Source organism: Drosophila navojoa, chromosome 3 (assembly GCF_054131105.1).
Source record: "Drosophila navojoa isolate 15081-1374.11 chromosome 3, UAZ_NAV_1.0, whole genome shotgun sequence".
NCBI lineage: Eukaryota > Metazoa > Arthropoda > Insecta > Diptera > Drosophilidae > Drosophila > Drosophila navojoa.
In genome coordinates this window covers 3,192,943-3,337,121 of record NC_142891.1, presented here as the reverse complement: position 1 = coordinate 3,337,121, position 144,179 = coordinate 3,192,943, and the positions used below count along the sequence as shown (strand labels likewise).

Sequence of the window (144,179 nt, the reverse complement as noted above, 5' to 3'; positions counted from 1 at the left end):
TATGTCTCCCTGTGTGTGTGCGTGTGTGTGTGCTCTTGCAGCTAACCAATTGTGGACACGCACACCTGCCGCTGCGCCGCTGAGCTGCTGAGCCACTAAAGTCACCTGGTTTATGGCGCCGTGAAACTGCGGGCGCTCCATTTGCACTTCTCGATGCGGGCTAAGCTCTCGCTCTTCGACTTTACCGCCTCCCGGCTCGGCCTCGCCTCACCAACTCCTTCGCTGGGCATTAGCATTAAAGCGGATCAGTCATTCGACTGACGGCTAGTTTATAGCCGACGCTGCCTCTGCCTCTGCCTCTCTCTCTCACAAATTTCTAGAGATAAGGCCAAAAACCAAACGCGAACCGTCTTCAAACGGGTTCAACAAACTAAACAATGGGCCGGCCGCTGGTTAAGCTTAATTGAATTACCATTGACCAGAACTGCAGCAGCAGCAGCATCATCATCATCTCCCCTGTCTTTCTCTCCTTCTCTCTCTCTCTCTCTCTTTCATTGAATGCCAATGAGATATATATAAATCGGCAGATGGATCATGTGAATTAGTCGAAAAGTCATCCAATTGCAGACACTTTAGCGCATAATTTGCTCTCACTGCAGGTCCTCCTTCACAGCCTCCTCTGCTCCCCCTTCTCTCCAGCTTCGCCCACTCCAACTTCGACTCTGACTCCGTCTGCACTCTTAATTAACCGCTTCGGTTAGAAGTGAAATTAACTCGATTGCGCGTTAATTAGACGCGCTGCGTTTAATGAACTCACTGCGTGCCTGCGTCTGTGTGTGCATGTGTGTGTGTGTGTATGCATGTGTGTGTGTGGGCGCAGATTTTTTTGTACATTCTTCGACCGTTTTTAGGCTCAACCACAATTGGTCAGGCTGTGGTCATCGACAACGGGTTCATGGGACTGATTACATGGGGTCAGCTACTAATCCGATAGAATTGTTTGCGGTCTAATTATATAATTTGTCTGCTGTGCCAGTGAAGGACTAGGGATACAGACAGAAATAGTTGAACATTAAATAAAATTGCAATGAACTAGCAATTGAGAACTAGTTACAGTTCAAGCAAACAGAATTGAAGAATAGAATAGAGGCGATAATAAATATATATTTTGAGAATTATTATATATAAAAATAATTATTATTTAAATTTCAAATTTGCCTAGTGAATATACATATATGAACCAGTTCCAAGTTCAACATTAGTTTGAATTTAGAATATAGAGGCGATTTTAATATATAATAAATACATATCTATATTTATTATACATATATTATAATAAATCTTATTTAAATTTCAAGTTTATTTAGCGAATATATATGAACCAGTTCTAGTTTAATATATAATAAATACATATCTATAATTATTATACATATATTATAATAAATCTTATTTAAATTTCTAGTTCATTTAGTGCATTTATATATGAACCAGTTCCAGTTATAGCTATTATTTTAAAAATCATTTTGGGTGTGGAACACAATTGACTATGATAAAAATATTAAATTATCATCATTCCAAAAAGAAAAAAGAAATTTATTTATTATAAATATATAAAAATGAAGCAAATAGCATTTAAGAACTCGTAAAAATGTATTTTGAATAAAATATATTCAATGCAAAAAAATTGGGAAAAGGTATAATGATTAAAAATTATAGGAAAATGAATAAGAATAAGTAAGTTTGTAAAATAATATAAATAATATTTTGCATTTATATAAATTAAATAAAATGCACTAAAATTCGCTTATAACGACGCTCAAGGGACTGTCGTTCTACCCGAAAGACGCTATAACCATATATACATATGAGTTAGCTCATATAAGTTTGTCTGGGGACCGAACGTTATAAACGGAGTCGTTATAGGCAGATTCCACTGTAGTTTCTACACTAACTCTATGGCAATACATACCTAATAATATTGTCTAATATTATTTCTAAAAATCATAGTCTCTAAGGAATACTTTTGTTGTAAGCCCTTCACACCTCTAGTGAGACCTGCCCAGCCCAACAGTTCTAATTATAGGTAACCTTCGCTAGCGACTTCAGCCACCTCCTGCACCTGTTGTGACATTATTTATATTGCTCTCATATCCATATGCTTAACCTCTGGCCTCGCTGTGCGGTCCCTCGGCATTAATTGGTTTGGCGAGACACTCGAGCATCGGCACGCGTTCGATTTCCGTTCGGCCCATTGAATGTGCAAATAAATGCGCTTAATTAATTGCATTTTTGCACTTTCAAGTGCTGTGCCCAGGCAACAGGCAACAGGCAGCAGGCAGCAGTCAGCCGGCACTAGAGCACGCCCTCGCCACCGCCATCGCCCCCTCTCCATTGCCCCATCGCCCCGCTCGGAAAGTTGATTTCAAATATGCATCAATAAACTCAATTGAACGTAAACGAGAAGCGCTTCAAATCAAATGCGCAGCAGCTGCAATGCGAGCAGCAGCTGCCCTCGCAACTCCTTTCGGCCGCCTCCTCCCCTGTCCACCTACAATCGGCTTCCTGTGTGGGAAGTAGTAAATAATAATGATGATGGTGCTGCCGATGATGATGATGATGTACTCTTAATACCCCAGACTTGATTATAGAAATGTGTAAATGAATCATAATTGTATTAGGTATTCGAATCTGATAGCATGAACTCTATCTTCTTGGAAGTCGGACAAATATACATCCATAATACTATTTACCTGCATATTTTATAGAATTACATAGTTCGAACTGCTATTCACATAGGCATATGGTAGTATTATATGATTGTATTGAACAAAATCCTTGCAAAAGGCAGCTGTCATATATTTAAAGAAAAAATACTGGGTATATGCTAGTCGATCACTCCCCAAAATGTATATTGAGACTATATAAATCTATAGATGTGGTTGCATCTGTACGACTTTCTAAATAAAATTTCAGAAAACTTTGTTCCCTTAAGTACAGGGTATATCTTCGTCAGTTATATTCTATTTGAAGAAAATGTATGACATATAAGCGAGTCCAATTACAGCCTTAATAAGCTTATTAATTAATAGACGAGGTTTTTATTTATTTGTATTTATGTTGCTTTCATACAGGGTATGGTTTAGTCTATCATTGAGGAATTATTATTCTATGAAATATTGAAAAAAAAAAATCTGGATATCTTTATGTCACTAGTTTTTTATTATCGTTACATTTATTTATAATGACTGAATACAGGGTATGGTTTAGTCTGTCAAAGGTCCGTCTATCTTATCCGAAGTCAATAGAAACTAATATAAATTCTTTTGATATCTTTCCTTTATAGAAATACAGGGTATAACCTAGTCAGACACTCTTCTTCATTTAGTTTACACAAATACAGGGTATAACCTAGTCAGACACTCCCCATCTCTCCCACCATACACTCGCCATTTGTAATATTTTCTTAACGCTCAACTCTTGATAGCTCTGATAGCTGGACATTAGTTAGCTTGTCTTGGACGATGGGATGGATGGCCGGCCATGATGTGAACTCTGTTCGCATGGGGCCAATGCGTGGGCGTGGGCGTGGCTGTGGGCGTGAAGCGAAGCGGAGGAGCGCATTAACTTGTTTGGCCACAAACAGCAATTTGAACTGAATGTGGCACAAACGCATCTTTCAACAGCCGCGCCACAGCATTTGTTTAAGCACAACATTTGGACATGGACTCGGATTCGAACCGAAAATCCTGTCTAAACGCGGAGTGACGATTGAGTGAGGCCACTCAGGGGACGCGGGGGAGCTGGAGTTGGCGCCATAAAATTAGCCGAAATGCAAACAAATAAAAACATCAAATAAATAAATCAATTTCAAGCAGAGGCAACCACTACTCGTCGATCCACCTTCAGCTCGGCTAGAGTTTCACTTTGAAATGCAAACGCATCCGCTAATTATCGTAGCTAAGCGAACTACCCCCCGCAACTCTGTCAGTGTATGTGTGTATATGTAAACAATTCTTCAAATTGTACCAAAAATATGTTCCAAAAGTAACTTTAAACCCTTTGCTAGAGAGGGAGAGAGAGAGGTAGATGAGCGCACGCGATTTCCTTTGACTGATGCATTGGGCTGCTGGGGGGAGTTCTCTCCCTCCCTCCCTCTCTTTCTCTCTCACTCCTTTTTTTACCATTCAGTGGGGGATTTATAGATCAAAGTGTTCGCTTTTCTTTTTTGACAGAAACAAACATTGCCGAGCATTTTATTTACATTGGCTTCCGGTTGAGTTTGGTTTTCAGTTGGTATTTTTCCTCTCTGTCTTTCCTACGGCTCTAGCGAAAACAAAAAAATGTTGTTCGGCCTTTGACTGCAAGCGTAAACAATATCGCGAAAAGTCAACCAACAATGCAACTAAACGAATTTATTTAGTAGTAGTTGTAGTAGTAGCTTCAAAGGCATCAAAATCATCAACAAAGCTCAATATGGAAAATACTCAGTTAACAAAATAAAAAACAAAAGACGGCACTTAATCCCATTTCTTATTGCATTCACGTTCTCTCGCTCTCGCTCTTTCTTTATATATTGTATGAATAGAAGAAGAAAAATGCTATCAGCAGCGTTTATCGAAAAGCCATAAAGTTTTCATTATTACGCATTTACCGTTGCCCCCACGTTTAATTACGCTTCATATTAAACCCGAAAAAGAGCCACGACCAACAAAAAAGGGCCAAAGAAGTCGCCGAGCTTCATGCCTGAATCACGTGCCAGGCGCAACGTTCTAAATTTCAATTGAATTCAATTTAATTAGCCGTAAGCGCAAGAAAAAACACCAAGCTATCTGTCTCGCTCTAGCCCAGATACATACCTATGTGTAGATGTGTGCTTGTCTTTTTGGCTTTGGCTAATTGTAATTTGTATGCATCGAAGGGAGCGACTAGAAGTTCTCTTCCAGGCGTGGACAATAATGAAACTGACATAATTTGCATTTAATAGCTTTTCCATATCCACTTTGTTTTTTTTTTTTTTCGTTTTTTGGGTCGTGAGCTTCTGTGGAAAAGATTGGAGTTGAGGTACTCGGCCTAAAGACAAGTCTGTGTTGGATTTGTAGCGTAATAAAAGTATTCAGGCGTGATTCATTCATAAGAAATTTACACTTTAACTGAGAAGAAGTTTTAAGCAACTTTGAATGAATTTAAATAGATTGAATGCACCTAAAAAAAAAAAAAAAAAAAAAAAAAAAACAAGAATAATAATAATTTGTATAAAATTTATGGTCCGTTTTAATTTTAATGTTTTCAAAGGTTTTTTCATGAGCTTTCAAATATTATTCTGTAAAATAACATTAAGAGAGAACTCGGCGAAATATAATCAATTACAACATAGAGTGGAGTTAGAGAAGCATTTTGAATTAAGCTTTTGAGTTTTTGATAATTGTGTACTCAGTTTTATATTTCCTTTGTACAGATATGGAGCTTCAAGAAACTTTTAAGTTACCTAACTACAAAAAGCTTTCGCAAAGTTAAGCAAAAGCCTTTTCAACATTAAACGCGAGCTTTGCGTAAGCTGATGATAATAAACCTAACACTCTGTGCGAGCTTTAATGAGCTTTCACAGTTCATATACTGTTACTCAAATATTGCTATTCAAATTTTGCTGCAGTTTAACTTAGTTATTCATGGAGCTCAACAATATGATTTATACAATTTAATAAAAGCTCCGCTTAACAGTTTAGGCATTATATAGAGACATGGAAAACTATTAAACTATTTTTAAAGAACAATTTATAACTTCTTATTGTTAAACGACTTTTAACATTAATTAGAAACATTCATTAGAAACTTTTGTTGAGTTGCAATGGTTTTATGAATCGTAAAACTTATTACAAAAATCTCGACTCATGTAGAATGAATAAATGCGATTGCCACATATTGCAGACTTAATTAGCTTTTGCAACTTTTAACAAGGGCTCACATTTAACATTGATTGCGATTGCTAGCAGCTTTACAAGCTGGCAGGCAGTCAGTGAGGCTGGGCGCAGGGGCAAGGGGCTGGCAACAAATCAAACCCGAAATTCCACACGAAAGGCAACGCTCCAGTTGGCAAAAGCTTTTGTAAACGTATTTAATTACATTTGCCAATTGTCTATGAATATGTTAGCAGCGTGTAAATACGCACACGCATACAAATGCAACACACAGATACAGATACAGCTACAGCTATAGATACACAAATTAATAAATATGCAAACGGACAGGAAACGAGGTTTGTTGCCCATCCACACAGTTTGCCAAATGTCCTGTTGCATAGCTGGATTGTCCTTGAAAATGGCGAAAGATAAACTTTGTGTGTCTATCAGTGTGTGTGTGTGTGTATGTGTGTGGTTTGTGTGTGAGTGTGTGAGTGTGTGTGTGCAAGTGTTTGCTTTGAAATGCGTATACCGTTGATAAAGCCCACCGCACATCCGGCTCTGGAACCAGCGCCGCTCTGATTGAATTTCCCAACCAACCGCCAAAACTGTAGATATACGAGTGAGACAGTGACAGAGAAAGAGAGAGAGAGAGAGAGAGAGTGGGGGAGAGAGAGGGTGTTACTCAGAGTGAACATGGCATTCATTGTTGCTGTAATGAAATTATGGCCGCAAATTAAATATCCTAGACTCCGTTAGTGGCCTATCAGCCAGGCTGCGGCTGTTGGACAAATAAGTTCAGAGAAAGAGAGAGAGAGAGAGAGAGAGAGAGAGAGAGAGCTGTAGGAGTGAAGCTGATGCAGATTATGATAAAATGGGAGCAAAGCTGTACAACATTTGCATAATGAACCAGTTCGGAACTGGTTGCTAAAAGAGTTTTCTGATATAATTACAAAGCAAAAGTTTGAATATGTTTCTCAAAAGTCATAGCAGGTTCTTGTTCTGCTTTGAACTAGTTCATGAACCAATTGGAGTGGCACCAGTTCAAAATGCGCTCAGTTTATACATATTTAGGCCTAAGCCACACTTTACACAAATATCTGAGTTCTATGAAAACTTTTGCAATTGAAAATCTCTAAAATGGTTCACTAACGAACCGGTTCACAGACCAGTTTGTGATGTTGCTTAGCTCATAAGCCGTTACTTAAACCAAATCTTGCCTCAACTGACACTTTCAACTATATTGTATAACCCACTCAGCCCCGCCGTGTCCTGGAGACAATCCCATCTGGTGCTTCTCACATAACAACTGTATCGTTCAATTGTTTTCAGCTATAACAAAAACCAGAAGAAGAAGAAGATGAAGCAGATGGAGCAAACAAACAAAAAAAAAAAGTTGTATTAGAAAGCAAAAACTTTCTTTTGCCGATTTCCTGCGCGCAGCTGAGCCTGAGCAAAATCAAATGGCACAAAAGTTTTGCCCCGCTGCCTAGGCACAACACACAATGGGGTTGACAGTGGTACCAGGTCTTATGAGATTAGCAAACGTTAAGCGGATTGTAAATTTATAAATAGCATCAAATGTTATTGTGCCTGCTTTGAAATGTCATTAGAGTTGAGTTCGCTGCTCCACACATTGGCACATTAGGAGCAGGGCTTAAGCTCAAAGCCTTTTCTCTCTCCGCCTCTCTCTCTCTCTCTATCTTTTTTTTTGAGGATGGGTCGATGGGTCGCAGGGTTTGCTTGGGTAGTTCCGTGTAGTGTGGGCGGCTTTGGCCTTACATTTGTCAACTTGTCATCTGTCGCCTTGACAATGGGACGCTGCGCGTCGCGTCTTGGCAATTAGTTAATGTCAAACAAGCTGCGAACAATGACGTTAGCTGAAACTAGCAATTAATTCGCAGCGCAACTAGTTTCGCTCAAGCCCTGACTGACTAGTGTCAAATCGCGAGCACTTAATCAAGCTTTCAACTGGCAACTGCCCTTCATTTCGTAGGCAATCGACCTGCAGGGAGGAGCATTTGCATTTTGTAGAAATTTCATTTAATTCCTAATCGAGTTAGATGAGCTGGCATAAATCAAATAAAATATTTGCAATATTTAGTGTGGGGAATTTTTTCAATTTAATTAAATTAAAAATATTTACAATTTATTTTTAGTAATTTTCAAATAAAATTTTTTAAATATTTTTAATAATAGCACATGCCACTTTTTAAATTTAATTAAATTAAAAATATTCTAAATTAGTATTTTTAGTATATTTTGTTAATAGTAATATAAAAGAAATCAATAAAATGAAAGCTTAAAATATTAAGAAAATAGCATTTATATATTTATTATTAATTATAATATATTATTATTAATTGCATTTATATATGTAGCTTTGTTTTGAGATTCTTTTATTGAATCACCCATCAACTGTTTAACTTAATTTAAGTTAAGGCCGACTTAATCATAATAATAGTCTTCTCAGTTTTTTTAACTTTTTTTTTAATAATTTTTTTGTCATTATCTCAAAGGCTTAAACATCAGAAAATGATTTATTTCAGCCCCTGTGCTACATTAAAATTTTGTGCTACATTTTAAATTTTTATATGCAAATTTGTATAAATTTATAGAAAATTGATAACATTATGAATATATCTTCTTATGATTAAATTATGATTATCAATTATTTTCCTTTATCCTTACAATGTTTTGTCATATTCACTTTATTAGCCATAATATCATTAGTAAGTCATTCCATTTATATGAGCATAAAATAAAAAATATAGAAAATGAAATTAAACTAAAATGAAACATAATTATTATAAAATTTAGCCTAATGCTCAGCTTAATACTAGCTTCCTGGATTAATCCATTGCAAATTTTCAGCCAGTATCAATTGAGAGTAAGTTCAGAGAAAAGAAAAAAAAATTGTGGATATTTCTGCAATGCTTAATGAATGGAGCCCAGACTTGGAGCCCTGTGCACAACTTAATCAGCGCCCAAGAAAAGGTCAAGTACGAGTGTTTCGCTAATTTGTTGTCTTCCAGCGCACGTGTGTGTGTGTGTGGCTCTCCCTTTCTCGCTCCCCCTCTCTCTGTCTCTCACTCACACTCGCTCTCTGCATGCGAGACATTGTCAAGTGTTGTGGCTTTGTCACGTAGCTAAAACTTGACTCCAACTTGCAGCACTCGTACGGTTTGTCGGCTAATGAGACCAACAGCTGGCGGCCAAAAGCACAGACCGAGCCCCAACTTTGGCTACAGCTGCAGCTATAGAAACGGCAAGCAGCAGAGGCTGGAGGCAGTCGCAGACGCAGTGGGCAGAGGCAGTGGCAGTGGCAGTGGGCTGAGGCAGTGGTAAATTTTGAAGCTTAAAATCGATATGGCATCAAAGGCGAAGGCACATTTATGCCATTAAATGCAACCACGTAGCGTTAGCCATGGCTCTTACCTTTTGTCTTGCTGCGGGCAGCGGTGTCTGATATATTTTTATTATGCTAAAATAATCGGCATAGACAGCGCGTACGGCGCAGGCCCCAAAAAAATATCAGCAGCAACAGCGCAACAGTGGAAGGCAGGCAGAAAATTATCTGAAAGATGCATCTGAATATTCGCGCAAACAAAAGATAAAAGCCAAATGCAGCAGTTGTTGTTGTTAGTGCGGCAACGGTTTGCCTTTCGCTTGCAGCCACGCAAAAGGTGATTTATTTGAACATGGTTATCAACTTAGTAGAATAACAGGAGCAGAAAAGCGCCGCACTAACAGCAGATTCTGTGGGGCAGCTCACTGTGGCTGTGGCTCTGCCCTTGCCCACTGCCTCAACAGAGCTCTGTCTGTGCCCCTCTCCCCTCTCTGCCTCTCTCCCTCCCTCTCTCTCTTGGTCTGTCGAAAAACAATGCAGAACAAACAATGCAAACGCGCGTTCGGAACTTGAACTTGTGGCTAGAAAGTGCAGAGCCGTAAGATACGATTGCATTTACATGCATCCGTATCGCTATCAAAGCGCCTGCATCGGGGCGTGTGTGCATCTATCTCCTTCTCTCTCTCTCACACACACACACAGTCTCCCTCGCTGTCTCTGTCTCGTTTAAGTGCCACACACCCACAGCTCAGCTGCATGTGGCACGAATCGAATCGGAGTCTGCACTGCGACTGGGAAGCTCAACCGTGCAACCGGCATACAATTTGGCCGGCAGCGAAATTTATTTGAAATCAATGCTTCTTGTTGCATTCTTCAGTTTGCTCTGTGCCACAACGAAAAACAACAGGGCAAAAAATTGAAGCTGGGTTTTTTCTTTCTTCTTCAACTGTTGCTGCACCAGCAGCAGCAGCAGCAGCAGCAAATGGTGGCAACTGCTGCGGCGCTACTTCGGATAATATGTGGCATATTGATTGAGCAGGTAAAAACTGAGCAATATTGTAGATTTAGCGGAGTTGAGAGAACATTGAAAGCTCATGGAAGGTATGGAGATGTATATACATAAATACATATAAATATATTTATGAATATAAAGTGCAAGATAACAATCAAAATCTTATTGATTTTCCAAATATTACATAGTCATAATTTATTTATATGTCTAGTATAGTGGATCCTTATATGAAATATTCTATTTTAAAAGCCTAAATATAAATGGTTCAGTAACATTTGATAAATTAATTTTACATAATCTCTTGATAGTATCTATTGCGATTCTCGACAAAATATTTATTGATATTACCAAAAATATTATATATATAACAATAAATAATATAATTTACAGATGTATGAGTATTAAATCCTAAAATGAAAAATCTAAAAGAACTTATATACATATTAGAATTTAGTTTAACAAAAATATTATATAGAAATGTAACAATACATTTCTAAAGCTTATCAAAAAAAATTAATTTAAGTATGCAAGAAGAAACAGTTACGTATAAAATAAAATAATTAAAATTTATAAATATAGTTACAAAGCAAATATTTTTTTTTTTTTATTTTTATCATAGTAATTTATTTTTTTTTTTATTATTATAGTATTTATTTTTATCATAGTAATTTTTTTTTTATTTTTATTTTTACCATAGGTTTTTTTTTTTAATATATCTGATCAACTTTTGTAACGATATTTAAAATTATTTTTAAAAATGTTAATGTAAAAAAAATTTTTTTTTTTATATTATAAATCTATTTTTTATTTAAACTTAGTTATAAAAAAAATGTATATTAATTAATAACTGCTGGATATTTAGATTTACAAAATTTTAAATATTTAAATCTCTTTTATATAACATTTTTAGTTCATAAATTTGCGATTTTCAGTTTTACTAAACAAGCTTTGATATCCTCATGGCTGACTAGGCTTCATAACCGTTTTAACAATTTTCTACCCATGTGTTGTTTATAGCCTTAATCTGAAAAATCTAAACTAGCTGAAATTTGTATAATTTGTTGCTCGGATTTCCAACTTTCCAATGGAATCACTAAAGCCGAATGGAAAACAATTGTGTTACACTTGACTGTGGGAGTAGCTAGCGGAATAGTAGGACAGCGAGCGAGAGAGAGAGAGAGAGAGAGGAAGATTGAGAAAGACAATAATTGAATAGTAAGTGCATACAAATATACTATATAGTGAGCTATGCTAACATACATATATACATAGATGTATGTATATATGTTCGATAGTCGCCTCTGTTATTTATTATGCATTTCTCTCTCTGATGATTCCAACGGCAGCTGATTTAATGAGCAAAGCCTTCTTGTATTTTGTTTTTCTAATATATATATATTTTTTTTGCTATGGTCACGAGTTTTATATAAAGATATGTATATATGTATACAATATATAGTATGGCTGGTAATATTTGACCATTAAAATGCAGCAGGGGCAATGATAATGAAGCCGAAACGGTAAATGGAAATGCAACTGCAACTGCAACAAGTTGAGGGAAATCGATACACATTAGAACTGCAGGCGAAGTTGACTTTGAAGCTGGGCTAAGCAAATAGAACGGCAAACGGCAAACGGTAAACGGTAAACGGCAAACAGCAAGAGTCAAATGCATTTTCGTTTGAAATGCCAAAACCAAACCAAAAATGAGAAGAAACCGAGAGGAACAAACTTGGCTTTGGCTACGCTTTTGATTTTTGATTTTGATTTTTTGGTCTTTCTATTTGCCCGCCCAGCGACCGAGCTGGGACCACCTGGACTCTGTAGCTGTTGCTGCAGCTGAAGTCGGAGTTGAAGTTTGATGTCTCGACTGCCGGCTGCCGTAGCTGTCGGGCAAATACGGAAAACCCGAATCGTAATTTGGAAAACAAAGTTTACGCTTTCCCAGCTGAGCCGTCGACTGTAAAAGTGTGAAATGCCATTGCCATGATATTTACCTTAGTATTTAGAGGCCTCTTTACTCCCGACTCCGTCTCTCTTTTTTCTTGGTTTTTTGTTAGTGGCCCATTACTAAGCAGCGGCGACTGCTCTTTGATTAATGCCAAAGATCTGCACAGGTTTTCGATTCACACATTATTCATGTGCATTGTTCGCTGGCATCGCGAAAATAAACAAAAATCTAGACGCAAGAATCTGCAACCATTCTTTGGTTAACAGCGCTACCAATCCGCATACTCTGATATCCATTCTCTCGGTCTCTCCGCCTCTCCGCCTCTGCCTTCGTCCCTCCTCTCTACCACTGAATTCGCGGCTCTGTGCAAATTCAATGGCTCTTTGCATACATTTGCGTTTACCCAGCCATGCGTAGCCAGAAAGCCCACAATACAAGTAAGTACATTTAACCGAAACGAGATCGAACGAGATCGCCGAGTGCTCGAGGTGGACTTGCAGATGCTCTATTCGGGTGCTTGAGTTTATTTTATATATATTTCCTTTTCTCTTAGATTTAATAAAAATTGGAGTAGATTAAATAAATATAAAATAATGAATAATCATGAAACAATTTTATTAAAAAATATTTGGAATGTCATGTTTGTGCTGAGAGACATAACAGATTTTTTTGTTATATTTTCTCAATTCTTATAATTAATTAAATATAATTAAATATAATTAAATATAATTAAATATAATTAAATATAATTATATATAATTAAATATAATTAAATAAATAATAGATCAATTTGAGTCACTAAAATATCTTATTTTAATGTATATTTAAACCAGTTTGCTTTACGCTTTACCAAATAGAGTGGAAGCCAAAGTGAAATGATTCCGATATTTGAATTATTTTCCTAGATTTTTTACATTGAAAAAAATAATAATTAGCTTCCATACTCAATTTATAGAAATTTCGCAAGCATTTGTATTTACAAAATGTTTAATTTATTTAACAATAAATATATTCTGAGAAGAAAAGCTTAAGTTAAGAATCTTAAAGCCCGTTTCTTTCTAGTTATACTAGGTTTTTGAGCCCTATGTTTGGGATCAATCCCTGCATATGGCGATTGTTCATAGATCATAAAATCTTTTCAAATCCACATTTTCAACACACGAGATCAGATCTCTTATGATGTCGATCATAAAAAATTTGTAATAGCATTGCCAATATTTTTATTCGTATATATGTATGTTTCTTATTGAAATGAAACCCAAAACTATACAGTAAGAGTGTTATCAAAAAGCAAATAAAGTTTTAGATCCTCTCTTTCCATATAAGGCTTCATCAAGCTTAGATGAAATTGTTTTATATAATGTTATTTTTGCTGCCGCTCAGCTTTTCATTGTTTTCTTGTAAAATGCCTTACAGAATCATCATGCCAATCAGAACTTTTATCATCTTTTCAATAATACACGACATCTGCCCCAGCTATCAGCTGTCCCACCCTCAACGTCACATAGCGCACATCTCGTGCGGCATACCCTTTCATACGCTGCTCAACTCTATCGAGAGGCAGCTCTAGCAAGAGGCAAAAGAATTGCAGAGTCTCGTGCAGAGTCGCCAGCGGCAACAATGGCCATTCAGTTGCTGCTGCTGCCTGCTGCTGCTGCTGCTGCTGCTGCTGTTGCAGCCTGCCCAAAAACAAAGGCCAAAAAAAATACAAAGCAAAAAAAAAAAAAAAAGTAGAGACGAGGAGAAATATGTATATCAGATTTAAAATAAATGTAACTGCGCGGCTCATTATGCTGCGCTTACACACGGACTGGCAGCAGCGGCAGCAGCAGGAGCAGAGCAACTTGCCAGAGTCTCATGCCCCCGCCTCCTTGTTGCTTGCCACAAATGCAGCTACGGCTGCGCATGCTCAAACAGTTGGCTTGCACTTAATGGCCTGGGCAATCAGTGGCTGCCGCCAGCCCTCGGCGCCCCCTCTGCCCTGGCTCTGGCTAAAAGCCTGACCTGGCAGGAGAAGAGAACATGGCTCTGGCTAGTTAGGCTAGGCTGGGCTAGGCTACGGCTGCGGCTGCGGCTGGCGACGTGCAACATCGTGTGGCATGGCCAACGCATTGAGCATTCTCGCATTCTCGCATTTCGCATTCGCATTCGCATTTAAATAAACATTTCTCGTTTTAGCCAAAAGCAACGAGCATTGTTTAACTCCAGCTCCAACTCCGACTCCAGCTAGATCTTGTGCTCAAGTGGCATGCCACAGCCAACTTTCACTGCCTGAGAGCCGTGTGGCACGTGTGGCTGCAACATTTGCATGCACATTTCATATTTTCTCTGCCGCCGCTGCAAACAACTTCATCGATTAACGTTCATTTGCAATTTGTTATCGCGTCGCGCGTATCTATGCAACACATGCCACAAATTTGTTGCAACAACAACAGCTGAACAGCAACCCAAAAAGAATCGCAATGCCATTCGCTTATTAATTACCCACGATAGCAGCCAGCGCCGAGTGGGGCATTTGTTAGTGTGCTTGCCACATGCATCATCCCCTGCTCCTGCCCCTTCTCCCTCCTCTGCCACTGCCACTTCCACTGCTTCTGCTTCTACTGCTTGCAACTTTCGGTGGCTGCCTTCCAAGGGCAGCCCGGCTGGCTGGCAGGCGGCATTCTTCACTGTCTGTTGCCAATTATGATTGAATTGTTGGCATTATTTTATCCCTACGCTGGAGAAGAGTTTTTCATGCTTCTTCTCCTGCTCCTCCTCCTCCTCCTCCTCCTTCATCTTCTTCTTCTTCTTTGGCCTTTGCCTGGCTGGCGGCATATTTTGTCACTTCTTTGAATTAAATACTTTTCAAAAATGTCGCTAAAAAATATTTCCATCATAAAATTCCAAAAGGCAATCGGTTAACGATCAAAGTCAGGGCAGTGTTGTTAAGGGACAAAAAAGCTTAAAGTGCAGAACTAATAGTGTTTTAGGCAGACCGTAGGCTGCACGAAGGCATCATTATTTGGCGAGAAGCAAGAAGAGATCTTCAGAATGCTGTGAAAAGGCCAAAAATATTGCTGTGAATAGATAGAAAATATTAATATATAAAACTTAGAACTTTTTTGCTTAGAGTCACTTTTGTAGTGTTGTCAATTGCCCCAAAAATAAAATATAATAATTAAGAAACCAAAAAGCAGAGGTAAATTTATTTAGTGTGCTTTAGTACTGATTTTTAGATTATATGAGCATGTGATTAATCCTTATTCATGTTATTTGACTAGTCTCAATATGAATAAAAAATTGACAAAAATCATGAACAGTGTTAAGAAACATAACTTTAAGTTGAACTTGCAGATAAAAAACTTTAAGCACGTGTAAAGAGAATAAAAATAAATATTTGTTTAATACATAAAATATATCGACTAATTTTTATAAGAACTATTATCCATTTTATATAACCCAAATGAATCTGATTGAACGAATAAATTATTCAAGAGATGTTTAAAATGTTAATTTTAAATTTTTTTATATATATTTACACATTTATTTTATTAATTTATTTTTTATTTTATTTCTTATTAATTTATTATTATTTTTTTTTTAATAAATGTATAAAATAATTAAATTTATTTTCAATTTCTTATCATTAAATTTTTAATTAAAAAATGTCTATCTTCTATTGCTAAAATTCATTTAATTTAAAATAAATAATTAACTATTTTCTTCAAAACAGTAGTCGAATGAGATTAAATATTATTGTATTGTAAATTTTATTATCCTACAATTTATATAAAATATTCCTTATTTAATGCAAATATTATTTCATTCTCGACGCGCTCCTCAAATTCTGTTGATGTCACATTGCCAGTAGAATATTTTTGTATAATATTTGCAACATTGAATTCATGCATAGAATGCAAATTCAATAAATTCCATTGCCTCGCCTACTTCAACTTGCGACTTGCAACAAAATGCTGCCATAGAATTATAGCTGCAACGTGGGCTTAACGCTTGAGGCATAGCCAAAGACATTTGTGCCGTTGCACATTTTCAATGCAGCAGACTTTTGTCATTCTCTCTCTCGCTCTCTATGGCTCTCTTTCGATTTTTAAGAAATCTTTTCTGCTCTGAATAAAGCAATCAAACAGCTTGAAGTAAATCTCTCGTGCCTCTCGCTTTGCTCTGCCAATAAATTGCAGCCAAATGAGCATTTAGCATTTTTTAACGCCTCGCAGTTGATGGCGCGACACGCAAACCTGAGACTCGCGACCCGATACGCAGTTGCCACAATGTGTTGCATGCGAGGCAGCCGGGCCAAAGCTGACTGACACGCCACATGTGGCCCGCCCGACCCGCTCTGCTAGCTGAAGGATATGCTGGCTGGCTGGCTGATGTCAACAGCTAGGCAGGAGCATAGCTCCTATTATCATTATCACGCACGCACCTGGCCATTGCCACGTTTACCTTTGCAACTACCTTTGCCTCTGGCACAGTTGCCGTCTGGTTTTCTGTGTGTCATTAGGATCTGCTCTCATCTCTCGCTGACTGCCGCCTGGCCGTGTTTGTCACCTCGTTCAAGTGTCCAGCCTTTGCCTCTAATGAAGTCAACCCACCTGAGCAGTCATTACACTGCACCACTACACTGTGCTACACTGCACGCCACTTCAGTTTCGGCCCACGGTCATGTCCGCTGGCTCGCTCAGCTGCAAATGAAGTTCGTCGTTCGCACGAGCTGCACACGACACCCGAAGTCGGCTTCGTGCCTTCGGCTGGCTGTGGAACGTATTTCCCTATCTACATGTTTCTATCGCCTGGCGTGTTTCAGTTTCATTTGTTGCGAGCCGAGCACGTGTGTTGCCAGCAACATTGCTTGGCAACATTCTAGATTCGCAACAGGTTTTGGGCATTCGACAGCAACATGAGGCGATGCAACAGCTGAGTGGTGTAGGCAAAGGCCTGAGAATTTACAGAATAATTTGGGAGTTTTATTAGTTTTATATTAATTTGAAAATAGTATGAAAATAAATTAACAAATTTGTGAAATATAAGTTATATATTTTTAATGTTGTTCCTTTGTAAAATATAATAAATAAAATATTTTTCAAATAGAATTCAAAAATTTATATTGAAACTTTCCTAAATTTTTGGATGTAATAAGTTTATATATTTATATACATTTCCAGATGTCTTTTTAAAGAAAAAACAATCTTTGAAATTAATAAATATATTAACAGAAAATTATAAGATTCAAATATTTTACAATATTATTATCAATGCAAGATCAAATTAAATATATGTATATGAATATATTTTTAATTCGAGCTTGGTTTTATGTGCAAGTCGTGATTCATAGGGCAAATAAGTAAAAAATCTTGACTCTTTTCTCATTACACCAATTATTATTCATATGCCTTCATTTCTCTAAAGTATTAACTCCAATTTCCACTTCAAAATTAAAATATTCTATATTCTGTTTCTGTCTCTCCTCTCTCATTCTATCTCTCTCGCCCACTCGTTCGCCTACAAATTGACTCCCGCATGTTTTTCCTCCGCTGAGAGTTCAACAAATCTTAACTCTGGCTAACAAGTTGTAAGCAGTTTAAATACCCAATCGGCCCAACAACTTTAACAGGGCTCTAACCTCAAGTCCACTTTTCTGAAGTTCTATACGATTCGTTCTCTTCTGGCTCTTCTTCTTCTTCTTCTTCTTTTTTTGATTACTTCATTAAGAGGACAACGCGGCAACTGCTGATAAATATAATTATGACTCTTCATAACTCGCGTATTTCTGTCGACTCATCGTCAATGCCACCCACGGCAGATCTGAATATGTATATATATGTGCATTTGTGTATATGTTTGTGTGTATATATGCATATATACTACTGCCTATATGTGCTTTGCATTGTTTGTTATATTGCCAAAGCCAAACAACTCACGATATTCTAATTAAAACACATACGTAGACCATATCAACAACAACAACATCATCATCATTGTCTACATCATCATCATCATCATCGCCTTTGTGTGAACTTCAATTCGATGAATTTACATCGAAGCGTGATGCAGCACTTTTGTCTTTCTTTCTCTTTGGTCAAAGTGTGCCAAGTCATGTGAACAAAGCTAATGTCTATATAGATTTAGATGTGGATCTGAAATGTGAATATGTGGAGGTGTATATATGTATGTAATGATATATATGTATGTATATACGTATGTGTACAGTCAGTCAATGGATCCGATTGCGGCTGCGAACTCGTGTGGCATGTCTCGATGACATATTCCATTAGAAATTGAAGTCAGAATGTAAGAGAGAAGATAGAGAGAGAGAGAGAGAGAGAGAGAGAGAGTGCTACAAAATTGGTTGACTGACAGATACTCTAGCAAAAGTTTTGAAAAAAAATATACGGTACAGAAAAGAAAGAGAGAGAGAAAGTGAAACTAAAATGATTAGCTGATAGATGCTCTATAAAAATATTGAAACTATTAATATTCGGCGTTTAAATGTCTTATAAGCCCTAATAATTCTACTTTAGTTGAGTCTTGGATTAATCCTAACCTAGCTTAGATTAGCCTTCTATCACAATCCTGTTATTATACAATAATATAATCATGTGAAAGAGTAAAATAGATAGCCATATAATAACCATATGTCAACTCTTCTCTATAGGAAACATTAAATTTTATATGGTAGAGCTGCTAAAGAAATCCATATACATACAAAAATATAGATATGTCTATACACACAGGATTTTCCTTTCCTTTAAAGTGCTATGACTAAGAGTTGTTGTATAAAGCTCTCATATCATATCATGTATAAGAAGAAGAAACAAGCAGCATACATTAATCTTCATCAAACTAGATCAGAACCCTATGTTACCCTAGTCTAGTATTTCTTTAAGATAGAGTATGGCCCACATCTGTGCATATGCAGTGCATGCACACCTCATTTCTAGGCTACCTGACAAGGCAGCTCAAACACACACACACACATGTACATATGTATGTATGTGTATATATTTTGGGTTTGGCGGGTCGCTCGGTTGCGCTTGCGCAGAGAAAGACTTTGACAGACTGACAGACCCATAACATACCACACACACATGTGCGAGTGTGTGTGTGTGTGTCTGCATATAGAAACAAACCCAAAAAGTCGTCTAATAAATTGACATTTATAAATAGTTCAGAGTGCGTGCTCGATGCACATGTGTTCGCATATTGCCTGGGCATGTCGGGCATGTTACCTAGATAGATGGATAGACGGGCTATACATATATTGTAGAAAGCGAGTGAGCGAGAGAACTATGTGCATATGCTCCAATAAACACACGCAGGCATGCATATATCTATAACTCAAGGGCAATGAGCTGCATAATTGCGCTGAGTAATTCTCACTTAGGCGATTTCTAATTTAATTGCTAAGGGTAAAATATGTTCGAAAATTTTGTTGAAAATGGAATTTCTGGCATTTAGAGTGGAAATCATAAAACTATATAATGGAAGCTGCAGAGAGTGTGATCAGGGGCTGCTGCTATAGCTTAAGGGACTTAACATGTTTGAACTAGTTCAACAAATTTTATACCTTTAAATTGTTTGCAGGGGAAAAATAAGAATAAATATTATTAAATTGGTTAAACAGAATAAAATAAAAATTTTATTATTAGAGTTAGTTTATATGAACATGGAAAACTTTTGCTTCTATTAAAAAGAGTAATTAAAATAATTTAAAAAAAAATACATAAGAAAATATAATTAATTTTAGACAAATTTTTAATTATTCCTTTAGCGGTTTTATTGCATGAATTAATTTGATAAAGAAAACAAATAATATAAATATTTAATAGAAAATTTGTTGTTTTTGAATCCACAATAGGCTTAATATCTTCTTTTTTTTTTTAATCTAAAATAAATTTAACTTGCACTAAATAAATTCAACTTACATTTTATTAAAATGTTTTTGAAAAGTTAAACATAATTCTAAATATTTTTCTGTTTGTGTTTGAAATATAAATTTTTATATTTTTAAAAGTAGTACCAAATTCGTCAAAAGATAAAAAAAACCTCCATCTTTTTTTTTTTTTTTTTTTTTTTTTTTGCATCATATTAAATAATTTATTAAATATTATTTTATATAAAATTCCCCCTTATATTTAGTTGAAGCCAATTAATTACCATTTAAGTTAATCCGACAGCCAAATATTTCCTAATTATATAGAGCAGCCCAATTAAGGATCTCGTTTTGATGAAACAAGTCCACATTATAACTTGTCCTGTCAATTAGTGGACTCATTTTGTAAGGCCTTCAGCTCTGACAATTTGACATTACGACATCTGATAGCACGATAAGGTGCAGAACTTTCACGGCTATTCTGTGATATGGAAATGAAAATGAGAATGAGAATGGAAATGAGAATGAGAAATGATAATGGGAATGAGGCCTGCCTCATCGTAAGTATATGGTGTATAATATTTTATTTCAATTTATTTGAATGTCAGCATAAATAAATGGCATGATATCGAGACAAAACAATCTATGTGGAGCACAAAAGACTCGATGGCAAAAGCGGAAAAAGGAAGTTAACAAAATAAGCCAGATACAACGATTGGACGATTGAGCGATTGAGATACCGACACAGAGACACAGGCACTGAGACACTGAGACAAACCGACAACAGACAAAAACCTAAGCCCAATAAAAGAGAAGATAAATGTCGAAGCTACAAACAACCAAAAAAAAAATACACACACATACAGAGATACACAAAACACAGGTAAAAATCAACGGCTAACAAAACGGCGACGAAATTTAATACTGAGAAAAATTAAGAAATTTATATGTATTTACTTATGCGAGGGCAGACTGAAAGATTGCTGAAAATGAGTTTGAAAAAAAAATATATAAAAGAAAATAAAATTTTTATGAAATAAATGATAAAAATTTAAATACATTTTTTAATATTAAACTATAGGTTTTTTTACATATTAGCTAAAAAAAAAAAAAAATAAAAATAAATTATTTTAATAAAATTTTAAATATTAACTATATTTAGTAAATTATTTCAATTTGCTTATACGCTCTAAAAAGTAGTATGGATTTAATAAAATTAATAAAAGTAAATACATAGTAAAATATGTAAAAAATATTATTATTTTAACTAATTTGACTTCATATAAAAATAATTTTAATAAAGACACATTTTAAAATATTTATTATTATTCCATTGTTTGTATTTGCGCTCAAGCTGTTAAGGCAACCCTCTCGCATCTGTATACGCATATATATAAATATATACGTGTATGCTACCGGAGGTATAGTAATAATTTTTTTTAGCAAAGTGCGCCGACGTTGAGTGCCATGGATCGCATCGTATCGGATCGCATTTCACCTTCTCTGCGTCTTTCAGGTGTCACCGATAGGCATCTCTTAATGCACAGGCCAAGAAGCCGGGCCTGAGGGCCAGGTCAATGAGTGAGAATACGGAGGCAACACATTTTACAGCTCCACACACGCACACACACACACACAAACTCACACACACATAGAGGCGCGCACACACTGGCACACACATGCCCTGGCGTCCTGCGTCCGGTCAGTTTTTCAGTTGTTTTTCGGCATCTTTCACAACAGAAAAAGAAAACAAACGAGCAGGCGTAATGTGGATAAGGGCAGACTAGCATATACCCTGTTTAGAATAGTTGAGGTTGCTTTTGTGGGTGTGTGCGAGTGATGATATATTCAGTATAAGTTGTATAGTGTGAGTACGTAAAATGAATAGTTCGCACTTGTAGAGATCCTGTTTAGATTGCCCTTCAATTCAAGTGCTAAATATCCTAGAACTTCTGAGAGAACTTCTGGTTGTTATCGATATTTGTCGATTTTACCTTAAAAAAGCTAGAGTAGCTATTAATTGGCATTGAATATGAATGAAAGTCTTTATATATCTATATTAATATTAATCGAAAATATATCTTAGGTAACTCTTAACAGCAAACTTCTCCCATTAGCGGACAAGCAAACAATATACCCTGCTTAAGGAGCCTTTCTGTACGGGGTATCGAAAAGTAAAACAGGAAAAAATGCAGCAGTGTGGTCCGAAAATTCTCATTAAGCGAAATATTCACATAATCCCGCATTTATTTGATATGCGCTGCATGATAAAGACCAAAAAGGACCAAAGCAAACTCTCGGTGTGTGTGTGTGCGAGTGTGAGTGTATGTGTGCTGTCTCATTACAGGTAGCAAGATGTTAGTCTCTAGATTTGGCAAACAGCACAACAGAGACACTAAGAGAGGGAGAGAGAGAGGTGTGCGAGTGCAGCAGGAATGCTGTTTGAAAAGTCGACTTGAATAATAAAAGCTGCAAATAATTACCAAAACTGAACTGAATATTGACATATTGAAGAGGGTTTATTAAAAACAGTTCAAACATCTCGAAGCACATGCTGTACACTCCTTTGATATTCACCTGCTGACGATAGTCTTTGTTTTTACCTCCCTTCGCTTCACTCCTTAAGTAAACCCGCCCTTACAATATTTGTTGCTCTCCTACATATCTGTTAAATTAGCAAAATCATAGCAAAAATCGAGTCGAGGTGCAATCAAAGCAACACATTCACAATAGACGACGACAGCTCAACGCCTGCATGCAGCATGCCAAACAAAACCCGCAGTCAAACGTGCTGCGGTTTCTATTTTCCACACTTTTTTTTGGGAAGTAAAGTTGCAACTGTGAGCATTGACAAAAAAGAGTTTGGAGGGAGTTGTGTTGCCTAGAAGGTGAGAGCTCTCAAAAAATAGAGATGTGAGTGATATCTACCTTAAAGCTGAAAAGTGGAATGAAGAAGTTGTATATGTAGACACATGAATGTGAATGGCATTCTTAAAACATATAAGAGTAGAGGTATACAACTTGTATTATTTATCTATACTTTATTGTGCTATATTAGCTTCAATTTGATTACATATTCGTTATATTTTAAGTAGGTTTTTTTTATGTTTTTAGCTCAGTCTTCAAACTAACTTTTAGTTTTCATAAATTTACAATTACTTTTAAAAATAGCAAGAAATTCTTTTCTCTTTTATTTTGCCTATACATAGTCTTCAGCTGCTATATCATATAAACAGATAGATGAAATATTTTCTGAAATGATGGAGAGCCCAGTTATGATTTATTTTAATATGATTACAATAGAGCCAATATAGATATATAATATATATGGTATTGCTCGAATTGCATAGAAGGAATATATTGAATATCTAAATTAAGTACTATATATGCAGATTCTATTTTTCTTATTTCGTTTTGCGGTTATCAAATTGTTCTTCAAGATTAGTTCTACAGTTCCAGGCCTATCAATACATATTTATCAATTAAATACTGTTTCATTCATTCAACTTCATTTAATGCTCAAGCTCCATTTCAACCTCCCTGATGTATGAAAACTTTAATTGCACACCCACGAATATAAATACATATGAAGACAGAATATCTATTCCTTACTTACAGTCCGTCTACTACCCACGATTCCCTCGTTTCTCTGGTCAAACGTAGAGCTCCAGCACAGCCCCCACAACAGGATTGCGCAAATTGGCAGAATGTAACACAATGCCGCTCAGCTCATAATCTTGCGGCTTAAGATTGTTTCTACATCAATCTATATTAGGCATATATTACAAGCGCGCACTAAACACTTCCGCCTTTGACTAAACACAATATGATGTTTGGGGTCTCTGTGCTTAGCTCGTGTATTTGCTGGATATGTATTACGCAGAGCTACACGATGATTGATGACACACAAAGTAGTTTGCATTCGAGTTCCCACTAAGACCCACAGCCAGCCAAATACAAACATGTGCCGCGGATTGGGTTTCGGGCATGGGAACTCGACGCACAGCGTCTGGTCACTTGTAATCCGCACAACTGTCTGGCCCTGACAATGACAATGACATTGCGTCTATGCAAGTGTAGGGTATGTGGGACTTTGGATGAGACGGATTTGAAGACTTGAGAAGTGCATGACTAGAAGATACTATATACATGGGACTATCTTACGGTTAATATTAAATCAAAGACTTTTGGTGATATGGCTTGACAAAAAGACATTCTGCTTTTAGCTAACATTTGCAGACTTATGTGAGAGAATCGACTAGAAAATATTATCTTTACGTCCATTCAAACTTTCTACCTTTTAATAGTCTATAATTTGAATTGAAATACCTAATGTGTGTAGAAATAACTTGTTCTCAAGCTCTAAGTTCATATAAGTAGACAACTAGTAGTATCTTACTTTGCTTCCCGTTTAAAATAATTTAAAAATCGATATTTATCGAAATTGACAAAAGAGTATATCTGATTTAAATTTAACTTGACTCGACCATTTCATCTAATCACGCCCAAGATCTGAAAGTTTTTAGCCTTACATAAATGAAAGGAGGAACCGAATAAAATATACTTCTAACCCGTATAATATAAGGCCAGATTGTGGAATCTCTTTTAGTTCTTTTCCAAAACCTTTTACTATTCTCGTTCTTTTTCTTCTCCTTCTTGTCAATATTTAAAGTTGTCATTTAAGTTTCCTCTCTAAATTGAATTCTTTCTAAGCATAATTCCTTGGTTCCTTAGTTTCCCACAGTTAATTGGCATCAAATAACCAACAAATAGTAAAAATCACAAAATCAACATCAAAGTTGCAGCATCGGGGCTTCATAGTCCTTCGAATCCGGCCAACCCTGGGGAATCCCACGTTGATTCTGACTCTTAATTAAGCTTTTGGCTAACTCCGTAGCAACCCCTGTGACAAATCGGGTGCTCTTCGATTGATTGTTTGTTAATCTGTTCGTTAAATACGAAACACGCAAGATTTTTGGTAAGCGGCTTAGCGCAAAGTGAAGGAAGGACCAGGGAAAGAGAAGCCTCCAAAGCAGATCATGAAAGGCAATGCAAAATTTATATAAATAATATTATATATATAATATATATTAATAATAACAAGAACAAGTTTTGAGAACATCTCAAAAGCTATTAAAATTCTTGCTAGTTGGATGGTTACATTTAAGCATATAAAGATCCTTTAACAAATTCGTAATCCGTAAATAAATCAGAAATCATTATTTTTGATTTTCTTACTCTCTTTTCATTTCTTTCCCTTCCGTTCCGATATGGAGCCCGTAACCCGTTGAATGTATAACAAAACTAGTTATAATATTAACTGTATTATACCCAAACAATAATTTAATGAGCGATTTAATTGAACCCTCAAAATGTTGAGCTTTCAGCCAATAATCGAACCTCCATTGAATACCTTTACGTTCCGCTCGTGCTCGTTATCTAATTAACTAATGAAAATGGAGCTGCGATTTCAGTTAACGGGCGTTGGATTTTGGGTTTTTTGTTAACATTTGCCAGCTGCATTTGTTGCAAGTTCCGAATCGAAGTCGCAGTCGAAACCAGACAAAAGGCGCTTACAGCAGCTCATCAATCAGAGTGCTAAATAAGAAGTGAGTGAGAGGGAGAGAGAGGGAGGGAGGGAGAGGGCGAGGGCAAGCGAGAGCTGGTAACCTTTGAAAGTGATTTACATGAACGCGCGCGTGTCTTTTGTTTAATTGTTGCTACCCACACACATGCACACACACACGCACACACACGCACAGACACACACGCACATATTGGTTTTCTTTGCTGCAGTGTCTAGATAATTGATTAATGCTCACACACTCACACGCACACACACGCACACACACTCTCAGTCTCGCTTACAGCCTTTGCTTTTAATTATGCGTTACCAGCCATCAACGTTCCAATAAATCATAATCCATCAAAGATTTGCGGTACATGTGGCAACTGCCACCGTTCCATACGTCTGACCTGCTGGCCCCTCCACACTCCACCTCTCTCTCTCTCGCTCGCTCGCTCACTCGCTCGCTCGCCTGTCAATCGCTTAATGCGCAATGTTTAATTGGAGTAGCTTAGCGAACTATGAGCATTGGCAGCTACTCGACGGCTGAGCGGAAATGAATACTTGGCCAAACTACTTGAATGTCAAAAGCAATAAGAAAGCCGACGATGCTGAAAAGGTTTTCACAATTAACCGCTTGGAAGGATGCAGGAACGGGCTGGCAATGCCCTGCACACAAGTTTTTACCCCACTGACACAGAGAGCGGGAGGCAGGGGCAGAGAGAGAGAGAGAGAGCGGTGTAAGGGCCGGAACGGAGGCCAAGTCAAAAACGCACCGGAAGGGGCTGTCGGTGGGGGCGTGGCTGTCGACCTCCCGCTGCCCTACAGCCGCGCCCCCTGTCAATGCGACGGTTGATTACAATCACTTGAAGCTTGTGCCGACTGTTGGTTCTGCAATTGCAATTTAACCCTTAGGCGGTCCACAAAGCAGAGAATTGGAATTGTACCAAATATTTGTTGCTCATATACAATAATAAAATACATTTTTTTTTTTTTTTCAATTTATTCTAGACTCAAGAAATATATATTTTTATATAAAAATATTCTTCCATTAATTAATCTTCATTTGCCTCGCCATACATAGAAATCGAATTGTACAGTATTATTAATATTTTGCAAATTCATAAAATGAATTCTAATTAAATATAAATAAATTTCGCATTTAAAATACATTATTTTTTAAAAATTTTACAACACACAGTGTCGTTTTACGCCACAACACAGAATGTCCGTTTCCAATGCCGACAGCACAGCTAAGGGTTAAAGTGTGTACAATTTGTTGGTTAACATTTGCGTACACAGCGATTCCCTAACTGTGTTTACAATATTTCTATTGCCTGCTGTTGCTTTACGACTACAGCGAAAAGGCTGCACCGTTAATTTGATTCGATTTCGAAAACGGCAACAGGGCGAGTGAGCGTGAGTGAGAGAGAGAGCGGGAGACGAAACAATGGAAGACATGTAACATGAAAATGCAAACTGCGATTGAATTTTTGGATGTGTGGAAGGAGGAACATAAAAATGGATGCGTAATGCAATGTGTGAGAAGGAGATGGAGTCAGACAGAAGCAGAGCGTGAGCAGTGCTCATTTGAGCTACAAAAAGAGTTTGCTATAAATGAGAGAGTGAGTGGAAGTGTGAGTGTGAGAGGGAGTGGGAAAGGGCGAAGGGAGTGGGAGTGGGAGAGGGAGGCAGACATTGCGCGCTCATTTGTAAGTCTCTAAGTGAAGGCATTTGTCTTATTTAGACAGCGGCGAATTCGAAAAAAGTTGACGCCACATCAGCAACAGCATCCACTTACACACACACACATCCACATACACATACACATCCACATCCACATCAACATCAACATCAACGTCAGCTCTGTAAATCGCATTAAGGACTCTTAATGAAAGTTGCTGCTGCAGCCAACGGGGCATGTGCCACACGTGTGTGTGTGTGTGTGTGTCTCCGTGTGCACTTTGTATTTGTATTTGTGCGATGATTGATTTCACGCCAAAACGATTTCAATCAGAATTTCCGTTCCAACTTGTATTATTTTATTTATTTTGTTGTTGTTGTTTTTTTCCTTCTGTCGCTTTCTTATTGCATTACGCACATTTTAGATGCGGGCTCGAGCTGTAGCATAGAGCGGGTGGGAAATGTCTCAGTGCTGCTTGCAAGTCGTTTCAATTCCAATCTGTTCCATTTCCGCCTGAAATGGGTCAGCGTTGGGTTAATTGTTGATTTCATTTCATATTTGTCACTTGATTTGCACGCTCGTGACTGGCGCAGCGCATTCCAGTCGGCCACGCCCACCGCCCACCACACTTCTCTCGCACAATTCTGTCTAGACGGACTTTTGTCGCATATCCTTTCGCCTGACAACGGCAAAATTTATTACCTATTTAGCCTTAATAGCCTGGCTTGTTTTTATGACATGTCACACACTCACACACACACGCACCCACGCATACTCATGTGTATTTGAATGTGTGTGTGTGTGTGTGTGTGTGTGTGGGGGTGGGTGGGGGCGACAGTTTAATTTGTGATTAATTGACGTTAAAAGGGTTTAACAGCTCACCCAGCTCTCAAGTTCAACAAAAATTGACATCCACTTGACGCAGAGCCCAATTCACTTTCACTACCCTTTCACTCGCCTTTAAATATGACAGGGGGCGTAGCTTGAACTCAATTTGCGTTAATCTAACGGAAATTGCTTCATCAATGCGGAAGTCGAATATATATGAAATATATTTTTGAAGCACTTCATAAAAAACTGAAAAAATAAGCAAATAACTAAATTAAAAACATGTCAAATCATAATTGAGAGCACTTAACAGTACTAAAAAAAAAAAAAAATTTGTATGTGAAAAATAGTTGTATAATTTAAAAATGTAGAAAATTATTATGATATTTTCAGTCAACAATTTAATATAATTTTAATACTTTTTATATATAACAATTTTTAAATATTTTTTTATTTTGTTTATTGAATTATACTTTTTAAAATATATTTAATATTTTAAAATTTGATTCAATTTTTTTTTTATATTTATTTAAATATCGTAATTCAATATATTTTAACATAAATTACAACGAAAAAGATTTTTTATAATAATATATTTATATTTAACAATTTTTAAATATATATGTTTTTTTAATTTCGTATATTGAATTATACTGTTCAAAATATATTTAATATTTTAATAATTCATTTAATATATTTTTATAAATGTTTATTTATTTAAATAGCGTAATTCAATATATTTTAACATAAATTACAACGAATTAATTCTCCAGAGTTTTCCACTTAATTTAATCGATTTAGAATTCGTGTTAAATTCACGCTAAGTATACCCAAGTATGTTTTGTTTGTCTGCTTAATAAACATTTATTTGTTTTCCCCTTTAAATCGAGTTCTCGGGTCGCAATTAAATTTTGTTCATTTTGTTAATGAAGACAATTAGCATTCGAAAACAATTCGGTCCTCGACACTCAAGACTTTGCCGCAAGGCAATTCATTTCCGTCATTTGCAACGCAACGTCTCTGAGCTGCTTAGCTGCTTAGCTGGCTACCTGACTGCCAAACTTCCGTTTTGGCCAAGTTAGCAAACAAGAAGCGGCAGAAGAAGCAGACAGAGAAGAAGAAGGCTTATTGGGGTACAAGAAACAGGCCAAAGGAACAACTGCAAATGACATTAATAGTCGGAGTACGTGAGACGTGCTTGAAGAAACACAACACGAGGTAAGTCAGAGAGTTGCAATCGGGTGAAACTGACTGCATAATACTCGTTTAGGGTATTAGAATAGATTTAAATATAAAATTTAGGTAATAGAAAGGTATTTAATATATATGGCATATTTATTTAGGAATTGAAGATATTGTCTCTAAAACGTGGGATATTTAGTAAATCTAAAAATAAGGTCAAAGGAAACTGATTTTGATAAGGCTATAGCTCTTACTGTAGGAAAGATAAACCCTGAACACAATGCAATTATTTTCTATCTTTGGAGATAGTTAAGCTCGAGTTCTTTTACCAAATCTACAGCAGATTCACGTGGATCTATTCCAGGTGAGAATCCTATGCATAGAATAATCCATTATAAGCGATATATTACAAATTATGCTGTTTCGGTAATCTATGTAGGAAATCAATGTAAATATAAATATTAATATAAGACCTTGTTAGTATTATCTAGTTGTGATATTAGCAACAATAGCTATTCACTACCTTCAACCCTGGTTAATATCCCACAACCAATATACTCATTTATCCCTTCTCAGCCGACTGTATAAAAATCTCCCACGCTTGCTCGACCGGTCGGCATGTCGTCGAGTGTTGTTGACTGGTGTTCCGTATTCCTCGCTGACCGCTTGATTAACATTTCCTCAACAACAATTTCCACCACATTTCTTACATATTAATATGCCCGAGCGTTTTTGTGGCCAATATGTCAACGAATTTCTAAGCGAAACACGTACTCGAAACTCGAAATTCGAGGAAATTCGTGGAATGTGCCGAAAGGACACGACTCGAATGGGACCCCAGCTCGCCTGGACAGTGTATTTGTGTTTTCTCTAAAAAGTTAATGCAATTGATACTCCCCAAAGCCCAAACTGTGCTAAAGCTAAAGATGAAATCACTTTTACAAAGTGCCAGACAAACGAATGCCACGCCCTCCCACCTCCCTCCATGCCCTTGGGCTGGCATAGAGCGCATAGGACAGAAGTTTATCTAGCTGATGACAGGACTAACCAATTTGCAGCAAATTTAATGCACAAAGGACACATGCACCGAGATTTTGCAGACATTCGCCCTGTGCTTTTGTCTTTAATGTGTTTTATAATTGAATTCAATGCAAAAATTCATGTCCCTTGATTACACTATGCAACAAAGTTGACAGTTGTATAAGTGTAACAAAATAAATAGCTAAAGCTTTTTAGTCAAGCCATCAAGTTAAACAAGCTCAACTTGTTAGATATAGATATAGGAATATAATTTGAATATATTTGAAGTAGTAAAAATGCATTCAAAATTTAAGTTGCTTTTTCAGCTCTTAGGTCTAAGCTTCCAACTATTTTCCACTTGCGCGAATTTAGATTTGGCGTGCATTTTTTATGATATTACAAAGAACCATTTGGTAAAATATTCATTTGAATTCCTATTAAAAAAGATAAGATTGTAACATATAATAATAATATAATAAAACATAATTGAACTTGTTATAGTAAAATCAGCTTATGTACAAAAGTCCAATATATACATAAATTGAAATTATTGCCCTAAAATTTGGTTTGCATTTGATTACTATATCTTATAAAATAGACTCTATGTTTATATTTTTTAATAATTTTAAATATTTTTATCTGTGTGAGTTGCTTGACTAAACTCGATTGATAAAAAAAAATCCTAATCTATGATTGAGCGTATGTCAACATTTTCTATCCCATCCAATCCTATTTATATACGATTTCTATAAAATCTCCCTTCCTTATTTTGTTGCATAGTGTTAACAGCAACAGCAGACAACACATCAGCGATTCATATGCCAGTTCAGTTCGTCATCTCTCGCACTCATCACTTTCCATCAGTTTGCTATAGAGTTCGAGCTTTTGCTGTTGTTGCTGTTGCTGTGGCGCTTGTCTGGCTGCTGTCTCTGTCTCTATTTTTCTATCTATGCCTCTCTCTCTCTCTCTCTGTCTCTCTCTGTAGCGCCTCTCTATACAGCCACATCCTTTGTGGCCCCGAATCAGCATCTGAATGGATTTGGCTTTGGCTTTGGCATTCGCATTCGCATGTACTCATGTGCACATATCAGTTGTCTGGCAGCTGTCTGCGGCCTTGAAAACAAAGTCCCAAAGTCAAAGCCGCAACTTAATCGCTCGTTTGGGACAAATAGCGACTATAGCAACAGGCACAGCCACAGCCACAGTCACAGCCGCAACAACAATTGCAATCATAAAGAGTTGAGCATACATGAAATTGTTTCAGTTCCCATTACATCGAGTTCATTTTGATGTTGTTTGATTTCAAGTTGAAATTATAAAGCAAAAATTAATACGCCCAGAACAGTTTAGGAAGCTTCATTGCTATATAGGCAAATTTTAAATTTAAACTAATAAAAATAATTAATAATTTTTAAAAAATGTAAATATACTTTATTATTGATATAATTTGTTAACAATTTGTTTTTAACATAATTTATAATTATAATTATAATTTTATTTGTATATAATATTATTATTTTTAATTTATTCAAGATTTAATGCAATTTTATTAATAATTTGTATGTTATTTAATATTTTCTAATTTTTTTTGCAATAATTTCTAAACATAATTTTTATAAAAAATATGAAAGCAGAAAAATTGATACGCAAAAAAAAATTTCTTTTATATATATACCAGTTTTTTTTTTTAATAAATAGATAATTTAATTTCATTTGAAAAAATTTTAGTTGATTGCCAAATTGAAAAAAAAATTTTTGAAATAGACAAAAAAATTTTCAAAAATAATCTAATTAAATGTAAGCAAAAAAAAAATTCACATTTCTCATTAAAACTTTTCGAGTTAAACAATGCCAAACTGAAACAAAATATGAAAGTTTGCAGAGCTCCATAAAACTCTGTCAATATGGTTTGAGCCAACTTTTTAAATGCGTTTTCATAGAATGTGAGACAAAAATTAAAATGCCAGCAGCTCATTGAACTCGAGCCAATAGCCAAGCCAGTTAATGTAGTTGGTTTCCTCTTCGGCTGCCTCTTCTTCGCTCTTTAATTGTGGCTGCAAGCCCTGGACGAAATTCTGTGGTCACACAGACCCGAGAGTCGAAAAGTCGTCGCAAGAGCAGCTGAAGAGCAATGCCAAGCCAAGTGGCATGGCTAATGCCTGGTCATGGAGCATTGTGTTGAGGGGCGCAAGAGCGTAACGTTTGAGCTCGCGTTGCGTTGCGTTGCGTTGCGTTGAGTTTTGGCTAAATAGAGCGATATTTGAGCTGGTCGGCCGGGAGGCGCACGCTCTGGCACTTGCTTGCGCCTGCCTGGTCACAGAAGTGGAACAAATGGGCGCGCAGGACGTGCCAGGGCAGGACGTGGCATCACTCAGAGAGAACCATCGAAACTCCCTCGAGTCCGCCCTCGCCGCAGCCATTGGCTCCGACTTGAAAAAGAATCAGCGGCAGCGTCTTTTCAATTTCATGGTTAATTGTTTTGCACGCAGCGTTGGCAGTGGAAAGAGGAAGAGAGAGGGAGAGGGAGTGAGAGGCAGGACAGGGCTCAAGTTAATGCCACATTAAGTTTCGTAATTAGCACAGCAAATGCTTGGAATCCATATGCAAATTGTCTCAATGCAAAAAAAAAAAAAAAACAAGAAAAAAAAATCAAAAACATATGGCACAACAGCTGGAAATTCTTGACTTTTATATTTTTACTGCACTTTTATCTCTGACATTTACAAATGACAAATTTATACAGGCTGTCACATGGTCATGCCACGTCACGTATGTAGTTGTAGCTGTCCCCATCTATAGATTTTCCTCTCTTTGTTTTCACACATCAGCTCAAGCTGCAAGATGTCCTGCTCAGGCGTCAGCCAGGAGTCAAGACACTCAAAGATTTCTTTTCTAATTAGAACTTTACTCCAGTTGCCGACTTCGATTCCGATTCCGATTCCGATTGCGTTTCCATTGAAGTGCTGCTCTTTGATCTATTCATGGCATAGATGATTGATTGATTTTGCCAGAGAGTCCGCGCGAGAGTCTCCTCAAGTAATTAATCAACTGAGAGTACATAAGTAAATGACATTTATGGCATCAGCTGTGCAGTGCAAAGTCCAACTAGCTAATGAGCTGCCTTCGAAGATACCCTGTAAATAAGATTCTACTTACTTGAGTGTGGAGAGTTGAGATGCATCGACTGTATAGGGCACAAAATAGTTGTTAATAAAAGAAACAATGCGGTGAATCCTCTTAAATTTGAAATGGTTGCTGAACCGGGTTTGAATCGGGTTTGAACAGGATTTTGAATCGGTTTTAATTGGGTTTGTAGTTTGACGAATTAGTTATTGATGTGAAGTACGTTTGGTTTGACTCTAAATTTATTTAGCTTGAGCTTAAATTGAACTTCATACAATTGCCATAACTAAATGTTTGGACGAAGCCCAATGCTTGGGCTTTGAGGCCTAAAACGATTCCCCGACAAGTATACAGAATATACAGCTTCATTTTATATATAATATTTTATATTAATATAATTTTAATAAATGTTATTCATTTTAATTATGATCAAGAATCTAGCTTGATATTCTTGGAAAAAATTTTTACATATTTTTTTTATTTTTATATATTTTTCAATTTTTTTTTTTAATTTTTATTTATTATTTTATTTATTTTTTTATTATTTTTTTATGTATTTTCATTTATTTATTTATTTATAATTTCTTATTACTAATTTACAAATTTCTTTAAATACATAATAAAACATTTCCAAGTATATTTTATACACAGTTCAATTCAAGCCAATACTACCCACAGCTTCTCACATACTTATGGTATTTGCTTCACATATTTATGCTTATTACAACTGACAATTTTGGTGGTCGTGTTTATCTGTTCTTAAAAAATCATCAGCTCGACGATCATTAAACTTAACACACACACACACACATACACAACCATACTCATATATACATATATATATATTTTTATATAAGTTTTTCTCAGTGGATCGGCTAACGAAAGCGAAACGAGATCTTGATGGGCAGCCAATGGGAGTCGCCGGCATCGCCGTCGCAATTCGGACAACATTTTGTGGAGCTCTTTAATGTCTCTCAGGCACGCAACGGCAAGCGTTCGCCAGAGTTTTTCAAATTGTGAATAATGAATGCATAACGCAATAAATTCGTACAATTTCAACAATGCAAAAAGCGAACAAATTATTGCCGCTTGAATGGATCGGATCGTATCGGATCGACTGAGAGAGTATTACTTGTATTTGGCTGGGCACGCCCCGGGTTAATCACAAAAAGAAACCAAACAAAATGAAAACAGCGCAAAAGCGAATTAAAAATATTTGCTCAAAAGGGTTGCACAATGAAGCCAATAAACTGCCTGCAAGTGCTTCCGCGCAATTTCATTCAGCGAGCCGTATTTCAATAAACAATGCCACAACATCAAGTACGGCAAGAAGCTGGCGCCGGCTTTTAGACATTTTTCGCCCTTCTCTCTCTTTTACGCGGTCTTCGCCTTCTGGGCCTTTGTCAGCCATTGACGATGCTTTGATTCGCCTAGCTGCCTACATAATTGGGCGACGTGCTTTGAGTGCGGCCATGCGGCGTCTATCCCTAGGGACCGAATGGGTGCTCCTCAATCTGGAGCACAGCGTACTCTGTATTGTCTCTCCATCCCACGCAATATGCAAACGAATCGATTCAACTTGAAATATTTACTTCAACTGGTGTGTTTATATAGAGGCTTGCTAAAGTTTAATTATGAAGATGTGCAAGAGGGGCGATATGAGTAGGAGATTTATAATGTATATATATAAGGGATAAATTATTATGTGATAAATTATTCGCAAAACTTACATACTTGTAGGCGTTTCTGTTTTGAAACTGTATCGAAATATAGAAACGAACTTGAATATTAAAGATCATCTATTCTTTTCATATATCGCTGTACTGATCTTTTTTTAAAGACCAGAATGCAAAGATTATCAATATGATATATTTCTTGGAGATTACTAAAATACTCTTTATCTCTACCTTTCTCTTTCTGTCTCTCTCTCTCTCTCTCTCTCTTTCTGTCTCTCTATTACTCTCTCTCCAATCTAAAAATCGGATCAATCAATATTTTCTTGTAGATTAGCTCTCGTTTTCATCGTCATGATATATGTAGAGAAGTCAACTCATTGAGTTAAAGTTCTAAGCAAAGCACAACAAATTCGAATAGGAAGTGACAATCGTATATCTAAGTTGATGCTAAAGCACCCTAAAGAAAGAATTACGCCATAAAAATATCAAATTACAGATCATCAGATAGAGTGCTGAAAAGAGGCAGATATACAATAGAGATAAGAATAATTTAAAAATAATATGAAATTTAAAAATATTTCTTAAAAAAAAAATTAAATTAAATTAATAATGTTAACCTATTCAGCAACTCATTTTTTGCTCAAATTTTCTCAAAAATTTTTAATATTTTCCTCACCATTTTCTTCATTTATATTTTTAACTAGAAACTCATTTGAAAGGCTTAACTCCCTAAAGTTTTCATCTCAATGGGAGCAGCCTTTGATATATTGAATAGACAGCTTTTGCCATTAAATTGCTATTAATTATGCATGGATTCAATTTCAAAGACTCATATGGCCCGCCCTGCCCTTGCCCTTGGCCTAGGCCCATGAAAGCTGAGGCACCGCAAACATCTTGTGCTTGGAATAAATAAACATTTTCCTTTTCATTTTGCTTTTCTTTATTATTATTAAACAAAAGCACCTTCGTTTTCATCAAGATCAAGATGAGAGAGCAGATTGTAAAGCTAACTCCTCTCATTAGTCGGCGTAAATATTTGCATAATGTCTAAGATTTTTAGCCATTAAAGGCGGCTATTAAGGAAGCAGGTGTCTTCCATGTCAAGACTGTGCAAGATTATGGAAAATTTCGAGATGGGAACAAATGCGCTGGCCATGCTAATCGTGGTAATTCGAGTCCAACGAAGAGCAACAAAAAATGTGTGACAGTTGTTGGTCTAATCCCCCGCACAAATGTCACGAATTATTCGAGACGAGGTGTCGGGCCAAAGCCAAATGTAATAATTTTAATGATTTTTCACAAATGCAAAGTCCAGCCAGGGCTTAGCCCGTCAGTGTGGGGATGGGGGAAAGGGAACGCTTGACACGCGCGCTATGCACTCAAGGGTAGACTCTGCTCAGGGGGTTGATCTCTGTCCCGCTGTTTGGACAGCGCCCTCATCCGGCGTTGCTGCACCCTTTTTCGGGCTCAGCCTATTAAACATGGAGACTAACACACCACTGAATGCATTGTTGTAGCTCATGTTGCTGCTGCTGCTGTTGTTGTTGTTGTTGGCATAATTGCGCATATTTTAAAATACAAATTAGCAACGCTGTAGCTGAAATTTCAATAGCGTTTTAAATGGCCGCAGGCCCTGAGATATTCATGTATTCATATTCATATTCACTCGCAAGTTCTTTTGACTTTTGAGCAGCAGCAGCAGTGGGTAATCTGAGAGGGGCTGCCATGAACTTATGTGTGACACACGCACACACGCACACGCACACACACACTTACACTTATATTTATGTGTATATCGAGCCATGCCACATCCATCCATCCATCCATTCATGCATCAGGCGTCAGCATTCAGTCTGTGGCCATTGGCTCTGGCATCTCGAACAGCCATGGCCAGGGTGTCGAACAGTTTGTCAAGCGAGTGGCGCACTCCAATTTATACTAATACCCTGTAGTTTATGGTGGACTAAAAGGATCTGATGCGCTTGGCGGGCTTAATTGCTGTTAATGCTTGTTTATAAGACAATACTATATTATGAGAGTTCTCTGACTACTTTGTACTTTTTCTATTCAAATTGGCTTCGTAATTGAATACAGAGACATCTATTATTACTCGATAATTTATTTATTATATTCTCTATAGCAGCTCGGATCTTCAAACTTTACTCAAGCCTAAGGACTCTAATGAACTAGACTGGAATAATACCAAGCGAAGATCGGTTCCTAGGTAAGAAAAATCCTAGGTAATCATTTCTTAGGTCTCTGAGTCCCATTATAAATTTAATTATGCCTCTTCTTTTCATACTAGTATATCTCTCCTCGCTTAGTCTTGTTATTTGTGTCTTCCATTTCTCTGTGCCTCTCTCATATTTCATTTTATCTCTATATATATGTATGATCATTTTAATTCACATACGAAATGCCCCTCACTACATCAATTTATAATCTCAGTTTCTCTCTCACACACACACAAACTCGCATCGCAGGGTATAACCAAGTCAGTCAGCATCCCGATTGTTATTACTTTTGTTTTCTTGTTTTACCTGCGCATAAATAGCAAACACTATTCGGATTTGCGGAAGCTGCAACTGAAGTTGGAGCTCAAGCTGAAGCTGAAGCAGCCTTGGCGCTACATTTATCACTGCCAATTCGAGCGGGTCCATGGGAAAAGGATCCCAGGAGCGGGACGCAGGCCAGGATGAGGGGCAAAACCTGGTCAGGTTGGAGCCAAGCGTTCGAGTGTAAATGGAATTCTGGAAAATGAAATTGCGCAGGGCAAAAAAGTGAAAGAAATAAGAAATGTTGTTAGCTGAAATGCAGCCACATGATTGTTGTTGGATTGTCGGGCTGTTGGATTCTTGTTTTTGAGTTATTGGTTTTGAATTGATGTGCTGCTTGGTGTGGTCGTTTCACTCGTCACAGCCAAAGCAACAACAAAAACACCGACGAGTCGAGTCGAGCAGAGCTCAAAGCGCTTGGAGAATTCACTTAAAGCTTTAGACAAATGTTTTTGCATAGCTCTGCTGACACATGTGGCCATGTCACATAGCCCGAGCGCAAACGATGTACTCATTTGCATTGAAATTCACTACGATTTGCAGAGGCAAAACGAATCGGTGTTGAAGAATGTATGAGAATGATTAACTTATGAACTGAAAGTTGGATTATTTGTTATATACGTTATATAAATAATTACTGTAGCTACTGTACTGAGTAACTAATGACAGATTCTGCATATAGCAAGTCAATTACATACATATATTGAGTTATGTATTTGAGTAATGAGTAATGAGTAGCTGATGTAACGAGTAACTGAGAGTAACGACTGATGAATAGTGCGGAATTAGTTATAACTATAGAGTTTAGCATTTGTGGAGTCAAAAGCCTAGCTCAGCTAGCTCACAACAACGAGTAATGTGTAGCGAGTATACAACAACGTGTGATGAATAGAGAGCATTGAATAATGAGTAACGAGTAAGGTATAATCATACAGATATAACGAGAAAAAGTAAAGAGTATCGAGTACGACATAAAAAGCTGAGAGTAATTAATAAGGAGTAAGAAGTAAGAAGTAACGAGTAAGAAGTCACGAGTAAGGAGTAACGAGTAAGGAGTCACGAATAAAGAGTCACGAGTTAGGGGTAACATGTAAAGAGCAACGAGTAGCTAATAAGCACTAAACAGTGATGAATATAGATGTAAAAGTAATGAGCAACATTTTAAAGCTAGGAAGTAGAGAGTCTCAACTCTCTATTAGAGAACAATCAGCCACTGGTATACAATAATGCAGGCTCGTAAAATTAAATTAAACTTGTAAATATCAACAATGAAGTAACGAGTAGACAGCTGCTATTTAGAAGTAACGAGCAGCAGAAGAGAGACCAAGCAAAAGAATGAGCAGTTTATAAGTATGTAAGGGCTCAAAAATAACATATGAAACGCACCTAATGCAAAACTTTCAGCCAATGAGAAAAAAGCTGCTATAGCCGTAGCATTTCCATATAAAGTCAACTATTATACATGACTCAGATACACATATCACATTGATCATTTGATGAATCATAGCGCATTTCAGTTTCGACTTTGAGAACAGTTCTAGCTGCTGGCTCGTTAGTTACTATTTTCTTTTTTTGATATACCAAAAAATTTGTCACAGCCACAATCTGCAGACGTTGAACATGTGTAACTACCTACAACAATGCAACAACTTGCCGCACTTGCTACAAGCTGCAAAGTTGTGAAATTGAAATTTAACAATCGCTGCAAAGTACAAATGATAAATTTGTAAATGAAAACGCTGGGTAGCTAGAAAATACCCAGTGAAGAGAAAATTGCAAAGAAATTGACTGAAAAAATCACATATTAATGCTAAGTAAATTTCTAGTAAATATATAAGAAATAATTTTTCAATATTCACTGATAAAGAGATACATATATTTAAATATATGTATATCAGCTACAGGCCTTTTATTTTATCGTACTTTAAAATCTTTTAATGTAGAGTAGTATATATGCCGAGCTCAAGCTTTACATTTCATATATTGTTTATATATTCTATCTTATATACATAGCATATAAAACGCATACATCTAGATCCACTTTAGCCTTAACATTTCATATCTGCTCGATCTACAGCAATTTAAAACATGCCGCATGTAAACCAAACAAAAGTCGATTCGTCTCTCCCCCTGTCTCTCTTTCTCTCTCTCTCTATCTGTTTCTCTCTCCCCACCGTCGTGTCGTCGAGCTTTTGCGTAAAGTTTTGCCAACCACATTCAACACTCAACTTTGAGCATTCGCAATGTGGAATCTGCATGCCGCATCGAATCCAAAGCGTGCCCCGTGTGTGCACTTCACGAGCTGATAAGTTATCTTTGCTGGGGCTGGGGTCGGGACTCTGTCTGGGGCTGGGGCTCTCTGGCCATGTCTGTTACAAATGTTGCAATATTTATGCCCTGCACAGGAAGTTCGTATTATGATTTGCACATTATGCAAATTGCGCTATCGTAAATACTTTTTTCCTTCTCTTCCCCAACCCGGGCACGCATTCTCCCTCTCTTTCTCTCTCTCTCACTCTATCTCTCTTTGTTGATGAAAAAAGAACAATAGGCGCCGCCGTGTGCACATGATAAATGTGATAAACGATATTTGGGCAACAATGCGAGCCACAATAATTTATAAGCAAAGAAAGCTCTCGGTGAATTTATTTGCCAATAATAAATGCGTCTTATTTGACTATATGTCAAGACAAAAAATTATTACTTATATGGAGAACGATTTATACAGGTTAAAGTAAATAATACTGTTAAAAATAAATATAATTTTTAGTTAATAATTTGTTTACAAAATAAAAATTTATTGAGGCATTCCTTAAATAAAAATAAATTTGTAAATATAAAAAAAAAATAATATTATGAGCTAATTAAAACAAATAAAAATGCAAAAATAATAATGAAATAAAGAAACAAAAATAAAATAATAATTAAACTTAATATAAAATTAAAATATGAAATAATAAAAATAGAATTTAAAATATTTAAGAGTTTTGAAATGGAATATAAATAATATATATAAATAATTTTTGACTTATTCTATAAATTTCTATGATATCATTAACTTTGTTATTAATATCAGATAATCAGAAATATATTTATATACATTTTTAATATTTTTTTGACCTGTTCTATGAATATCATTTACTTTTTTATGAATACTAAAAATCGAAATTTTATTAATACTGAAGAAAAAATCCAAAATTATATTTAAATGAATTTTTTCTTATTTCACACTACAAAGAGAAGTAAGTTATATATGTATATATACTTATATGGATGAATGAGAATGAGTAGACACCTTCAAATGAGCCACTCCTCAGTTCACTTGTGGCACAAAGAGCACTTACCATATCAGTTAAACGAGCAACTTAAGATATTAACGTACTTGTCATGCTGATTGACGTGAAGTGTATTGAAATTGATTTATGTATCAAAATGTGACAGCTAAATTAGCAACAGCTCCGCTTAAGCAGCTCCGATATATGTATATATAAGATATGCAAATTGATGATGTAGTCTGTCTGCAAATTGGCAACATTTGATTTGCCATTTTAAGCATACAAGACAAGCAGAATGACTGAGAAAGGATAATGTGAGGGGGAGAGGAAGAGCAAGAGGGAGAGTTAGCGACAGAAAGAACGGCACGGGAATGGGATTCACGATTGTCACTTGAGTTGCTTGCACGGAATGCAAATGAATATTGAATATGAATATGATCAGAAATATGACCGAGGAAGAAGAGAAGCAGGGCGAAATGAAAGCGAGAGGATACCCTGTAAGGTGAGAGGTAAGGCAAGAATAGGATCTATCATTGAGTTAAATAGAAATAAGTTTCAGATTATTTACTTGGATTACTCTCACCTTCACATATTATCTTATACATCATTGTGTGTTGGAATATACATGTGTAATATGTAGCTTCAAAGGTCATAGAACAAGTCAAAGACATTTGCTTCTCTGAAATTGCCTATATATCCTCATCTGTTTGATGATTTGTTTATACAATTCATTATTTATACGAGCACCGCAAACATAAATTTTCAATGAGCTAAAAATATTTGCAAAATATGGTAAGCGGTTTTATGATACTCAGTCACAGTCTATTACTCAGTACATTCATTATATGTGATTTGGTTAGACGAACTCAAATAATACTCTATCGAATTGTATTCATAGAACATGATTTATCTGTTTCTCTTGAGCTCTGAGTCTTCATTTCTTTATTCCCTTCACCTCTCTCTCTCTCTCTCTCTCTCTCTCTCTCTCTCTCTCTCTATCTCTCTTTCTATCTCTTCCTATCTTTCTCTCTCTCTTTCTTTTTGTTGTCCAATAAAGATATAGAACTGTTTTCATTTGCCAAGCCCAACTCTTTCTCTCTCTCTCTCCCACTCTCTTTGCACTTCTCTCACACTGCCCCCACTCGACTATATCTTTGTTTTAGAAATGGATTCCTGGCTCATGAGATCGATTCGTCAACTCTCTCTCTCTCTCTCTCTCTCTGTATCACTTTCTCTTTCTTTCTTCTGCAAAAAGTCCTCTATTTTTTATATAAATCAATAGTAAAACGTGTAAATAGCTTTAACATCTCATAAACCGACTTTACCAACATCTTCGTGATGCTACCCCTTAAATAGCAACATTTTCTAGCTACAGGGTATTTTCTAGACATTCTGCACTTTGGCACATGAATTGTTTATACGAGCAGCACAAATATGCCTTTGTCTCTCGGCGGGGGCTGCGCTTAAGAAGCGCCTCATAAAAATATGATTCATTGTAAACACTTGGACTTGGAGTGACTTCCGCTACGCTGCGCAGTCCATGAAATATTTATAAATTCATTCGTGAAGTGCAGCAGCCACTTGCTGGCTGCCAGGATGAGAGCATGGTTGACTGGTTGCCTGGCCGGCTGTAATGAGTTGTGGGAGTGGAGCGCGCTGCATGTGATCGCTCATCATCGAACAACTTCAAACGGGTATGGAACGTGTTGCCACTTTAACTGCCATTTAAATACACAATTTGCAGTGCCAAAGAAAGACATGAAAGTGAGCGAGCGCAGCGCAGCAGTGGGAGTAGTATTAAGCAGTCTTTGGAGCAGGAGACGGGGCCAGACTGTGACATTTATTGGCCGCATTATTTCAGCGCCAGCAGTCAACAGCCCAGGGGAGCTGCGAATGCATTTGGAACTGCATCTGCATTTCAGCTGCGCTTAGCTTTTGATACCCTTGAAATATTGAAGGCGTGTGAATGGGGCCGGGATGCAAAAAACAAGTGGATGTAAAGTAAAAAAAAATTTTTTTAATTAATTACGAAAAATAATTTAGGAAAATTCTAAATTTATTGGAATTATATATTTTTTTTTTAAGAGCAAGGTTTACTTTTTGATTTTAATTAATTTCAAAATTACATTATTTTTCTTTCTGAATAATTTGAAAATACTTGAACAAGGCAAATTCATCTTGTCTTTTATCTACCTATCAATCAATCTCGATAACTTTAAAGACTAAACTTTTGAAATTAGATACAGAGATTCGTCGATAATACCCCCTCATCAAATATATATTAAATACAAAAAATAACTTTTCCCTATTTCTAGAAAATTCACAATCAACTCTTCTGCTATACTAAAATACAACGATTACAGGATATCTGCCCGTCACACTCTCGCTTAGTTGTCTCGCCGTCACTTGCTTTTTTGTCGCTTAACGCTGAATTTTTGCATAAAATCTGAGCTGCGGACCCCGTCAGGGTTTAGGGCCAACAACGCGACGGCAATTTATCAGCTCTGCCCGTGGCGGCAGCCTACGAAACTCTCCAAGTTGTTCGGCTGCAGCCGCCGCCTCCACGCGGCTCTAAAAGTTTTTCCGACTGACGCCGCGGGCGGGCAACAACAGCAGGAGCTGCAGCAGCAGGAGCAGCTGCAGTTGGAAACAAAACCAAAAACCAAAACCAAGACCAAAGCCAAGACTCAATCCCACCTTTTTGGCCATGGAACACGATGCGGCGCTAACGAGGACAAGCGTTTATGTCAAAACCCAATACGTGATGCATTTAGCAAGCGGACTCCGACGCCCAACATTTTCCGTTACCTCTCCTCCTCTCTCTTTCCCTCTCTTGCTCTCTCTCTCTCTCTCTCTCTCTCTCTCTCTCTCTCTGTTTCTCTTTCTGCAAATATTTTAAATGCATTTTGCTGCAAGTCAGGGACAGGATTTACACGTTACGCCATTCTTCGTCTAATTGGATGGGCTGACGCTCAGCTGCCTTGGAATAGCATTTTGTGCTCGTCGAACACTTAAAGCTAAACGCTAGAAAATAATACAAATTTGCATTTGAATGGGCCAAATAAATGCAAGATATTAAAGCTTTCGAGTTCTTTATAAAAGTTGAATATTTAAATTTGAATATTCTAAATCTTGAAAAGAATTGAGTAGAATACTTAAAGCAGTACCATTAAGTTACAGGTCAGTTTTAGATAGCTCTCTAAGTTTAATCAACATTTCGCTGATATTTATATTATATTCGGTTGATTCATAGAACAAATCATTTCTCTATATGTGCCATAGTTACAAATGTCAAAACTTTTGAGCTTTAATGACTGCATTTTAGTGAATTACATTTTTAAAAATTCTTCTTAGAAAATTTTGTTCAATCTCGGAGACGATCTCCGAAATCTTCAACAGCAATCTTGTAGAAAGTTCTTGTAAGGAAGTAATTAAGAAAGATTTACTTTGTCTCTATCTCTTTCCAGCTCCCTCATCTCTGTTTTCCTCCTTTTCTCTTACTCTCTCCCTTTCTTCCTATCTTTTATTTCTCTTAGTTCCTATATTTTGTGTCTAAATTTGTCCATGTCTTTATATATATTTTTTTTATTTAGAATATATTTGGAATATGTTTTGTATATCTTAATGAGGACTCTAGACTCCTGAATCTTTTATACATCTTCATCTAAGCTTTTTTTTAATAATATATGAGCATTATCTATATAATAGCTAGACCTATTTTTATTTTTTATTAATAATATTTATAATTTCAATAAAAGTTAATTTCTTTTGCAATTTATCTTAATTCAATTGCCTTGTGCACAGTCTTCCTGAATCGTTATCAATTAATGGGACTCTGTCCATTCACAATATTCGATTGCTTACGTTTGGCGTCGACATCTACATTTGGCATTAACGAAATCCCCCATCACTGCGCATGGCTGTGGATTGGCACAATCTATTAATTTATTTTCTCACTTGTCAACAATTCCATTTGTTGACAAAATTAATGATTGCTGCAAAATAAAAAGAAACTTTTACAAACTGAGCCTAAGAAATTCGCCAACTTTTTTGGATTATTTACAGTTTTGCTGTTGTTGTTGCTGTAGCTGTTGCTGTTGGTGTTTCTCTGCTGTATACATCTATCATACAGGTCGTAAGTATTTTTCACAATTTATTTACGTCACCTGGCACTTGGCACTTGGCACTTGCCTCACTTTGCATATCTCTCCATTAGTTGGTCTCTTTTGGGCACTTTTGTTGTTCTCATTACCTGTTTTTTCATTTGTTGCCAACTTTTATTTTCATTTTGCTCATTTTACTTCCTCTTTTTCGTTGTGGTTTTTGTTTGCTTAGGACGAGGTGTCCTGAGGGCGAGGTTAGCGGTATTTCAATCCAGGGCTGCCAATTTGACAGTCTGAAGGATTTGGTGAGTCTGACATGCGTAACGCCATTAAATTTATCAATTGCTCAACGCACCCTTCGCTGTCAGCGACACACTCGCTGCAATACCCTGTAAGTTGAGCAAAGAAAGGGGACGATGGAGTCGCTAGTGCTAAAGAGCTCTATGCTTCAAGCTCTCATTGCGTATATTTTAGCTTATTAATTTCTTGTACTCTTTACATAGTATTTTCCTATCGAGCACATCCCATCCAGACTTTGTTGTTATTGCTACTGTGATATTTTTTATTTGTCGTGAAAAATTTACAAGTTTTTTCAATCAACGCTCGATTCGTCGCCGCGACGCGACGCGTGGCTCCTGCGGTTGCTTTTGATTATTTACCCCAAAAGAACTTTTTGGTTTATCCTCGACAATACATCGCAGCAATTTATCATTAAACGGTCAAATGTTTTTCAAAGTGCAAAGTCGACGATTTCAGATCAGGCGAAATAGGGGTGTACAAAGTGTTGACAGACGATTAAACTTGCGGCAAATTATTAATTAAATTTGATGTAAAGCGTGAAAGTAATGGGAAAATATTGTTGCTTGTGGAGTCTATGTATATTTTTATACCCTGAACCCATAGTTTATTGTTATATTTCTATTAACATGTCAGTATACAATATATATGCCAACACCGTTGAGTAGTTTCCATTCGAAATATGAATGCATTGAGTCGATAGGATGAAGATTTGTAGAGTGAATATAATGAAGGTGTTCTTAAGATTTAACTGTAACTTCACCATTATCGATATGATATGGTTACGAGCATACGTGGAATTTTGCCATATAAGTAAATATAAAATAGCCAAAAAATGTAGGAAAGAACTTTATGTATAGTGTATTACGCTTATATCCAAGACTCTCTGAAAAGTTTTTGAAAAATTTGTTTGGGTTTTATACATATGTATTTAGCGAATAATATAATAATAATAATAATAATATAAAATAAATAAATAAATAAATAATAATAATAATATGTATATATTTTATTTAATTTCATTAAAATATATTTTAGAAGTTTAACAAATATTTAATATGAACTACTTTTGTTGATTTTATAAAAGACTTAAAAGAATATTTAATCTTAAATATTATCACAACTTTATGATGCAATCGTGTCTAGATAATTTGTATCCCGATAAATCGAAAAATTGCGATAAATCGAAACAAATTCTGTACGAAATTCGTGTTCGATAATTCTCGATAGTTTGAACTTTTGCTTAAATCGAATTGGCATTGCGAATTATCGGGATTCTACTGTATTATCAACTTGTTCTTGTACTGCTGCAATAAATGATGCAATACTTGTCGCGTCTCTTCAGAGCACTTGACAAGCATTCCTCTCACTCCGCTCACTTTGACATCTATGCGGATTTGCGTGCTGTGCCCCTCCCCCCCCAGCCACACATACGCACGACAACTTATATCTAATAATATGTTCAATATTCCTGCTGTAAGGCCACATTCAAGATTTATGACAGCCCGCACAACTTGTATTTGCATTTGCGTTTGCCGTATATGGATTTTATGGCCCGGATTTATGGATACAATAAATCGAAGCACTCGTTTAAATTTATGAGTGTGTGTCGCAGGTGTGCCCAAGATGGGGGAGGGATGGGGGAGCTGAGAACTTCTCGAGACTTAAATTGGGCTTTATGGCAGATTCTATATGACCGCTGTTCGCTGCTGAGTGGAAAACTAACGGTCTAGCGATATGACAAGCGTTTTCACTTTTATTGCCAACATTTAACAGGCCATGACACCGAAGCGCAACTTTTTCAACAACAATTTGCTTTATGGCTCGGAAACGGAGCCGCAGAGCGCTGCAGCCACTTGTCAAAACATGAAAAAAGATACAAGATACAAAACTGCAATAGTCAGGCAGGAGCAGCAGTTGAGTTAGAACTCGGCTCGCGTAGCTAACCGGGCCAACGTTTTCACACCCAGCCAGCGACAATTTGTCTGTGACAGAGCGAGCATTGCCTGCTCCTCTAAACTGGCTTACATATCTACTCCTTCTGTCTGTCTCTTTCGATCCCTAGTGTTATTTCTCTGTTGACCATCGCTTCAGCGATTTTGTCAACATTATTCAAGCATAAACATGACCCAGCAACAGCACTGAGCATAGCTCAGCTGACGAGCCGGCAAAACGTGAGGCCAGCGAGCGAATCCAAATGGGATACCAAAACGTAACGCCAATGCCTCGGAACAAGCATTTAAACGTCGTTAGGTTTGTACAAATCAAGATAAATGGCCACGGAGCATGTGATGCACTCACCGAGTGGGTGGAGGGCAAGTGGGGTTCAGTTGGCTGTTTGCATAGCACAATGCAAGAAGAACCTGCAAAAGAGATGGAAAAATTGAAAATTGATTTAAAGTTGAGCTTTAAAGTAGCCTTGAGCACATTGAAGACATGCTAAAAATGTTCTTTAATTGACTAGTTCTGCGAGACTGAAAATGGTATATGGGTTAATTTATGTTACATTCATATGCGTTAGTTGAGTTATTAGTCCAAGAATAATATTTTTAGATTGTCTACCAAGCTGCAAAGTCATATATAAAGCGAGTGCCGAGTTCAGTTAGTTAGAGCACTTGGAATAGAAAGAACCTTTGATATCATAGCATTTATATACCAACTCTATTATTATTATAATTGAATTATAGACTATATATTATATATACCTACTCAACTTAGAGACGCACATATCTAATTTTCATTTTTATAGCTCCTAAGAGTTCCTTTGATTTATAATATGTGGATTGATGTATAATATTGATATATATTATAAGTTATAGACTATAGATTATATATACCAACTTTACTTTTATTTATAAAATATAGATTGATATATAATATAAGTACATATTATTGAGCTAAAGGTTATATATACCAACTGTACTTTTCATCTCTATACCTCCTTATTCTTCCTTTATATATAATATGATGTATAAATGAATATGATATAAGTATATATTATTGAGATTAGGAATAACATTAAATTTATTTAGTAAATCAACTTTATAGAGAAAAAAGTTATATAATTTTTATTGTTTTCTTCCATATACAAGTTTTATTTCTCTCAAAATGTAAGCCCAAAGCATACATCTATGGAAATTCCCTTCAAGATAAGCATAAGTCACATACGATTGCAAGTTTCAGCTGCGCTAGCTGACAGACTGATTAGAAGTCGAGAGCTACTTGGGACTGAGTCATGTAACCTACATATGTATATGTATGTATATTATTTAAGCGAGCAACAAATGTGCACGTCACACTCACTTCATAAACGTCACACATATTTATATGAGAGAGTGAGCTCCAGCCGTACGCCTTTTGGCAAGCCGCAAACAAAGTTTATATAGCTAAACAATTTCCGGCCGTGCGTTTAACATTATTAGCATATTGACGAGAGCCAGGCCCCCAAAAAACTGTCTAGTCATAAAACTTTTAGCAGGGCTTTGAATCATCCTGTTGATGGCAAACTTTCGACTTTAACTTTGCCTTGGCACAAGTCAGAGCACATTATCTTCGCCCGAGCTGCTATGCAGACATCCAGCCCAGAGACGCCAGGGGATTAATCTAAACGAGCCACTGCTGGCAGTTATGTGTATGTAAAGTGAAATTAAGTTACAGCTGAGTAAACATACGCTTCTATTGGCTTTAAAAAGCCAAACAAATTTCGACTGCATTTGGTCAGAGTTAGCAAAATAATCAAGCTTCCTTCCTATGCTGAGGGAGATTAGACTGTCAAGAATTATTTTTAGCATTCGCTCGCAAATTATTTCGCTATATTCTAGTACATAAGTAGACGTATGGCACTTTTACTTCTGATAGCAGGAACAAATGACTCATTTATACAAAACTTAAGCAAACTTTTAAAGACGACGTCGATTAGCTTTGCATATTCCAATTCATATTGCAGAAACTATACTCTTCCCACAATTATATCAATCTCCACGCTTCCTTGGAGTTCGCTCAGTTCTAAGCGTTGCACATCATTTCACATCAAACGCTGACGATGCCTCATTTGCAGCATAAAACGCACAATTTGCCAAGCATTTAGTCAGAACAAACAGATCCAGCCTCTTCGCTGTGGCGGAAGCGAAGGCAAACATAATCAGCAGCGGACAGAGACAAGAGACACTCGAAAGTTCAAATGCATTTGGCCAGGGAAATGGCCAAGAGCAAAGCGCAATAAAAAAAAAAAAATAGAAAGATAATTTCAATTAGCGCAATTTTTAATAGGTACATATACCAATTCATAAGGGCATCTGCTGCACTCGAGCCAAATGTAAACTAATTGAGGAAATTAGACTAATTAATTGGTCTGCCTGAAAATGCATGAAAATGAAAACAAAAGAAAATTCAGTTCATTTTTGAATATAATTGGCTTGAAACACTCAATCATTGCATTTCATTTGATGAAATGGTGACGGAATACATATAATAAATAAAATAAAGTAAATAAAAAAAAAATATATATATATTCATAAAAGTTTTATATATATAATATAAAATATATATATATTCTATACATTCCGTGCATTTTTGATAATGAATGGCAGAGGGCACATTTTCGGAATTGAGAAACAGAATGAATGCCCAACTAGGAGATGCCCTCAACTGTTTATTATATGTATATTAGACGATAGTAAAGTCGTTAATACGGTGCCTGAGAAATCAATATATATTGTTATCACGCAAAATATTTTGGATCGATAACTCGCACAGACTCATCGATAACTCAAATTAATGTTGAATTACTGCATATACATCGATATTATAATTTAAAAAAAAAAAAAAAAACAATACATATTCACTTTCGGGAATGAGTGAATGAAATACCCCTTCAGTACATTCAACAGCAATTTATGGACTGATATGGACTGAATTCGCTTGAAATTCTTAAGAATCTCTATTCCAAAGAATGCGAATTTCATTCATATTCAGTTGCTCCGAGTCTCGAGAGAGAAACGCTTCGCCGCGCTGATAAAATGGGAAACTATTTTGTTGCATTAGTTGTACTGCTTTCAATTTGGAGGCCTATGAGTTTACAGAATATTGACGAGTTGAGAAATGAACTGGATATGTTTGAAAGGACCATCAACAAGAACGAAGAAGAACTCAATATAATTGAAAAGCAATTAAGTGAGGAAATAGAGGGCTTGAATTGCATTGAAATAGAAAATGCCATACAATTCAGACATCAACTCTCTGACTGTCGTATAGCTGATATCGAAAATGAACACAAGCAGCAAATGGAGAAACTAAATTTAACATGCAAACAGGAAGTAGAGAAAAAAAGTATTCAGATCCAAAACTTGATAAATGAAACGTGTAAGACAACAGAACTTGTTAAATATATGTTTAATCGTATTATTTCTCTCTCTCGCTCTCTCTTTTTCTCTCTCTCTTTTGTATTTCTCCCTTGTTAGCTGGATTCCAAGCCAAACAGTTAGAATATGAAAGACAAATTATTAAACTTCAAAAGGAGTCTAAAGAAAGTCAGTTTAAAGATGCGGAAATTGATCAATTGAAGCAACAAATCTTTAACTTAAAAGAAGAAGAACGCCAATCGATCGCTAAACTGAAGTCAGACTATCAGGAAGAAATTAATGAGAAGACCATACAAATACAAAATTTACGAAGTATTTTAATTGATAATCAAGGTATGATTACATTATTATTATTATTATTATTATTATTATTATTATTATTATTATTATTATTATTATTATTATTATTATTATTATTATTATTATTGTTATTATTATTAATATTATTATTATTATTATTATTATTATTATTATTATTATTATTATTATTATTATTATTATTATTATTATTATTATTATTATTATTATTATTATTATTATTATTATTATTATTATTATTATTATTATTAATTTTTATGTATTTATTATTATTATCATTCCATTCTCTACTTCTGGCTGTTACCTTTGAAGCTGAAATTGATCTACTGAAAAATCAATCCACAATCAATCAACAAAAGCTAAACGATTGCCAGACATCAATTGCGGACATCAACATACAGAGAACTACTCCAAGAGCTAAGAAGGAAAATCCGTACATCTGCCCGATCCGAGATGGAACACAATTAATTCAGATTGGAGCTTCGAACAACTTTTATGTTGATTGTATTCGAGGTTGGATCCAAATTCAGAAGCGTTTTACTCGTAAATTTTCATTTAACCACAAATTGGATAAATACATAAGTGGATTTAAGTTCGCCAATGGGGATTCGTTTCTTGGATTGGATAAAATACATCTTATCACAAACAGCGATCGATACGAACTATTTATAGAACTGACCGATTTTTTTGGTCACACCTTGTTTGCTCGCTATGATTACTTTCGAATCAGTGGTAAACGCGATGGATATCGTTTGTACCTCGGAAATTACACTGGTAGTGCAGGCGATGGCATGTCTTATAGCATAGGTCAACAATTTGCAACGTACGATAACAAAAGAGGAAAATCTTGTAAGCTTTCTGGTGGCTGGTGGCTTCCCCCTAAGACCTGCCAAACAAGGTAAATATATTTCCTCTTGCTTCTTGAAATGTGCTATTCACGATGTTTCTCTTGCAGCAACTTAAACCAAGACTTTCCGATGTGGATAGTGAACGGCTCTGTCCTGAGAGTTCAAACTGTCTTCATGATGATTTCTCCTCAGTATTAAATATCAGAAAATATTTCATTGATTTCTGTGTACATTTTATGAATAAAGTAAAAATGATATGTTCTTAATGCTTATACGAAGCGAAAACTATATACCTATATCGAACAAACCCAAAATAATTTTATACTATCGCAGAAATTTGTAATATATTTCCGGTACATGAAGACAAGTTTCAGGTGAATTGTATGTTTTGACTGTGAGCCGGTTGTCATAGCAACAAGAAAACATGAAGAGTGTATCGATAAACGTATAAGCACTTACAGCTCGAGAACACAACTTGAAGCTCTCTTCTCTTAAAATTACATACATATATGCCAACATGCCATTTTAAATTCACAGGTTATACATATAAATAGTTTCCGTTTGACAGAGTTGTCCCCACAACGAGCTCTTGTAGCGGTCGTCCGGCCAACGTTTTATCCTCTTAGGCACACTCGAATAGCGACAAAGACAATGCCTGGCTAATATTGCAATCGATGGGAAATTAATTAATATAATCTCTTTGCTCGCCATTATATATAGACACTGATATAGTTATCGACTAACGGTATGGCTGCATTGAATGCCAATTTCATGCCCGCTGGACCGTAAGGCAGGCCACGCTGCACATTACAAACCGCCAATATTTAGCTTAAGCCAGTTGCAATTAAAAGCCAATAAATTAGTGGAAAACGGCGCAACTGGGAAAAAAATTGAGAATGAGAACGAGAACTTAAGCTGCCTTGGAGTAATTTTTTTTTTTCCTTTTTGTTTTCTTTTTTAATGGCGATAAAGAGCTTGCATACATAAATTAGCAGAAGTTGGTTAAGTTCTGGACTTCATTTAATGGTGTATTAAGAAGTCAAAGAAGATATATAGTCAAAGAATATATGCATGTAGCTATAAGTAAGCTAATAAATTGTTATAATGATTGGTTAATATGAGGCGAGGCGGCAGGAGAAAATATTTGTCATCGATTTCAAATATTAATATTTATTTTAAATTCGCTCACAGCTCCATAAGGATATCTTACAAAATTCTTTACGAACGTCTAGCACATCATATTTTGCCTGTTACAAACAGTTCTGCGGTTGTACTGGATAGCACAACCCCTCAACGAATTCCCCATAAGTTGAGGGTATGCAATATGTATTTAAGCTAAAGCCATGCGCCCATTTTTGGGCTGTTAAAATGTGAAATATGCTTAGCCTAAGCCCCAAACAAGATTCATAGACCGCTGCCCGAGCGAAAGCCCTCACAAAAAATCTGAGAGCCAGCCACTAAACAGCAATTGCGAGCCGTTGCTCAGGTGACGAAATGCGTCTTGGCGGCACGTGATGTGCCTGGTAAGGGTCCACAAAATGAAGGAGAACACAGAAAAAAAGCAAAAAAAAAAAAAAAAAAGAAATGGAAATCCCCCTCAGTGGGCGGCGGTCGTAGCATTAAGTGCGAGTGCCCAAATCCCAAGTGGAGGCCAGACAACAAAAGGCAAAAGGCGAAAGGCAGACTCACAGCAAATGCAATCAATACGCATAGACGGCACATAACAGGTATTACGCGCATCTATTACGTACTGGCTCCGTATGTATTATGCATGAAACGGGGGCCGCAACGCAGCGAGCCTTTCGCCTATGATGGCAACACGAGAGAAATCAACGTCGAGCGTAATCTATTAAATTATCCTAATTTCATCACGCACCAAATCCCTTTAGTCCCGCATGGAAAACAATAAAAATTTGCATAATATCGGTATAATATTTTAGCATTATGTGCATGACAAAAGGTGCCGAAAGTAAAGGTATTATGGGCTAGACATTTGCCAGCGAAAAAGCTGAAGATTTTTTTTGTTTTTGTGGCTCTAGCATTGCGATTTGAGAACGGTAGACGGTGTCAGCGGCATGTGCATAGATATATGATAATGGGCCATTAATGTGGCAACACATGTTTCCAAATACATTTCCAATGGAATACCCTTGATATATAGGTATAGAGACGGTGCAAGATTTTCAACTGGAACTGCATTCGCTGGGCAGGTAATTTATTTTCCCTGGTTTGCCTTTGCTCGCTGGCGAATCTCGACTAATTACTTGTCTAATTACGGGATTTCTTTTTCCGTACTACACAGCAAATTAACTGCAATTTGTTTGAAAAATCACATTTTAAGCAGAGCCAAGCCTGGAGAGCAGCGAATGGTTAATAATGGATGCATTTCAAGTGCTGCTGCTGCTATGAATTTTACCTCGAATAAGTGCAAAGTCGTGTAGAGATGAGTTCTTAAAGCTGTTTATTTACATCAAGAATTTAGTTTAAGGAAAATGGATTTAATATATAATGTAAAATGGAGCAAACCGTAAATCTGCATTACATCAAGTCAAGAACAAGTAAATAATCATAAAATTTATTTATAAATATATTATATTATATACGTACATTTTCAATTTTCTGTAACTCAAATTTCTTTATTTATATTCTTTTATTTTAAAGAAAATCAACTATATTTTCAGATGACTTTAATGTGCCTTGAAGCTCGATTAAAGGAGAAAAGACTTTATAACCAAACGACTTTATACAGATAAATTATTTCAAATTAAATAAATGCACAACTCAATATTCATTTTGAAACTCAGCATATACCAAATCTTTTTTGGAACATAAAATTAAGTTCAGCTCCATCGCTTTTAAAGCTCAACTATATCTCGACTCTATCAGCATTTATCACAAGCATCGACTAGCCGAATTGGCAGCGCTTTGCTATGCATATTATTTTATTTGTTTTTGGCTGGCTATAAAAATCAGATGCATAAATCTAAAAGCTTATTTGTCTCCAATGACTTGGCACTCGCTTGGCAATCAGGCATAATTTATCATATCTAACCATAAGTAGCTTCGGGCTCATTTGCTCATTTGCCAAGCAGCGTGCAATGAACTTACCATCCGAAAAAAAAAAAAAAACAACTGATGAGAACACAAAAATGGAATACATAAAACATAATAAGCCAAAAATAAATTGCGAGATAGTACGGCGTATAATTTGGCCGACATACTTGTAGTCAAATGCGTTGCATATGTGAGCCACTGCGGTTGAGCTTTGATGATTCCATTGGGTGGCAGGACGCGCCGCAGGACATCGGTGCGTAAGAGAGCGTAAAATGAAAGGAAATTGAAATGCGGACAAATTGAATTGGACAAGGACGAACAGCAGAAGCTCAATTCGAGTTCCCCGTGCCCGCAACAGCCAAATTCGAGCCTCCCCTGCCCGCAGCTGACGCTGATTTTCTATGCTTCGTTTAACAACGAACCGGAAAACGAAATGGAAACGAAACGAAACGCTCCAAAGTATACCATAGCATTCACTTGTCGAACTTTTACTTGAACAGCGTGCAGGATATTTGGATAACAAAGTTTACCCATAATCCATATACGTCTCTTGACACTCTAAACACCGGCACTTACATACAGACTACATACAGACTACACACAGTCTACACATAGTCTACACAAGGTCTACATAAAGTCATAAAGTCATGTATAGACAAAGTTTACATATAGTCTACACAAAGTCTACACATAGTCTACACATAGTCTACAAAGTCTACACATTGCCTACACATAGCTTACGCATAGTCTACACATAGTCTACAAAGTCTACACATAGTCTACACATAGTCTACACATAGTCTACACATAGTCTACACATAGTCTACACATAGTCTACACATAGTCTACACATAGTCTACACAAAGTCTACACAAAGTCTACACATAATCTATACACAGTCTACACAAATTCTACACAAAGTCTACACACATAGCCTTTCCAAAGTCTACACACAGTCTACACACAGTCTACACAGTCGACACATAGTCTACTCTTACATGTATTTTGTGGTTTTCTTTTTACTTTCCAACTTCGAGACTTTGGCAATGCATAATTAAAATCCATTAAGTGTAATTTTGCAACTCGTTCGATTACTTTTCTTAGAGCTATCATCAGTGAACTTTTCGCCAGACATTGAATTGAGAAGTCGGTGAGGAATTATTAAATAAGCAAGGAATTCATGAACTTTTTAATCCATGTAAATATATAAATAGTCTGAGAACAGCTTAAGTTGACATAAATATATTTATAAATATATCCTAAGCTCTACTCTCTGTCCAATAAGGGTTGATTTCTTAACATCAAGTTCGTGAATTTTTAAAGCCATTAATTTTTCTCGATTTCATTTCATTTGATTTCGTATTTGTTTTTTGCATTTCATGCGAAGCCATCGGACGTTTTGGGCTGTCATGCTTCATAAATTTTGCAGCAGTCAAATTTGTTGGCCTCATGAATAGCAAAGTGCAAAATTCAATCAATTTGAGCCATTTACCCGTTCGAGTGCTTGAAACCTGGCCACAATGGTCATTCACTCACAGTTCCCACCACGCTCTCTCCTTCTGTCCCTGTGCTTGTGTGCGGCTTGTGTTTTTGACATTCCCAGCAAAGGACAGTCCATTGATATATTTGAAAAGTTCATCAACTGTAAGAGTTTTTCAATTAATACACACACACACACACACATACACACACACACAGCTAAACACTATTGGCTTTTGATTTAGTAATGCATTTTGAGCATTTGCATGATCCATGCTACATTGTGCTCGGCTTTCATGGATGATGGCTTGTTAATATTGTAAGCTCATGCGCGCAGCTCAAGGCTAGAAATACGCATTTAATTGAATTTTTTTGCAGAATTTCAAAATTGAAATTTAGTTGTCGGGGTATATAAAAATTAAGCAAAGGTTTGCAACGCAATAAGTTTTTGATTATAGAAAAGACTGTTGATAAAAAAAAAATATATTTTAAATAGCTAACAACTAAAGTCAACTGATTTAACTGAGTCTAATAAAAAAATATTAAATTAATTTATGTACAAATAATAGTAAAATTAAATAAAATAATATGCAAATGAAAATGAAAATAAAAATAAAATTGAATTAAATTTAAAAAAAAAATCAAAATATAATAAAAATATAATAAAAATAAAATATGAATAAAATAAAAAGAAATTAAAATAAAAATAAAAATAGTAATAAAATAAAAATAATATAAAAATAAAATAAAAATAAATTTACAATAAAAAAAATTAGAAAAAAAAATTTTAACAAAGGTAAACATAAACTAAGCTCTTATATAAAAATTAATACATAAATGTCAGTGAAGATGCGAGTAAAGATAAAGATAAGCGTACGTACATTAATTTAATGTTTGCAAAACTCCATGGCAAAAATATTTCAATTATTCAGTTCATTAAATTTGCAAGCGTTAACCAACACTGAATATTTCAGTATGCCCCAGCATAGAGCATGCTTGCTTCGCTCATGAAGTATTTTATTCATTTATTATTTTCTTCATGTAGATTTAAAAGTTGTTTTATTTGTTTGCCTTTTCAGGTTTTTTGCAGTTTGTTGCGATTTTTTGTTTGTGCGAATATTGGTCATAAATAGTCAGGCACTTTGTTTATTAAAAGCTCTCATAGTGCTCGGCACAACGACAAAAAGTCAATTTGTGCCATAATGAACTGCAGAAAAACCGGTAAACTGTCGCCCAAACTGAATTTAAAGCAATTTAAGCGAGCTGCGCTGTTGGAGGGGAATCGTGGCATGGCATGGCATGGCATGGCATGGCATGTATTGATTTAATATCTGCGCTGCCTGAGGCCAATTTAATCATCATTTGTAGAAAATAATTAAAATTTACAATAACAACTGGCAGCCGACGAGAGGCAGCAGAGGCTAAGGGCTAAAGCAGACAGCAGAGGCAACTGGCAATGCGATCTCTTCGTATTCGTAATATGCATCGAAAATGTTTTAATAACCTGTAAAAACAATGAACAGCGCTGCGCACAGACAGCCCACTCTGCGGGCATGACTCGCCCAGGAATCCTCTGAAACGCAGCCAGCCTGAGGTAGACAGACATCTCAATGAAACATTGAGGGGCGACTGCAACTGCAACTGCCATTGCAATGTAAAGACGAGGGCAATTTGCCTCGAAATATGCTCAAGAAGGATTGCATGCTTGTCCTTAAGATACTCTGTAAAGAAAGGGCAAATGGTTCGTGGATAAAAGTTTTAAGGGAGACTTGCATTTGTAGGAAATCATTAAGTATACAAATATTTTTAGCTAACGAAACTTTTTAATGCGCATTGTTAAATATTATTTATTCAAATACTGAATAATATTAAATTTATTATATTTTTTCATATTATAGATTATTTTTATATTTATTTTTAATTTATTTATTTATGTATATATATATTTTGGTTTTGCTTAAGCTCTTTTGAAATTTATGATGCTAAAACAAGAATTAAATATACATACATATATTTATTTATGTTCATTCATTATTATTATCATTTTTATTTTATTTTTTTTTATATATATGTTTAAAAATGTTGTATGAATATAAAATCAACTTTTTGTTTATGATGCAAGGTAGTCCAATAATCAGCCCCGATCTAGAGCAGAGGATAAATATGTAGATGAAGAGAAAAACTGTCAAGTGCCATGGACAACTCCGAATAGAACCGACTTGACAGAAGTCAAAGTAGGGAAAGCAGATGAAAATCTTGATAACTTAAAATTTCTTAAAAAATTCAAACTAAATGTTTTCTATATAAAATATACTTATTTTCTTAAAAAATAATCAACAATATCTATGTTTTTTCAACATTTTTCTCGAAAACTTTTAATTTTTTCATAAATTTAAACTGAATATTTTTATACAAAATATACTTATTTTCTTATAAAATTAACAAACAATATCTATGTTTTTTTTTTCTCAACCTTTTTCTGTATAAATTTCGTTTTTATTTCAGCAAGAAACTTTACAACCTTCACAAAATCTATAACAAATCAAATATACCTCTAGCCTAACCTACCTATTTGAGTACAACTGTCACATGTCTCAGCTCTGCACACTTCTCTAGCATTGGGTATTACTTGGAACATGTGTAAAACTTAAGCCAGCGAAATTCTTTACCCTTTATGACGGCCCATAAAATGTGCTAATTTCGTTGACATTGCGCAGACAATTTGTAATTGTGCGCCATCATTTCGCTGAGTTTGTGAATAGCTAATGCAGCTCTGCAGTTGCCACAGCCCATAAATTAGAGTCCTATATATACGCTATGACTCTACAGTTTCTAAGTGCCTATATATGCATTGCTATTTGGCTATTGGCTCGTCGCCTTTTACGATGCCAGCAAATGTCTAAATACGAAATAATACAACTTGTTTCAGTTCTCCTTTGCCTTTAGTCTCCCCCTCTTACCATCTCTCACTCTCGCTCTTTCGCTCTCTCTCTGTTGCTCTGTCTCTTGTTGTTTTTGTTTCAGTTTTGTGTGTAAGTGCCATTTCAAGCTCATTAGTGGCCATAATTAGCCAACTGAGTTTATGGCCCACAGACACAACAGGCGCGGAGACAAATGTATTCACAGCAGACGAAATTCTCACTATAAAAGCGAGGGAAAAACTAGCTCGACTTTTGCTTACACTTATACAATTTTTAAATGGGGCTGACAAATTACAAACAAAATAAATACTAATACTTATATTTAAAATTCTAATTATAAAAGCAAACAATTTTTGCTTACACCCATAAAAAATTATTAATATTTAGGGCGTAAATTAAAAAAAAAAAAATAATAATAATAATAAAATAAATTATATTTTTGACAATTGAAAAGTTAAAGTTCTTATTTTATTAAAGTATATTTTAAGCAACTTATTATAAGTAGCCCAGAACAAAAAAAAAATGATGTAAAAAAATAATTAAAAACAAAATTATTCTTTAAAAATAGTCTAAGTACATGAAATTGTAAGTATATATTTTGAATTTTGTATATATTTTGAATAATATAAGAAATTTGCATATCAAAAATACAATAAAAACTTTAAGTCTTTAATACAATATAAACAGCGATTTAACAAAAAATTTACTGTAAATTGCAATGTAAAATAAAAACAATATAACAAAACATTTTTCGTTTTTCTTTTAAATTAAATACATTTTATTAACAACATTTTTTTATTATAATTTCATAAATCATTTTTTTTTTTTTATAAAAACCAACCAAGAATGTATATTGTCAATCTTTTTTTTCTTTATTATTATTTTAAAAATTTTGTGGCATTTCTTAAAAAAGTATAATATTTTAGACCTACATATATAAAATTTTACCTATATAAACTTTCCCCAACTTGAGTCTTACTTTCTTTTATCGAACAGACCTCTACAATTCGAAGTACTCGTCTCCCAAAGGGCATATGTGTTCGCACAGACGCCACTTACAAATAAAGGAAGATACTTTTCGGCTGCTCTGGCATTATATTTTACTCCTCTTTTATTTGTATTATTTTTTTCCCTTTTTCTTTTTTTTTTTACTTTTTGCACCATTTAAAGAGGCGAGTTCAGCGCTAACTTTATGGCCCCGTGCATTACAAACTGAAACATGTGTTTATTGTCCAACTGCTGCTGCCTGCGCCCGAGCCCTGCCTGCCTCCTGCTTGGTCTTATGTCTGGGCTGCTGAAAAATTTTTATTTTCGCTGTCAGCGAGGCGACACGAGGAACGAACCTGCAACACTTCAAATGTGGTAACCCCCTCTTACGCCCCTTGGCCCTGCCTCTGCCTCTCCACATGCCTACAAATAGCTTGTAAAATGTGAGACGCCTTTGCTACTCATTTGTTTGCATTTAGTGAACGTGAGTGTGTATGTGTGTGTGTGAATGTGTCATGTGTGTGTGTTTGTGGAATGCACTTTTTGCTGCTAGTTTTTGCCAGGTTGTCATTAACAAATGCCAAATTAAATTGTGCTTAAATATGTTTAGCATTGGGGCCCAACCCCACATGGCAGCTCTTAAATTCTTTGATGATGAAAACTATAAATTTGTTAATGTTCAATTTATTTATTAATGCTTTATTTATAACTTTATTAAGGGCTATTATGATATACATATTATATACAAGCATTACTGGTAGAGTAAATAAAACAGGTAAATATAATAATAATAATAATAATAATAATAATAATAATAATAATAATAATAATAATAATAATAATAATAATAATAATAAATAATAATATATAATAATAATAAATAATAAATATAATAATAATATTTTATTTTATTTTAATTTTAATATAGATAATTATATTTTTAAAAACAATTTTATTAATAAATAGTAATAAAAAAAAGTATTTACTATAATATTAAAATTTTTGTTTATTCCTTAAAATTTTAATTTATTATGAATAGTACAACAAATCTGAATAAAAAAAATTTAATTTAAAATTAAAGAGTGTAAATTAAATTTAACATTTTCTACTTAAATATTTATGTTGAAATTCTTCTAATTGAATATATACAGTAATATATATTACTATTGTATAGTAATTTAAAGTTGGTCGCTGACCAAAAGATAATCTATCAAATATGTAAGCATAGCACAGCTTACTAATATGTTATACAAGACTTACTCAAAAAGTATCTGGATTCTTCAAAGTTTTGTAATAATTTCAAAGTCAATTACAAATATTTGTTTTGTCATCATTCGTCCATTCATCTATCAATCAGCAGATATATTATATATGCTCAAGCTTTTTCTACTTCTCGTATAAGATCGTTGATGATCTCGTTCAGATCGATCTTCGATACATGAGATTCACGTGAGTATCACCACAAGCCATCAAAATCAGCTCTAAAGCAAAACAGATATGTGGGAGCACAGGTCGAGCACTCGCCACAAGAGATCTCTAATAATTCGCTAATATTCTAATATCCTCTCAATATTTGCCATATATCAACAATATATTTCACATATCTTACAGTTTTCCCAAAGGCTCTTCAATTTTCCACCCATTTCCCAGGTCACAAGGCAAAGCCATTCCAATACAAAGCAATAATTTAAAGTTCACTCTTTGCAGTTAGCTTATCTGAACGTAAACTTTGAAATATTACCTAGACTTCCAACTGGGACACAATGCAACTTAAGAGCCTCATCAGCTGGCCACGCCCACACAATTCACAATTCAGTGGAATAAAAGTTGCCGAGCTCCAATTGGAAATGCTCAAGAGGAAAATAACTCAACATTGCGCAACGCCCACAAAATGCGAATGGGCCGCACTTCAATTAAATGCTCCAGAAATCTCAAAACACATGTTTAAGAGAAGTGAAGCAATGGCAGCGAGGGGAGGGCATGGCAGCGCCCCCTTTTTGGCCAACAGAGATTGGGGTTCGAATCTATTAGGGTTTGACATTAGCATGAAAAACACATTTTTCTTTTTCGCAACCGAAAAAGTCGAAATGCGAGCGGAAATGTTTTAAATAACTTCCGAAGTTGTGTTTGCGGGCAACATAATAGAGCTCTACATAGGTGACAAAACAGTCAACAGCGATTGAGAAGGCCGGAATGCTGGAGGAGGAGGAGGCAGGCATCAAGTTTGCAATTCTTTTCTTTACTTTGGGTTTGAGCTGTGCCTTTGTTAAACGGCATCGAGTCGACACTTTGATTGAATAAAATTGTTAAATTATTTTTTACCATCAAGTAAAAGTGTGTAAGTGCACTTGTTGTTGTTGCTATTGTTGTTGTTTTTGTGTTGTTGTCAACTTTTTGAAAAGTTTTGCATATTTATGCAATTGATTTGTTTACAGCAAAATATTTTGGTTTGAAGGGTTCACAACTTGACGTACTTTTATTTTTTCCTTTTTTGGGCTTGAGTGTAAGCAAAACTTTGCCAACGTGTCGTATACTTGATCAATTGCTGCGCCACTTACTCGAGGAGCGAGAATTTTGATTGATTCATGTTGAGCTTTGAGTTGCTTGGCTTGAGCCTTGACAAATTGATAGATCAGTTAAGCTGAGCTTAGCTTCAAGTCTGGATTGACAGAATATTGATGAGAAAGTTTTAACAACAGTTTTGCTTGATTTAAGAGAGGAATATATCAATATCTTTTAATATAAAATAAAATAAAATAAAATAAAAAAATAAATAAAATAAAATAATATAAAATAAAATAAACAAAATGAAATAAATAAAATGAAATAAAATAAAATAAAATAAAATAAAATAAATAATATAAAGTAAAAAAAAAATAAATAAATAAATAAAATTAAAAAATTAAATAAATAAAATACAATAAAAAAGTAAAAAAAAATAAATAAAATTAAAAAATTAAATAAATAAAATACAATAAAAAAAAATTAAAATAGAATAAATAAAATAAATCAAATGAAATAAAATAAAATTAAAAAAAAATATGAAAAAATATAATTAAATAAAATTAAATAAAATAAAATACGTAAGCTTTGATTTTTTCTCTTTTGACTTGATTTAATTAAGAAGAAGGTGTTTAGTCTGACCAAATGATTAATAATTCATACTTAAATTAAATTGAGTGAGCTTTAGTGATTTTAAATGGCATCTAGGATTCTCAAAAACATAAATGAAGCTCTTAATGAAACTATTGCTATTTTTCTGTATTTTAATATTCTCTATTCTTCATTGAATGTTCAAGTTTTGTTTATATACATATAATTGGCTCTTTTAATCAGCAAACTCAACTTTAAAGTTTTTAAGACAAAAAGCTAAAATGAAAGCTGATTAAGACATAGAAAAGCTCTTCAAATTTGTATAAATTCAACTTTATTACTCCACTTTGTCTTATTCCTATAAACGGAATGAATCTTTTAGTTTTCTCAAATATACCAAAGCTTCTTTTAATCAATCAACTGTACTGAAAGCTTGTTTTGTGATATAAAGTTTTTCCTTTGCATCTTTATGATTCAAATAAACATTTGCTCAATTGTCTAAAAGAAATGAAATCAGTTTTACTTTGGCAAATTCAGATTTATTATGTATGCACGGAATTGTGTATGTGTGTGTGTGTGTGTGTGTCTGTGGTACATTTAGATAAGCCTTGCCCCCTAGTCGGCCCCTATGCGCATGGCTCTGGTTATCTGGTGGGCAAATCTCTTAGCCAGAAACGTAGACAAAACGATGCGAAAACTTGGCTAACAGACGTCTGGCTTGGCTGGTAAGGAAAACTTTTGCCCCAAGTGTTGGCCCATTGACAAAAGTTGACATATGCAAAAAATGATGGGAATAAAATATAAAAAAAATAAAATAAAAACAACAACAACAACACACACACAAATTATCAGCACATTTATCTGGGGAAATAATGCACGAATGAAAAGTTTTGATTTATTTTTAAGCGCAAAGTTTTGTGCCCTGTCACAAATTTTGATGAGGGTGCAAACAGACATCCAGATCGAAGTATGAGACGCGCCAAATGCAAAATCAAATATGACATCAACTCCCCCGAGACGACGAGTCGGCAAACGAAGCCAATAGACAACGAGCTCCACTTGAGCTGAGATTAACGAACTTAAAGATGCTTCGAACCAATTAACGTCTCAGAGTTAAAATTTGCTAGCTAAGACATCAACTCTCTTTCTCTTTTGCTCTCTCTGTCTGTCTATCCTTGCCTAACATATATGTATGTATATATTTATTTAGTTTTGTAAGAGCCTAACGTATTAACACATTTACTGAGCTAAATAGAAATGCGGAGTTGGCTTAAATTCCATTTTCCATTTCAAATATTTTAGAATTAATAATTATATTTAAGTCTAAAATATATATAGAGTAAAATGTTTATATATATGTATTAAAAATTGTATATCATATGTTATGCGGCTATGTATTTTTATTTATATATATTTTGTTTATATTTTGTTTTATATTTTGTTTAGCATTCGAATATTATTTATTTAAATTTAAATAAAATTTTTTTTTTTTATTTCAACTTCGTCTCTTTATTAATGGATTGATTGATATAAAAGTAAAGTTCTTCAAAACATGAAACTATAAATGTACATATACACATACATGTCCCTCGGCTTTGTTTCTATTTCTCTTTCTCTCTCTCTCTCTGTCTCTCCCTCTTTCTGTCTCTCCCTCTCTCTCTCTCACTCTCACTCTCACTCCCTCTCTCTCTCTCTCTCTCTCGCTGTCTGTCTCTGTTTATATTTTTTTCTATCATTGCCTACATATATCTGCCTATATATCTTTCTGCCTCTTGGCTGTTCTGTTCTGCATAACTTATCTTTAAATTAATGAATTCAACAACAAGTATTCTCCCTCTCATTCCGTTGCTCTCTCTATATACTTTTATATCCATCTTACTGTCTTTATTTTTATTCACTTCTCAATCTCTCTTTCTTGCTCTCTCATTTTCTCTCCCCAATTATCTGCCTATCTTTAAAAAAAATCGTTGGTCTCTCCGTCTCTCTTTCTATGTCCCTTCCTCTCTCTATCTCCCCTAGTCTCCTTTCCTTCTCTCTCTATCTGTCTGTCTCTCTATCTCGCCTCTCTTCGTCTCTCTTTCTCCCTCCATCCCTCTCACACTCATAGATTATGTCTTATTTAATGTTCAACCCCTCTCCCCCCCTTCCCCCCTTCCCGTGGCACTCTCAATGCCCAAAACTGTCTTATCGAATCGAACATGGAGACAGCGAACGAGCGACAGAGTCATTGTGGACTATTACATCGATTTATCAACATGTCAACATATTTAATGAGATGGGGTTAAGGACATTTTACTGTTATGGGCACTCCAGCTCGAACTGTTTGCCAATGCGAATCCAGCTCATATGCCACTGCAAATATTGCGTATACGCGCCATAGACCCGGTCATTGTTCCAAATGTTGTTGCAGCTGTTGCTGTTGTTGCTTTGCTTGTTGTTGTTGTTGTTGTTGTTGTTGCTTGTGATGTTTTGGTAGCTAGGATTTGTTTGCAGTAAGCGGAAATAGTTGTAAAGGGAGGCGCATGCACGTATGTTGTTGAAGTTTATATACTGGATAAACGTTATAGCCAACTAACTGACACAGAGAGAGAGTGAGAGTGAGAGGGAGACATGCATGCCATAAAAGCAAATAGCTGTCATGTGTGTATGTATTTTGAATGGATAACCAAAACCAAAATAGTTGTCAGCCCATGCAATTGGAGTTGAAGCAGGAGCGATGCTTGTTTATCCTGTCAATTTCTGCTGCCTGACTGACTGACTGACTGACTGACTGACTGACGAGCTGAATGTTAAGCCCATCCAAGAGACTTATAAATATCATGGATATATCTACACATAGATATACAAATCTATTTTTGGATTTTCTTGTTAAAAAAAAAAGAAAGGGAAAAGAGCTAAAACTTCTGCGCATGCTGCAAAAATTGTTGGAATTTTGTTGCTATTGTTAGTTTTGTGGCTTGTTCACTGTTATTAAGCCAGCAGCTGTTGCATTTCACAAAATTTAATGAACTGTTCACACACACACACACACACACACGTTTGTTTATTTGGTTTTAGGCACAAAAGTCTTTCAATTAGGCCAAGACATTGTTGTTGTTGCTGTTGTTGTTGTTGTTGCTTGCATTCCAGCTAAGTATGGAACATGTGTGTGCTTAGCAATCCCGTTCATAAATACAAATTAATTGGCCTTGGCCATTGTTGGCAATTATTGCCGTTGCCTTCAGTCTTGAGCTCGGGCAGAGTTCATTGAAAATTTGTTTACACTTCATGCAATCGTAGACTCGTGGAGTTTCTGGCATTTTCTGGCATTTCTCTTTATTTCATTCACATATAAATATATATATTTATGTATGTATATATTAAGCAAACAGTAAATTGCATTTGCTGCATTCTCTAATTGATCAATTAATTAAATACAAATTGAGAAGTAAGTGCAACATGGGCGGATTTTCCTCCTCCTCCTCCTCGTCCTCCTCCTCCTCCTCCACTCAGTCTCAGTCTCAGTCTCAGTCTCAGTCTCAGTCTCAGTCTCAGTCTCAGTCTCAGTCTCAGTCTCAGTCTCAGTCTCAGTCTCAGTCTCAGTCTCAGTCTCAGTCTCAGTCTCAGTCTCAGTCTCAGTCTCAGTCTCAGTCTCAGTCTCAGTCTCAGTCTCAGTCTCAGTCTCAGTCTCAGTCTCAGTCTCAGTCTCAGTCTCAGTCTCAGTCTCAGTCTCAGTCTCAGTCTTAGTCTCAGTCTCAGTCTCAGTCTTAGTCACACTCTCTTTCTCAGTCTTAGTCTCTCTCTCTCTCTCTCTCACTCTCTCTTTCTCTCTCACACACAATTCACATAAACATTCGCTCATATGTATATCTGGCATTATGCTCACGTCTTAACCATTTTATGGCTCAGAGGGTGTAAAGCGTCTGTATGAATGGAAAGCTGAATGGAAAACAAAACCGAAATACAAATGAAAAAGTTGTCACCAGCTGCCGTTTTCAATCTTAATATTTGATGTCACACGTCGCACTCGAAAAGCAGCTGCGACTCGCTTTTTCTCTCGTTTCTCAGATTCAGCAGCTCGTTGTCGTGTTCACATGTTAACGATTTATTCCAGAGCCCCGTGACCTAGTCTCCGCAGTCAATGTAACAGATAGTTAAACTGAAAAAAGAATATGTATAATGAGAAAATGGAATATGAAAATTGGAAAATGAGGCATACGAAATGCAGGACATTAACAATTTAATGCCTTTACACTTGACTTTTTCTCTCGAATTTCGAATGCAATGCATAAATTGGCTAATAATATATGAGGGTCCAGCTTCCTGGCCTAAATGGTCCCGCATACGAAATGAGCTCCAGACAAGCGACTCTTTTGGCCAACTTCTTCGTCCCGTTCTCTGGGCTAGTTCCGAATGGAAATGAGTGGATTGTCTGTTGCGCACGGCTAAGCAGAAATGAACTGATTTTTTTCCTTTGTTCGACTAATGTTCCTTAGATTGAGCGATATTTCTGTGAGACATGTCTGCCGAAGAGCGCTGAGCGGAGATAAAATGAAAAGAGGAATTGTTGCGCGATAGCTGAGACCCGAGTCTCTGGAAAGTGCAGACTCGCGCCTCAAGCCCGCACATGGCAAAACAATTTAATGCTTCATTGAGAGCCGCACATGTCGCTGGCAAATGACAGCCAATTGCTGGCGATAAGAACAGATCCTAGCCCACCACAAATAAGACAAGGACATTAGCCTGAAATCTTTATTGACTGTGTAATGCTCGCTTCGGGCTTAATTAGAGGTGGAATTAAAAGTAATGCAAAGTGTATTTATATCTTACAAGTGTGTGGAATATATATATAAATCATAGATATGCAGATATATAGGTATATCTATATAGATTTACAGATGTGTAGATATATAGATAAAGAGATATGTAGATATATAGATATATAGATATGCAGATATTTAGATATTTAGATATATAGATATATAGATATATAGATAAATAGATAAATAGATATATAGATATATAGATATGTAGATATATAGATATATAGATATTTAGATGTATAGATATATAGATATACAAATGCATAGATATATAGATACATATATAGATATATGAATGTATAGAAATATAGATAAAATTAAAAAAGTTTTATCTCATCAATGAAAAATCCAATTTGAGTGAAATAATTTTTTTTTTTTAATTAATCATTAATTAAGGCGATTTTCAAATCTGAAAATTTGAATCTATATGATATTACTTGTATTAATTTAACTCGAAAATTGTTGAACAAAATTTGTATTTTAATAGATTTTTGAACATGTTTTAAATTTTTAGTGAACGCACTTAATTTTAGGTATTATAATATCTAAAGCAGTTGACATTAAATTGTCTTAAAAAAAAAATTAAAATAAAATAAAAACTAGTTGAATCTGATCTTAATAACTTGATAATTCGAAAACACAGAAAATATTAAAAAGTTAAATCAGAATCCGTTAATATATAAATGCTTAAAGGGCTGAAATTACTTTAGATTTAATAGGGTCCACAAAATAGAAATATATTTATAATAATCATATTATATTAATATATATCTATATATTTATTATATTGATTTAATTGAATATTATTATTGATATATACATTTTCTTATTATTATTTTTATATTTTTTATATTATATTAATCTGATTAAATTGAATTAGTATTACTAATATGTGATATGTAATATGATTTAGCTTCAACAAAAATATTTGCATATAAAGATTTTAATATATAACAAAACTTGTATACCCTGATTTACCATTTTCAAAAATAAATAATAAATAAAACATTATTATATAGTTCTTATCCTACTTACTTATGTGCCCCATTTAACAACTCTCAATTCAACATGTGACATTTGACTTCTAAAATAACAAACTAATACACTCCGCTTGCACCCACTTGAGCGTGTATTAAAAGCCAACTACAAATACAAAAGCAAAAAAAAAAGAAAAAAAAAAAAAACAGTTTTGCAGTCACTTTCATTGCGCCGAGTTGTCAGCAAAAGGCGGCCGTGGCCCAAACAAAGTGGCAGCGACTCATTGCAGGTACTGTGGGAGTGGGGAGGGGGCGCTGTCTGCAAGGGGTGGAACAAGGAATGTGGAGCGAGTCGCACACATTTATTTATTGAACACTGCGATAAACATATATGAAAAATGCACATGCGGCTGGGCGCCAAGTTCAATTCCGCAGGCCAAAAGTTTACGCCACTTAATAGAACTTGACGCAAATTCAATTACAGACACACAGGCCACGCACCCCGCCCCCGAGAAGTTGTGTTGAAGAAATTTGCGGAAAAACGTTGCCTTCGAATTTGCTGTGGAAAACTTTTTGCCCACCGGCGGCGGTTTTTTGTGTGATTTCAGTAAACGTTGTCACAGCTCAGTTCAATATCTCTCTCGCACTCACTCACTCTCCCTCTCTCTGTCTCGCTCTTTATTAGTTCTCTGGCTCTAGCTATGGCTCTTGGCCAGCATTCGATTTGGAAGTTTTTCGCTTGCGGCTGTTTACACTGCAACAACTCCAACCTCTAGCGGCACCACCCCCACCTCCTGCTCCTCCTCCACCCCACTCCACGCTTCAGCTGCAATTAGCAAATAAAACTTGGCATATTCGAAGCGTCAATGAGTCGACGGCGGCGCGCTGCGTGAAAACTTTTGCAATCACTTTCCATTCGCTTCTTATTGGCCCAAAAAGTCTCGGCCAACTGCTTGACTTGTAGCTGCATTTCTCTTGTGACTCAAGGAGTCACAGAAGTCCTTTGAAGTTGTTACTTGACTGCTTATAGTTTGCGGGCATTGGGATCAGACCCTGTCATCAATGGACCGAGCGTTAATTTCAATTTGATATCAATATTAATTGCGTTGGAAATTATTGTTAATTTAAATTAAGCTAATGCTCATTTAGATCAATAATAATGCAAATTAATATTATATATGCATATTAATACTTGTAGGGAATTTAATACATTTTTAATCATTAATAATGTAAAATTTTTGAAATGCATATATATTTTTGTCATGCAATTTAATAAATATATATTTTTTTTGATTTGCTCATTTTAATTTACAAATATTTTAGGATTTATATTACATTAGTATATATATTTTAATATTGTATAAAACATTATTCATTATTAAAATATGTTTTTATATTTTTTATTTATTGCAAATTAACTGTATTTTAGATAGTTTAATTATTCAGCAAACAAAGAGACTTTGCTTCTTTGGTTGCTGTCTGTGCTAGTCCCGCAGTACCACGCTACTCAACAATAGATGGCGCCAGCGTGCTGACGATGCAAGGGCTAGCAGCTCTGGCAGGCTGGCCCATAGATGGCGCACTAGACGCAATGCTCAACACAAGAGGGCGATAGTAAAAGATTTTAGAATTACAATTAACAATTAATAAATATATTATAAAATTTGATATAAGTTAAAAATATTCAAATTAAATAAAATGTAAGACTACGAAAGAAATTATTGTAAACTGAATTTTAAATTAAAAAAAAACAAAAAAAAAATTTAACAACAATAAAAACCATTTATTAAAAAAAAAACAACGTTTTTTGAACATTTTATATTTATTTTTATAAATATCGTAACAGCCTTAAAACATTAAAATTAATTAAAAAATTGTATATATGATAACAAATATTTTATAAATTTTTTTTATTAATATATAATTGGCAAAATCAAAAAAAATAAGTACCGACTGAAAAAAAGTTTTTTGTACATTATATGTGTATTTATTTTTATAAATATCGTTACAGCCAGAAAACATTAATACCAAATTGTATATACGAAAAAAAAAAATTATACATATGTTTTATTAATATATAATTTTACACATATCAAAAAACAAAAATTTTAAAATACAAACAATTTTTTTTATTGAATTTTTTTATATAGAAAATTTATTTTTGCCTTAAACAGACTAATTTGAAAGTCTCTTCACATTTATATCATATTGTTAATGAATAATATATTATTATATTATTAATAAATAAGAAGTAAAACAAAAATGAATAACAAAATTTGTAATTGATATATTCATAAGCCTATTCTAAGTTGAGCATTAAATTATTGCCCAAATGCATCCGCAGCACGTTCCCCAGCTTCAGCTGAGCCGATCTTCGGTCCTCTCGCATGGCATGCGAAATAGCTGAGATAAACAGCTGCACGCCGCAGCATGAAATAGTTTTGGGCGTATATTGGGCTGTGTTTGTTATAAATACGTGAGCTTTGGGTCAATAGCCAGACACACTCGAGCGACGATGCACTGCAATTGGCTGTTGGGTTTGGCTTTGACGGTGGTGCTGCTGCTGCTGCAGCTGCAGGTGCCCGGCGGCGAGGCGAGGCGACAGATGAAGCGACACACGAGGTGGCATCATCGGCCGCATCAGATCAGTTTGCGCAGGGAGACGAGGCACGAGGATCGATTCAAATTACTTCAATTCGAGATACCAGCACTGCTGGCCAAATTCAAGATCCGAGTGAGACGAGGTCCATTGCGCTTGATGTCGACCCGCATCGGGGCTGATGAGGGCACCGTGATGTTGCCCCTGGTGAATGCGTACAATACGGAGTACTTTGGCAACATCACGATCGGCGGCAATCAGACCTTCAAGATACTGTTCGATACGGCCTCCGCGAACCTGTGGATACCCTCCGTCCAGTGTCCGCCGGAGAGCTGCCTGCATCTGCAGCGGTACGACAACAGCCTCTCGAGCAGCTACCGGGCCAATGGCAGCGCCTTTCAGATCCAGTATGCCACGCGCAACAATCAGCCGACCATACTGAAGGGCTTCCTCTCCACGGACACCGTGGAGCTGGCCGGGCTGGAGATCAAGGGCCAGACGTTTGCGGAGATCACGACGCTGCCGCCGAACGTCTTCCACAAGTCCAATTTCGATGGCATCTTCGGGCTGGGCTTCAAGGAGATCGCTATCGATGGCGTCATCCCGCCCATGTACAACATCATTGAGCAGGAGCTGATTGGCCAGCCCACCTTCTCGTTCTATCTGAATCGCGACAATACGGGCAAAGTGGATCCATCCGGGGGCAAGCTGCTGCTGGGGCCGAGTGATCCCACGCTGTACAGCGGCTGCATGACCTTTGTGCCGCTCTCCAAGATCGGCTACTGGCAGTTCACGGTCGCCAGCATCGAGCTGGGCGACAATCAGCTGTGCAAGAAATGCGAGGCCGTCGTCGATGTGGGCACCTCGCTGATTGTGGCGCCACCGGCGGTGCTGCGCCGCATCAATGCCCAGCTCGGCCTGACCGAGGCGGACAAGCGCGAGGGCGTCTACACGCTGCCCTGCTCCCGTCTGCCCAAGCTGCCCAAGCTCACGTTCAACATTGGCCGTCGCGATTTCGTTCTGTCGCCCTCCGACTACGTTGTGCGCTTCAACAACGTCTGCGTCTCCGGCTTCACCAGCCTCGAGGAGGGCAGCGCCGAGCTCGAGGACGACAGCGGCACTGACTACGACAACCTCTGGGTGCTCGGCGACGTCTTCATGGGCCCCTTCTACATGGAGTTCGACATGGAGTACAAGCGCATTGGCATCGCACCCAAAACATAGAAGTACAAGAATTTCCGATTTAATTAGCAAAACATATTTTGTATTTATATTTTGCATAGTCTATTAAATTTAATACAACAAAAATTATTATTTGAATCTTAAATCATACTCATTCAGGAAAGCAAAGCGAGTATATTGGTTTTGTGCGTGAGAGACTGCGGCTAGAGACTTGTCGAGCTATCGAGTGTCTAGATTTCCACCCACTAAGGGCGTGGCAGACCAGAAGGTACATTATTCAGTAGCTCAGGAACCATGGTGGTGCAAGTATTAATCTGTTGAAATTAGCAATAAATACTCGAGTTGACAACCCAGAAGCAATAAGATAGGCGGATATATCCACGCCCATTTGTCTCCTTGCATTTGAATTTGAAAAATGTGTCTGACAGCCTTTTTGGCCATTAATGAGTATTTTGTAGTGGGTAACGCCCGACTGCAAAAAATCGTATCTTGACTGATTATATGTACATAAGTATTTTACAATTATATTAATTGGCTTTATTCAAAATATATATATTCAAAATTTTTTATATTGATCGCCTTTAAGTTGATATCAAAATAATTTCACTCAATTAAAATTTTAGGTGAAAAAAAAAAAATATCGAAAATAAGTGAGAGTTCGTCGAGTCTTCAATCCACTTTTAAGACATAAATATATGTACATACATACATACATACATACATGTATGAGCGAGCCTTGGCATTGAATAGATGTTAGTTAGTCTTGATATATGGCTAATCTGATAATAATATTGTAAAGGTCTCTCAGGACATACAAACAATTATAAAATACATATTTTCACAATATTATTAATCGTTCAGTTCTCATTGATTAATTATTATGATGATTTACAAGACATAAAAAAATTTGATGTCAGTTTATATTTTGTTAAATATATTTATGATAAACACTTTTCATATCACTTCACATATCATATCTAAAAATATAATCAACTTAATTTGTTTATCACAATTCGCAAAACTCATTTGTAAACACGATAGTCGATTTTTTGCTTACGTTTTCCATATTTTGATAACGTCGCTTTGCAGTTATCGAATTTCTTCACACAATTTCATTGTTTACGTCGCCGAAATGAATTACTTTTCTTTACATATTCAAGAACAATGCGTAATAAATGGCTTTTTGCATTTGCTCAATTAATTTCGAGACGAGTGATAATGCCAGAGCTTAGCACGTGTAATTTTAGCGCAGGTTATGTTATGAGTACACTGCGAGAAATTTGTATAAATATTGAATTTTATTATGATTTTATTACATTTATTATTTAAATTATTTATTAGAATATTATTACTCAGCATAGGGCCTTAAATGAAATGGAGAAAAATATGCATAAAATACTCTTTCAGTTTAATCAAATATTTTTAATACATTGTAACTTTTTCTTAGAACGCACGATTATAATAAAAAATACCTTAGGCAAGAATCTTAACTTGACTCTAGACAGAAGTTTATCATGTAAGCCCAATCATGGAAAAATAAATATAATAAAAAATAATATTTTAATCCATCAAACTTCTTTGTCGCTCCATAAAAAACTCTAAAAAAAAATATGTTTGCCAAATTCCAACTTTTCCAACTTTTTCGCTCACTGTAAGCTCTTCTAGCTATCGATCAACTAATTTATCAATTATGTCACATTTAATGATAAATTTAAAATAATTTTATCGCAGCGATATCATTGTAAAAAATATTTTCCCTATCGCAGCAGTAGCCCATATATAAGCCCAGTCCATTCACAATGCCCGTTAGAGTGGCCAAGTCAAGGCTACGAAAGAGCTGAAAGTTTATAAAGGCAAACCAAAGTGAATAAAAGAATGTTCAAGTATTCGAGCCTGCTCCTGCTGCTGGGCATCGTGGCCCTGATCGGGGCCGAGGTGCATCGCATACCCATACACAAGCACGAGCACAAGCGCACGCGTCTGCACCACAAGGCGGCGACACGGTCCCTGAATCAGAAATACCATCCACAGCGGGCGCTCTACGTGCCGGACTATGTGGCGCCCAACTATGATGACTCGAGCAGCGAGGAGGATAGCAACGAGTATGTGATCGAGACGCTGTCGAACAATCAGAACATGGATTACTATGGTGTCATTGGCATCGGCACACCGCCTCAGTACTTCAATGTGGTGTTCGATACGGGCTCCTCGAATCTGTGGGTGCCCTCGGTGCAGTGCTTGCCCACAGACGTGGCCTGCCAGAACCACAATCAGTACAACTCCAGTGCCTCGAGCACCTATGTGCCCAATGGCGAGAGCTTCTCCATACAGTACGGTACGGGCAGTCTCACCGGCTTCCTGTCCACGGACACCGTCACCATCAACGGCCTGAGCATCGCCAGCCAGACCTTTGGCGAAGCCATCTCCCAGCCCAACGGCAGCTTCACTGGCGTGCCCTTCGACGGCATTCTGGGCATGGGCTACATGAGCATCGCCGTGGATAATGTGGTGCCGCCCTTCTACAACCTGTACGAGCAGCGATTGATCGATGAGCCGACCTTTGGCTTCTACCTGGCCCGCGATGGCTCGGCTCAGGCTGGAGGCCAGCTGGTACTGGGCGGCATCGACTCGCAGCTCTTCAGCGGCAATTTGACCTATGTGCCGGTCGTCCAGCAGGGCTACTGGCAATTCGTCGTGAACAGCGCCGAGATGGGCGGCTATGTGGTCTGCTACAATTGTCAGGCGATCGCCGATACGGGCACCTCTCTGCTCGCCTGCCCCGGCAGCGCCTACGCAATGCTCAATCAGCTTATTGGCGGCTATCTGATGGATGGGGATTACTATGTCGACTGCTCCACGGTGAGCTCGTTGCCCCCACTCAGATTCAACATTGGCGGCACCATCTTCAGCCTGCCCCCGTCGGCCTACATCAGCAGCTTTACCGAGAACAACACGACCTTCTGCATGTCCAGCTTCACGTACATCAACACCGACTTCTGGATCCTGGGCGATGTATTCATTGGACAGTTCTATACTCAATTCGATTTCGGCGAGAATCGCGTCGGCTTTGCACCTGTGGCCTAAGCAACGTTTGGATCTATCCCGAACACTCAAATTGAGCAACAAATGCGAATCTATATAAAACAAAGTTTATAAAAATACCAAAAAAAATATGACTGCATTTAAAATAAAAATAAAAAAAAATGTATAAAATTTATTCAATTATTTGCCAATACAAAAAAGGTTAAAAAATATTTTTTTTAAATATGACTGTGTTATATATGTAAATATTTTTTAAAAATAAAATATTAATTCATTTCCTAAATTGGTTTTTATAAGTAAACCAATGTTTATAAAAATAGCAACAAAATAAAAAAAAATGACTTCATTTAAAATTAAAAATAATACTTAAATGCTTCGTATTCATAAATAGCATTCCAATATCTGACAAAGTTTCTAAAAAATATCAACTAAAATATGACTGAAAAATATGTATAAAATTAATTAATTTAATATATATATAATATATATATTAATTAATATCATTTTAAATTTGTGTTTAACAGTCCTTCAAAGTTCATAAGAATATCAGCAATATGACTGAATTCAAGAAAAAATTTAATATTAATTCATTTTTAAATTTGTTTCTATCAGTCAATCAACAATTTGTTCAATATTATTATAATTTTTCTTTCATGTTAAAAATTTAGAAGCGTTCCACAGCATGATGAAATTCAATGATTTTTTACGAACAAATTGGTAAATTTAAAATTAAAAAAAAGATTATGTAAAGATCGAAAAAAAAAGAAAAACATCTGCAAAACGAGAACTGCATACAAAAAAATCTGATTAATTGTAATAAAAATAATTTCAAATGATTTCCTCAGAATTATTTGTTCTCCGGAGTTGAAGGCTTGCTGGGTGCAGTTGTAAAGTTGCCGCCGTAGATGCCACGCGGAGCGCGCTGCTGTTGTTGTTGCTGCTGCTGTTGCAGCTGCTGCTGATGCAGCTGATGTTGCTGCAATGCACGTTGCTGCAGCATAGCCTCATAGAGTATGGCAGCAGCAGCTGCATTGGACGTCTGTTGGTGCTGTTGCTGCTGCTGCTGCTGTTGCTGCTGCTGTTGCTGCTGTTGCTGTTGCTGCTGGTGCTGCTGCTGTTGTTGATGCAAATGCTGCTGCTGCTGCTGGTGGTGCATCTGCTGCTGCTGATGCTGCGTGGCACTCTGACGCAAATTGGCAGCCAACAGCTGAGTATAGACCTGTGTGATATCGTTCGCATTGCCCGAGGCCATGCCATAGATGGGCATGGACATGTTGCCGGAGGCGCCAGAAACTAGATGCTGCTGCTGCTGGGCCTGTTGCTGTGGCAGCTGCTGCTGCAGCAGTTGCAGATACAGCTGCGACAGCTCAGTTATGGATGCGGCGCTCGCCTGGCCACGCCCCAGCTGACCACTGACATCGCCGCCCCCATGCGAGCAGTGCGCATGCTGCTGTTGCAGCAAACCCGACAGCATTTGATTGTAAGTACAGTTCTACAAGAACAAAATAAATGCCAAAAAAAAAAGGTTTAGATATTAAAAAAAAAAAAAAAAATTAAAAAAACATTATTTTTAAGTTTTTGTTTAAACAAAAAATGACGAAAATACAGAACAAATATCCAAGTCTAAATAATTTTTGTTTTTTTTTTTTTAACAATTATTATTATTCGCATTAAAATTTTGTTTTGAATTTGTATTCTCAATTTAAAATAATGTTAAATAAATTGAAACACATCAAAATTGTAGATTATACATTTATATTTCACAATAATTGATTTGTTAACAATTATAAAAACAATAAATTGTCTAAATGTATATTTTAAATTGAGTAGACAATGAAAACGTATTAAAAAAAAACTAAATTTTCTAAATTCTAAAAAAAAAGTAAATCTATTTCGATCGAATTTAATGCGTCTTAATTTCTATTTTTGGTCAATATATAGATTTAAATAAAAAAAAAATATATAATATAAAAAAATATTATCGGCAAAAAAAAGTTTTGAATCATTTAAGTTAATTTTTTAGTTAAATTTTTAGTTTAGTTCATATAAATTGATTAAATTATTATTATTATTATTATTATTATTATTTTTTTTTTTATGAATTTTAAGTGAACAATTTGTGTAAATATTTTTTAAAACCTGCTCTAATGACAGTTTTATGAATTACTATATTAAAAAAAAAAAAAAAAAAAAAAAATATGGTAGTGCAATCATTTACTTACAGATCCTGGACGAGGATTATGCCCTACTCCAACCGGATACTTGCGATCGTAGAGCGCTTTGGCCCCACGATCGAAGCCTGGCGGCGCCGGCTGCGCCTTCTGGGCCACGCCTCCACCTTCGCCGCTAAAGCTCGGCGCCGGTGGCTGCATTAGATAATCCCCACCATGCAAAGCATAGTGCTCGGCCGCCTTGTGGTAGCTGAAGCTGCCATTCTCCGGATGTCCCGTAGTGTCGCCATAGAGGGCATAAAGTACCTCGTTTAGGAAACCAGATGTCGCTGCTGGGCTTGGCTCGACATTGGGCTCCGAGTCAGCTTTGGGCGGAGCGCCACGCTCATTCAGATGGGTGGGCATGGTCGACTGCGAATCGGCAACGGTGGGACGCAAGATCTTCTTGGCCAGCTGCTCGTACGCGTTGGCTGCTAAGAGAGAAAGAGAGAGAGATAGAGAGAAAAGCAAAGCAGTGATGAGAGAGTAGAAAGAACGAGAACGAAAGAGAGAAAGTGAAGCAAATGGAGGTAGTTCCATTATGAGTGGATCTTATTTATTTACGTGGAGTCAACTTACGCTCGGCTGTTCTTTTGGCACCGTGTGCATCCATTCGCTCGAAGACTTTGCCTTTTTCTATCGCAGCCCTAGCAGCTCTGCTACCCTACGCAAGCTTTTCTTTCGAACTGAGGCTCGATTCACGTTCGGGCTTTTGTTTATAGCAACTGCGTGTGTTTATGCTATCCAATCGAAATCTCTGACTTGACTTTTAACTATTTATTTAGTTTTTCTCGATTTTTTTTTTGTTTTGGCATATACTCCCCGAATAGTTTTCTCAGAAATTTGTCTGTTTAAAACAGAGACTGTCATTCACCTAGACTGAGTTGAAAATTTTGAACGGGCAGCACTGGAGACGAGAGCTTGGCGATAATAAAATGTCGCCTGTTATCGATATTTAAATAGGGATGGGATGGCTTGGAAAATGTGGGCAGTTAATTTTAAATAAAAGCTCTAGATGGATTTTAAACAAGTAAATATAAAGATTATCCCGAATATGATAATAAATATACAGTTGGACTACGATGAATGGGTTGGAGTTATAGTTTCAGTTCGTATGCTCATTCGTGATGGGAGATATAATCATGTGAAAATGTATATTAGAGACAAAAGAAAGCGTTGCAGACCCCATAAGGTATATACATATGCATGTATGTATGTACATACATACATTGTTTTGAGCAGGGCGACGAGCTACTTTTATCGGTTCATCCTCTCGTATGAACGCCGCAATCTAGTAATCTACAAAGGTAGGGACTTGACATTTTCGTCTAAACCTTACGCAGCACGAGCTTATAAATTTTTTCAATCGCGTATTCCATAGATTATTACATATGTATAAAATGCCAGCATATATCCCATAAGATATTCAAGTCAAGCAGTCTCTTCTAGAACAATTACTTGGATTCTCTCAACAGTCTTCCTAATACGTTTCTATAATTTTCAATTTCTACTCGAATTAACTTTAGCAACAAATTGCGTACATAACAACATGCGCTTTATTACATAATTAAAACAACATTAAAAAAAACAATGTTAAAAATAGATTCAAGCTTAGTCTAGCGTAAGCGTTTTCAAGAAGTTGTTGCAGTTTCTCCATCAGCTTCTTCTACAATCGCATAACAAAATCCAGCGCCCGATCCAGCCAGCTTTGCGTAGCCCGGCAGCTTCAATAAAGTTGGAGTACAGCTGAAAGTAGAGTGGAGAAATGTTAGAGGTCGAAAGAATAGGATAATACAAAAAATGTCGAATTACAATATAAAGTAGAATCCGGTAATAGCGACACTCAAGGGATCGACGATTTTACGTCGCTATTCCCGGCGGACGCTTTAACCAGAAGGATTCTTTTATATAAGTTTGTATGAAGACCAACCAAGACATCGAATTTTCGTCGACATAACCGGTTGCACGCTTTAAGCGGAGTCGTTATAACCGGATTCTACTGCATTTATATCTTCATCCTCATCTTACATATTTTCCGTAGCATTATTTCCACAATTGCCGTGCTCATTCCAGCCCCAGGTATAGATCTCGCCAGCTGTGGTGCGCAGCAGTCCATGTTCCGCGCCCATGTGTAGGCGTGCCGGCGTCGTTCCCTCCTCCAAGCGCAGCTGCAATGGCGTTGGCGTCGCTCGCTGCTCGCAGAACTCACCCGTGCCCAGCTGGCCATAGCAGTTGCGACCCCAGAGCAAAATGCTATTGGACTTCAACAGGGCTGCATTGTGCGTCCAGCCGACGGCAAGCTGGCGCACATCCTCCTCGAACTGAAAGGCATTCGATTGGCCGAACTTGTTGTCTCCCAGGGCGATGATACGTCTGCTGCCACCCGCTTCCAAATTCACGCACTTGACCAGCATGTGATTCTGGCCACTGACTAGGGAAACAATCCGCAGCTCATTGGGATTGTGCACTTGGATCTTCATCACATTGCAGCGATGCAGAGATGTCGCAGTAATGTCCAGTTCAATGGGAGGCGGATCCATAATGCGCAAACGTCCAAATATATAGATTTTTTGATCCTGGGTGAGCACCGCACAGAAGCGCAGACCGAAGCTAAACCTTTGTGCCGCCTCCTCGCGCGGCAGACGCACGGGCATTGGCCTACGCACAGCCATAAAGCCGCGCTGGCAAATCCCGAGCTGCTGAAACGCATTCGAGCCCCAGACATAGAGGCGTTTAGTCAAAGTAATAGCGCCCGATATATCCCAGCCGCAGCTGACGAACTCCACAGGTACTTCCTGAAGGGAGAATTTTTTAATTTAGATAGTATAGGAGAGACCCAGCATATATATAGTGAAGTATACCTCAAAGAATTCCGTGGGCACCATGGAGAACTCGCTATGGCACTCGTCGTCTGAGTTCAGGCCCAATTGGCCGCGATTATTCCAGCCGCAGGCGTGCAGACGTCCATTGCTATCGAGGATTAGGACATGACCACCGCCGCCGCGTATGCAGCGCACCAGCTGAGGCACAAATGAGCATTTTGATAGGCGTTGTGGTGTCATGCAGAGCTCCGATTCGTAGCCAAGGCCGAGCTGACCGTGAGAATTGGCGCCCTGTGCGCAGCAAAGCCGAAAGAGGAAATCACTCATTAATTTGCAATGCAAATGACACCAACACACATACTGACGCACACACACTTACCCAGGCATAGACGGCGACAGACATGACGCGACCACCAGTTGCACAGGATCGGGCACAGGTCTAGGTTCAGGATCAGGGTCGCCGCAAGGGTCGGGGTCAGGGTAGAGGGCGGTGCCTGGGTCGGGCTTGCACTTCCGGTTTGTGTTTCACACGTTGATTTAATGCGCCGCAGTCACGGCAAGAATGTCTTCGACCACAATTGCCAACTGCAGCTGCTGCTATTGCAGCTCGTCCTCGCGCGTTGCTCTGCCCGCTGCTCATGTAAAACTGAGCCCTGGCGCTGACGTTCAAATAACTTTTATATCGTTTCGCTGTAAATTCTTCGTGGCCTTTTTTACGGTCGTTAGCGAATCACACACTGGCCATGCGTGCCACGAAAGTCAATTGCTTTTTGATGTATTAATTTAAAAGGTTTTAAATTTTAAAGCCAACTTGCTTTTATTCACATTTTTGTCAAATAAATAACGCAATCGCCCTGACAGTGCTGCCAGCTAAGCATAATCTTTATTATTGTTTACAAAACGTGGGCACATATTTTGCGCTTCATGCCGGTTTGACAGGGTGGCAGCATTATCTGTCATATGTTTTGCATGTATATAAACTAGTATGCTGCTCACGCACGTCTGTGAGCATAAATAGCAACAGATGAGCGAAAGAAAGCCCGCGTAAATTAAATGTTATGTTGCCTTGAGATATTTTATATATGTAGAGCTTATTTATCAAATAAAAATGGCATAATTATCATAATTTATCTATAATTTAATTTATATTATGAATACATTTTAGAATGCTGCATACCTAAATGCATCGCTCACCAGTTCAATCTCGCTTATTGAGCTGCATATATTGTTTAGGAAACTTACAGTTATGTTTCGCGAGTACCGAAGTGACGCGTGGATTTTCAAGATATTTGATTTATTTTTTTCTTTTTTTTTGAAGTGATAAAATTAATAAATTACAGTGAAATATAATAGTGAATTGTGTTATTCGCCTCGTGCCTTGTGGGAGCCATTACAGCTCATCATATTCGCGCCAGACAACATGTTTAACAAATTTGTGCAAAAACAGCTAAGCCAAGCAGCTTATCGACTGGAAAATACCCTGGAAAGAGAAACAATGCCAATCAATTCGTCCTTCTTGCTCACTTTGGTAAGCGCATTCAATTAATTGGCGACTATTTGAATTCTAAATGTTGCATGCAATCAAACAATCGAGGCAAATGTTCGCCTCTGACTGCGTTTGATTGCGTGCAAGTTTTCCGACTTTTCCCGACTTTCGGTATAATGTGAAAATCATTAGTTTTTATTTGTGGCGTTTAGGGCGTATGCGAAGCCGATGTCGCAACCGACTTGTTTTGCATTGCAAATGCAAAATCCAAAGTGCATTTTTCACCTGCCCATTTTTTCGTTCTTCTTTGCTTCGCCAAAGGGTCGCATGTTCGCTGGACATTGCAGTATTTATTATGTCTCGCTGTTTGTGTTGGTTAGTGTTGCGCATTTGCTGGCAGCGTTAGTCGACTAACTGTAATTTAATAACAGTTGCCATACAAACGATGTATAGGTTCAATTGAGCATGCATAAGCATGTTACAAAATGAATGGATAAATAACATATGAGAAATAAAAAGTAATATAAAATAAATAATTCAAATATTTTTATGAATAATAAACCAAAAAATATTAGTAATTGAATAAATTAATTTCTTTCTAGCATAAAGCGTATTCATATTTCCTCGACTTTCACTTATTTTCGTCCACTGCTAATGGCTTTTCTCTTACCATCTTGTGTGTGCGCAGTTAGCTCGGAGCTCCCTTTTCTAACGACAATTAAAGCTTAATTAAAATTGCATGCACTTTAACCTTCGCCATGAACTTTGACAGTTTTAATTACAATATGTTTATATGAGATTTGCGTGTTCATGGCAAGCGGAAGGCGGGTTTTATAATCGCTTTATATAACCAAGCAACACATTCAATTTAGCTAAATGTGTAATTTTGCAGATTTGCGAAATTTGAGACTAGTTAAAATTCAGCTGCAAGAAAGGGTGAATATATTCATTGAATATTACTATATATACATTTCATTGAGTAGCTCACTTATTTAATCAATATGCTAAACTGAATGAAAATAATTCATACTATTTATTTATAGTAATTATACTGTATTCACATATATAATTTTAAATATGTTTAAAATTGCCGCTTCAATTAACTAGTTCCGAACGAGTTCTCACACAATCTTCGTGCACTGCGCATGCGATAGTCTTAACGATAGTTGAGGCACGCGAGCAGCGTTGCCACTAAATGTTGCCAGTGTTGCATAGCTTAAGTAGGCGCGCAATTTCAAATATTCTGCTGCATGAAAAGACTTTAGTATGTGTGCGTGTGTGTGTTCCTTCGCTTTGCTCCCTAGAGTGCGATTGCCTTGCAGTGCAAACGTGACTCCATTTTCTTTGCGCTTTTCCTATGTTCTGACTTTTTATGTCTTTCAACGTTGTTTTTTTCCCCAGCTTGTTGCTAGCTTCTTTGTGATTTTGTTTTTGGTATTTTGAAATTAAATCTAATATAATGGGCATGCGTGTTGTTGTCTCTGCTTTTAGCTGTGCTTCCATTCCACACATCCATACGTGCACATCCTTACACACACTCACACAGATACTTACACACACTTACACACAGGCACATTCGCAATTAAAGTTAAGAGTGAGAATTGCACATGTTTGCATTTCTTTTGCATTGTTTTTATATTCTGTTCTTCTGTTCGTTCCGCAACTTTTTTTTTTTCTTTTTAATTTTTCTTTAACGGCTGCGGTTTAGTTCGCGAAGCTCGTCGAACGTCGATTGGCACTTGTAATTAAACGCTCGCCCTTTAATGCCAATTGCTGCTTCGATTTAAACTGAACTGCATTCTTTTGCTGTCATTGAATTAACAGCTAAAAGGAAAATTGCATTCAAGACCTTTTAAAGCGAATAATTTAATTTAAAGTGTGTCTGTTTTGTTTTTAGATTTCATTGATGGAATTTTGTATTTTTGTTAGTTAGATTTAAAGATTTGTTATATAGATTTATTATATAATATATGTATATGAATATATCTATAAATAAATTCAATTTTTGAAGTAAAAATATTGAAAAATATTTCAATATATATTTTATTAAAAATTTTCAGATTTTTCCTAAGGGATTTTTTCTCTATTTTGGTAATTAAAAGATTCATTTCTCCAGTGACTTTCAGGCTCCTTCAAGTACTTGATAGCCGGCATTACGTGAGCTCTGCTCTTGAAGTTTTTTTTTTTCACTTTATATTGCCTTGTTTGCATTTCCACTTTGATTCACGTGTCATGTTTTTTAGTCATCTAATTACATTTAAATCAGCTTTAATCTTTTCTTTTTTAGTTTATACAAATCAAATAATATGTAAAATTCTTCTTTGGAAATATTTAAATTTATTTTAAAATAAAAAAATTATTATTAATTCAATACATTAATTTAATTTAATAAAATAATGAATTCTTATTTTTAAGCACGAATCTCTTTCAAATAAGAATTATAATTATCATTTATTTATTTGTTGACATATTTTGAATAGATTCCCTAAATTTCACGAAATTGTTTAGTTAAAATTCTAAATTTATTTAATGGACGAAAAATATTCCAAAACGTTTTTGGTGAAATCTCCCTCAAAATCATTTAAAATTCCACAAGCTTCACAGATAAACAAAATTTTGGCCTAACTCCTATTAAGCCTCATAAATATATCCTCTGCTAGCTAAAAATTATGAAAATGCAAATCGATGCACTCACTCTCCCTCTCACTCCCTCTCTGTCTGTCTCTCTCTCTGTCTGGCACTGTCAGGCGCAGGCACAGGCCATAAAACTGAATTGGGTGCGCTGAAAAGCAATTGCCGAGCATTAAGTACCGCAGCTGCATAAGAGAGGGGCTCCAAGCAGCAGGAGGGGGCGTCGGCTGGGATGCCTAAACAAATTCAACGGCGACCATGGACGATGGCCACGCTCAAAAGTCATTTGACCACTAATCATGACTGTGGTTTCGACTGTTGTCCAATGCTCGGTCAGGCAACGCCCCGTACACAGTTGTCAGAAGCCCCGCTTCCATCACCTATCCATCCAAACGCCCACCCCCTCCGCTGTCGTAAAACCCCGAACTCAAAACCCCAAACACGAATTGAATTCCCTTTTCCGCACAGCACTCAAATTATGAAAAGTGTACACTTTGCTTCTGACACTTAAAATTAAATTTCAAATTTCCAAATGCCAAAAAGCGTCCTCCATCGCCGCCACGCCCCCTCCCCCGTTACCTGTGTGCTTAGCTTTTCTTGTGCATTCCCTAATTGCTCAATCAAAAACGTATGCTATTCCTTTGGGGTAAATCCAAAAATGGAAGCTTAAAATACAATTTTTGACAAAAAAAAAAAAAAAAGGGAAGACGAAGAAAAGTGGGTGGGGAGAAAACTGCGTTTCATGCTTAAACTTTGTGCGCGAACGGAAGTCAGCGGAAGTGTTTCGTCGCCAGGTGAAACTGAGGTGAGACTGAGCTGAACTTAGCTGGGGGAGAAGTAGTATGAAGCCAGCAGCAGGAGCAGGTGGAGCTAGCTGGAATGAAAGTGAATGCCACAGGCAATGGCAAAGACAACAATGCCAAAGTTTGGCGTTGCAACGACCGAACGGGGGCGTGGCGTTGCAAGGGGTGGCTAAACGGAAACGGAAGCGCATCGAGCAAAAGTTGTTGCAGTTGTTGGCCTTTTGTTTCGGCAATGCAGCAGGAGCTGGAGCAGCAGCAAAGCAATTTAAGTTAAACAAGCGAACAGTGCACACTCAACAGCCCACGCCCACAGCTCTGGCCCGCCCTCACTTCCACACAATATACTTGTCAAATATAAATTCGGGGTTTTTTCTTTTTTTTTGGGAAGAAATCTGCTGAAGTTTTCGGCATTGGATTTGTTGGCTGCACACTTTTCAAAAAATTGTTTTTCTTGATTGACTTAAAGTTTCGACAGCTTGTCGCGAAATTTTTGACATGCATCGCATGCAACAGCGAATAGAAACTATTTGATGCTCGTCTGTGGGTGTATGTGTATGTGTGTGTGTGTGCGTGTGTAGTTTATTTTATTTCTCCAAAGAATTTGACAAACAAGCTAAACGGAGTAAAAGTGACTTTGCTTCAATCACAAATGAACTTCAGTTTAATAAAGTTTGTTCAAGTTGAGCATTAGATGAAGCTGAATGTAAAGAAAATAACTATTTGTTGGATTAGTTATTAGTTGCATTCATCTGCATCAGAGCTGAGTAGTTCTATATGTTGTAAATGTGTTTTGATTATATCAATCAGATAAGCTAAGCACTTAAGTAAATCTACAAAGAATCAGATTAAATCTGACGAAATTTACTCTCCAATCTAATGGCTTTTAAGTGCTTAAACGTGAACTCAAAGTGCTTAAGATGCTTAAGGATTAAGCCTTGCAGATTAATCTTAAACAGAAGCATAAATTGATCAAGAAGCAAGTTGCTCTTGTACAATTATCCTTAACTAAATAGTAAATAGTAGCTCAGATCAATGTTTTTAATATATTCTTTGATAAATCTCTACCAGAATTGTGCACAGAAAAAAAAAAAAAAAAAAAAAAAAAAAAACAAAAAATTAAACCTAAAAAAACACAGTTCTGTCAATTTTATGAAAGTACAAAAAAAGTGACTTCAAATTAAAAAAATTATTTTTTTTAAATATAAATTTTTTGTAAGTATAAAAAAAGTGCCTTAAGCTTTATTTATTTATTTATTTATTTTATTTTTTTTTTTTTTTAAACGAGTTTCAATTCTAATAAAACATCTTAATAAATTAAACAACTAAAAACTTTTTTTAACCCCTTTTAATTATGGTTATAATGATTTTCAACTAAAAACTTAATATTATTTTGATTAACTCCTACTCTCTTTAAATTAGGGTTATAATGATTTAATTATGGTTATAATGATTTTCAACTAAAAACTTAATATTATTTTGATTAAGTAGGAGTACTCCCTTTCAGCTTTTAGCAACTTTTTTATTATTCCAACGAACTCTGTTATCATTCATTCATTTAGCTGTTTAATGACTTTATGTAAAGTTCGCCTTTAAAGTTCTAATAACGTATAAATTGGCTATTTATCACTTTATAATAACCATAAATATTTTCATCGATAAGCTGATCGGTTTTTAGTTAGTTGTTGCATTTCACAGCTTGAAGCTGGCTGGCTGGAAACTAATTATGCAGTTGCCATCGAGTAGAGCAAGTTTTTCAATATCTCGGGCGGTAGGAGGCCCGCCCCTTGGATGTTCTATTTGGCAATTATGCAATGGCTGCCCTGGTTTAGCGCTCACTCTCACTCTCTCCCTCTCTCTCTCTCTCTCTCTCAGAGTCTCAGAGTTGCGCCTGCTCGATAATTATTATGTAAATTGCTTAAAAATGCACCGCAGGTAAGCCCAAAGGATTCACTTTGTTCCGGTACCGACTTTGCTACCCTCCATCCTCCTCCGGCCTCCTTCATGCCTCTCGTCTAGTCGTCTCGTCGTCTCGACCAGCCGTCGCGCTGCATTAAGCTTGATTGCATTAAGTTTGCTTTCCGCCTTGACAGAAAGCTCTCCCCGTGTGTTTCGGCTCCTTGCCCAGGCGCTTGGAGGGAGGTAAATGGGCTCTTCAAGTTTCTCCCATCATGGCGATTTAATCTATGCACTCGGAATTTCTTGGCGTGCATTTCGTATTAGCCAAATTTTCGCATGCTTCGTTGAATGCCGCTCTCTGGGTCTTGGGGATGGCCATGCCTTTCTAGTGTTGCAGCCGGATACTGATGGGTGCCACTATGGACGCTTTATTGAACCACGACTGATACAGTGGCGCAATTACAAGAATACTTTTTAAATATAAATGTATATCTGGCTTGATGGAAGGTTGCTTGGGTTGAGCAAAGTAAAGTTCCTTTGAAGAGATTGAGGAATGGTAAAGCTCTTTCGTAGAGTTGTTTAAACTGTAATAATTTTATTTCTCTGATAAAGGAAAATAATTTTACATCTACATTTAAAAATTACAAAGTTAATTTTCTGTGAATTTCATTACAAACTTGTAATATAATTTAGTCTTTAGGCTGAGCCTATTCCTAGCTTTAGGAATATATAAGTTTCGAGTTTGCTAAAACATTGAGCGCTTAATGTGAACTTTAGCTCAACTAATTAATAATCCTTTAGTTGTTTTATTAGTAATATTCAATCGAATTTAAAATAATTGAAACTTTAATAAACCAACAACTATTGTATGTACTCTCAGTAAGTTCTTTCACTATCAATATTATGGATTTAGTGCAATTAAATTTCTCAGATTTCTAAATTTTGCCGGAATTTCGCCACTCACACCCATTGTACATAACGCTTTGAGAATGTGCTCGCACTCGACAGGATATTGATGACTTAGCCCCCCTTTGAAGTTGGCGCCTCCCGCTTCATCCTAATCAAGCGTCGACGGAGCATCGACAGCCAGGTATGCAACGAGGCTTCTATCCTGTTTAATCTTGAGAGATTTTCGCACATTTTGTGGCTGGTTTCCGCTTCAGTTTTGTTGTTTCCCTTGCAAATAATTAATTTGAGCAAATTGCAAAACTTGGCCTTTCGATGGCACATTGCATAATTGAGCACTCTATTGAAATCGATGGCGCCTTGAATGCATTTTTCATATGCTGCTCACTAATTGCACATTGGAGTATTGTTAAATAATTTAAGCAGTTGCCATTTTGCCTTGAACATTTCCCATTTTCCATTTTCCATTTGCCATTTGCAATTTGCCATCTCCCATTTACGCTTTTCTAATATCTAATATCAATTTTCTCAGCTCAGCTTCCGTGGCTGGGCCACAGTTTATGCAAATGAGGCAAATGCGGTTCTCAATATCAGGACATTGCATTTGCCTTGTGCGCTTAGCTAAATTGTCGGCTGTCTGCGGCTCGGAGTTCCAGTTACGCCTCTGCACTGTTTTCATGCCCAATGGGCAACTAATTATTTGTTAACATAACACGAGTGGCAATTTAAATGCAATTAAGCTCAGCTGCGTAGAGACACAGAGAAGTCCCGGACCTCATCTCGCCTTGGCTTAGCCGAGTCGGTTGTCGGCTCATTAGAGCGTGTCCTTCAAATCTTTAGTGCGCAATTGAATGCGCCGAGGCTGTGTGATTTCATTTCACAGTCAAAGGCAAACCGAATGGCTTAAATACCTTTAAGTCACTCGGATTTACTATCCTTGATAATTTATGCTCTGCTCAAACTCATGGCAAGGGCAAACAGTTATTCCTGAGGTATTTTTAATGTGTCGCTATTGCAAGTGATTTACGTATGCACTAAAGATTGATGTTGATATCAAATATATAAATATATAAATCACTGAAGCAATCAATTGAAGCAGTTTGCCATCTGATGAAGGAGTTAAGTATTACATATATTAAATATATATAATATAATATTAAATAAGATAATAAACGTAATAACGTTTATCTCCGAAAGTCCGAAAAATTTTATATAAACATAATAAATTTACAATAACTTATTAAAATTGATTTCAATATTTTTCGCCTCTCTGTATTTATCTCTCTTTGAATCATTACACTCAAAATTTTTACGTGCACTCGAGTATATTTTATATAAAAACTTTCTTCAATTTAAACGCATGTCTTCCGTATTATAAATTACATCGAATATTCTTTATTTATTTTAATAGAAATTTAAATATAATTTTTTACTTTTTACAACCATATTTTATTTATTTAGTTTTTTTTTATATTTTTATTTATATGTAGATTCTATTGATTATCTTAAAATATAGTATAATTATTATCATCCCTATTTAATAATTATGAATTTTACTTAATTTTATATTCGTTATTCAATAAAATATTTTAATAATTCAAAGGTCGCTAAATATTTATTACATCAAATCTATTTCCGTTTCCCAATTCGTTTTCATATCAATAAATTTATTTGTTCTTCAATTAAATTGTTAAAAAAAGAAGCCAAGCTATATTTATTTTGTACAACTAGTTGTCATGCATTTTCTAATTTGTTTGTTGTTTGGTCTTCTATTAAATATATTTTAAATAATAAATAAAAACAAGAAATTTTTACTAAACTGTCATCTGTCGTCTGACAATGTTTTTATTAAATAAAATTCTTGAATAAATGCCGTTAGCTTGGCATAGATAACTTTCTTGTGCAGCTTATGAATATTGAAAAAGTATTGCAAAAGCTGCTGTGCAAATTGTTGTATGCATAAATGACAAAAATGTTAAACATGGATAAAAACTTGTGCTCGATTCAATCCAGAGTCAACAATGCGTGACTTGTAGGTTGCAGACTGGAGGGTTTGCAGGGTTTACGGGATTTCAACTCGGCATGCCAACTTGACAATTTAATTACCAGCATGCAGAGCAGAAAGCATCAGCTGAGACCTTGACCAAAATCTGTCTGGCCGTTGCGTATTCCTCTGCCAAATCCAAATCCAAATCCAAATCTAAATCTTGCCCGCAATAGGCATTTCATTTTCATTTTTGCATTGTTTGTTTGCCATTTAAGCTCTCCGAGACAGAGGTGACTGCACAAAATCTATTTATACCGAAATTGCCTGGCCATGATTTTAGGCAAATTGCATTTGGCCTGCAACTTGGTTAGGCTGAGGCAACAAATGCGATTACAACGCCGCACAAAGAGTTCTGAATGCCTATGCCCAATGTGACTGGACAGCTAAGCTTCCACTTAGCATTTTCTTAGGCAAAACGGAGTCTTACCACTTTTTAAATTGATTTGCAGAGGCTTAAATTATTATAGTTAGTATCTGTATTATCAATTTCATTATTTGATATACATTGTCACTGTCATTGTCATTGTCATTGTCATTGTCATTGTCATTGTCATTGTCATTGTCATTGTCATTGTCATTGTCATTGTCATTGTCATTGTCATTGTCATTGTCATTGTCATTGTCATTGTCATTGGTCATTGTCATTGTCATTGTCCATTGTCATTGTCAGTGTCATGGTCAGTTGTCATTGTCATTGTCATTGTCATTGTCATTGTCATTGTCATTGTCATTGTCATTGTCATTGTCATTGTCATTGTCATTGTCATTGTCATTGTCATTGTCATTGTCATTGTCATTGTCATTGTCATTGTCATTGTCATTGTCATTGTCATTGTCATTGTCATTGTCATTGTCATTGTCATTGTCATTGTCATTGTCATTGTCATTGTCATTGTCATTGTCATTGTCATTGTCATTGTCATTGTCATTGTCATTGTCATTGTCATTGTCATTGTCATTGTCATTGTCATTGTCATTGTCATTGTCATTGTCATTGTCATTGTCATTGCCATTGTCATTGTCATTGTCATTGTCATTGTCATTGTCATTGTCATTGTCATTGTCATTGTCATTGCCATTGCCATTGTCATTGTCATTGTCATTGTCATTGTCATTGTCATTGTCATCATCAAATTAAACATTTAGGTAGAGGAAAGGGCAGACAAAAGTCGTTGCTCTAAAAATTCTGTAGTCTTTTTATGGTTTTGAATGTCAAATGCAGACTTCAAGGCAGATAAGCCAGACAAGCTGTAACCCATTTGATGGCTAACAAAAATAACAACCGGACAAATATGTGTGCAGTGCCCAGACGCCGAATGAGATGCATGCAAATGAGGTGAATAATGAGCAGCCAGTTGCTGTCGGTACACAATGCAGGGCAGCCAGACAGAGTCGAGGCGAGGCAGGCCCGCTTAGTTGAGAAGTAGCTGCTGTGGCACTAATTTCCAGTTGGTGCAAACAGCCACTCGTACATTATGGCCCAGTGGCAGTGTCAAAGTGTCAGTAAGTCAACAAGAATGCACTCTGGCAGAGGCCCCAATGGTGGTGGTAGTATGGAAGGATGTGGATGGCTCTGGCTCTGGCTCTGTTGGCTCTTCTGCGAGTGTCCTGGCCAACCGGGCACTCGACTTAACACTTTGAATGTCATTAAAATGTCTGTGCGCTCGCTGCCCGCCGAGCCAGCGCCGCCTGCTCAGCTGCTCTCCTGGCCCGCTCTCTCCTGACACTCAGTCAATGTCTCACTAACAATTGTCAACAGGCTCAAGCAGCGTGCAGCGCTGAGAGTTTTGCATTGTTGTTCCTGTTGTTGGCGACTTTGTTAACCCTTTTGGCATGTTGTCGGCATTCGCCAGCATTTTCGGACTCAAAAACGTTTGTCAATTTTCCGCTTGTCGACTCTCTGAGTTGGTCCTTTCGTTCTGTTCATTCTCCGTTCATATTGTCGCTTGCTCGTAACTGAATGCCGGCAGATATTATGCCCCTGATGCAATTGTCTTCCTTTGCCATTTGTCCTGAAAGCTCGAAGCGTTAAGACTCTAATCTAATTATTATTCGAGTTGTTGCATTCATTTATAGTAGCATTATTTTTTTTTCTAATTGCCAAGGTATTATTTAGAGTTAATTGAGTGTTTTTGAGTTGAAGTTAGAAAATTACTATAAAATTATTTTAAAAAATAATATATATATTTTTTGTTTTAGTTTTAAATTTATTATAATTTTGACATAATATATTAATATAGTAAAAAAATTGTTTAGAAAAATTTTAAAGTTATATTTGTTTATGTTTATTACAATAAAAATTTGATTTTTTAATTGATTCACTTCATGAATATTTGCAAATATATATATATATATTTTTTATATTGTCCTCAATTAAAAAACATTATAAATTATTTATTTTGAGCTTAAAAAATTCTATAAAAATTGTATATCATTAATTAATATTTTTCAAATCATTCATGCAAATGTCTACACGCCCATATCAAAAGCTCGTAAACTTGAGGGTCGCACAAGGGTTATCTGTAGGAATTTTGTGATTGCAGCCCGTTGGGGATTTTCGGTCAACAATAGGGACCGCAGAACACTAAGTGCAAAATGCTGGCGGGGCCAACGTTTAGAAGCTTATTAAATTGCCATTACCTAAGCTGGACATCAGCAGCTCGAGTGTCCTGGTATCCATGGGCTAACCGGGTTTCTAGGTGTCCTGCTGTTCGGCTGCCCGTGGGCAGTGCTCCGGAATCTGGTGCGGCATTTGCCACTCAAACGAGGGATTAGCGGCGATGATGACAACAGCTTGACGTCACATTGGCGACAGCCAGCAGCTCCATTAGCTGCGACCAGGGCTGTCGGCTAAGCGGATGGGAAGTGGAAAGAGGATGTCAACACACACAAACACAAACACACTTATACACGCACACAGGATTTACGGTAGGTAAGGATGTAGGTGTGCACAGCAAGTGCATAAATCCTCCAAATATTTCACATTTAAATGGCCAGAAATTAACTGAAAGTGGCAGACGAGGGCGAGAGCTGGTCTGGAGTAGCTCAGTAAATGCGAAGTAATCCACAAAAGCTGAGCTCAGGACGCGGACAATGTGCAGTAAAAGTCGAGCCACTGACAACAAAAGCCCGGAACACTTGAATGCCAATACATACATATATAATCAGAGATATATATATTTATATATATGTATATATTTAGAAGACCTAAGGGCTATTCTTAATGTGCTTTAAATGGTATAGAGTGGATGGTAAGATCCCAGCTGCGTTGCATTCATACGGCAAATATCAAGTGCATCATCAACAACGAGCAGCAAGGACGAGAGCCAGCCACATTTAGCTGTGCTCCATGCCCATCTCAATCCCATTCGAGTCGACAAGCCAAAAAAAAAAAAGAAAGTAGAAATAGGGAAAATAAAAAATAAAGATGAAAACCAGAAACAGAGAGCCAGTGCGTCCTTGCCAGCATCAACGTTATTATCGCATTGAGCACTGTAAAGTACCGAATAATCTACAGGATAATGAGCATGAATGAACGTGAACCGCTTTGTATTTTTGTTTTGAATGACAAACTGGGAACTGCAAAAATGAAGAAGAAGAAAAAACGAATATAAAAGATGAAGTAATCAAACCAAGCATGAAGGGCAATCCAATGAAATAACAGCCCAGTGACTGCCCAAGTACCCACTCAACTTAGGCAGCCATATCTCAAGCATCTAGCTGAATGCTTGTTGGGGACAAAGCGCATAGAATCTGTAAACGGCTACAAATTCTCCTCTCAGCTCACAGCAGCAAAAAGCAAATATGACGACTCTGAATATATTAAATACGCTCACATAAAGGAAGCCTCGAGTTTATGTTTGAAAATATTCTAAAAAAAAACTTTGAATAGTATATGGACTTTGAATTTGTATAAATTAAAAGTCAGTAGTAGACTGAATATTGATTCAAGCTATTTGGTAGTAAGGGTGAGTTTGGCTGAGAGTGAATGACTCGCAGATACCCGGCAACTGTTATGTAACTGTTATATCTGCATGTTATTTAGTTGTGAGTGAACGACTAAGAGATACACGGAACTGTTATAATATAATGTTGAATTGCTAGGATTTACATGATTTGTAATTTTTTCTTAATGCGAAATACTTTTAATAATATTTTTGATATTTTTTTTTTTAGTTTTACATACAATTATTGTTGGCTTAAAAAATGTTTTTTATATATTTTTTAATTTATTTGTATATTTACAATTTTTAACTTAACATTTTTACTGTCTCAAATGAGTATAAAATAAGTTGACGTAAAAAAAAAAATAAATAAAAAATCTAATTTATATAAATAATAATTTAAAAAAAAATATATATATATTTAAATTTCTCTCAACATTCATAAGATTTTATATATAAATTTAAAAGAATTTTTTACTAGCAAGAACTGCTATAAGACTTATACTAAACGTAGTTCAAATTTTCAGAAAAAATATATATATTAAGCTGCCATCATACCTCAAAGTTAGAACTGAAAATGTATATTTTATGCCAACGCTGTTAAAACTCATTTTATCAAGGCATTAAATGTCAATGCTCTTTAATTTGTGTAAGAGACATTCCAATCAGACTCATTAAATTTGCATCAGTCTTAAAGTCAAATCTGAAAATAGCTATTTGCTGAAAGATTTGCATATCAAATATCAAAATAGCAAATATTAATGCTCTTTAATTTATGTAAGAGACATTTATTTTGGTCAGAAAGAGCTTTATGCTCATTGTAGATGCTCTTGCTAGTAATTACTTATTGAGATATCTTTGTAATGTGAGTTGCAAACGGAGCTTGTCCTCGCTGTTGGCAGTCGTGTGTGTGTGTGAGTGTGTGTGTGTGTGTGTAATGCGAACATGATGTCCTGTGGTCATGGATATTAAATTTAATTTTATATTTTGCATATTTACATAGAATATTTATGACCGAGTCGCTCCGAGCATCATATGCAAAGTTGCAAATGGAGGCCACAATTCGCCACGATTCATTCTCTCCCTTATATAAATATACATACATATATAGAAATATTTTTTGCTCTTTAGAATTTCGTCATCAGTGAGTAGCTGGCCAGAACAGAGTTCATTAGTTTTTGCCAGTTTGTTCGCATTGTTGTTGTTGTTGTTGTTGTTGTTGTTGTTGCCGTTGTTGTGTGTTTGTTCGTTTGTTTATTGTGGCAAAGCATCCGAGTAGTGACGGCTTTTGGCCCCTGGGCTCCACATCTATCCCATCTGCCATTAGTCAGTCGTAGTTGCATCCCAGAGTTCTGAAACGGACTCGACTCTGTGTGTTCTATTCATAGCCAAGCGAATGAATGAATGAATGAATGAATGACTCTGAGCTGTTGTAATGAAAAGTTGTGGTAACTTGTTGGCTGCATAATTTGCGTCACTGCTCGCTCGTGTTGCATGTTGCACTTTTATAGTGTCCACATGCTCCACATGAACGTGTTTCACTGCAGTAGAGCTGCAGAGCACATCTCTGCTGGAATACGTAAAGTTTATTCGTAAGTTAGTTATTTCAATTACAGAAACGAGTAGCATTAGAATTTGACTAGCTAAAGTTAAGCAAGACATTTAAAACTTGGAATATGCAATAATCTTGACTAAGAGCTTTACAAGTTAGGCAGATAAATTTTATTTTGCATAAATATATTTTTAGTGGATTATTTTTAAGGAGAAATAGTGGGTATGTCATAATGTTAACTTGGGCATGAACTGTAGAATGAATGCAATTAGTAATTTAATTGCCTTAAATCAAATTTGACTTTCAAATAAAAATTGCTTAAATAATTATAGAACATAATTTAAAAAAAAAAAAAAAATAAATATATTTTTAAAATAATTTTAGTATTTGCAAGCGTTAGACTACATCTTGTGCTTGGATTCTCTATACATCAATAATACAGGCTAAATATTTTCTACAATAAATATATATAAAACTAAATTTGTAAACATGAATGAATGCATCATAACTGCACTCGAGAAAAACTAGGTAATTACGCCAACATATATAAAATGACAGCTAAATTAACTGCCCATACTAAACTAACAATGTAGGACAGTTAATAATTTAGCTAACAACAGCTTTGCCCCAAAGATAATGCAAATGCAGAGTATATCTAAACATAAATAACTATGAATATTGAATGTCATATGTGATTGCATAGCTTTTGGCTGGATGTTGGGGAATCAAAATGAAAATCTGATGGCATCCCGTTTCCGGCACGGTGAGCGAGAGCGAGAGAGTGGGAGAGAGATAGAGACAGAGACACGCACACAATAACAAGCTGACAAATTCACGCACATGCTGTCAACATTATCAAACGCACTTGAGTGTTTTTTCATGTTTCGCATTTGCAATGTTTGTAATTTACACGAGTCGCCCAGCTGTCCGCCCAGTCAGCGTGATGATGTCACAGCTACACAACAATATCTATTGTATGTACATCTAGGCAACGCTCTCTGGCAGCTCTATCTAGGTATAGAAATCAATGGCTAATGCGATGCTGACAACCCCCAACGAATGTGTTTCATTTACTTTTGGCAAAACATACGCATTACTTGCGTGGAATGTGTGGAACTCCACATAGACTTAGTCCCTCCCATTGGGCTCTGTTTCTAGTACGTGGGAGTTACTGTAACTGAAATCGAGAACTGTTTACAGCTCGCTGCACACTCGTAGTGCTTCTCGTTCGCTCTTGCTTCTCTCACTTTGTTTTCAATTGCAAAAGTTCTGCTCGTAATTTTCTCCATTCGGCTCCCGCCCAGAGCTCTATTTCTTTTTCGCAAATGTCTGTGGGGAAGTTTGTGACTGGGCGCCGCCCAAACTGACGGAGTTAAGACAAAAGTGGGTGAACGAGGGGCGAAAAAGAAGCTTATACGTTGAGGGAGAACAATATATTAAACATTTAGTAAATAAAAAAAAAAAATAATAATAATAAATATTGTAAATTAATTTGAATTTAGCTAGATTTAAATATAAAATATATTTAATTAAAAAAAAAAAAATTAATTAATTTAATTTATAAATATGAAAAATTTATTTGAGTTTAGTTTTTTTCATTCTGATTTTTTCAACACACTTGCAAAATTAAAAAAAAAAAAAATAGTAATAAAAATGAATATTTTTGTAGTTTAAAATAATAATAATACATTTACCTTATCGAATTTTGAGCCTCAACTTGATGACCTAATTTTACGACTTTCCTAACCGCGCTGGTTCATATTTTTAGCTCTCATATAGCGTTTGCATTAACTTATCTGAGAAATCATAAATATAAACTAACCGCATTGCATCATTGAGCAAATTGCTGAGTGAAAGCCGCAGCCAGAAGGGCAGAGGGTCAGGCCGAGATAGAAATCAAACTAGTTGCGACTGTTTCTAGGAATATGTAGCTCACTCTCCTAGCTCCTCTAACCTCGCCAATCTCTGGCCCTACCGCTCCCCCCCCACTCAGGCCAGCAGCTACAATGTCCACATAGAAGCGCCTGACACTTGAAAACATCAATTTATTTTTATTTCCTCAGCTCGTCTCGCAGGAATCCTTTCGCTTGGGTGTTTTAGTGTCTGTGTGTTACGCCCCATTCTCCCAAATTTTTGCTGCCAGCGATACCATACCATACCCTAACCATTATGGCCCAGACGAGGGTCTTGCTTAGTCATTCAATTCAATTGATTCAATTGGGATTGTATCGGTTTTTTATGTGCATTTTGGCCAACACTGTCGCACATATCCTGTTGGCTGGTCCCTCACTCCCCTAGCTTCAGTTCCAGATCCTTGTTGCTGCTGTTGCTGTTGGCAGCAGCAGCAGCAGAGGCAGCAGCGGTTCCCGAGTGTCTCATTTATCTGCGGTTAGTGGCGGAGGGCTCTTCCGCTGCCTCGTTTTGCACTTTATTGTAAAAGGAAAACGGTTTTGCGTGCCTGGGAGCCGAACCATTTGTAAAATTTAATAATGTATAATTTTACCTTTTGCGACGTTTTCTTCTTCTTCTGCTTCGTCTTTGGTAACACTTTTATGGGCCGATAATGTTATTAGCCCAGGCATGCATAGTGTATAGGCAGACAACAGTTTTTCTTTTTTCATTCATTCTATTGCTATTTATGCTCTGTTAAGGTCGAGTTGTCTGAAATGGGTATATGGATTTTTTCTGGGTGTGCAGATGAGGATGGGCTGAGACGGATTTCTTATGGATGAGCTGGAATAACAAAGAAGTTATTATTAATTATCGTAGCAGATTGCAGACAATGAATCGATTATTTTGATCAATATTTTTTTACAATTGTCCCTAATGTTGATCAAAATTGACTTAAGAATATTTTAGATGAAGAATCGATCATTCTAATCTATATCTCTAGCTCGGCAACTCTTTTCCTAAGATAGATACAAATTTATTTTAAGAACATTTTAAATATAAATAATAAAAAATTAAAATGAATTTTTAAATATTAAATAATATCTTGAACTAATTCGTAAGGCTTTTCTGGATGACTATGAGCATGATGCATGACTGTAAGCATGAAGTTTAAGAGTGAATGTCTGTTTTGGATTACTTTACCTATTTTCATAAAATATTATCGACTTTAATGGCTTGTACAAATAACGATATCAAATCTGTTCAATACCTAATTTTACAGAATTTAGTATATAGGGTATCTACTCGACTAACACATCCACACATAGCGTCCACTTGCTGTTTATTTTTTTTTTTATATTGAGTCAAGGATGCTATCGATATCGAGCAATAGCCGAAACACTCAAATGCCATGACTTTTGCAATTTGCATCAAAGATTGTGTCACGCCTAGTTTCGCTACACTTCGTTGCGGCAGGTCTCGCCTCGCCTTGGCTCGCCCTTTCGCTACCCCTTGGAGAAAAATAACCCTCATCTGGCTGCAGCCAGTGGTTTTTTGGTGGTGCGGCACTGTAGTTGGCCAAGGCATGCCTGGAATTTTGTTCACTTTGAGCTTGGCTCGGGAGCTGGGAGCTGGAGGCTGGCAACTGGAGACTGGGATGCTGGGAGCTGGGAGCTTGTTGCTTCTTTGCGTGCTTTCGTGTAGGTTCAAATATTTTGCGATTAGAAAACCCAAACGACCCAGCCCAAGAAATGTGCGCCAGTGGTGTGGGCACACATATATACATACATACTTATGCATATACATACATATATATCGTGCCGGGTCAGTTGGGTGCGAGCAATTTAGAAGAATTTGGTTTTGCATGTAAAATGTTTCAAACAAAATTGTATGGGCCAAATACTTGAATATTTCAAATATCTATTTGAAATGAAATGTGCCAACTATTTTGTTTGCGTTAAATTTCAGTTCTTATACTCGCATATTCCAAATATTATTATTCTATATTTCATTTCATTTGATTGAAATCTGGCTTTAACAGACAATAATACGTATATATATAAAATATATTTTTGCACAATTTAAAATATAATTTAAATACCTTTATTATTTATTGATATAATTCCAATGTTGCCAAGTTTAATTTCCAATTTCTTTACCAATGCCCACAGCTGTCCTACTGTGCGTATGCGCAATCTGCACATGAAACGCTTTTGTCAGTCGAGCTGCTCAGAGAGCTATTTGTTGTCATCGAGCCACTTTTTAGTTGCCAAACTTTTGGCAGTATGTTGTATACTGTTCTTTGTTTTGTTCTTCGTTCTGGCTGAGGTCCTTTTTCTAGCTAAAAACCCTGGACACAAGTGCACAAAGTTTTGTGCTTGCAACTTTTTTGTGCATTAATATTTTTCTTTTGCTTTTTCTATTTAGATGCATTGCATTGCTTGACGCTGCGCTGTGCTGTGCTGCGCTTGGGTTCGCGTTTTGTTGCTTTGCTTGGGAGCACTTGAAATGCAATTCCCAAAGAAATGTTCAGCTCAAGAATATCAAAATACGCGCCATTGGCGTCCACAGCATGGACAAACTCTGAAATTTCTTTGTGCTTTACGAAAGTTGTTTTTTTTTTTTATACCCTAATATATATTTTTCCCGCTAAACTCAGTCAGTCAGGCTGTCTGTCAAACCAGCAGACAAGCCATCAGTCAGTCAGTCAGTCATTCAGTCAGAGAGTGTGTGAATAAGTGTTTAGGTCAGCTTTTAGCTCTACGCGCTCCAACAAAGATTTCCCAAAGTTGAGCTGCTGAAGTGGCTTTATATTGGAAAGTGAAACTTAAATGTGAAGCATTGATAATCTGGATTGGTTTATATTGAAAGCATTGAATGCGTTGCCGAAGCCAATGAAAGTCTTCTTGAATGATCAATTCGATTTTCATTGCGCTTGAAATTTTCCAATTAAAATAAGTATTGATAGCTTATACAAGGATAACATATTGATCCAGCACAAATCAGCTTGTCATATTGTTCTTTGAGATTGTAGACTAGTACTAAGTTCAGTTCTTTGAAAGCCAGTCGATATTTGTGCTCATTCCTTACTGACTAAACCTATGCACAATGGGTTTTCCATTCGAGAAACTGAAACAGCGCATTTTCGGAAAATTAGAACTAGTTTCTGTTTATGCCCAGTAAATGAATTTCGGAACTAGTTTATTTCTGAGCGTCACTCCATATGTTTTGTTCCATGTTAGTTGATTTGCTCTTCGGAACCATTTTTGAACCACGTCTTATTTATATTATATAAATGAGTTCAACTCTGCTTCGGAATTGGTTTTTTTTTAAAATGCACGTTATACATATTTGTTGCTCTCTATGTTAGTTCACTTCTTCGGAACCAGTTTTCATTAGAATTAATTCCTATTATATATGTATATAACGACGATCTATAAAAAAAATTATATAAACCAACCAACACAGTCAACTATTTTTATTCCGCTTTGGAACTAGTTCATAATACATAAGTGCTGTATATATATAATAATATGTATAAAATAATAAGTGTCAAAGTAAAGTCCTCTTTTCGAATTGTCCTCTACGAAGACTAAAGTGAAAAACAAAAAGTTCCTTTTCGGAACTAGTTCAAAATCATAGTGAGTCACTGAAAATGAAACTGAACTCGTATTTGTATAAATTATAACTCATTGCAAGAAGAACTAGAAAACCGACTGAATGAGTTTTCGGAACTAGTTCCAACGAGGTATCTGCATAATCGTCCTTAGAAATATCGAAAAATGTACGCATATAACTTGCCAACAGTTTCCGTATCAATAATTTAGTTCATCTTATCCTCGGAACCAGCTCATATTTAACATAAGCCACCAGTAAATGTTATCAACTGCACAACATTTAAAGTGTTTTGCTGTTATTTCTTGGTGCTTCGGCTGCTATTGTCCTCAGTTAGCATTCCCGAATAAGAAATGCATGCTGGCATTTAAAATGTGGCACATAAAATGCGGTTGCTGAAGTTGCAAACAACAGCGAAGGGACCGAAACCGAACATCGCGTAGTTTTGCATGTTAACATAACGTTGCTTATGCACTGGTGTGGCTTCTCCGGCGCTTCTTGCTTCTTGCAACGCGCGAGCAGCAGCATTTCAAATGCCGCACTAAATTACTAAAACAAGCACTGCCACGCCCTCTGCTTACTCCTCACAGTTCCGCTATTTACTTATATGCACAATGCCAAAAAAAAAAAAAACAGGAGAAAGACAGAATGGAAAAAACTTTCAGCTGGGGTTACAATTTACGCTTTGCCTTGCATTTTTCATGTGTTTTGTTGCTCTACTCGTTTTGCTGACAAACTTTTTTATGGCCGCAACATACAACAATGGCTTGCTTTCTCGTATATAAGTGTGTATGTGTGTGGTTGACTGTGTGTGTTTGTGTGCGTGCGTGTGGGTTCTGCATGTAATGTGCATCTGGCAGAAAAACTTTGTTAAATCATTAAGAGCCGCACTTAAATGCAAAAACAACCAACTAAGGCGGCTGCGATCTCTGACTCTCTGAGACGCAAAAACTGCATGCGAGAGCAGCTCAAAGTTCTCACAATGTTTTCCCAAGAAACATGAACTAGTTGAAGCACATTCATAGGTATTAAAATATGTGTATATATGTATAATAATATAATTATTACGGTAAGCAAATGTACAATGTTATTAAATATAGAATTTAATCATTTCTTGATCAGTTTGACATATGTATGCATGGCATATGCGAGTCTCACTAATCTTTGATTATTATCAGAACCCTAACATTAACATAATCTTAACAGAATTGCTCCCATTCGCTCCGATTCACTGTCTATCTATCACTCTTTCTCTCTCTATCTCTTACTTACTTTGCCTATATCTATATCTATACCTATACCTATATCTATATCTTTCTGTTTCCCTCTTCTCTCTCTCACACTCTTTTTCTCTCTCTCTCTCTCTTTCTCTCTCTTCCTCCCTGCACTCAATTCATTTACCTTTGCCACTTTTAACACTGACCCACATATCTCTCCATCATCCGTTGCCCGAGAAAATCGAGCTCTTCTAATGAAGTCGCTCGCTCTGATGTCTGAAAGCCCTCTGCCGTAAGTGAAGCTTCAACCCACACACTCACGTACACACACACATAGCCGTCCACGCAAACACCCACGCACATGCCTCTTGGCTCTTTGGCACGTTGTCTATTAGTGGCTGCATTGGTGCGTCAAAAGCCGCATCCATTGGCTGCCTGTTGGCCTGTTTGCCCCTTGCCATTTGGCACTTATGCTGCGCTTGGGCACAGATACACACAGTGAAGCCCAGGGAGATGGCCTGGCAGCTCACAGTTTAGTTGCAAGCGAAATCAACAATTAACCAAAACTGCACTTAGTAGGGGTCGGTGAGAGAAAAGGTGAGCTTGACGTGGGAATACCCTATATGAGAAATCTGAGTGTGAAAGAGGATAAAATTTTTATAATTTAATTTAAAAAAATAAATCTCTGTATATTTTTATACCTCCTTCTTATACAGAGATTTATTTTTATAAATCTCTGTTTATTTCTATATATATAAAAAAACATTTGTCTCAAACTCTTTATGGTAGCTATAACGTCAAATGCAGTGATAGATAAAAATATTCATATGTATATATAGAAAAAGAAACCACCTAAATCTAAGCTTATCTCAATTTCCCTCATTATTAAAGACTGAAAATTCATGATAAGAATTAATCTTCCATTTTCCATTTAATTTGCATTTTTATTACATTTTAGTACACATTGAAAAAAAAAGTAAATTAAATTTTTCACTGATCAATTTTATGTTTTATATATGCATTTAGTTTTATTTATTTATTATTTTTATTCATTTTTTTGTATTTTTAAAATATATATTCAATATGAATTCAGCTTACAACTGAGTTTTAGAAACTGGCGGGCTTAAGAATAAATTGGTTTTTAGTTGACATGCTTGGAGTATGTTTTGTTGTACACAGTTTGCTGCTGCTGTTCGTTATGGTTTAGTTCCACTGTACGTCCTTGAGCTGACGCGGATCGACGTTGAGTCCGAGCTTCTCCAGCTTGCGCACCTTATGCATCTGCTTTGTCAGCTTGCGCTTGAAGACAATCTCTCGATTCAGATTCATGATCTCAATGGTATCCAGCTGTCGTATGTTCTTAATGGTCTGCAGTATGAGATTGTCCGTGAGATGCAGTTTGATCGTGGACATCTTCATGAAGGGCGCATCACGACGTCGCAGCTCCTCGCGATAGGCGAAGAGCGTGTAGGGCAGGGAAGGCAGCTGCGGCAGCGGACGCTCCAGACCCGGAAACAGTTGTTCAGCCATATTTCTATATAGATATTAAGGAACTCGGGATATATGTAAGACAACAGTAGAGTTTCGGTGAATGGTGCGTGTGAATGGCTTGGGCGTTCGTCGTGGACTGCGTGCCTCGCTCTAGGGTCTGTGATTTTTATAGCCAGCCTCTCAACTACCTGCTTTATGGCTCAGTATCTTCTATTGTTTTCTGGAAATTTTCGCTGCTGTTCGGGGGAAGTTTGAGCAGCTGGACACGGAGCTACCTGCACTCGGGCTGCATCCTAAACAGCTGCAAGTGTCACGCGATTAGTCTCAAGTCTCGGATCTTCGACTCCTTCTCTTGTCCCTCTCTTTCTATTGCAACGCACGTTCGGGCGCATCTATTTGAATTTTATTTGCGATGATAAAAATAGTAAAGAGCTCGTGACCTAGAAATGCTCAACTTCAGTATGAATGTGTTTAGTTTTCCTTCTGTTTTTATTTTTTCATTTCTGTTTGGTTTAGTTGGTGCACCTAAAATTTATTCGGCATTTAGCATTTTTACAGCCATTTTAAATGGTCGTTTTTTTTGCGCTCTCTATTTGGGGGTCCTTTGAAATTGGTTTGCCGCAATGCAATTAAAATGAATTGCATTCGCTCAAAGGCTATCGCTGTGGCGTTTCGGCTCAAAGGACTGCATTACATTCACTTAATTATACAAATTAGCATTGGGCGACGGCCGCTCCTGTGTATTAAGCATTCACGCTTTGTACAATTCCTACCCATTGAGTGTATTCAAAACATATGTTACGTAATGTCAGTGCGTTTCGATCGAATTTCAAGCGTCTAAATGTTGCTTAAGAGGGAAATACCTGCAACATTAAAGTCTAAAATGTTTGTTGTGCTATTTAAATTTGCTTAAAAAATTGTTTTATTTATTTTCATAATTCATATTGCAGTTTGACATGCACTTTGACAGCTGCTGTCAATCACATATATCTCTTTGTATTTATTTGATGCTAAATCGCATCCATAATTTATTTCTGTTGATGATGTTGGTTTGTACTTGTCGAAATCTATGAGAGCTGTTGTCAACAACTGTAGATGTGGAATTGACAGTAAATAGTGATCAAAGGAAAGAATATCTATCAAACCAATGAAAATTTAACTTGAAAATAAAATTATTTAGCCATAATTCAACTTTACATTGGCTTAACAGTTGATTCCTTTGATTACTATTTGCTGTCAAAAACACATCTACAGTTATTAAAATCCGAACGACCAAACTGCACTTTTAAAATCAGTTTAGGCTTAAAAAATATTATCAAAAGCCATTAAAACTGCTATTGGTATCAATAGCTTAATATTCAGTTTAATAGCAGCTACACAATTATCTGTGTCTAAAATCCGTTTGCTTAACAGTCTGTTAGCTGGCATTCCATTTGGTGCTTTATCTCTATTGCCTTAGTGAATCTCTTAACTGTGATTTCTGCTTCTGCTTTAACAAGCTGCTTAACAACAGCTGTTAAGCTGCTACACACTTTATCAGCAGAGTTCATTTCTGTCTTATCTATCTATCTATATATGATTTACGACTTATCCCTCTTAACTCTTAAGGCTGCACAGAGCGTAGTTTAATATAAAATAACAGCTGCTGTAAAATTTATTGTTAAATCTAGGAGAAAATTGTAGCATGCCGTTTAACATTAAGTTTACATATAATTCCATTACAATTGATATTTCGTATCATTCAACAATCAGCTCAAGAGATACTTCCCATTGAATAATAAACTCTCAATAATTCTTTCTGGAATCTCAACAATTCAAGGCTTTAGTTATTTATGTTTGCCTTAGTTTTAACATGCAGTTTAACAACAGCTGTTAAGCAGCTACGCTTGTCTGCCAGCTGCTTGGCTGCCGCTCAGTTCAATGTGTTAATCACAGCAGCATTTGTGGCATTCAGCCCCGAAATGATTGCCAAACACATTATCTGTATTATTAATGAGCTGCATGCCGCACATGCCACAGGAGGCAGACACAGGAGGTTATCCTATTGTTGTTGTTGTTGTTGGCTGGTTGAAATGTCAGTGTGTGTGTTTCAGCTGGTCGGGTTGGTCATTCTCTTTACTCTGTTCACGGTGCATTGCGTTTTTATTATTGTGTCGCTTTTTGGGTGTTTAATTAATTGAAAGCATTTTTTATCGCCACATTTTTGCGGCTGACACCGACGGCGCACGCCTTTTGTGTCTCGCACTGACCGTAATAATATTGACTTTCTGCATGGCCACGAGCATGGCAGTCCCAGTATTTTAAATGCATTCAATAAATGCCAGACCATAAATGAAGCCGAAGCTGAAGCTGATGCCGATTCTGGTGCTTCACTGAACTGAACTGAACTGAGCTGAACTGAGCAGAGCAGAGCTTCTCGTGCAGTCATTTATTAATTGAAATATGCATTTATAAATGCGTTTAATCAAAATTACTTTTATTTTTCACAATAACCGCTTGCATCAAGTGCTTTAACGGTGTTTAAGGTGGAGTTAAAGAAAATTATTGAGAGCCTGAAAAGGATTTAAAAAAACAACTATTTTTATACAAAAATTTGCGAAATAGTTTACATGGAAGGTTATGTTAATTAACATATGTAAATAACAGCAAGCTTAATGCTAACAAACGTAATAATCCAAATATAACAGATATTCATTAACAGAAATGTGCTTTAACATTCTGTTAACTGTCATATGCTTACTTATACAAACTGTCTATGAACTGAAGACCTTTTTTAATAGGCATAGAAATAACTTGCCCAGTTTCTGGATGCTCGCCTCGTTTATACAAATTCAATGCAGAGCTCGATTTCCATTTTCATTTCTTTACTAGTTATTTAAAAAAAGTTCTTTTATATATTGTAAACCTTTAAGCCGTCTGCATTTTGAGCCACACATTTCTAAATAGTTGCTACATCCCCCGTAGCTAGGCAAAGCTCGTAAAGCGACTTTGCCTTTTAGCCAAATTTGATGGGTTCTGAGCCAGAGGAAGAGCTCGTCATGTTGCCGGGAGTCTTAAAACATTTCAACTGCAATTGCCTGACGGGGCTCAAAATGGAAAGCCGGCAACAACCGTGCGGGATTTGAAATATGCCTGACCAGAGCGTGGAGTGAGGAAGACGGCGATAGGATGGTAGAGGTAGAGGTGAGGTAGAGGTTAGGTAAGAGCGAGATCAAAAGCGTATGGGTCTATTTGCATACATTGATGTTATATAAGAGGCAAAAGAACAGCAGCGAGAGCAACGGCAGCTATAATAATAATAATGCGACCTGTAATAAGCCTTTTTGGCAAAAGTTGTTTGTTTAATGCCCAGGCTCCTTGAAGCGGCTAACAACATTTGAATAAATATTTCAAAACGTTTTTGCCTGGCCTGCGGCCAGTTACCTGTGCAGCATATTGAATGAGTATTTCAACGAACTGTGCAAACACACACAGACGCACACACGCACACATTGATATATGCGCACCTACAATTGAATTACCTGGAAATTGACTGGCTGTAAAACTGTCTCGAACTCGTGAGTCGATGTAGTTTTCGGGTTTATTTGGCAAACGCGCATTACGCCTGCCAAATCCATCAAAGTCCTGCAGCGCGCCGAAAGCGTGCCACGAAATGCAAACACACGCTGTGTAGCGCAGTGTAAGCGCCGGCAGTGTAAGGCATCGTGTGCTGCCACAAATTGCAATTAGTGTCCCACTGTTGATTGATAGTCGCGGATAAATTTAACAACGTTTGACATGTACCGAAATTTAAAACCATAGAGTAGATTATATATATAGAAAAAATACATTATTATCTCTGTTTAAATAGCAGTTAGACTATGTTAGATAATGTCGCTTAACGAATTTATCAACTTTTAATAGCTTGTGATAATTAGAGAAATACTTTATATTAGGTTTATCTAACCGCTAGAATTAGCGGTAGAGGCTCTAAGAGCAAATCAAGAAGCTTGGTAATTAGGTTTGTCGAATATTTTTAAAATACCTGTATCGATAGTTTTAGTTTTGAAAAAATATCTAAATGATATTTTTTTAAAATATCGATATATCAAATATTTTCTCCTGCTTCCCACAATAAATTTATAATCCTTGGCACATTTTTAATAGTAATTTTTAAGAATAATAATTTGTCATTTCATTTTCACCATAATAAATTTTTGCATTTTTGCGCTTGGTTCATTTATCACAGGAGTAACCAATTGAAATATATCAAAAGTATCGTAAAATATATTTAATACTTAGGTAAAAGAATGCTCCGATATAAAAATATTTTTTTCATAAAATAATATCCATGTATTGATATTTTGATATATTTTCAACAAGACTATTGGTAATTTAATCTAGAGATTATTAGCAAGCAACTAACTAAGCTTATGCAACCATAGCGATCAAGAGCTTTCAAAGCACATTTAAAGCTTGCATGAATACACTTTCTGTTGTAATATGATTTGTGTTAAAAGCTCTTTAGAGTATATTCAAGTAACACTTAAAAGCTTTAAAGCACATTAGAGCTATGTAGCACTAGTGCATGTATACATTTTCAAAACTAATACTTGTATAGGACTTTAAAAAACTTTTTATTATAAATGTTTATGATAACTGAAGTTCATAGATAATTAGTACTGAAGTTGACTTATTGCTGAGCCAATTAGCCAGTTGTCCAATTGAGTGCACAACTTGTGCAAATGGACACACACGCACGCTTAATATATATGTAATACCTATGGACTGACTGCCTGATCCAAAAAGCGATACGAACATTATTCAATTAAACAAAATATTTCCATGGGGAAATGTTTAATGGCAAATTGAAATGCAAATGCAAATACAAAATTGTTTGCCAACAATTGGCTCATTATATCGCCTGCATATAACTATGTGCGTATATACATATAAATATTTCTGTCAACAGAATTTGAACAGCATGAAACACACTAATGCTATTAATTTTCGGGTTTCATGTTTCATTTCCTGTGGCGAATGCTCCTAATTTTGCGGGCAGCAAACTAATTTGTCAAACGAGAATATCTGAAATAAATGACAAATATGCTCAGACCTAATATAATCGCATTTGCTATTTATTTATAATTATGGCTAAATAATTTTTGTTGCCACTGTAGCATAGTGTGTCCGGTTTGTGTTCGATAGTTCATGGAATGTGGTCACCCGTTAAAATATGTCTTGATATTAATATTTAGATAGATGAACCAAGCTGAATTTTAGTTTCTGAAAAACATTTTATTGAATGCAAAACTCGAGTTATTTTATATATGAATTCGATACTCAAATGAATTTATCTGCGCTGGAATAATAAATGTTGAAATTCATTTACCTTGAATGATATTTACCTCTGCGAAAATTCTATTATTTATTTCTACTGCTTTTCAATATGAAAATCAGAAAGGTAAAATTCAATTTCGCTATTGCTCTAATGCAATTGAAGTTATAAATCGATTTGGGTACAAAATGCTAAACTGCATTTCATGGAATTTTACATACAAATAAAAATGGAAACAAATAGTATACAAATTATTTGGAAATGCAATACACAGTTGTATGCAAGTGCATAAAAAATATTCATAAAATTATTTACAAATGCAACTGGCATCTATTTACATGGCATAAATATATTAATATAATGAATATCTCACAAATGCATTTACGCATTTTGCAATTCATATGGATTTATTACGAGCCGCATATAAATAAATATTTTACAATTAATCAATATAAAAAGCTGTGAAGAGCTCCACAGATAATACCAATAAAATTTTACAACCGTCCGTGATCAAGAGGCGAATAAAAACAAAGCGCAAAACTTTTGCCCACCAAAATGGATGCAAGTGAAATGCTAGCTGTGTGTGTGTGTGTGTGTGTGTGTGTATGTGTGTGGGAGTGTGTGGGTGTCCACTTTTCCTGTCCGTGCGCGGCCATAAAGCAGCTCGTAAATTTCAGCACACTTGGCACAGGCGGAACAGTTGCCCAGTGTGGCCCAGCTGCTGGCTTGTCTTCGCCTTTTGGCAGACTGCAAATCCAGTGCCAGAGTTGCCACCCGGTGCGTATTTTTTTCAGTTTATTTTCGTTTTTTGTTTTGTCTGTGCCCTTTACGTGCGCTGTCTGCCCTGTCCGGTTTTTGTTGCCATTGTAGTTTGTATTCTTTTCTTTCTTTCGGTTTTCATTTCTTTTTTGCATTTTTTACTTGACGCCGAACAATGAAAATTCACGCTGTACGATTTTTCGCGTTTGCTGCGCTGCACTTACAGCGTGCATTTGGATTGTCAGACACGGTTTGTAACGTCTTCCATTTGCAGTGTTGCGAAAGGGTATTCGAGTTTCGTTCTGCTGCGATTTGTGCGGGTTTTTTCCATTTCTTGTTGCTGCGGTCCAATTCACTGTATATTACGCAAATCCTTAGTTACGCCTTCGCTCGCCATATCCTGGCTACATCCCAGTCACGGGTCACGGGTCACAGTTCCCCTCAGAGTATGTGTGTGTGTGTGTGTGTGTGTGTGTGTGTGTGGAGAGAGAGTGTTGAACAATAGCTGTGAAATAATCACTTGCTTGTTTGCACTTTATTAAGTGGCAGCTCGAGCCGGCATGTTCGCTGTGTTGTGCAGCCTGTAACGCTTCAGGTGCTCCAGCTGGAATGGAAGAGGCATAAGCAAAAGAGAACAGCGTCGAAGCATGAGTGTGATACTTGAATGTTTTGCAGCACTAAATGTTGCCTTTGAGTGCCTTTCATAAAGATATAATATTTTCTATTTTAAAATATTTAAATTAATTTTTTAAAATGAAAATATATATGTGTAATAATACATATATTAAAGGTGCTTTATAAGAATAAGCACATAAAATATATAAATATACATATATATATATTTTCGATTTATACTTACATCACATTCTATGTAGTTGCATTTTTTCATATTGGCTTAAAATTTTCTCGATCATAATATATTTAAACTTTATATATTAAAACTTTGATATATGTGTACGTATTTTTTTAATCATAAAACCTTTCGGCAATATTCAACTGCCTGACGAACGTGACAACAGAAAATGCCAATTTGGCAACCTGTAAAAAAATGAAACAATAGAAATAATAATCCAATCACTGGAATACCCCTACTCACAGCTATATTTGACGAAGTCGATATTAAGAAAATTCCTCCGGCTGTAAAAGTAATCGGTTTCTGCACATTTTGTAGAAAAAAACGTAATGTGGTCTTATATTGACGATCCGCAGACAGCCAATTCGAGTGAAAGAGACAATTGGCCATATCGTAGCAATCATCGGAGATCATATTGCAGATGTAGCAAAAGGGAAACGTTTGCAGTATCAGATCGCACATGAATATGCCAGTGCCCAGGCCAGTCCAGAAGTTGGAGAAGAAAATAACATTGATCGCCGAGAGGCCCATGACAATGCCAATGAGCACAAACTGAACGAAAATTGTGGCAGAGACAACGGGACGCAGGGTGTTGCAATAGCTAAAGGAAGAGCATATACTATCTAGTAAATCTATGTATATAGATAAATGTCGATAAACTCACTCCAATATCAAGCGATGATCCTCAATGCATCTGATGAGCTGCTTGTGGTTTTCCTCCTCAGACATACTCGTATCCATGCGCAGGTTTCTCAGTCTCTCTTTAAGCATTTTAATGTGCGTTCGAATGGTTAGGAAGTATACTATCGGATAGACATCGGCCATTAGATCCTGCAGCACAGCGCCTGTCATCCATAGAAATTCCAAAATTCCTGCCAGCCAAAAGCTGAATAGGCCATTCTCCGCATCCACCAGCGGATTGTAGAGATTCCAGGCCAGGCGGCCGAAGAACATGCTTCCCAGAAACGTGGAGCTCGAGTAAAGCAAATACATTGCACAATATGTCATATATATTCGATTGCACAGTGTCGCCGTCTGCTGCAGTTGGAGGTGATGCTCTACGCTCTCGCAACGCGAGTCCAAGCGATCCAGTATCTTTTTGGCCTGCTTGAAGCGCCTGACGCCGGCAAAGGTGTAGCTGGCCTTGATGCTGCAGCCAAAGCAATTGAAGGCCACTTGCAACGAGGTGAGAAACTGCCTAGCCGTGAAGCTGCTCAGCTCGCTGTAGCTTATCAGCAAGGAGACATCCAGCAGTATGATTACGAACAGAGTCGTAAAGGCTGACCACAGGCGATAGATGAAGCGTCCGCAGGGATTCTTTGGCGGCATCCAGCCGACCAAGCTCATGCCACGATCTATATAGACGAATGAATCGCGCGATTGAGCGGGCGAGGCGGCGTCCGGCAGGCGCAATCTTGGAAATAGTTTGAAGAGCATGTTGGCTCTACTGTCTCTCGGATAGCGAAATGCCAAAGGGAATGGCATGGCGAACGCTTTTATATGTGACGGGCAGCACATACCCTGTATCAATAATGAATGGTGGGAACTTGTGGTAGACGATATTTAAACATGTATAGAATAAATTAATTTATAAAAGTAGCAAATACTTTGTATATAAAAAAAGATATGTTTATAAATACAAAAATTACCCAAAAAACAAAAAACTTAAAATAAATTTAAACGCAATATAAATTAATAAAAAAAAAATTGGGCTCCCTGTGTATTTATATTTTCCTTAATTTATCTATTTATATTTTCCTTAATTTGTATATATTTATTTCATATCACTATTATTTACAAATTTTTTTTTAATTTTATATTTTTAATTACCATTTTGTAGCATTAAAATTTTTTAGTACAGGGTATTTCCCTATACATCACTTTACCTTTGAGGCTAAAGTGAGCATTTCAATATATATATGAATATATATTTCATTTACACAATTTGTTATTTTTCGTCTGAATTATGCATCAAAACTTTGTGGTAATGGAACTTCTTGGCCTGCATTATTTAGCTGGGAAAATTCGTAAGAATTATATAAGTTGAGCCTGAAAGTTCTTTGTTGACCCTTAGAAAGGGAAATTTCTGTAAGTTTTTCAATTAGTTTACTAAAGTTTTGGTAACTTTTTTTTTTTCTTTTGGTTTTTACTTTGATGAGCAATTAATTTATATGAAAGATACAAAACTATAGAGCGATTCCACTGAAGGATGTATTAAAGTTATTAAAATTAATTAAAGCGAGAAAATTTAGCTATGACTAATGAAATTTTCTCTACTTCGTTCTATATTAAAGAGTGCGATAAAATATGATTTTGCTCCTATTTCATCTTTCTATTTCTACCTCTCTCTCCTTCGCTTTGAGCACTGAGTAAATAAATTGTGTTTTATTTACTAATATTGGTTTGCCATTGAAATGCACTAAGCAAAGCGTAAAGCGAGAATCTAGCATCGATTCCACAATGTCAGCATTGCAGTCTCATCAGACAGCTTTTGTTTGGCCTGAAAGTCGGTCCATTTGTCTGAGCTATTTGTTTGGTATTTGAAAAGCGCGGCACACGCGGCGTATGAACTACTATTTTCTTAAGCAGCCAGCCGCTGAGCAGCAGGAGCCAAAAAGGCTGCGACAGCTTGAACTTTCCAAGGATCTTTTGCAGTCTCTGCATGTGTGTGTGTGTGTTTGTCTGTTTGTGTGTGATGTGTGTGTCCTATCATGTATCTCAGACCCTGTTCTTATGCTGCTGCCCTCTTATTGAAAGCAACTGTGAGTTATTTTTATAGAGCTACTTTATATATGTAAGCGTATATGCATGGGTGTGTGTGTTTCTTTTTTTTTTTTTTTTTTTTTTTTTGTGTGTGTGCTTTCCACAGCTAAGTCCTTAGAATATAAATAGAAAAAGTGCGCTGTCAAGTTAAGCGAAGGATTATTTATATGACCAGCCATTAAAAGCAGCGCGCCTTGATTATCTTTTGTATACACTAACAAAGTGTGTCATCATATCATATATACAGGGTATTTTTAGATAATTTTTGGAAAAACCTAGTCACGAATAGCTCTAGTGGAATGTGCCCCACAAGGGCTATAGCTCGACTTGTAAGTGCGATAAAATGAGATGTTTATTTATGATTGTATAAGATTTATATTTTAGGGTTGGGAAATTGGCAATGCTCACTATGAAAGATCTCCTCCAGTAAAGGATTTTTATTATATCCAATCCAAATTTTATTGAATAAATATATATGTTTTAGTTAGTTTTTTTTTTAACTCTTGAAGATTTTGATTTCATTTTTGGTATAATTAGGATTTTTTAAAACTAATAATAAGAGAAAATTTTACTAAAATAAAATACATCAAATAATAGATCTCTTATCTAAAAATATTCTTCTGCTGAAGCTATTTTTTTTTTTCGAATGTATTATTAAACTTGATTTATTTTCCCACTGGGCAACGGTTTCTATGCAATCTTCTTGAAAACTGTAAAAGCAATTACAAGTCTTTCCATATTAATTCGCTTGCATCAAGTGCAATTCAAATTGCTTTTTGCTGTTATTGTTGTTGTTGTTTTCCTTAGCTGTTTATCTAATTTATTGCTCGTCGGCAATCAAATAATTCAAGTGCTGCAATCTAGAAAAATTACACGCTCATACTGCATGCAGCCATCAATTTTAGTTTTTGTTTTAATTAAAGAGCAACAGCAACAGGGGAACACAGAAAGGTCAAGCTGTTCCTGTTGCTGTTGATGTTGCTGCTGCTGCAGCATTTGCCAAATACCCAGACATAAATCAAGCAAACGAGATGGCATTCGCAGTCTGTTCGCAGTCATCGGACATGGGACATGGTGCATGGCAGTTGGCGTTGAGAATTTGCAGCTGCATGGCGAAAAGTCCATGCGTAGAGCGTGGAACGGTGGAGCTTAGACAAAAAACTAACGAGCATCAGTGTAAACTGTCGCGTCGCCTTCTCATTAAACTTGCAGCTGAAACGAGCCAAAAAAGAGCGACTCAATGGCTGCCAGCTAACGTATTAGCTCTATTGCACTTATTATAGTCGGGGTGTGGGCGGCGCCTCTCTCTGCGCTTCTCAACTGATTTGCCATGTCAACTTTTCGCACAAACTACAAATTAGTTGGAAGAGTTTTAACACAGCCATTGCATACTTTGCGGCGTCTGCGATTTTCGAATGCTCTGCGTAAATGATGAAACGAGAGTTGCTAATTAAGGAATGTAGCTTGAGTGAGCTTGAGTGTTAATAACATAAAAGTGTACATTAATGCTTTGTATTTATAAAAAAATTGAATTTATGTACTTAAAAAAAAAATGATACAAAAAGAATTATAGAAATTGTACAAACTTAAACTTATTGTGAGAGCGTAAAGAAAACTATTTTTTTTTTTTATAAATATTTAAATATATAGTTTATATATATTTTATTTATATATTTATAATTTATATGTATGTATGTTTACTTTTTATGTATTTTTTTTTTTTAATTTTTTATTTTTTCAAATATTAAACTACATCATAAAAATGTTAAATACAATAAAAAAAAATTAAATAATGCTATGCAAAATTTCAAAGAGGGATCTACAAATTTTTAAAATTATTTAGAAAATTTAATTTCAGTTAAGAAAAAAAAATTAATTTTATTGATTTTTTGAAGAAATGAAGTAATAAACTATAATTTTTTATAATTATAATTTTTTATTGTTTAAAGAATTTTTCATATTTTTTTCCATACTCTTTTAACCATTTTTACCTTTATTAAATATAATGATGAAGATAGACAAAATGTTAATTAAAAAAAAATTTATAATTTATTGTCATAAAATATGTGAGAATGGATGAATAATAATAATATTGAAATTATCTTGGCTAGAGTTTGTACTTAATATACTTTAGGTATTTATAGTTTTATTATTCTATAAATTTATATCACAAATTTTTAGCATCAAGCAAATCGATTCATGTCGAGCAATTACAATCTCTTAAGCACCCCATGAACTTTCGGATCGTGCTTTTGTGCAGCATAAAACAAACTGTGGAAAGTTCTTTGGAACTTTTATTGCTACGCATAGTTGGTGGCGCTGCCATTGTCTAAGGCGCGGTCCGCAGCGCCAAAAGAATGCAACACAATGCATTTAGAAATCGCATTGGGCCTGCCTGCCTTGTAAGCAGCGCCCTTCCATGCCGCTGCTGCTCTTCCTGTGCTGCTAGTGGAAACTTTTGCAACATTTATCTTCGTTATTATGACGCCCGAATGGGCTATCAGCGCCAAGTGGAGCGACTGTTAAATATTTGGCGAGCGGCGACAGATGCAAACAGAATGCGTTCTGGCCCTAATGCGGGTCTGGCTAAGCTCTGCAACTCCTCTGTCAAAAAATGCTACAACTTGTCTTACACAAACTGCAGAAGAAGAGTGAGAGAGCGAAGTGAAGGGAGAAAAATGGGAAATATCTGCCAGGATAGGACAGAACTGAACTGAACAGGACGTTGCATTCGGCGCCCATTCAGTAGCTGGCTGAGGGAAGGAAATGGTAACTTTTTCCTGCACTTAATTAGTTTGGGCATAAGTGGAGCAGAAAAAGTTTTGCACCATGCTCCACAAAAGCAGCAAAGGACGCAGCACGATAGCCAGAGAGGAAACGGGAGCAGCAGAAGCAACAGTCAGCGGCAAGGCGAGGCGAGGCGAGGCAAGGCGAGGCAAACCAACTCGAGTCGAGGCGATGTCTCCGTTGCCAACAGTTTGTCATCTATAAATGTGTGTATCCCCTGTGTATGTGTAAGCGTGTCTGTGTGTGTGCGCGTGTGTTGCCAAGGAAATTGCCTCATAAATGTTCATTACACAGTTGCCTGCAAAAATGTCAAATGAATGGGCCGCTAGGCCAGTGGGCGTGGCCACTCAACAACTCAAGCCGCACAGCAAACAAACAAACAAACAAACAAACATTATTGCAGCAAATCATTTTGCACAGATTTATGGAATGCAATTCAAATGTGAGAATAGAATCTAAATAATAAGTTAATGGCAATTTATGTCGGAGGTGTTATTTAAGGATATTTAGGATATATATAGTATATCCTCCTTTTCTTAGGAGCTCCACAATTCAAAAAGAAATCCATTTTAAGTGAATTATCATCCATATAAATATCGTCAAATATGAGCAGCTCGGTTTCCTCTGACATCTACACATACTTCGCTCATTCAAAAGCCCCGCAGGAAGTTTTATCTCTTTTATAGCTTTGGGTTATTTAATATGCGCCCTTTGAATGATGCTCATTGCGTTAATTATGCACCTGAACTTATCACAGCTACAGTGAATATTCACGCACAATGCCAGTTGTTGCCAAACATTAAAGAGAGACAAGCAGAAAGAGAGAGGGAAAAGGAGAATGTGACAGAGACAGCAGAGTTGGGTCATCATTTGTAGCAATAAGCGCAACAATAAAACATTGGAGAGAACTGATAAGGCATATCGCTGGCAGCCCTTGCCAACAACCCTGTCTACGCCGTAGACTCTGGCATATTCCGTCCCAGTTGGCGCCGTTTGCATTGTCAGCGAGCTGCTTAGCTCGCTAATGCGATTATTAAGTGCCAAGTGCGCTGGCAGCGTGTAAAATTCATTATATTAGCCCCGTTGTGAGCAGCGAGCGCAGTTCATTCACTCGCAGTCGTTCATGCATTGCGCGTCGCCAATATCCTGGCGCTGCCGGGCCACGCAATAAATTAAACGCACAAATAAATCATCCATTTTAATGTGACAGTTCCGACAAAACGCGTCGCGTGGAGGCAAACGGCGGGCCGCTCCCTCTGCTCGCTGCCCGGGCTCCGCTCCGGCTGCGAAATCTTCAGCCACAGAGAAAGTGAAGCCTGCGGCAACAGGACATTGTTTTGAATGCGCCTTTGTTCAGACAGCCACCCGCTGCCTGCCACGCCTAAGCGGCCCATTTGGCCATCTTGTTTGGCCATATTTAGCGGGTTCATTGTTTGCACATTGTGCGGGCTGTCGCTTCCGTGGAGCCAACTCCTGCTGTCGCTCCTGCTCCAGCTCCAGCCCCATCGCCATCTCCACCTCGCCTTCGCCTTTGTCGAAGCATTTTGTAAGCGGTAAGCACTTGGGCTAACAGGCGGCACTTAATATTTTCGATTGCGAGTGTCGTGGCCAAGCTTTCGGGCTTTGCCCGGCTTCCGCTTGCCGGAAATGCCGCCCATTACACAGTGCGAAAATGTGTTGTGCATTTGTAAAGAGGCACTTTTAAGTTGTGTGACAGTGCGTATGATTAATACGCTTTTCATTTTTATATCCTCGTTGCGGTTGATGACACGTTTTAAGGTCATCGATTTTGGATCTGCTTCTGATTGGAAATGGATTTGTCTTTGGGCCAACTTAATTACATCGTTGATAGTGGAAAATGATTGGTGGAATTTATAGAGATATTTATTGAGAAGACAATGTAATGAAAACTTATTATCATCATATTTATAGTATTATTACTTATATTATAAATATTTATCTTTTTTTATTTTATTTATTTTTTTAATAATTTTTTTTCGCTTATCTCTAAAAAGCAATCTAGGTTAATATAATTCTAGATCTTTGTTTCAATATTCCAATAAAAATTTTTTTTTCTGAAATTATTATTAACGAGAAGTTAACCTATAGAAATATTTTTCTGCTTATCGTCACTAATTTAATATTAAGGAATACCCTTATGCCAAGCTTAATACGCTTGAGTTTAGATTATTTAATTGAGAGAGAATCACAGCCTCTTACTAGAGGGAATATCATCGAACTTAAATGAAAGAGTATACTTATGTTTATTTTTTACATATTTATATAAATACATCCTTCAATTGTTTATTTTTTATTTTTTTAATATATTATATTTATTTATTTTTTTATTTAGTATTTTATTTATTTATTTTTTATTATATATATTTTTTACTATGGATTTATTTTATTTGCATTGTAATTAGCGCATTTATATTTTTACTTATAATTTCAAAGTATGTAATTAAAAAAGTAAGTGGAATTACTTCCAAAATGAACTGCATTTAGTAATTAATAACGAATTTCAATTAAGCATTTTTTATTGCTACCTGAAATCGTTTTGTCGCTGCCGTACGTGCCTCGTAAAAAATGAAGCAACTCCTGATACTTGCTTTGCCTTTTGCTAGTTTCTCAAGAGTTTCACTTGGTCGTCCTGCTTCAAGTGCAGTGGAAAGATGATGCTGTCAATGCAATGGCCGTCCACTTGTCCTCTGGTCCGGGTCTCAGCTGCAGAATCTCGGGCACATCTTCATCGGCTGACACCTCATATCCTTTGAACATTTTCCAATTGAATTGGCCAGGTGCTCGATTTGACCTCCACTCTCGCTCTTTTTACTCTGTTTCTTTCTCTGTCTCTCTCTCACTCTCTTTCTCTCTGTTTGCCTATCTAGCTAGATGTTGCCATTAGAAATATTGCGCGTCCTTCACATCGATTTCTTTATTAGAGAAAATCTTTGTGTTGCATTCGCTGTGCTGTCAAGTGAAAAGCGGCTCGAGGGGCGCCAGCCGAAAGCCAATGCCAATGGCAATCGCAATCGCAATCGCAATGGCGATGGCAGGTACGGTTGCTGCTGATTGTGAAACACAGATAGACTCTGTAAATAGATGAAATGCTGCCCAAGCTTCAAGCACAATGCACACACACTAACACACTAACAAGCCCACGCACACACACAAGAAAACCTTTGCATTCAATTGGCTTGAGCACTTTTCAAATTTGATCGAGTGAATAACGATACAAAGCAGAAAATGGCAATTGCAGTTTATTTAAATCAAATACAAAGTATAAGCTATTCAGCCACGCTTCGCCTCACAGTCCAATAGTTGGTAAGCTTTGGAGTGCGTATTATTCTAGGGTATAATGAGGGCATATTAAGCTGAAGATGATTGAAGTGAGTTCTTCAGAAAGTTTTTGATTGAGTTGGGTTCCACATCAAGTTTTTGTTCTCATAATCGATTAATCTGTAATTTGTTATAAATGTCTTGTACTTGTTAGAGTCTTTGATTATATATTTAAACAATCAAACTTTTATCCATAGCTCATGCTAATAATGTGTATGCGCTCCATGCTAAAAAATATATCGTTTATCGATACACGTTTCTCATAGTCTCGCTAAGCCTATTGATATATATTTCTTGTAAATACCGTGGAAAAGTTGAGTAAGCACTATGCTACAGTTATTTTTATTATAAGTATTCAGCATTTAATCGTTAATCGATATACCGAAATACTCTGGTTTATGTGTTAATTATAATATTTATATTATTGTTTAATCAATTACATAACTGCTATTTGACCGTATGTCATCGATAAATGCATTAAAATATATAGTTAAATATATCGATATACCGATTTTCAGTCTGGCTAAAATCATTCGATTGTCACTTATTTTCCGATTGTTTGTGGTCTATTCAATCTAATTTAATCAATATTTAATGTTAATACTCGCTGATTCAAGGCTTCCTTTAAGTCGATAAATATCAATCGTATAATCGATATTTCGATGAGTATCAAATTTAAAGTTTAATTTCAATCAACTGCGCCAAATGCTGTTTCAAAATCAATATTCAACCTTCTCATCCAATAAATCTATGCTGAAAAGAGCAAGTAACTTGGCAACCCTGCTTAATAAACATTAAATGAACCAAATTTAGTTTTTGATGTGGCCTAAAAGCAAGTGAAAAATCAAATCAGACGTCTAATAAATCAAATGGCCGAAACCACGTTAAGGGAACAGCAGGCTGCACAATTGTGGCATAAATTGCAAATTTTGCTCGCCTGGTGTGAGTTCTGAATGCAGAGCAACTCTAGAGGCAACCAGAACGCTGCCCGTCGCTAATCAACATCAATTGCAGCGTTTTGGCTCGCAATTCGCATAGACCGCGCGATGTTTTGTAATTAGACAAAGCGAAAAAAAAAATTTAAATGCAAAACAAGGAATTTTCATTTCTCGCCGCTGAAATTGGTTATGATGGCAGCAGAGCCCCTTTGGTCCCCTGCCTCCTCCCTAAACGTTGGTAACAGCAGCATCAGCCAAAAACCATGGCAAACTATTTGACCAAAACGCAAACAGCAACGAATATGGTGAAACTCATTAGTGCCAAATGCAGACGCATAGCCAGGGCTGCCATGTGCGCTCTCTCGCTCAGTCTAACCCTCGCTCTCATGCATGCTATCTCCTAACTATGCCAAAGTAAATGCATGCATAATCGTTTGATGAATTTTCGAGACACTTACGTCGGGCATTTGAAATCTGTAAAGCATTTTAGCAGGAGAGGTTTCTAGGGCAAATGGATGGGAATTGGTACTTATATTAAGTTATCAAAGAAGAGCTGTACGGTTGAGAAAAATACTGCATATATGAAAGTGCTAAAAAATATCACCATTATGATTTTAAAACTTAAAAAAAAAAAAAATAAATAAATAAAAAATTAAAAAATATATATATATAAAATTTTTTTTAACTAAAAAAAATATATATAAAAAAAAAAATATTTTAAAAATATATAAAAAATTAAAGAAAGTATACATATAAATATTTGCTATAATTTTTGAGCCTCTGATGTATATATAAAATATTTAAGGTGATATTGTAGAATAATTCAGAAGTATGTCTAATTATTTCTTGAAAAATAATAAACTCAAATAAATAATATTTATATATTTATGATATTTTTTAAGAATCTTTAAAAAAGAATTTAAATGGATTTTGTAGTATTTTTGGCTAAGAAATAATTTTATTATTATGTGTACAAATATTGTCTATAGATAAATCCCTTTTAAATAGTTATTATCTAAGACCAAAGCTATTTACAAATTTCTTTTTACTTTATAAAGTCTCCTTAAAGAGCATGCAATATTTGCTGAGGTGAAACAAGAAGCTTAATTTAGCTGCAAAAATTTGAAAATGCGATTTTTCATAAATGTAAATTTTAACGCATTTCCAAATGTTGGTCAAAAGTTACAACAACAACAAATTGATCGATAATTCAGTTGCACTCCCTCAATGAAGCATTATTTGGCATCGGCACAAATTTGATGAGTCATGGGTAGTTGTACGCATGCAACGCTGATTGCCATTTGAATTTCACTTTAAAAAATTTAAATTAGAGAAAAATTCGTATATAGCTTAAGGAAAATTGTGAGAAATATAATACCAAATATTTGCCCTTTATATGCTTTGCAACTATATGGTCTCCTTATTGCTGCAACTGCAAATTACTTGTGCTTAACTAGGTGTTAAAGTTTAACAAACAATTTCTCCAGCTCTCTTCTCACTCCTCAATTTATTTACTTAGATTACACTCGTGAAACTTCTCTCGTGGCGCCCACATTTTTAACTTTCTGTGAGTTTCATTTGTTTGTATAATTGCTTTAATTAGTCAGACACACACCCGCACACACACATACACACACACTGAGACACACATACCCGTGCACACTCTCTCGCAGACTGGTAAACAAAAACTCATATGCCGCCGGTAAACTCCGCCTTTTGCACAGCTTTTATTCATTAATCAGCTTTCAGTTGAACGTCTTTGACACCAGGTTTTCGGATGCTGCGCTACGCTGCTTTCGACGGCTTCTCTAATTTTTAATTTTGAACACAGATGTCAAGTTGACGCCTTGGTCCAGCCACGCCCATCCAAACTTTAGCAGCTAATTTGCTTTGGCGAGACTTGGGCTTGACGAGGGAATAAGGGCATAGAGCTAGGAGACGAGAACCAGGCCACTGACGTCATTAGCGTCTATGCAGCAGAGCAAAAAGCAAGTGAAAGTGCTGTGTCGGTGCTTGCTGGACTAACAGATACCCTGTTAAGGAATGTATAAATACTATATATAATAACTATGTTCTTGTTCAAGAAACTCTTGTGGTCTTGTTTATGAATATCGATATTTATCGATTTCTTATATATGATGAGTTATCGATTTTATAATTATAATCTACTTCTGCTTGTGATATGCGGCTGCTTACATAGGGCATATCTTGGGTTATTTAAGACTATGAAAGGGTGCAAGCTAGGCGGATCAAAGGACAGACAGAATATAAGATTTATCGATAAATAGAAAGATTGATGGAATGCACGACTGAATAGGTTAGCTAAACATTTTTAATCTTCTTCATAGCTCAGCTCACTAGATCATTATCTCTACTTGTAACTCGTAGCTCACTCAATCAATATACACCTTTGCCAATTTCCAATTGCTACAGGGTATGCACAAACAAAAATAAAAATAGAATAGAAAAGTTTCCAAATGGCGTTTTGTCACATGCAGAAGGAAGACAGGCGAAAAAATTTGTTAATTGAATATTTTTTGAAAACTTGCAATTTCTTAAGGACAAACACAAACAGAGACGGAGTCAAAGGAGCTGCTGCTGTTGCTGCTGCTGTTGTTGTTGCTGCTGCTGTTGTTGTTGCTGCTGTTGTTGCTGCTGCTGTTGCTGTTGCTCGAGGAAAATCAACGTCAAATTGGGTTAGCTGCTAAATTTGCTGGCGCTGAGCAAATCGAATCTGGGACGCATTATCCAACCAGGGCACTTGGTCTCGACGTGAATGGAGAGCGGGGAGAGAGAGCGAGAGAGGAGAAGGATCTGTGTGCAGGGCAGGAACTGCAGCGAAAGCAAAATCATTAAAATTAGATTACAAAATCCGTCGGTGGTGTCACATTTCCGGCGGAAATTGCACTTTGCATGCGGGCGGACGAACGGGCGGACGGTCGATGCATTCGAAAAAGTCATCGTCGTCCTCGTCGTCGTCTTCTTGGGCGCCAACATTTCCATCTTGGTAGCCAAAGTGACAGATTAGTTAATAAAATCTTTTTACTGTGCGCGCCAAACAGATGGAGAAGAAGAAAAACCGTAGACGAAATTTGTCATCCAAACCGGGGCAATAAAATATGAAAATTTCCTATGACAGTTGTACAAGTTTTCCAACTCGTTTTTGTTCCCCATTTTCATTTCATTGCATTTTCCTTTTCTTTTTTTTTTTTTTTTTTTTTTTTTTGTGTCTGACTTATTTGTAGTTTTTTCTTTCTTCACTCTACTTTCGGGCGTCCAGCCACTTGCCACTGTCGCAAAGTTCTTCTGGCCAGCAGCAGCTCCGGGTGTTGAGTTTTCTTTGTCACGGACAAGTCAGCGAAACTTTAGACAAGCGACTACAATATAAAGCATAGCTTAAGGGCTCGAAAACTAGACGCGCAGCTCTTTGTTGATAATTGCAATTTATATGTAAATAGAAAAATTAATGTGAAGGATGAGGAGTCAAAATCATGTACATGTCTAATATATTTAGTAAATAAATCTTAGGCAATTATATATATTTATATGTATATAAATTATATGCATATATATTGATATCTTTTTTGTGTAGATATTTATGCGAAAATTAACAGCATAAAAAGCCAAACTGGTGTTGGCTGTGCCAAAAGAGCTTAATAAATAAATAAAAATATTCTGTGACAGGCAGACTTGTTGCATTATTTGCAGGTTCTCTGCTCTCGTTTTTTTTTTTTTCGGCAAGCATTGACAAAAAGTTGTGCGCCATTTTAGAGGTTTTTGGAGGAAACGCATAAGCATGTTATAAAATATGCACATTATAAAATGCGATGCGCGCTAGACAAAAGCCGAGAGGAATTCGCACAGTCATGCAACAAGAGTAGATATTACATATAAATGTATGTATGTATGTATGTAGGTATATGTATGTATGTATATACGCTCATATATACAGCTTATATTTTGGTTTTGTATGTATGTTTTTTGTGGCTTCCATAATTTCCTTCCTGCATCGTCTGTTATTTTATTCTACTTTTTGCACTCTCTCACTTCTCTCTTTCTATTTCTCTTTCTCTGTCTCTGTTGACAACTGGCTGGCGCAATGTATGCTGGCATTTATTTATTTCTGTTTTACGTTTTGACAGTTTTATTTCTTGTTGCTGGCCATCTTCAAGCATATTTTTCTCAACGACGTAAGCCAAACTAAAAGCCGAAGAAAAAAGAATACAGTTTTTCAAGTGCAGACAACGCTGCGTATGCGTAATATATATAAATAGATAGTTATTGCAGCTTATGCAATGAGAAACGTGCTACGAAATTCACACAAAATGCACATTAAGCGAATTGATGGCTAGATTTCATAAAGTGACTGCTCAAGAGCGAAATCAAATAGAGCCTGATGCATAACAAGTTACTTAGTCATATACCCTGCTCTGTAAAGAGTTAATCAAATGAATTAAATTGAATTATTTGTAAATGAATGAGTTGTAGATAATATATAGGAGATTGTGACTGTGTTTTTATGGAAATCCCTGAAGATAATCAAATAATCTGAAAATGTGTATAAATTTCGATATCGTTAAGAGTAAGGATTGATAATTATCGATTTGTAGTGGCAATAAAAGTGGCTTTTGCTAGATAAGTAATGATAATCATATAGTAGATAATAATATTCAATAGATTATAATTCTATTAATTCGCTCCTTATGATAAAATTCAAAAAAATATATGAATAAAATTATCTAGATTATAGGATAACTATCGATAACTATGTTCGATGAGTAGACTTTATTTATGCAAGGGATAATTTAAGATGCCTTATTATATCACTGTTAAATATTGTGCATTAACTCTCTTAAAATCCAAAGATTGAATGGGTACATAAGTAAGTAGACCCTCATACAGGGTCCCTCAATGTCCATCAGTCTCTCACTTAGCATTCAAATGAGCTCAAACACATTAACTGCTCAGTTTCCATATCATTTGCCACTCGAAATGAATCAAACAAAATGGATGCAACTAATCGTAAAAGTAAAACAATTTACTCGTGAATTAGTTGCGCTTTTGTTTTCGACATAAACTAAAAGTCAAACAAATCGAAAACAAAATTTAACAAACACTCATACATAGACAGACTCACACACACACACCCACACACAGACTAACAGACGCAGGGAATGCAATCAAGACAAACACGATGAAGCCAAAAATCGAGAAATAACAATGGCAAATGTTTATAGAGCAAATAACTGGAAGTCAGCTGCATAGGGTAAATTGAAATCAAATTAAAGTGCAACACCATTTCCCGATGAAAATCGGAAGAAAATCAGTAGAGCTGGAGACGGAGTAGGAGCTGCTCCTGCTACTGCTCCTGCTCCTGCTGCTGTTGCTTGTTGCAGTTGTGTCCAAAATACGTTCAGCCCGAGGCGATGCGAAGTGCACTGAACTGTGCACCGAGTCACAGCAGCGTTTCCTCTCTCACTCTCCCGCCCTCTCTCTCTCTCTCTCTCTCTCTCTCTCTCTCTGTCTCTCTGCTGTTGAGATGAGCGCGACTGCCAGAGATCTACTTCGTGTCACAGTGCGTATGTGTAATATTTGTGTCTGTGTGCAAAAGAACGTCACAGAAAATGCATCCGGCTGCTGCTGCTTTGCCATTTCCTAAACATTTAGCGAGTGTGTTTGTGAGCATATGTGTGTGTGTGTGTGCGTTGATGTTTCCTGCAGTCTTGCCAGCAAATCAGTTGAAGTCAGTCGACAAATCCAATGCCTGCGGGCAAGCATTTGTCAGTCGTTTTATTTATGAAAAATATTGATAACAAAAAATGAGTAAAGTAAAGAAAGTAAATAATAAAATACTCCATAGAAATTTACTATTATAAAGTAACAATGCCTTTGAGCATTTCCTTTAAGTAATATTAGCTTGATTTAAGTAAGAAATTGTTTGAGAAATTTTGTGAATTCCTGCTACACAAAGTATTTCTTTTTTTTTAATTGATGAATAAATAAAATTTTTTATGTTGAAAATGTAGTTTGTAGTTTTAATGTACTGTTAATAGCTTACAACAGGGGTATATTGGTTTGAATACCGAATGTGTATGTTTTCTATATCTTATTGCGCTTATTTCCACAAAAGAAATTCTTCACTTCATTCCCCATAAAGTTACTTGATAAAGTCCTTTGATATATTTGATAAATGATATCACTTATGCTTGTTTAAATGCCCAAGTAGCAGTAGCTTGTGCTTATATTGGCTTATACAAGTGAAAGAACCAGTTTAATTTCTGCTTACAGGTTACCTTATAGCAATCACTCTCAGGCAGCTCTTTCTCTTCCTCTGTTGTCTTGACGTTTCTTTCATTTGACATTCATATTCACATTTCAATCTTGTTCCTCTGCTCAGACTTTTTTTCCCTTGTGTAAATTCCTGTACCTAGCCTTTGGGTGGGGTTAACTACATAAATATTTAAGTTGTTGCTGGTTAACAGGCCCAACATTTTCGCAGCCACAGTCAGCTTTTTATGTCAGCCTACCGAATTCCTTTACTGCATACCGTTTGCTTCACATATTTTGGCCAACCAATTGAATTTCAATTATTCATATTACAAATTTTTCAACATGTAAATTTCTGGGGAACAAAGCAAAAGTTGAATATGAAAAACGAAATTTATAGTAAACATTTTATGATTGGCCTTCATGTGAACAGTGAGTTAACTTCATCTTAACAGTCTGTTAGTTATGTAACATACTGTTAGGAGTTTGTTAGTTGAGTTTATATGACAGTTTCAAAAACAATTAACAATTATATATTTGACAGTTCTTTCGTCTAATAGCTTATCTTAAGCATATATAAGTTTATTTAACAGCAGTCATTCGATTATTCATTCAATTATTTGATTCAAATATTATGATTATTTTCTGTAAATAACTATTATTATAATTATTTCATAAAATAAATGTAATTATAATACAATAAATTAACTATTATATTCGTTTTACTTTACTATTTTACTATTTACTTATTATAATATATATATAATAATATACTTATTTAATATTCACTTTCTGTTTTATTTTCCTTAACAGATCTAGCACTGTTAACAGACTTGCGGAATGCAATCTGACTACGCTGTTAATTCCATAAAATAACTTGTAAAATTTTTGCTATTGTAATTTTAACTTCAACAATAAAATTTTAAATCTCACGAGTAAATTTCGTTTACGAGTTTTTTATGCCAACTTTCGTAAGTTTGGTAAAACAGAGAAGTGATAAAAAAAAATACGGAAACAAAATATTGTCATTGGTTTCGACATGTTGACACACATTGACCGTGCAAATAGATTTAGCAGAAGAAAATAAATAATAAAGAAATACAAAAATAAATTTATAAATTAAATATTGCATTTTTTATGCACAAAACTGTGCTAATAGGCGCTTCATAGCAAAAACTTAAATACATAAATGAATATATATTTGTATTTATTTATATATTCTATATGAATACCAAGAATATGCGAAATATTTTAGCTTTTTATGTCCGGCAAATGTTGTGGAAAAAAGTTTATTTTGTTTTTACGATTTTTCTTTACTCGTTGAGTAGACTCCCAGGAGGATCCCAGGATTGATTATTTATGAACTGACAAAACAGTAGATTGTGCAGTCTTTAACCCTATAACGGTAACGTATGATCGAATATCAAATGCTCTTTTAGATAACGGACTTGTAAAGAAGTTAATCATTATGTTATATAGTATGTATAAACGGATCAGAGTGTGGACAGACAGCAGGACGAACATTGCACAAAACCAATATACTCATTTCACTTGCGTGAGTGAGTATAAGAGCAATTTCGTTTCATTCACAAATTACCCATATTTTCATATAAATATAAACAGCTGCTCATGCAAGCAATAATTTATTGTACTGACCTGCGGTCAATAGATGTACTTTGTCTCTCTTTTCTCTTCCTCTTCTCTCCGTTTCTCGCTACTCGACAGAATTAAAGCATCCTCTGTCAAAGAGTATAAAGTGAAATACATTTTTCTGTACACATTCTGTGGCTACTCTCGCACACTTTCACGTAGTCCACATAAAAAGTCAATAGCTATTTTTTTGCCCGGCTCGTTCTTTTGGGTCTGACACGATTTAATGGTGTCTGTGAGTCGCTGACAAATCGTGCCATGGACAGGAAGCGGCAAACCAGATGGAGCTGTACTGAGTACCATGTCCATGTCGTTCAAGTCGTGATAAACGTCAGTGTCACTGACGCAGTCCAAATTGCTGGGGTTCGATTTTGACGAAATCTAATCAAAACGACGATGACAAAAATAAATTGCCAACAAATCAAAGGACATGAAATTCTAAAAAAAAAAAAAGAAAGATAGAGAATGGAAAAAATAAATGGAGCCCAAGCAAAAGCCGCCAACACATTAGAGGATATTGCTGGCATTTCCGCTTGCTGCCTAATGATGATGACAATGATAATGATAATGATTATGATTCAGCCGCTCGTGCTGTTGCGGATGATTATGGGGCTTAGAGGGCTGGCCTAGCCGGGCGCCTGGCGGGCGACAGCTTCTTAATGGCATTTAAAGCATATTATAAATAAAATTTAATAAAAGTCAACTTTTGACTGGAGCTTAATTATAATTAAGTGCCACGGCACGCGCTCTCCAAAAGCGGACAGGTGTAATTGTAATTACTCTGGACTCACAACAGCCACGCCCACGCGCACGCCCATGGTCATGCCCACGCACATAGTACGCACCGTGCTCATAGCCAGAAATGTCCATTTAAATGGCTTGATTAATGCCAAGCGGGTGAACAGCAAAAAGAAAAACAACATGCCGAGGGCACAGTGGTACGCAGTGCGTGAAATATTATTGAAAAATGTTAACTAGTTTTATAAAGAGCTGAAATAGCGCACAGAATATTGCTAAAAATGTTGATACAATGAATACTGTATAAAATCGGAAAAATTATAATTTCAAAGAGGAAACTATTCTCGTTCAGTATCAGTCAATATTTCCCTCTCTGCTTGAATTCCTCTTCTTTATTTGCTTTCACTTTATTAGTCCTTCAGTCTCTCATTCTAGTTGTCTTGAGCTTACTGCATTATATAAATACCCCTACTTCGCTCTTGTTTTACTATCTTCATTGCCGCATATTTGTATTAGTATTATTCCTATCTATGAGTATCTCTCTGTCTCTGCCTTTCTTGCTCTATAGGACTCTCTTACTCTCTCTCTCTCTGTTTTTGCCTCCCTTTGTCTATGGGACTCTCTCTCGCTCTCAGTCTGACTCTACCTCTCCCTCATTCTTTTCTCACTTCCCTTTTCTAACTCCTGCTTGCTCTTCCATTTCCTCACTTTATCATAGTGAATGTATTTCTCGATTTGTTTCTACGTCCCTCTTCCCCAGTGCTTCTCCACCATCGCTCTCTTTTTCTCTCTCTCTCTCTCTCTCTCTCTCTCACTCTCTTTTCTCTCTCTCTCTTGTTCAATTGCATATCTTACACGTTCTGCCACACATTCATCTGCTTTCATCCCACTGTGCAGCTGTGCTGCCCGCTGACCAATGTGACCCAACCGACTAACCGACTCGTTTGCCGTTTTAAGTGTATTTATTTGCTCTTTATTTTTATGACTGGGCCCCGTGTAATTGACGCTGTGCGCGCACGGTAGCGCGTTTTGTTGCTCGTATAGGAGCACTTGACGCTGTGGCGGTGCTGCCAGCAGAACTGAGGGCGGGCCACAGGGCAGGTGCCCAACTGCAGGTGGACTGGGAGGGGTAGGGGGTGGTGCAAAAAGCCATAAAGTGCAGCATGTTTTGTATTTTGTATGCCCTTTTTTTTTGCTGCTAAAAATTCAGCACAGCTTTGGCCGTATGAGAGAGTGTATAAGTGTGTGTGGGTGTATGTGTGTGTGTTTTGTGGCTTCTCAGTTTTGCTCATTTCAATTTTTAATTAAATTTCAAGTGCGGTTTTGCATGAGTTTGCAAATGCTTTGCACAGCATTCATTTAGTTTTGTAAATAAGACAACTCCACTGAGCATATTAATAAATTATATTTATTTATTAATCATATTTTAAATTCAACTAGCTAGCTGAAGCAGCTTTTGAGCGTTTCATTATTGCAAATATTATTAAGGAAATAATAAGAGCTAATTGACATTGTGAAAGCTTCACTTAACTTTTTTTTTCATACGCTGAACCCATTGAAAATGGGAAATCTGGGTATAATGGTTTTGTTCAAATATATGTAACAGGCAGAAGGAGGCGTGGCAGACTCCATAAAGTATATATATTATTGAACAGGGTGACGAGCTGAGTCGATTTAGCCGTCCGCCCGTCTGTCCGTATATATGAACGTGTCGATCTCAGAAGATATATGAGCCAGAGACCTCAATTTTTTTTGTAAATGTCCGTATATATAGCGCGCATATCGAGTTTATCTTCAAAAATCGATAACTCATTCCATTATTTTGTTATCGATTAAATCCCTTATCGAAAAGAAGCACTTATCTTTCAGAGAAAGGAGTTGAATTGAAAGTGAGAAGCAACTACTATATCAACTATATATTAATTATATAGATTATGAATCCATATACTCACCCTTGCCTTTAGCACCTCTTACTCGATTATATCAATGCATATATCATCAATTAATTATAAATCTGTATTCGCTGTCATGTAAACAATTTCTTTCCTCTTTCGCAGAGACAAAGTTTAACTTCAACTTTGTTCTTCCATCATCGAATTCTTATTCATTTAAAAAAACCCCGCTCAGCATACATTTAGTATGCCCAGCTTGCAGCAGCAGCAGTGCAACACATATCGTATTGCCTGAATGAATGTGGGGCTAATTAGAGAGGCTGAATTGAATACAAGTTCAGCTGGCTGGCACGTTTTGGGCTCAGTTTTGAGCATTGTTCGGCAATGACAATTGAAGCGCCCATAACCACGCCCCCGTCCATGATGTAAATCACAGCGGGAGCTAACCAAAACAACAGCAGAGCAATGAGAACGGCAGCTACACAAAATGAAATTCATTTGCATGCAACACGTTGCCGTCGACACAAACACAAACGGAGCTGCTGCTCCGTCAGCGGGTTTCGTGGTCAATGGGCGATGGTCGGCTGCTGGGACTGGCCTGGGCCTGGCGGTGTATGAGCGACGTGTCCAACGTGCCGCATGTCGCATATCACATGTCGCATGTCGCATGTGTTGCATGTGCTGCAATTTACAGTGAAACAGTTGCCACAGACAGTTGCCAACCGAAAGCAAGCAGAACTCGAGCTGTGGCGTTTAGTTGACTGTGGAATGTTCAGGCAGGCAGAGTTAGTTATTGAAAAAGAAATGTGTATAAATGAAGTTTTGACTAGAAAAAGGGTGTTGTCCAGACGGTTTTCTATTTGCAACATTTCCAGACTGTAATTGTAAAAGAAAGTAATAATAACAGCAGAGCTATGAGACTAGATACAGATGAATGTATCTCCAGTTATGTCATCTAAACACTAAGATGATAGATACAGATGAATAAATCTCCAGTTTTGTCATCCAAACACTAACTAACTCACTCAGCATATAGACAATCCTAATACCTGAATGTCAATTTCTATCTTCACGTCTCTACTCATTGTTACTGCATTGTTGCAAACCAATATACCCATTTTGAATAGCTTGAACCTACATTAAAACGAAGCCAACTAGACAAGAAGAGTCCGCAAGCAGCAACTTCTCTATATATGTACGTGACACCAGGGCTGGCCACGAAGGCTGCACAAAGGAATACTTGGAGTGAAAAGAAAAAATCGAAAATATGATTAAATTGACAATTGATGCATTTATTTTATGTAAAAAATGTATAAAAAATATAATTTTATTTTCAATAAGATATTTATCTAATTTTCTCTAAAATGTGATGTACATCATAGAGATTACTATTCATTTTTTTATTTATTTTTTTTAACTGACATTGCCTTGCCTTTCAACTGAGATAAAGTTGGCATAAAATCGCCTTGTCAATGATATAATTGTTTATACTTATTAAACAAATTTCTTACTATCTTAAATGATACTTAATTTTTACCCGACTATGAAGACAAAATCTATTAATTTTAAGTTTCTTGTGGCTTTTGATATTTATTTAAAAAATACAAAAAAATATATATATTTGTTATACAATTTTGTTTATGAATGTCTTAATACATTAGGTTTCTAAAAAAAATTGTCATTAATTATCCACAAAAAAATTATCAATCAGTTAGGATCAGCCTCCTCTAAGTGGCTCAATTCTTGTGCCAGTCAAGCGATGCTGCAGCCCTGTGTGTTGCGTTTTGTAGAACATAATCTAATTTGCGATATTGGCAGTTGAGAAAAATTGAGTCGGGCCTATGCGAATGCGCTGACAGTTAAAACGAAAACCCTGACCAAGAGAACGGGAATTGATGGCAAGAGTTACAAGTGGGACAGTTGACCCATTTTGATTTTCAGGAAAAACTCGTTTCAGTTTGACTCAAGCAGAGTCAACTGATTCAAGTAAGATATAAATGCCAGAGCTCTAGAGAGAGAGAGAGAGAGAGAGAGAGCGAGAGAGGGAGAGAGAGTGAGAGAGATAGCCAGCGAGAGAATCCTTCACAGAGCTGAAGCTAATTTGAGATTTAAGTTTAATGTGACTGCCGCACGAGTTGCACTCCTCAATTAATTCTTAGGGCAACAGCAGCTGCTGAGGCAATTGTAATTGCAGCCATGTTGCACTCATGTGTGCAACAGCTTCCACTTCCACTTGCTGTGAATCATGAGCTGAATTTATTAGAACCAACGGCAAGCAGCAAACAGCTCAGTGTGGCTTTAGTTAGTTAGCTAACCACACAGAACATGCACAACACTTAAATCCACTCTGAACTGTTGACCCTGTGGCAAACTCGCTCTCACACTCTCTGTCTCTCTCTCTCTCTCTCGCTTTCACTGTGCGCTTTTATTTGTTTGCATCTAACACGCATTCGCTTCAATCTGTTTGCTGTCAACAAGCACAGCCAGTAAGCCATTCATTTGATTTACCTAAGGGCAACAATTCCAAATATTTCAATAAAAAGCGAAACTTTAATTTTTTACTTTTTGTATAGTGAAGTAATGCTTGGTAAATAAAAAAAAATAATAATAAAAATGTTTTAAAAGCAATAAAAATTCTTTAAAAGCACTTAAAATATATGTTTTAATCTGGATTTTTTTTTACTGTTTATTTTTTTTACAAATTGTTATTCTTAAATATTATGTTAAATATTACAGTTGAGCAGCTTTGCCGTCTGATCAATGATTTAACTACTTATTACACATAACGTTAACATCTGCTTTGTTAATAAATAATATATATAATTGTTTTAGAAAAAAAAGCCTAAGAAAACCCAGAAAATATTTCAAATCTTATCTCGTAGAGGATATAATTTACAAGTATCACAAATTTCTAAACTTATCTAAAAATAATTCTTTAAAAATTCCGTACGCTCTCATAGCTTTTCTACCCACCAAAAGGTAACACTCTAATGCCCCACTCTAATTAAAACTGTAAACGCCTGTCATCGTTTTAGAGAGCACTTCTGAATTGCTATAAACTTCTATTTCCAGGGAATCCTCGCACGTTCGCACCAGCTGATTGTGAGCCGTAATCAAAATGTTGGAGCAAAAAAAAAGAGAGGGAACAAAAATTGGAAAATGCGAAGCGCAAAAGTTGACAACCGGGGTTTCTGTTTGACAAGAAAACTGATTTGTCATTGCCGTAATGAGCTTGAGGCTTAGCTCACCTCTCTATGAGAAAGCAAAAGTAAAGCATAAAATGCAATAAGCAATGCCATTAAGTAAAAGTGTAAGGGAAAGCAAACACAAGCAAGCACACATGACGAGGAAAAGGGGAGATAAATCCAAACAGAGAGCAAACCAAGACCTAGACCAAGACCAAGACCCACACTCAGACTCAGCTCTGAAGCAGAAGCTGAAGCGATGCAGTTTTCTCATTAGGAGGCAAAGCCACACGTGAAGTTCTGACGGTGAGTTGGCAACTAAAATTTATATATATGTATACAGATATACATACATACACATATATGTATGTACATATCTGTACGTGTTATGTATTTAGCTGTAATCTGAAATGTAACTGGGGAGAATGTGAGAGATATGAGAGCGCATTGTGATAACTGCTGCTGGGATGCTCAACCAAATGGTATCAAAATGCTTTTTAAGTGCCAACTCCAGCTCTCACTCTCCCGCTGTCTCTCTCCTTCACTCTGAGTGAGTGAATGCGTGGTGTGTGGCTTTAATGTGAACATATAAAAAGTTATTTTCAGTATATCAATGGGTAATAAAGCTGTAAGCTGCTTGAGAAAAAGAAAAAACACTTTAAAATTGAATTATTATTTTTGTGCAGAGCTCAAGTGCTTAGATAGATATATAGACCTGAGCTATCAGCTGTCAAAGGGAGTTTTATTAAAGAAGCAAACGAAGAAATGCGAAAAAAAAGGATATTTTCCTTTAGATGAGCTTTAGACTTAAGTTGAAGTTAAATAACTTAAGCTTTTTACATATGTTAAAGTTAATTACGAAAAGTTTGAAAATTGAATTAACATGAACAAAGAATTTAAAGCTTCTCTGTTAAAATTCACTTTAAAAGATTGAGCGTAAAGCATTTTAAGCTGATGATAGCTTATGCATATTCTACGTAGTATCAAGCTAGATAGATTAAAATGTGAAGCTTTCAACAGGAAAGAAAACAGCTTAATTCTTCAAGCTAATGCCTTAAACAAGTAAAATAAACTCTATATATCAACCGGAAAATATTCAGCTTTACAATAAACTTGTTGAATAAATATGCATTCTAGCATTATGCTTTGCGGTTGAGCGTTAGGCTTACATGATTCCATTACATTCATGCAAATAGAATCAAATTGTTAAGCAGCTTTCTCAGATGAAATCAAAGGAAGCAAAGAGCTTTAATGTGCTTGTAAATCTGTAGTTAAAGCAAGCGGCATGCTTAAAGCTCATTGTTGAATGATTATAGCAATTAAGCTCTATCAAATGATAATAATGATAATAATAATAAAGATTTGGTGTAATCGCGCAGTGCCGGCAAAACGAAAAGCTTCATGTTTATAGATGTCGCTGTGCTTGGGAGCATTGCTTTCTCATTATTATCGGGGCAAACAGTAATCTATTGACAGTTAAGTAATGTTGTAGAAGCAAATAATTTTGCCTGGAATCAGCTTCGCATTTCAATCTAATTGAATGGACGAAAATTTCATTTCATTTCATTGTTGTTGTGGTGTTTCTCTCTCTCTCTCTCTCTCTCTCTCTCTCTCTCTCTCTCTCTCGTTGCTTCGTAACGTGGCTTTTATGCGCATTCAAATGATTTTAATGACAGCAATTTGTGTTTCGAAATCGCGGAACATTAGCTTTCGGCTTGCCCAGCCCAGGCTGAGCTGCTCTGGGACTGGCCGGGGCTGAGCCAAGGGATAAGGTGTCTATTGGGTGGGTGTTAAGCGAACGTGTTTATAACGCTTAACTTTCAAATTAGGGCCCAGGTCCCAGGCAGCGGCAGGCGGAAGTTTCGATTTGTCAGTGGGTCACCCGGCGGGCCTTTTGTAAATTGAGCGCCGTCTCGCGCAAAGGATAAGCCGCAGAGGAGACAACCGCTTATCTCTCGCTCTAGCCCAGTCACGGCCAGACAGCCGGGCCGTTACGTCATTATCAGCGTCATCGTCATGGGCAACGTCATCGTTTTTAGCCAACAAACAAATTCATTTAGACACAACAAAGTTGGCCAAAAGCAAAAGCAAATTCAAAAGCAAAGGCAAAAGCATGACAGAAATGGCAGGCACCCTATACATCCATCTACTCGAAGTGTATCTCCCTCTGCCTCTCCCTTTCTCGCTCACTCGTCAGCATCAGCCAAGTGTAAACTGAAATGTGGGTTAGTGTGGCATGTGGCATGCGGCATGTGGCATGGCTCGCAGTTTAACTGAAAGAAATGTTTGTGATTTCTCGTGGCAGGGCTACAATATTATCACACCAAGATTTTGATTGATGAGACTTTTGGCTGCGGTCGCTGCCTCTGCTGCCGTTGCTGCCTCTGCTGTCTCTGCTGCTGCCATCTTCATTTCATCTCTCACAATTTTCTTTTTCATGTGGGCGTGACCGTAAAAAAAAACTCCCCCTAAATCGCGTCCAGCCGCGGGCTTTGATTAGTTTTTTATTTCCTTTCGGTTAATATTTCTTTTTCGATTCACTTCCTTTTCTATTGGCCTAAATGCTTTGGGTTTGCTGTTTCCTATCTGTGCTGATTACGTGCTCAAAATACGTATTATATTAACTGCTGATTGAGCTTTAAATTGTTAGGCTAACTATTCAGAGTATCATCGTAGTAAATACTTAACATGTATAAAATTCATTTACCTAATATCTCTAAGCTTGACAATATTTTATTCTTAATTTCCGACAATTCTGTAAATTCATTAAACTCTGAGATAATCAAGGTAAAATACATGCAAATTACATAGATAGCTTGCAAAGTATTTGGAAATCCATAAATTAGCCGAAATTGCGACATAAATAAATGAAGATCTTAACAGACGCCCCAGAGACACTAAAGCGTGCTGCTTCTTCTACCTTCTACTTATTGTTGCTTATTGCAACAACAATAACAACTTATCACGCAGCTGGCAGTCATAAAAGAGCCGTAAAAAATTATCCACATGGCTTGCAACATCAGCGCAATTTGCAGACAGCCACAAAGAAATAACCTGCAACATAACCAAAAAAAAAACACACAAATTGAAAAGAAAAGCAAAGACACAAGCCAAACACAAGATCTTGGCCAGCAAAAAACTACTTTAAAAAACACTTTTCAGTGTGTTTGTTTGCCTTTAGAAGAAGTGCGAGACAAACCCAACAGCCACAGCCACCAATAGCGCAACAATAGAGCCTAAATGTCTGTATATCGTCTGTTTTTTATGATTTAATATGGGAAAATTGTTGGGTGGCGTTGACCAAAAAAAAAAAAAAAAAAAAAATGGCAAATAGAAACTATGCTAGTCGGATATGATTGACTAGAAAATACCCAGACCTAAGTGATGTTATGAATTAAACAAAAAAATAATAATAATATATGAATATATATATATAAAAAAATTTTTGACAGATTTTTTTTTTTTTAGAATAACCTTGTCAATATACAATATATAAGTCTGAAGAAAAATAAAATAAATTTTTTGTTATATTTTTTACGAACATTTATAATTTGACATTTATAAAAAAAAATTAAAAAAAAAAATTATGATAATAATAATTCAATATATTATAAATAAAATTTTAAATAAATAAATTTAAAATTTTAAAATAAAATATGATAATATTAATTCAATATATTATAAATAATAAATAAGAAAAATTATATACAGAATAAAATTACTCTACATTAATTGGCAAATCAGATCAGTTTTGTAAATAATGAATAATATATAGGTTTATTCATAAGTTGAAGGCAATAAGTGAACCAAAATATATTTTCCTAAAAATATTTGCGATGTTAATAAAATTAAATATACTAAATATATGTCTATTCCATTAGAATAAACATTTGCAGCTCATTATATCTAGCTCTTATAGTTCTATACTTAAATAGACTGTGTGGAATCGATTTTCAGTGTAATTTTAGCAGCTATTGATCTATTGTTAATATGCTTATCATATAGTAAAAAAAAAGAATTAACTTTGTTATTTTATTTCTAATCTAATCCTAATGCTCTCCCTCAACCAACCCTCTCATTCACTCTCAATGGGCACAGAGTGTAACAAACCTAAACACATTGAAAAGTGGGCAGATACTTGAGCAGGAGGAGGAGGAGGAGAGGAGGAGGAGGAGGAGGAGGAGGAGGAGGAGGAGAGGAGGAGGAGAGGAGGGGAGGAGCTTATTGGAGTTGAGGAGGAGGAGGAGGAGGTAGGAGGTGGTTGCTGCGCGTCTGGGCGGGACAGAGCGACTCACGTGAACAACATAATCGCACATTTAAGCGGCTGGCAACAATTTTGCCAACCTGCTCCGCATCCCCATTTTTAGTCTAGTCTATCAAGTCGGATGTCGTTGGCCCCAGCGAATAGACGATGTAGACACACACACACACATACACACATGCACGTATACATATATAGATATGTACATATAGAGAGTCCCGCTCGGTTTGGGGCAATGGGGCAACAAGTGTGGCCACTCGCTGCTGTTGTCATGATGAGAGACGTAATAGCCAGGTCTGTGAATGACGCCCAAAACAAAACCAAAACAAAACTAAACAAAACCGAAACAGAAACAGAGACAAACCAGGAAAAAAAAATTGTATGAGGCACTGAAGCTGTTTACCTAAATATGAAAAAAAACAAGAAGGGAGAAAATAAACTGCCCGGAATGTTATGTAGCTCTCTCTTATGTAACCTAGTAATATATTCAGAAATAGCGAGAAAATATGTGAATAGCCGGCAGTACAATACAGTTTGAGGCTGAGAGGCATGAACTCGAAGAGCCAAGCATAGATTTAAGAAAACTTTAATGAGAGAAGCAACTGAATGGGATGTGGTCAAAATAGTTCATCGAGTAGCGAAATAACGGATTTATTAAAGCTCTCTGATTCAGCCACGAATACTTTAAGTTATTGTCTTGAGAATCAGCAAACCTTTAAGCCACTTTTCATACAGAAAAGTGAGGTTGACGTTAAGAGAACTTCCTGTTCTGAAAATATTTATATTAAAAGTCGACAAGGCGTGAGGGAACTTTTAATTAGAAGATAAAATATACTTAAGTATTTTGTTTTTCATAAAATGGAAGTTTATTTTCATAGCTCTGATAATGTTCTGAGAAACTTTTTTATTAGAAAAGAATACGCTCTACCCTTGCTTGCCCTTTCCTTTACTTAAAACTCTAGAGGGTCTGTTTATGTTCTTGGAATAGTGGAATTTAAAGCCCTCAGAATTTAAATAATATTAATTGAAAATACTCGTTTAAAGTAGGACAATCTAAAATATAATAAAAAAAATAAATAAAAAAATTTTTGAAATTTTTTTTAGCTTCCTTTTGATATTTATTTAAGAAGTATTTATATTTTAGCTCTCATATTTTTGCCTTGCTTCATTTAATAAATTTTATATAAACTTTTGTAGTTTTATGCTTAACATACAAATTTATCTTGCTTAATAAAAATCCAAATAAATTGCCAAACACAACTGAGCAAAGCTCACTGGGCTATTATGATACACACACATGCATATGTATGGCTTTTTGTGTCTATGTTCCGGCATTTGCACTTGACATTTCAAATTTCACATGAATGTAATATTATTGTATATATTTGTTATACCCTGAACCCATTGAAAATGGGAAATCAGGGTATAATGGTTTTGTTAAAAGTATGTAACAGGCAGAAGGAGGCGTGGCAGACCCCACAAAGTATATATATTCTTGATCGGGGCGACAAGCTGAGTCGATTTGGCCCTGTCCGTCTGTCTGTCCGTCCGTCCGTCCGTATGTATGAACGCGTCGATTTCAGAAGATATAAGAGCTAGAGACTTCAACTTTTTTTTAAAATGTCCGTATATATCACGCGCAGATCGAGTTTATCACTAAAAAACGATAACTCATTCCGATATTTTTTTATCGATAAAAAACCTTATCGAAGATCACTTAAAAAATTATATCTCCTACATCTTTCAAGCTAGAGTCTCCAAATTTAAAATGTATATAAAGATGTATTTTATACAATTTCGGTTTTTGTTAAAATTTACCCCCCACCCCTAAATCCACCCCCTCACCCTCATCTTTGTAAAAGTCGTACATCAAATACTAGAGACTTGTGCTTCGGTATACACATACATTTAAACATTATAATTATGTTCTGAAAGTTTCATTACGATCGTACGTCTAGAAATTAAATTATTCAACAAATAAGTTCTCAAAATATTGCCACACTGCAGCGCAACCCAAGCGCAATCGCCTATATATGTGAGTGTGTGTGTGCGCGTGAGTTTGTATGTATGCGTGTGTGTGTGTGTGCGTGTGTGTTTGCTAATTATTATTGAAATATAAGTTGCTTGTAGGGTTCAGGGTATCTCGTAGTCGAGCAGTCTCGACTAGAGCTTTCTTTCTTGTTTTTATTTTATTTTTTTCTATGGTGAGCGACATTTAAAGTAGTTTGGGAACATTTGAGCGCATTTGATGTGACAAATCACAAAGCTGACAAAATTCTGGTATATGATAAGATATACTATGTAAATATGGAAACAAAAAATAATAAAACTAGCAGCCAAATATGCTAAGTGGGCCAAGACGTTTGCTGGCTGTCGGCTGCCTACGTTGACTTAATGAACGCACCTTGTGCCAAAGCTTTTTAGTATGCAAAGATTTTCAAGGCTGTTGCATTAATTAAGAGGAGCAGCACAAACAGACAGAAACTGAGATAGACGAAGAGGCGTCTGTTAAGCAATTGTATAATTAGTGCTCTCTCCCTCTCTCGCTCTCTCTTCATCTTCATTTGAGTACTTTGCCACACCCAACGCCCACTTTGTCAAACAACTCTGTTGAATTTGTCAATTTCAGTTGGCGCACAAGCACGAAGGTGTTCAATTACACAAAGTACAATAACAACAACAACAACAACAACAACAACAATATTGAAAACAACAAAAAAATAGGTGCAGAAAACGTCAAAGAAATATTTTCCACAATAAATGCTGAAAGAGCTCGAGGCGTGAACCAAAATACAGCAAATTTATTTCATTGATGAGGCAAAGCTCATGGCTCGCGGCACTGTTCGAGCTTTAAATGGAAATGGAATTGAACATGGGGCTTGGATCGCACTGAAACACTATAAACGTTTGTCCTTGAAGCTGCATAAATTCTTAAATAAATCATTTTAATTGTAAATGGAAATCTTTAGTTTTGCTTTGATATATTTACAGATGAATCAGTGGAGAAGCTTAAAGAGTATTTCTCATATTTTATGTCATGTTTTTAAAGAGACAAATAATTTTCATATGCTATTTAGTTTGAGTAAAATACTTTTACGTTGCTTTGGCATTGCAGCTGGTGAGCCTCTATTCATCGCATCCACAAATATATTTCTTTGTGAACCCAGCCACAGCTCCCATTCGTAAGAGTCAAATGACAAACTGCTGACGCCTAATAATGACAGCGCAGTATTGAGTGTCATTACGCAGACTTTTGCTTATACTTACTCTTCTAATCTCACTTATACTGGCACTTTTTCTCATATTCATGGGCAAACTAATCTTCAGACATACATATATGTACATATATTCGTGTTTATACAAATATTAAGATCTGCACTTGTATTCATGCATATACTTACTCTTATACTGAAGTATTTTAATTCTACACTTATACATATGTATATGTATATTATATTATACCAATTACAATCATCGTATGCTCATACTCATTCCTTTACTCATTAGTAAAGAACATTCTCTTACTTCTAATCACTTATACTATGCTCACTCATATATTTATACTTTTAATTATACTAAGGCTTATACTTTCACTTACACACCAATACTACTGCTTATATTCATATTTATACCCACACATCAACTTATACTTATCTTTTGCTTACACTGCTCCTCCAGCTCATATTTATACTTACTTATACCCATGCTTATGTTGCAAAGTATGAGTATAAAAATAACTCATACTCATAAGTATAAGAATAGCTTAAAATTCATACTTATACTGGTTACTTATACTCATTATTCTACTTATACTCATAAACATTCTCTTGCATATACTTAAAACTATATTCGTACATATATTCATATATATTCTTCTACTCATAGCCATATTCTTTTATTCATACTTGAAAGTATAAATATAAAAAAGCATAAGTATAAGTGAGTAAGTAATATATTACTTATACTTTGAGCTGCTCTCCAAATATAAATTTCCTTATATTTCTTATATTATATATCATATATTAATATATATATTTATACTTATACTGATACACATACTGCTAGTTATATTTATGCACAAGCTTACTCTTATACTCGTACTTCTTATTCTTCCTATTATCATAATTCCACTTATACATGCAATATTACTGATTCTTCAACTTTTACTTAAGCTTCTACTTCTACATCTGATATTTATAGTCATATTTCTGATATATATAGTAAAATACTTCTTATTCTATTTATACTTAATAAATAAGTTTAGCTTATACTTATACTAATACTTATAATTATACTTAAATTATCAATAGACACAACAAAGGGCATTCGCTTATATTTATACCCACTCTAATAGTTCTGCCAATGCTAAGACTCTTATACTTAGACTCTTGCCCATATATACTTCTACTCTATGTATATATATAGCTCCACTTCTTCTGCACATTCGTGCTCGGGCTGATGAGCTTTGGCGTGGGCGTCTTTGCTGAGCGCGCGTGCTTAAGTAATGAGGCTGCCTAAGGAAAACGCTGAGAAAGATAAAGAACCAGCAGTCAACGGCAATTAGAAGAAGCCAAAAAGGATGTCGACGCCATGTTCCAATGAGTGGGCCAAGATTGGTGGGGCAGGTCGGCGCTGGGGCAGGGGCCGCGTGACTGGGCAGAAGATGCAGCCAAAAGGTTAAACATTCAATTAACTCCAGTGCAGAGCCAGTTGCAGGGAAAAACTTTATTGCAGCCAAATGTGAGATAAAAGGAAAGTGAAAATTGTATAAAAACTGACCAAAGTAATAAAACGAAACGAATAGAAATGAAATGAAACGGAAATGAAACCTAACGGCTGCCCAGTAAATAGACAAACAACATTGGCAACAAGCCGAGCAGCCAGCCAACGGAGCAACTTTTCCACATGCTCATGCACTTGGCAGGGG

General features: G+C 36.3%; 6 protein-coding genes and 2 long non-coding RNA genes across 9 annotated transcripts; 4 read left to right on the top strand and 4 right to left on the bottom strand.

The window, feature by feature from the left end:
- The first annotated feature begins 50,316 nt into the window (after positions 1-50,316).
- LOC149091618 (uncharacterized) lies at positions 50,317-52,132 on the top strand. The gene is made up of 4 exons (XR_016196528.1): positions 50,317-50,692; positions 50,791-51,024; positions 51,322-51,907; positions 51,965-52,132. It is a non-coding gene; the product is annotated as an uncharacterized LOC149091618 (long non-coding RNA).
- A 19,512-nt stretch (positions 52,133-71,644) lies between these two features.
- On the top strand, positions 71,645-73,075 carry LOC115562144 (lysosomal aspartic protease). The gene has a single exon (XM_030382954.2). The coding sequence runs from the start codon at positions 71,686-71,688 to the stop codon at positions 72,991-72,993; it is 1,308 nt and encodes a 435-aa protein (XP_030238814.1). The 5' UTR covers positions 71,645-71,685; the 3' UTR covers positions 72,994-73,075.
- A 1,669-nt stretch (positions 73,076-74,744) lies between these two features.
- On the top strand, positions 74,745-76,164 carry LOC115562128 (lysosomal aspartic protease). The gene has a single exon (XM_030382925.2). It carries the CDS (start codon positions 74,827-74,829, stop codon positions 76,033-76,035), a length of 1,209 nt encoding a protein of 402 aa, XP_030238785.1. The 5' UTR covers positions 74,745-74,826; the 3' UTR covers positions 76,036-76,164.
- A 636-nt stretch (positions 76,165-76,800) lies between these two features.
- LOC115564133 (uncharacterized) lies at positions 76,801-79,095 on the bottom strand. 2 transcript variants are annotated; one of them, XM_089258195.1, is made up of 3 exons: positions 78,768-79,095; positions 78,216-78,634; positions 76,801-77,485 (listed from the first exon to the last, which is right to left on the bottom strand). In XM_089258195.1, exons 1-3 carry the CDS (start codon positions 78,814-78,816, stop codon positions 76,841-76,843), a joined length of 1,113 nt encoding a protein of 370 aa, XP_089114321.1. In that variant the 5' UTR covers positions 78,817-79,095; the 3' UTR covers positions 76,801-76,840. The 2 variants fall into 2 exon arrangements, with proteins under 2 accessions (XP_089114321.1, XP_089114322.1); XM_089258196.1 differs by having other exon boundaries at positions 78,783-79,093.
- A 624-nt stretch (positions 79,096-79,719) lies between these two features.
- Positions 79,720-81,899, bottom strand: LOC108649302 (secretion-regulating guanine nucleotide exchange factor). The gene is made up of 4 exons (XM_030388110.2): positions 81,405-81,899; positions 81,065-81,316; positions 80,232-80,998; positions 79,720-79,949 (listed from the first exon to the last, which is right to left on the bottom strand). The coding sequence occupies exons 1-4, from the start codon at positions 81,426-81,428 to the stop codon at positions 79,835-79,837; spliced, it is 1,158 nt and encodes a 385-aa protein (XP_030243970.1). The 5' UTR covers positions 81,429-81,899; the 3' UTR covers positions 79,720-79,834.
- Positions 81,900-82,382: 483 nt separating this feature from the next.
- LOC149091617 (uncharacterized) lies at positions 82,383-142,140 on the top strand. The gene is made up of 3 exons (XR_016196492.1): positions 82,383-82,553; positions 134,879-135,297; positions 141,882-142,140. It is a non-coding gene; the product is annotated as an uncharacterized LOC149091617 (long non-coding RNA).
- Positions 104,039-104,652, bottom strand: halo (kinesin-1 cofactor halo). The gene has a single exon (XM_018110646.2). The coding sequence runs from the start codon at positions 104,540-104,542 to the stop codon at positions 104,216-104,218; it is 327 nt and encodes a 108-aa protein (XP_017966135.1). The 5' UTR covers positions 104,543-104,652; the 3' UTR covers positions 104,039-104,215.
- Positions 111,546-112,883, bottom strand: LOC115563652 (odorant receptor 42b). Its single transcript, XM_030386967.2, has 3 exons — positions 112,097-112,883; positions 111,676-112,033; positions 111,546-111,617 (listed from the first exon to the last, which is right to left on the bottom strand). The coding sequence occupies exons 1-3, from the start codon at positions 112,867-112,869 to the stop codon at positions 111,546-111,548; spliced, it is 1,203 nt and encodes a 400-aa protein (XP_030242827.1). The 5' UTR covers positions 112,870-112,883.
- Positions 142,141-144,179: the final 2,039 nt, after the last annotated feature.

Bases quoted from the DNA above. Each gene is read 5' to 3' on its own strand.
- LOC115562144 (XM_030382954.2), top strand. From the start codon at position 71,686: ATGCACTGCAATTGGCTGTTGGGTTTGGCTTTGACGGTGGTGCTGCTG.
- LOC115562128 (XM_030382925.2), top strand. From the start codon at position 74,827: ATGTTCAAGTATTCGAGCCTGCTCCTGCTGCTGGGCATCGTGGCCCTG.
- LOC115564133 (XM_089258195.1), bottom strand. From the start codon at position 78,816: ATGGATGCACACGGTGCCAAAAGAACAGCCGAGCGTAAGTTGACTCCA. The intron at 78,635-78,767 runs GTAAATAAATAA...CTCTCTTAGCAG, and splicing joins CGAGCGTAAGTTGACTCCAC to CCAACGCGTACGAGCAGCTG. The intron at 77,486-78,215 runs GTAAGTAAATGA...TTGTTCTTGTAG, and splicing joins ATAATCCTCGTCCAGGATCT to AACTGTACTTACAATCAAAT.
- LOC108649302 (XM_030388110.2), bottom strand. From the start codon at position 81,428: ATGTCTGTCGCCGTCTATGCCTGG. The intron at 81,317-81,404 runs GTAAGTGTGTGT...TGCTGCGCACAG, and splicing joins CTGTCGCCGTCTATGCCTGG to GGCGCCAATTCTCACGGTCA. The intron at 80,999-81,064 runs GTATACTTCACT...TTCTCCCTTCAG, and splicing joins TGCCCACGGAATTCTTTGAG to GAAGTACCTGTGGAGTTCGT.
- halo (XM_018110646.2), bottom strand. From the start codon at position 104,542: ATGGCTGAACAACTGTTTCCGGGTCTGGAGCGTCCGCTGCCGCAGCTG.
- LOC115563652 (XM_030386967.2), bottom strand. From the start codon at position 112,869: ATGCTCTTCAAACTATTTCCAAGATTGCGCCTGCCGGACGCCGCCTCG. The intron at 112,034-112,096 runs GTGAGTTTATCG...CTCTTCCTTTAG, and splicing joins GATCATCGCTTGATATTGGA to CTATTGCAACACCCTGCGTC. The intron at 111,618-111,675 runs GTGAGTAGGGGT...ATTTTTTTACAG, and splicing joins CGACTTCGTCAAATATAGCT to GTTGCCAAATTGGCATTTTC.